This window comes from Lemur catta, chromosome 2, assembly GCF_020740605.2.
Source record: "Lemur catta isolate mLemCat1 chromosome 2, mLemCat1.pri, whole genome shotgun sequence".
NCBI classification, from domain to species: domain Eukaryota; kingdom Metazoa; phylum Chordata; class Mammalia; order Primates; family Lemuridae; genus Lemur; species Lemur catta.
In genome coordinates, this window is record NC_059129.1 from 45,081,988 (window position 1) to 45,219,522 (window position 137,535).

Here is a 137,535-nt window from a genome sequence, read left to right on the forward strand (position 1 = left end):
AGCCTCTGTTTATTCAGGTTGATACAAGGAAAGCCTTGAAGAGGATGGATATACATAAAATGACACATTCTGAGGCCAGCAATCTCTGTTGTAAAGGGAGCCATAATCATTTTACATGAGGAACTAAGGATGCTGTAGCTTGAAAAAGAAAATACATACGGGAATGGGGTCAAACATCATGAGGGCTCTTATATAGAAAACAATTTGACTTAGTTTACCTCCAAAGGGTAGAACTAAGACTATTGGGTAAGAGCACCAGGGAATATAAATTTTTGCTCAATATAAGGAAGCAAAAATTTTTTTCTCTTAAAAAACAAAGGAACCCCATTTCCATTATGGAAAAAAAAACATGTTAAGAATGAAAATATAGAAAGACAATAACTCACAGAACCATAATCCAAAGACAATTGCTCATATCATTTCAGTGTGTTTCCTTCCAGGTTTTTTCCTACACTAATTTTCAGTTTTCCATACAGTGTGATTTTACTCTGTACATACCATCATCTTCTGCCTTTTTCCACTTAATATCAGATCATCACATTTTTCCACTTTATTACCAACTCTTTTTAGGCATCATTTTCAATGGCTGTATAATATTCCCGGAGGGATACAGCATTATTTACCTAAACATTTCTCTGTTGTTGGACAACTAAGGCATCTTCAGTTTTTTGTTGTTTTGTTGTTTCACATAATATTGCAATGAACATTTTTTGTGTATAAAGCCTTTTCTGTATTTAGGGTTATTTCCTCAAGACAGGTTACCCAAAGTAGAGTTATGGGGTCTAAACAATATATAGATACTTTTTAAATACATTATATTAAATTTTATTACAGAGCTGGTAAGAACAGAACTTTCTACAATAGGGAGGATGCTCCCCATTTAAGTGGACAAGCGTATTAGATAAGCACATGGGAAGAAAGGTAAGAAGTCCAGGACCGTAAGTTTCCCTTTTTTGAAAGTTCCAGGCAGCAGGGTCTCCTCTAGCGTACTGAGCACTGGATGAGGAGTCTGGAGTCCGAGCTCTAGCCTCAGCATTGCTTCTCTGGGCCTAAGTTTCTCCTCTGGACGATGAGGAGGCTGTACTAGATGATCTAAATTGCCCTCCACCTTTAAATTCCCTTTGGTGATACTTGCTGGACTCGTTTTACTGGCCCTGCGCACCCCGGCTCCTCCCCAGCTCCGCGCCCCGCAGCTGCGCCCGCGCCGCGCACCAGAGGGCACTGCAGGCGGCCCCCGACGGCGAGCGCGGGGCGGGAGGGCAGAGCCGGGCGCGTCTCCAGGCGGAGCGCTGATTGGCCGCAGCCGGGCGGCAGGGGGCGTGGGCAGGGTGGGCCGAGCTGCGCGGTGACGTCACGCAGACGGGGGCGGGGCCGGGCCGCGGAGCGTGTGACGCCGCGGCTGCCGCGGAGCTGGGGATTAATGGGAAAAGTTTTGGCAGGAGCCGGAGGGTTTCGCGGAGCCTGCGGGACGGCGGCGGTGGCGCGGTAGGCAGCCGGGTCAGGTCAGTCCGGGTCGGGGGAAGCGGGTAGGCGAGCAGCGGAGGGGAGCGGCGGGCCGGGGCCGAGGCGGCCGGCGGGGCTGGGGCGCGAGGCCCGGCGGCGAGCGGGGCGGGAAGCGGCGGGGCTCCGCGGACCGCGCCGCTGCGGCTTCCCGACGCTCCGGCCCGGGCCGGCCCCCGCCAGTCCGCTGCCCTGCTGGCGCCCCGCCCGCTGCCCCCCGCGGCCCCCGCCCTTGGACCCGCATAGCTGCCTGAGCTCGAACCGCGGGCCTCCTTCCACCCGACTCTGTGCCCCCTTTTGGGCCTCGTGGCTCCGGCTCCTTGCACCTCTGAGAGCCCCGCCTCAGGCCCGGGGTCCTCTCCCACTCCTCTCCCTGCCTCTGACCTCTTCCTTCATCCCTTTCTGGTGTCCTCACATCCATTGCCCTGTCTACCTAGGGTCTCCTTGGGGATCCTCTCCTCTGGCCCCCTCGTTATCCTTGTCTCCTGCCGTCGTACTCCCACCCCTTGCCCACTGTCTTTACACTCTTTTCCCAACCCTGTCCCCGTCTCCTGTTGCGCGATCTTTCCTGGAATTACGGGTCCTCATCTTCTTCCTCACTATGTTCTTAGGCTTTTTCCAACCCAGTACCTGCCATCCCTTGTCTACCTAAGCCTCCCTCCAGAGGCCCTGCTTTTGCTCTTCTCTGATTTCCTTCATACCAGCCCTGTCCCCTGCATTCCGGTCACCCACATCCCATTCCCTCCCGGTTCCTTGCCTCTGCTTCAGGGAGAAGCACTAGCTCCGAGTACTACTCTGCTTTCACTTGACCTACAGTTGAAATACCCACGGGGTGGGGTGAGAGTATTCAGACCCCGATTGAATTAAGAGGCTGAATGTCTGAGGCAATAACAGGTATGTCTGTGTGGGAGAATTCACTTGGATGTTGCATCAGAGATGATGTCCAATTTGTAGGCCATTCTTCTAATCTCTGCTTTAATACTTCCGCTTTATGGGTCTGTTGACTTCCACGAACCCTTGGAGAGAGACCGCGCTGAGCTGGGTGTGTGCCAGGGGTAGCCGGAGGCCTCATCCAACTCTTTTCTCCTTCCAGGAAACAGGGTTCTGTGTCTTCCCACTCTGGATCTATGGAACACATGTAAACCATGTTACCTCAGCCTATCTCTGCCCTTACTCCCACCCTCCACCCTATGCCGTATCCCAAAGAGCTAAGAGAAGTCTCCAGAAGCTATGCCCCAGAGAATGCCTGTGGTCTTCAACCTATTTCCCTCTGTACTTGCTCCAGAACATTTTTATTCTGTTTGAGTTATGACGTAGATTGCTAGCCTGATAGCCCTGTGGCTGGCAGGCATCTGCCCCCTTTACTATTGGTAGCTTGAACCAGCTGCTGATTTTCTCTCATACATCTTTGACAGACCGAATGTGCCTCTGATGTCAGTAACTGAACACGTTCTCTTGAAGTCTCTCTTCTCCCTCCTTTTGCCTTGGAAGCTTAATTTCCTGTGGATCCTCGAGGGAGTGTGACACTAGGGTTCTGTTTCTTTTGACCACGCATGGTAGGGGTAGGGTATCAGGTTGATATCTGTCTGGGCAGGTTGTGGGGCTGCGTTAGTTAGACCTTGTCAGGGACTCGCGTTGCCTAGGTCCAGTCACGTAGCTCATCTGCTCTGAGGCTAGAGAGCCCACCACCTTCATGGTGTGTCTGGGTGTTTAACCTTCTTGCCAGGCAGAAAGTTCTTTTCATATCTTTCAATTTCAGCTCCTTTGTTTGACATTGGTTCCCTAGAGAAATCTTCAGGAAATAACATATCCTCTGTTTTTGCTCAACCTGATCTTGGAGGATTCTGAAAGCATGACCCACTCTCACATTCAGAAATGAAGGCCCGTTGTTTCACCTGACACCAGGTTTCTAGGTCTGCTGTTTTGAGGATTGTGCTGTCTTTGAGCCAGAGTGGACACAAAATTGGCAACCTTCAGGAGCTGTGGTGGAGAGCCAACTGAACCAGCTCTACCAGACTTTAAAGTGTTGTAATCCTCTTGTGCACTGACCCTTTTTTGTGAAAGCAATAGGATCGTAGATGGCCTGTTGTTGAGCTAGTTCCCGCTCCGCTGACCCTGAGTCTCCTCTACATAGCATTTGGGTGGTGGAGGGGATTGGGGCAGAATGGACCAGAAGGGGCCCTTGTTCCTGTGAAAAACATCCCTCCAGGGTTTTAATGGGTCATTCTAAAGAGGTTGAGGATGAGTGTTTGGCAGTTTTTTAATCCAGTCTCTGGCTCCCAAGAAGGACTCTACCTGACCCTTTTGAGCAGTTTGCCACGCCTCTGTCTGTGCTCACCCGTTAGTAATTAGTAGTGCTCTCCGCTGAGGCAGCGATGAGAGGGCTTGAGAACAGGTCAAGCCCAGTGCTTGTGGAGCAGTTCGGGCACTGGCAGCCCTGGCTGTATAGCTTCTTGCAGTTTATTCACTCTGTCGTTTTCTGAGGGGGTAATTGTACTAATTGGTTCAGTAATTTTTGCAGAACCTCTGCAAAGATATGGGCAGGTAGGCCCCTGGCACTATTCAGCAGATGATGTAGCTTATCAACTCCTTAGTTTAATGAACTGACTGCTCTTTGGCTGCCTTTCTCCTTGCCTCTTCACCACTGCTTTTTCACATACGTCTCAGTCCACTAAGAAAGACTTGCCCCTCCTCAGCCTTCCAACCCCACATGTGGTCCCTTGGACCCCTTGCCTGGGGGCCTGGTAAGAGGACAGCCAGTGTAGGGTGCTGGTCTGGGAAGTCAGTAGGCCTCTGCTTTGGGCAGAATGCAGCTGCCCTGGCTGTTGTGCAAGCTCTTCTCAGGGCCTGTAGATCCTGGCATGTCATGGGACAGTGCAGCTCCTTGCAGGAGTTGGATCTGTTGCTTCTAAAGGTTTCAGCTGTATCCTGTCATCAAGACCCACCTCCCTGGGTGATCCCTGCAGGCTGGGAAGCTGAACTGTAGTGCCTTTCTCCAGTGCCCCTGTAGGGCGTGGAAATGCCAGGAGCCAGCCCTTTTGCTCAGCATTGTCTACACTAGAAACATTCTCTTCTTCCTCCCTATGCAGCATCTCTGTGGATTGTCTGTCCTGTCAGGCCCTTGCTTATATCATGTCAGAAGCCCTGTGCCTGATGCCCTTGTCTGTGCCATGATGTCCCAGATTGCCCAATGGCTGTTTCTTGGGATGGTTTGATGTCCTGAGCATTTTTCTCTGCCGTTGGAGCCAGGAGGAAGGGCTGCTTGCAGCAGCTGGATTCCAGGGTGTCAAAGGAGAGCTGGGTACTTGGCTTGAGCCTAGCAGGGAGAGAATGGCCCCTTGCATCAGGTTTCAGACATGTGGGTCTTCTCCCTTGGCATATGGTTTCTAGCCTACGTAACTCACCGTGCTGGTGATTGGGGTGTGACTCTGGTCATGTCTCCACATGGCTTTGGTCAAGGAATCAAGCATGATTCAGGGCGTCTCCATTTATTAGCTGTCACCCATGGGGGAGTGTTGGGCACCAGGTCCTTCCTTCCTTTGTCAACTTCTTCTGCCCCACCTTGGTAAAGTCAGTAAAGCCAGTGTCTGCTTGCTTGGGAATGAGCAGACTACTTCCAGGATTGGGAAATGTTTTCTGACTCAGGCTCTGAATTACATCTTAGGGTGTGTGTAAGGGACAGATGAGGAGACAGATTGCTCACCTTTGGGAGCGCTCCTTGAGCCCTGGTGTTTAATTATAACTTATTAGACCAGCTTTTTGGACTCCTGGCACCTCTCAGCTAAAGATGTTTTTCTTTCTATCCTGCAGTCTTGTGTGGTGTTTTGGGCATGCACGTGGTACTCACACAGTGGCTTCTGCTCACCAACAGATGAAGACAGATGCACCAAAGAGGTAATCTCATTTCCCTTACTCATGGGCCTCTGACAACTGACTGACATGGGATCCAGATTTAGGGTCCCAGCCTTGAATATGAAATAATCTCACTAGTGCTGAGTCCCAGATCCAAGGTGTGGCTGTTACAGCGTCTGGTACCCATCACTTACACATAGTGTAGACACTTAATAAATAATTATTGAATTTCTGTGGCTTACATAGTTTTTTCAGGCGCATGCAGATTCTTACCTTTGCACCCACTAAAACATAAAGTCCACAAAGGCAGGGACTTATTTTGCTTCCTGTTGTGTCTGGGACAGTGCCTGGCACAGAGGAGACACTGAATAAATATTTGTTGAATGAATAAATGAACAGACTTTCTTCTCTGCCCATGATGAGTGTGTAGGGTGCCAGGCCCCAAAGATGTCCATCATTCACTGTCATTTAGGGAACAAATATTTTGGAGTGCCAACTATGTGCCAGGCACTTGGAAAATGATAATAGTATAAAACATTCCTCTCTTGCCTCATAGGTCCATGGTACGCTGGTATATATGAGAGCTGGTCATAACACACAGGCTTGTTTCTTCCATCTCTGCTGGGGTCACGGATCCTCACCAGAGTCTGAACAATGCTCTGGGTTTCCCACTGCTGTTTCCCTGTTCTCAGGATGCCTGGCAGGTTTTATAAACTCAGAAGAGGAGCTCCAGGGAATTTGATGTTCATTGTCCCAGCTATTTGAGAGGCTGGGTTATGGTGGGTCCCTGCTGGGGGCCAGGGGAAATGTGGGCCTCCTGTGTGACTTGTTTGAATCTCTGAAGTTCAGTGGTTCCAGTAGCTGTTTGTGGGCTTTACTTCCCTTTCTCTGCCTTTAACACTCTGCGGGTTTTCCTGTTACCAAACAGAAGCCCCTGTGTTCTGAGCCCCTGTGTCTATCAGTCTGTGGGGGTCAGGTTGTTTGTGGATCTTTCAGGAAGGTCCCAGGCAGGGGCCTCTCCTGTTCTCAAACGCATACCTAGTCCTTTCCTCTGAAGGGAATGTGAGGGAGGAGGAAGGGGAATTTGGAGGCTTCTGAGGTTCCCTGAGAGGCGGTGAGGTGGAAGTTCCCCTTGAGCAGGGACAGGGAGTTGAACTGATTTGCTTTGTCATTTGCTTTGGTGGCAGCTAGCCACGGTGGCAGCAGTTGTTCATGTCCAGGGGTCATTTGTCCAGTTCATCACTGAGCTTTGAGCTCCCAGTCCCAGCTAGGAGTTTTCTTTCTTGGTTTCCACTGGCAAAGATGAAGCTATAGCTTTATCATATTTTTCAGTGTTAATCTCAAAAAGCTGTGGTGGTTGCCATGTTAGTCTCTCCCACCTGAGGCACTTCCGTGGACCAGGTACTATGACAGATGTTTCAGACATGGTCCTTGGCTGCCCTTGCCCCCTCCAGGTGTGGGGAACCTAGCTCAGGGAAGAAGACATATGCACAAAAAAGATTTTTTATTTTTTATTCTTTATATGTGTGTGTGTGTGTGTGTGTGTGTGTGTATGTATACGTACAAGTCTTGCTCTGCTGTCTAGGCTGGAGTGCAGTGGCATGATCATAGCTCACTGCAGCCTTGAACTCCTGGCCTTGAGTGATCCTCCTGCCTCAGCCTTCCAAAGTGCTGGGATTACAGATGTGAGCCACTGGGCCCAGCTAAGATTTTTCAAATATTGGAGAACTGGTGGGTAGTGAAAACATGGGTACATGTTTAGAAGAACAAGTTATCACTGAGGGCTGGCTTTGTTCCTGAAGAAACTGGATCTTAGATTGGGCCTTGAAAGAAAGATAGTTTATGTTGAAGTCAACCTTAGAATATTGTAAAAACAGTAATTCTCAAATTTTTTGGCCTCAAGACCCCTATACATTCTTAAAAATTATTGAGGACCGCAGAGCTTCTGTTTACCATATTAGAAATTAAAACTGAGGAATTTAAAAAAAATTACTAAGTTTTAAATTCATTTAATATAGTAATGTGATTATAAACCTGTTACATATTACCATGACGTTTTTAATGAGAAATAGCTATTTTTCAAAACAAAAAGAATTGAGGGGATTGACATTGTTTTACATTTTCGCCATAAAGTGTTTAATAAAAGACAGTTGAATTCTTATATCTGTTTCTGTATTCAATCTTTTGCAATATTGTTGTTTTGTTTGAAGGATATGAAGAAAATCTGGCCTCACAGATTCGTGGTTGAGAAAGAGAGAAGTATTTTAGTAGCCTTTACAGATAATTGTGTCTCTTCTTATTTGATACTATGCCAAACTCAACAAGTGGCAATTTCTTAGAGGTTAGTTGCAATATGAAGTCTGGAACCGTATCAACAAAGTTACTATACTTTGTGACATTAAAATCCATTGGTCTATCTTGCACTTTGAATGGATCTTTTACTTTGAATTGGTCATTGGGAAATAATATTTCACTATGTTACATAGATCTTCCAAATGTTGACACATTTTATCATGTCAGAAAATCATATTCATTAATATCACCACTGATCTCATCAGAAGTCTTCCAAGTATTAGGAAGCTGTCAAGCTGACAGTAGTAGACTCAAGTTTTCCATCATTTGATTTTCTCTTAAAAGTTTGGTTTTAATAATTGGTAACATACTGTCAGTTCTTTTTTTTGAAATGACAATCTCACTTCATTTTCAAGAAAAAGTCTCTCAAATACTGAAGTCTAAATAATCATAATTTGTTAATCTTTCTTTCAAGTAAAAATGGTGTTTCATGAAGAAAGTGGCTAGTTTAGCTTGCAACTCAATTGAACAAGTATTTTTTCTTGAGACAATCATGTAATTCCTATTTTGTTACAAAGAATAAAAGATATATTCAGGGTCAAGATTTAATAAAGTTAGTTTTCATTGGTTCATCTAGGACATTCTCAGTTGAAGTTGGCATTTTATTATCTTCATGGTTCTGTGGATTAACTGGGCTCAGCTGAGTGGTTCTCGCTTGGCATCTCTCATGTTGCTGTAGTCAAATGGAGACTGGGGCAGGCATCATCTGGAGGCTCAACTAGGCTGGACATCTACTCTGGCTCACTCATGTGGCTGGCACGTGATGCTGGCTGTTGAATGGAGTGCCTGCAAGTGGCCTTTCCATGTGCCTTGGGCTTTTCACAGCAAGACAGCTGGGTTCTGAGCAGAAGCATACTGAAAGTGAGTGGTATTGAGAGATGCAGGCAGAAATGGCAAGGTTTCTCTTGATCTGCATGGGGAAGTCACACAGTATCATTCCTCTATTCTCTTGGCCACAGGACCAGTTCAGACTCAAGGAGAGGATTACACAAGGGTATGAATACTAAGAGGCATAGTTCACTGAGGAGGGAAAGAGGCTTCCGTGCAGATCAGCTACTGCTTTTTAGCATCCCTTATGCTGTATAATACTGGCCTGGCCTGTATATGAATGCTTCCAGGGGTAACCTGGCCGATATATGAATACTTCTAGGAGAAAAATGCATCTCCTCACAATTTCCCTTCCTGGAAGCTGCTTTGGGTTTGGAACTTCCTAGTAGGTTGATAGAGGACATTGAATGCCAGGTGAAGGAATTTACAGTCTGTTCTTTGGGCAGTGGGGAGCCATTAATGGTTTTGGAGCAAGAAATGATGGTGTTAATACTGCAAAAAGGTAGATTGAATAAAGAAAGATTGAAGGTAGAGGATGGGTAGGAGGCTACTACAATGGTGTAAATATAAGGAAATTCTTCTTCACTTTAAATCTGAATTCCTCTGGTTGCAGTTAAATGCATTGCTTTTGATCTATCAGCCTCACAGATTAAGTACCCAGAGCATGGATGAAGTAACCCACCCTCACTCCCACCCCCACTTAGGGCTATTGATGCACAAGCAGATTAATTAAAGGGTTCACAAAAGTTAGAAAGCAACTGAATGCAGGTTTTATTGTCAAGGCACATAAAAAGTTAAGCATAAATTATTCAAAAATAAAAAGCAGGAAAGATGAAACTTCATTTAACACCACTAACCATGTTTCCAATATGCTTCAGTTTCAGTGTCATAGACCATTAAGAAGCAAGGAAAGGAGCAAGAAGAAGAAAGAAGGGAAAGGACAAATTAGAGAATGGTAGGGAGAGGGAAAAGGGGGCGAAAGAGGAGTTAAGAGGGGAAAACAGCAAAAAATTTGAAGGAGGATGAGATTGGAGCAACTGCTGGAGGAGGCTGAAAGGAGGCTCTGTGTGGGGCCAGGATGTTAGCAAAGAGCTGGCTTCTTCTCTGCTTCCCTGGGGCCTTGGCTTCTGGATTTTGGCACCCAGTGTCTTTGCCCTTTTTCTGCACACACGGTCCTCGACTTACGATGATTCAGCTTTGTGATGATGGAAAAACGATATGCTTTCATTAGAAACTGTACTTCAAGTACCCATACAACCATTCCGTTTTTCACTTTCAATACAGCATTCAAGAAATTACATGAGTTAGTCAACAATTTATTATAAAATAGGCTTTGTATTAGATGATTTTGCCCAGTTGTAGGTTAATGTAAGTGTTCTAAGCACATTTAAGGTAGGCTAGGCTAAGCTATGATGTTCTGTAGGTTAGGTGTATTAAATGCATTTAAAAAAATTTTTTTTTTTTTTTTTTTTTTTTGAGACAGAGTCTCACTTTGTTGCCTGGGCTAGAGTGAATGCCGTGGTATCAGCCTAGCTCACAGCAACCTCAAACTCCTGGGCTTCAGTGATCCTACTGCCTCAGCCTCCCGAGTAGCTGGGACTACAGGCATGCGCCACCATGCCCGGCTAATTTTTTCTATATATACTTTTAGTTGGCCAGATAATTCATTTCTATTTTTAGTAGAGACGGGGTCTCGCTCAGGCTGGTCTCGAACTCCTGACCTCGAGCGATCCACCCACCTCGGCCTCCCAGAGTGCTAGGATTACAGGCGTGAGCCACTGCGCCTGGCCAAAAAATTTTTTTTGAGACAGAGTCTCACTCTATTGCCCAGGCTAGAGTGCCGTGGCATCAGCCTAGCTCACAGCAACCTCAAACTCCTGGGCTCAAGCAATCCCTCTGCCTCAGCCTCCCGGGTAGCTGGGACTGCAGACATGCGTCACCATGCCCGACTAATTTTTTCTATATATTTTTAGCTGCCCTACTAATTTCTTTCTATTTTTAGTAGAGATGGGGTCTCTCTCTTGCTCAGGCTGGTCTCAAACTCCTGACCTTAAGCGATCCTCCCACCTTGGCCTCCCAGAGTGCTAGGATTACAGGCGTGAACCACCACGCCCGGCCTTAAATGCATTTTTGACTTGGGATATTTTCAACTTACAGTGGGTTTATTGGGACATAACCCAATTGTAAGTCGAGGAGCATCTGTTGCCCTTTCATTGTCTGTGAAGAGGCCTGAGTGGATTTGGTGCTGGGCAGAACTGGATACAGCTCTTAGCTCTAGTGTTAATAGGTATCCAAAAATCGATTGTCATTGCTTTCATTGACCTGTTGTGATCCCGTGATCATTATCACTGCTTTTGGCACTTCCTTCATCCAGGGCTTGTGACCTCAGAGGCACAGAGTCACTTGGCTGCCACCCCAGTGGGAGTATAAGCCAGCTCGGCCCTTCCCCCAGCAGTGTCAGCGGAGCAGGCCACCTGCATACATGGTGGTCTGTGGGCCCACTCTCCCCTCACAAACATGCTGTTCTTGAGTTTGTCAGAACCCAGAGCTGTACTCATCATCCCCTTTTCCAAACAAGCAAACACGGTGTGCTTTTCTTTGGTTTCCTTTAATTGCCTAAAACATTTCCATGCTGGTAGCTGTCAACTCTTTTTGCCTCCAGTTCCATTTCTTCTAGTACAGGGTTTGTCAGCCCCAGCACTATAGATATATTGGGCCAGGCAGATAATTGTCTGTTGTGTGGGTTGTCTTGTGTATTGTAGGATGTTTAGCAGTATCCCTGGCTTCTACCCACTAGATCCCAGTAGCACTCTCCCCTAAGCTGTAAAAACCAAGAATGTCTCCAGACATGGCCAGATGTCCCCTACAGGTCACAAGCACTGCTGGTTAAGAACCACTGCTCGGGGGCGGGGCGCGGTGGCTCATGCCTGTAATCCTAGTGCTCTGGGAGGCCTAGGCGGGTGGATCATTTGAGCTCAGGAGTTCGAGACCAGCCTGAGCAAGAGCAAGACCCCGTCTCTACTAAAAATAGAAAGAAATTATATGGACAACTAAAAATATATATAGAAAAAATTAGCCAGGCATGGTGGTACATGCCTGTAGTCCCAGCTACTCGGGAGGCTGAGGCAGGAGGATGGCTTGAGCCTGGGAGTTTGAGGTTGCTGTGAGCTAGGCTGATGCCACGGCACTCTAGCCCAGGCAACAGAGCGAGACTCTGTCTCAAAAAAAAAAAAAAAAAGAACCACTGCTCTATCATTTCCCCAATAAATATTGCTGGTCACCTGGGTCCATTGGTGAACATCACATCTTTAAACCTGGTAAAATGAGCATATAGTTCTTACATTGGAAGTTTGTCCTCCTCAGTCACATCACTGGGCCATCGAGGGTCTTGAGGAGGAGTAAAAATGTTACAATTAGCACCATGTTCCAACTAAGAAACCATATGATGTCCACACAACAGAAGGGCAGCGTCCAAGGCATAAAGCTGTCTCCTGAGTGGTTGTGTTTCTCAGGGTACACTTCTCTAAGTCATTTAGTGTCTGGGTAAGAGCCACCTTCCTGTAGCTTCCAGAGGTGCCATGTGGATTAGAGTTGGCAACAGCAATGGATCACCATTAACCTGCCCATTCCTAGTGTCCAACATGGTGGTCGTGGCACTCTGGTCACAGCAGTCTTCCTCTCCAAGCCCAGATGGGTTCTCGGAACCCTGCACCCCAGGCAGCGCTCATGAGAGAAAGCTTCTTTGCCATCCTGATCTAGAGCTGTGTGTCTGGCTCACCAACTTCTTTGTAGCTCTCCTGTAAAAGCCTTCAGGACAGTCCAAAAATCGTGATCTGTTCCTCTTGACCCTCAGCACGCACATCCTGGAATGCATTCCTCAGCGGTCCATTGGGGACTTCAGGTTGGAGAAGAGAAAACTGCCCTTCCCTTCCAAGGAGGCCGTGCAAGGACCAAAATGCTCAGTTCCATACACTTAATTCTCTACCAATTGCTTAAATAGCAAGCAATTACAGCAAAAGAAAGACCTTGGCCTGGGAGTGCTGTGGAGCCTCCTGATCTGACACTTCTTTCACTTGGAGCAGGAATCTGAACTGTGTTTCCTTCTCTCTCTCTCTCTTTTTTTTTTTTTTTGAGACAGAGTCTCACTCTGTTGCCCAGGCTAGAGTGCCGTGGCCTCAGCCTAGCTCACAGCAACCTCAAACTCCCAGGCTCAAGCCATCCTCCTGCCTCAGCCTCCCGAGTAGCTGGGACTACAGGAGCATGCCACCACGTCCAGCTAATTTTTTCTATTTTTAGTCACACAGCTAATGTTTTTTCTATTTCTTAGTAGAGACGGGGTCTCACTCTTGCTCATGTTGGTCTTGAACTGCTGACCTCAAGCGATCCTCCTGCCTTGGCCTCCCAGAGTGCCAGGATTACAGGTGTGAGCCCCACACCTGTCCTGAACTGTGTTTCTTCCAAACTTTTTGGAGTTTGCTTCCTTGGTGGTAAGCTAAATAATGGCCCTCAAAGATATATAGGCCATAACCTGTAGATATGATCTTATATGACAAAATGGACTCTGCGGATGTGATTAAGTAAGGATCTTGGGATAGGGAGATTATCCTGGATTATATGGGTGGGCCCTAAATGCAGTCACAAGTATCCTTATAAGGGGAGGCAGAGATTAGACACAGAAGGAAGCAATGTGACTGACTACTGCAGCAAGATGCTACACTGCTGGCTTTGAATGTGGAGGAAGAGGCCAAAAAATTCAAGGAATGCAGCTCTAGAAGCTGGAAAAGGCAAGGAAACAATTCTCCCCCTAGAATCTCTGGAGGACATGCAGCCCTCCCAACATGTTGATTTTGGCCCAATGAAACTAATTTCAGATTTCTGACCTCCAGAACTATAAGAGTAAATGTATTTTGTTTTAAGCCACTGAATTTGTAATAATTTGTTATGTCATGAAGCTAACACAGGGCTCATCTGCCTCCAGGTACAGATGGTGACTTGGCCGATCTCATTTTAAGGAATCCCTTTCATGGCGCTAGGAGAGTACAGGCCCAACCTTTTCCCAAATTAATATTTAAGACAATATGCGCTTTGGGGGAACCTGTGGACTGCAATCTTGGGAGCAAAGATACTCAGTATCTGATCCTTGCTTTTGGAACTCTCCTCACACCTTCAATCAGATCAGTAATAAAGGGTTTCTTTCAGACTGTTGGGGTTCCAGAATTAGTTAAAATGTGATTCCAATTTCATCATCTCCTCTACCCCTCTGCCTTCCTGTCATTCAACAGATATTTTTTGGGTGCCTCCTATGTGCTAGGCACTGGGGGTAAAGGGGTAAACAAAGCAGATAAAAAACATCTCCTGCCCTCATGGTAGTTGAGATGGAGAGAAGGGGAGGGAGCTAAGATTAGGTAAATAACATGTGAGATGGTGATAAATGCTATATAGTAAAATAATGCAGGAAAGGAGGGCGCTGGCATTTTTAAATGGAGGGCCAGGAGAAGCCCTCAATGAGAAGGTAATATTTAAGTTGAAGGAGGAGAGTGAGCTACGTGTGTGAAGAATCTTCAGGCCAAGGGACAGCAGGTACAAAGGCCCTGAGGTGGAACACAGCTGGGGTGCTTGAGGAATGGCCAGGTGGCCAGTGTGGCTGGAGCAGAGCCAGGGAAGAGGACAGGAGTGAGAGATGTGATGGGGACCTTAGGTGCTATAAAATCTGGTACTGCCCTTGGCCCTTTCTCCCTCCCTCCTCACAGCATCTCTTGGTTTTTATGCACGTTTCTCCGTTGCTTTCTGTAGAATATTTGTCACGTCATACCTAGGGAATATCAGTGGGTAAACATAGTCAATTAAAAATATTAGAAGAGGGAAGAAAAGCGCAGCCTCCTCTTTCTGAATGATAGAAGCAGTTCTACTGTCAGTTGGTGTGGGGCTGTGTGCCTAGAAGCGTAGGTTGGCTGCTCTCCCCAGGCAGTGCCGGGTGGGTTCTGCGCGTCTTCCCCTCCATCGCCCTCAGCCCACGAGGTGGAGCCAGGCCTGAGCCTGTTGCTCTCCACTGCACCCCTCCTGGTGTGCCTGGTGTGGGTCCCACAGGTGCTCACCCGAAATGCTTTCTGAGCCCCTCCCCTCCTTGTCCTCCCCTCCCAGGAGCAGCACCGTGGTCGCCTTCTTCCTTCTCACTCAGCCTGGGGGTTGAGGGCTATCTCCCGTCCTCGGCACTCACAGCCCCTTCCCCCAGCCCTAAGCAGCCTCAGGACTCTGCCTCCTCAGCCTCAGTAGATGGTCTTGCTTTCATGCTTATCCTTCCTCTGTCTCCAGAGATGAAACCCTCTGCTGGTAGCTGGTGCAGCCCCTCTCCCTTCTCTGGTCCTTACAGTGTTGCTTGAGTTTCTAAGAATCAGATCCCAGAAGGTCAAGTAAGCCCAGGTTGAAGAGTCACTCTGTCCCTGGGTAGAGACTCATGACAGTTCTGGTGCTCTGGCAACTCTCCAAAATGCTAGCCTGTTGGTAACCTCTGTCATCATCTGAGGGCCAGGGTACGGATTGTCTCCACAGATTAAGTCTGTGTCTATGTCCCTGATTTTATATCCCTGGGTGACTCTGCCCAGCATCTACTTTAAATAGTGGGGCCAAATAGATTGTCGTTGAAAAATAAAAGATATTTGATAATAGATTGACCAATAATAATTCCTAGCTCCCAAGTACAAATCACTAGGTAAATAAATTTTCAAATTGCAGACCGTATCCTATCAAAATTGTGTCATTCCAGACCTGTTTATATTCTCTTGCAGTATATAATTCTTATGACTTTTCCTTTTGGCATCTTAACACTACAGTATATTTACAACATGTAGCCACAATTTGCCTTCCATATCCTTGCAGTGTACCACCTTTAAAAAGTTTAATCTGTTCTCTAGTTCATTCCCTGACTCAGTAGTCATATCTGTACCCAAGACAAGGCCTGCCTCTGTCCCCTGCAAGCCTGTGGTAGTCTGGTTTTCTCCCTCTCTATCAGGACCTTCTGTGTTGATTCACTTTTGCATCTCCACCGTCAGCACGCTGTAGACAACCGAGGAGTGCTTTTCCTGAGCTGGTTCTAGCACTCCCTAGGCTCCTGCCTGTGTGCTGCTTTCTCTCTGTGGACTGCAGCCTGCACTTTGCCCTCCTTTCTGCTTTCACCGTGCAAGAGAATGGCTCCATCCACCTGGTGTTCTTAGTGAGAGTCACATCCTCAGTTCTGTGCATGTTCATTAGTCATGATCAAAGACCATCTTTCCAGGCGTTGGCTCTTGATAGACCCCTCAAGTGCTTTGCACAGAGGTGCTCACTAAGCACTTGCCAAGTGGAAGGATGACTAGCTGGCCAGCCTAAGTGGCCTTTTTCCCACAGAGTGGCCCTGGCACTGGCCCACTCCAGAGCCCTGTCTGGAAAGCCATTTCATGGGGAAGCAGTCAGGCATCTATAGGAGGAAACTTAAGCCAACATATCACTTAAGGACCCTTTCACAGTTGTTGCTCCTCCCTTTTTAAAACTCAATGTAGAAAATTGAGATTTTTGGCTTTGGCAGAGCCTTTCCCATTGCCTCCTTCATCCTTCCTTCCCTGAGTGTCTGAGTAAGGCTCCCTTCTCACACCTCTGGCTCGGAACCTCCCATGGGATAGCATGGTGGAGTTATTGCTTGCATTCTAGGCTTTGCTATTGGACTGAGTTCAAGAGCTGGGCTGACTTGTGTCCCCACTTGTGTCTATTCCCCTTCCATTGCAGAGCCTGTAGATACCCTAACTGAGTACAGTATGGCTTCCATGTGTTGTATATGTTGATACTTTGCTAATCACTTTACATACATCACTGTCCAATCCACACTACAACCTTTAAGAGGCAGGAACCATTGTATCCCTTTTACAGATGAGGATTCTGAGGCTCAGACTGGTTAGGAAAATTGCCTAAAGTTGGACAGCTAATAAATGGCAGAACTGGGATTTGAACCCAAGTGATTAAAGCCCAGGTCTTTGCTCACCAAATAGCAGGGTCTCTTAGGAATGGCTGGCTGAATCTAATTGTTCCAGTTTGGAACATACCTGCTTAACTGGCCAGACTGGTGTTGGCCTCAGAGAGTAGCAGAGTCTCTTGTTGGTCACTGAGCAGAAGCAAAATTTTGGCAGGCCTTGGGGCCTCCTGCAGAGTCTCATTTCAGGTCAGTGGGCAGAGGAGGCCCTGCGAATGGCCGTGCACGGTGGCTTCCTGGATCTGCTTCAAGGTGATTGAGCAGCCCCCTAGCACCACAAGAAACTAACCAGCCGAAGTGTGGGCCAGACATGTAGAGTGGGAGGAACTTGTTAGGAGAAAAAAAACAATCTCTGCTCTGAGCAGCTTTTAGTCTAGTGAAGTGAAAGGGGAAAGAGAAGTTGGCCCACATGTACACGTAGGGAGAGGAGAAAGGGAGGGAAATTGCCTGTATTCAGATTCTCCCTGGGGCCAGGTGCCGCCCAAAGGGTGAGCTCCCCCATCCCCACCCCAGCCTGCAAGATATGGGTATTGTTATTCCCGTTTTATAGAGGAGGAGCAGGATCAGAGATGTTAAGCTGCTCATTCAAGTCACACAGCTACGAAGTGGCAGAACTGGAGTTTGAGCCCTTTGCAGTCCCTGTTCTCAGTTTAGTAACTCTGCTCTTTCTGCCGATGTCACCTCAACCTGGGCTTTGCAGGCATGTGTGAATGAGGTGTGGGCAAGTGTGGGCTTGTGAATAGAGGCTGAAAGGGAATCAGGGCTCTTGGTACCTGTCCTGTTCCCAAAATGGGCCCTACACAGACCAGCAGGACTTACTGTGCCCAAACCAGAGTGGCATTATGTTTTTCTCCTTTCTTGTACCTTGTCATCGTTGGTTTATTTTTAGAGAGCCTTTTCTATTTCGGTTCCCGTTTCCTGGCTTGGTGGCAGGGGCTGGGGTGCAGAGATGGCACTGGGAATCAGAAGAGGCAGGCATAGGTGGCATCTCAGTGGTGGCCTTGGCTGGTCTCTGGGGACTGGGCCCACCTGCCTGCCTTTGCTGGCTGTCCTCAGGCCAGCTATAGGCCCTGGGAATCCCAGAGCTCTGGTAACCAGAGGCCGGTAGGGCAGTCAAGACAGAGACAGCCACACTCCTCATTCCTTTGGCTTCTCAGAAGGGAATGAGCTTTCCCCTGGAGCAGAGCAAAAAATAGCATGTGGAGCTCTTTGTAACTCTGGCTCCCTGCCTGTTTCTGAGGGTAAGAACTTCGAGGGAATATGGAGTAGTGGTTAAGAGCCAGGCTATGTGGGACTAACTTCTGGCCCTGACAGTTTCTGGCTGAGTGGCCTTGGGCAAGTCACTTTGCCCCTACATGGGGGTAATAACTGTAGACCCTATAGCCCGAGGATTAAATAAACTCATACATGGAAAGGCACTGAGAAGGCACTCACTGAGTTATATTTTATTTCAGTAATAGGATTTTGTTCAGCATTCCATTTTGTGACATGCCTTTCCCGTTTTTCAAGTGGTTTAATTATGTCTCTGCCCTCTGACCTTCCTCCCCTTAGCGGGAAAGGCATTTGGCCCACAGGGAGGCAGCTGGGAAGAGCTGTCTTGGTTGTTCCTTGGTGTTATGGCCTAGAGAGTGGAGAGCAGAGCGGTGCATGAAGTCTGAGTCTGCCTCTCCCCATCTGTGTCTCTCCCTGTCTCTGTCCCCTCGCTCGGTCATCTGCTCTGCCTACTCACCACTCCTACCTTTTTTTCCCTTCCATACACATCCAGAAAAGGATACCACCTCCATTCGGAAGGTTTCTTTCCATGGCTTTTAGGGAGAAATCTCTCAGGAGCTCAGACAAAAGAAGCGCAAAGAAGAGATCGGGAGGGGGGTGCGTGGGTTGGGAATGGGGTCTTGGGAAGTGTGACCAAGAGGAGAGCCTGGGTCCCTGTCTCTATCTTGAGTCAGTGAGAAGAAGAAACTCTCAGGGTGATAGGTCGGGGTGGGACAGGCAGCAGGTGGCTGTGGGGACTTCTTGCTGAGACAGCAAGCAAACTGGCCAGGAAGATGCCTGGAGAATAAGGGCCCTAGATATGGGCCAAGAATAGGGGAGAAAAAAATACGTCTCGATGGGACCTGCTCCTCCACCCAGGCCCTGCTCTTTCCATGATTCTCCCAAAGAGAGTCTCTCTCGTTCCACCTGATCTACTTCCCCACCTGGCAGCGCCAGGCCTGGTAGTTTGACAAGTTGGGTATATCGGGCTACTGTGCCTTACTGACACCTGGGTGGCAGCAGCTGCACAGCCCTTGGCACTTCCCTAGGCAGTAGGCAGGGATCTGAGCAGAGCAGTCAGGCATGGGGAAGAGGCTCCATGCAGCAACAGCCCGGATTCCATTCCAGAAAAGCAGCTGAGAGCCAGGGAGAAAATTGAAGATGAGGTACTTTGTGGGGAACAAGCTATGCCCCTTCACTTCCTAGAGATAAAATGGTATGTCTGGCAGTAGGCAAGGGGATGACCTCTCTGAGCCCTGAGCGTGAGTGAGAGTTGACTTCTCAGGTTTTTTCTGGGCCACTTTGGCGTGCACACAGGTTGGGCCAGGAATTCACACTTAAGAGCAGGCTGATTTCCATAAGCTGTATATTCCTGTGAGCCTGCCCGAGTCGTGCTGTTCTCCTGTGATCCCAAGTCTGGTGAGACGGGCAGATGCCCTCTGAGCTGCAGGGCAGGATAGCTTCCTGTATGTCCCCTCAAAGCCTGCGCCACCCCACTCCCTTTACTACTCTGGAGCTATAATTAAGTTCCTGTGTGAAACTGTATCCCTCAGCTGACACATGCTTGTAACCGCAGCCCTGGTCATTGGGCAGCTCATCTGGGGTGACTTCTGGGCCTGAGCCTCAGTCTTCAGATGGTCTTGGGTGGATCTGAGTAGGTGGTGCAGACCCGCCAGGAAAGGGAGGGGTCCAGTGAGGCACGGCCGGGGCCTTACCCAAAGGCCAGGGTACACAAAGATGGAGGAGACAGACCACAGCCTTGCAGGGCGGGAGTACCACAAGACAGAGTGTGAGCTGTTTATTTAACTTTATATTCTATATATATTTTTATAGCATTTTAAAATTGGGATATATTTTACATGACAAAATTCACTACTTTAAAGTATACACTTTAGTGGTTTTTAGCATATTCAACAGTGTTGTACAACCATCACCACTGATTCCAGAACATTTCTGTCACCTCAAAAAACACACCGGGGCTGGGCGCGGTGGCTCACGTCTATAATCCTAACACTCTGGGAGGCCGAGGTGGGAGGATCACTTGAGGTCAGGAGTTCGAGACCAGCCTGAGCAAGAGTGAGACCCTGTCTCTACTAAAAATAGAAAAATTAGCCGGGCATGGTGGTGCATGCCTGTAGTCCCAGCTACTCGGGAGACTGAGGCAGGAGGATCACTTGAGCCCAGGAGTTTGAGGTTGCTGTGAGCTAGGCTGATGCCATGGCACTCTAGCCCAGGCAACAGAGTGAGACTGTGTCTCAAAAAAAAAGAAAAAAGAAAAAAACAAATGCTGGGCTCTTCAGAGAATGCGTCACAAAGGAACACTCTTTTCATCTTCTGGGTGTTTCTGAATGTGGTACCTGTGCTGCTGGAGCCATCCTGCAACGACCCCGAGGGTCAGCTAACACTTAGGAAGGGTGGGTGATGGGCTGCATGGAATCTGGGCCTTTGATGACAGACTTGAGCCTCTGAACAAATTAAATCAAAGTCTGCATTACTTCTGGGCTTCCTGTTATATGAGAGAATAAATTTTCTTGCTCATTAAGCCAGCGTTAAAGAAAGAAAATTATTCATGGCACTTTTAAAGATGCAGAGGATCTTTGTCACCAGTTTAAGAGATTCTGTTATGTGCAAAATACTCCACTATGTGGTTTTCTGCTGCTGTTGTTAAATAAAAATTATAGGGCACGTTGGAGCTCAAAAACTTTGACATATTGGACTGAAGAAGTCTCAAGGTCTCTGTGACCTTCCCTCAACACATCATCCCTCCCAAAGAAGCGGAAGTTCATTTCTGCCTTAGATCCAGACCCACTGAAGAACAATTGTTTTTTCTTCCTCTCCCTGTAAGACCGAGAAAGTAACCACACCTGAACAGACCCTTTCACTGCCAAAGACAACTGTTTACAAATTAATCTCTCTGTTTCCGGACGCGTTCATCCTCCCTAATAATCCTTTATTGCCCCTCGATGGAATTCCTCTTCTCCTGCCTCCCATAACCCTTTTTGCCAGGATGGTATATAAGCTGCTGAACCCCATTGAGGGGTAGGTAATCACTCTGTGATTCTCCCCGTGTATACATGTTAAACAAATTTCTATACCTTTTCTCAAAAAACAAAACAAAACAAAAATAAACGCTGTACCTATTAATGGTCCTAGTACCCTCTTCACCTCATCTGTCCCCTCAAAACCACTAATCTGCTTCCTTTCTTTATGGATTTTCCTATTCTGGACATTTTATATAAAGGAATCATATAATATGCGGGCTTTTGTGTCTGGATTTTTTCACTTAGCATAATGTTTTCAATTTTCAACCATGTTGTAGCATATATCAGTACTTTATTCCTTTTTATGGCTGAATAATATTCCATTGTACATATGTATCATACTTTGTTTATCCATTTGTCAGTTTGTAGACATTTGGGTTATTTCCCTTTTTTGGCTGCTCTGAACATTCACGTACTAGCTTTTGTGTGGACATATGCTTGACCTTTTCTTGGACATATACTTAGTGAAATTGCAGGGTCATGTGTTAACTCCGTGTTTCACATCTGGAGGAAGCACCAAACTGTTTTCCAAAGTGGCTGCGCCATGCCCTCACTCACTCTTTCATTTATTTATTTATACAGTTTATTGGCTATTTTATTTATTATTAATTATGGATGTAATTTTAAAATATACATAGCATAAAATTTACTGTTTTAACTATTTTTAAGTGTATAGTTCAGTGGCATTAAGTATATTCACATTGTTGTGCAACCATCACTACTATCCATCTCTAGAACATTTTTTGTAATTGTAAAACTGAAACTCTCTACTCATTAAATAGTTCTCACTCCCTGCTCTTCCCATCCCCTAATAACCACCATTCTACTTTCTGTCTTTGTGAATTATGCACTATTTGCATTTTTATGACACTTAATTCACTTAAGATAATGTCTTCAGGTACATCCGTGTTGCAGCGTGTGTCAGAATTTCCTTCCTTTTTAAGGCCGAATAATATTCCATTGTATGTATATACCACATTTTGTGTAGCCATTCATCCATCAGTGGACACTTGGTTTGCTTTTACCTTATAGCTATTGCTGCTGTAAATATGGGTGTACAGATGTTCATATCCCTGCTTTCAGTTATTTTAGCTATATACCCCAAAGTAGAATTGCTGGGTCATATGATAACTCTATTTTTAAATTTTTGAGGAAACACCATACTGTTTTCTATCATGGCTGCACCATTTTACGTTCCCACCAGCAGTGCACAAGTGTCCCCATCCCCACTTTTGATTGATAGCTTGATTGCATATAGGATCCAGTACCAGTCCACAGCCTGGCGGTTGGGGACCGCAGACTTACTGTGTCTTGGCCATCTTTGCATACCAGACATGTAGAGCTTCCTCATTCTTTTTTATAGCTGCCTCATCCATTGTATGGGTGTGCCATTCACTTACTTATTGATCGTGCAGGTGATTTCCAGTCTTTTGCATCAGTGAATAATCTTGTACACAAATAAACGGATTGACAGTGCCACAGTAAGATAAGTGTGGTGATGGAGATACACACTGTGGGGGAAGGGAAGGCTTCCAGAGGAGACTCCAATTGGCGGGGCCTGCAGAAAGGCTCAGGGTAAGCACTGGCATCTGAGTGGGCCTTGCAGACTGGGCAGAATTGCAGCAGGCTGAGATGTTGTGGGAAGGGCAGGTGTGAGTAAAGGAGCAGCAGCTCAGGTGTGACTGGAGAAGTCAAGAGTATTAGTTATCTATTGACACATAACAAAGTACCCCAAAACGTAGTGGCTTAACACAACATTCATTATCTTGCAGTTTCTTTGGGTTAGGAGGGGTTTATACAGGGATGTGAATACACGGAGACAGGGATTGTTGCCAGCCATTTTAGAAGGCTGACTCTAATAGCAAGTTGCAGTGAGGACGAATTGGCCAGAACAAGCCAGGGCAGCAGGATGGAGCCATTATTGTAGACAATCTTGCATGCTTGGCTGATGTGAGAACAGTGGGAGCCATGGAAGGTCTTTGAGCAGGAGAATAATGTGATAGCTGTCATCTAGGACAATTAATCTGCTAGCATAATGCTAGAGGGATCAAAATGGAGAGAGATACACAGGTAGAGACCTAGTTTAGGAAATGATTTAGTAGCCTAGGTGAGAAGTTTCTGGACTGGAATAACATTTACTATGTGTTGAGTACCTTCTCTGTACTAAGTACTTTAGCTGCATTTTCTCTCATCTTGGAAACAATCACAAAAAGAAGGTATTGATTTATATTCAGTTTGTAGCTGAGGAGACAGCCTCAGAGAATTTAAGAAATTTGGGTATGTCCCACAGCTGGTAAGTTGCAGAACAGCACTGAGGGCTACCTGGCTTTCACCAGTGTGCCTTTGGCAGCAATGGGAGTGGAAAGGTGGGGGTGACTGGGGAGATGCAGTCTTGGCAGCTGTCTGGATGCTTAAGGAAATGAAGGAGTTTGGGAGATTGACTTTTTGAACCTGAGGTGCTGGGACAAAGAAGACACTATAATAGGAAGAGGAGAGGCCGGAGGGAACGCTGCTATGATAGGGGAGATGAGCCATCTTGGAACATGGGACACTTGTTGCGTGTTCTTCCCGATTATAGGGGAGCGTAAATGGTCCCTGTACTTTGTATATGAAGATGCACCCCAGCCAAAAGGGCCCCAAATGTGGGAGCTTGTTGGTGAACGGATATGGCAGGGTTGTTTGAATGTCGGGTTTACAGGTTCCCTCAGCAGCCAGCACACCATGTGGTGGGGCCGCTGGTCCCACTGTGCAGCATAGGTCTGTGCAGATAGTGGCGGTAACTGGCACTTGACTTCTTTTGAGCCTCACAACAACCCTGTTTAGGATATTATCATTCCCTATTTGATTGATGAGGAAACCAAGGCTTGAGAAAATTGATTTGTGTAAGGAGAAACAGTGTTTCAGTTACCTACTGCTGAGTAACAAATGACCCCAGAACTCAACAGCTTAAAACAGCCCCCATGCATCCTTTCTCCTGATTCCGTGAGTTGCCTGGGTCCACATGATGTAGTTTGAGTTTGCCCATTCAGGTGCGTTCTGCTAGACTGTGATGTCCAAGGTGGCCTCTCTGCATGGCCTCTAATCCTTCTATCCTAAACTTCTTGTGACATGGCATCTGGGGACTAAGAGGATGTAAGCCAGTCCCGTTGAGGCCTGGGCTCAGGTCCCAGAGCATCACCTTAGCCACATTTTACCGGTCAAAGCCATCACTGGGCCAGCCCAGATTCCAGGACGGGAACTAGAGTCTACCTCTTGATGGGAAGAGTGGCAAAGGGTTTGTAGCTATCTTTAATCCACAAATAGCCAGTAATGGAGAGCCAGATTTGAACCCAGATCTGTGTGACTCAGACCCAGGGTTCTTTCTGCCACACCACACTGCGTCCCTCTCTGCTTCTGTCTCCTTGGGAGCTACAAAGCTTGCTGACTCTTGAGTGTTGTAGGAGGGAGCTGATTTTTCTTTTGGCCTCCCAAAGTGGAAGTTGCATTTATCACTTCCCTTTTCACAGATTAGCATCCAAGATCACTGGGCCAGAGGGAACCTTCCAAAAATAGGCTTTGCCCTAGGGATTTGCTAGCTGCCCCTCAAGTTTCAAAACTGATTGCCAGACATGCATGGAATTTCCCCGTGGAGTTTCCCTTTCTGTGCTTAATGGCCTTCTCATCCACAGTACAGGCTGGGTGGGATACTTGCTGCATTGCAGCCAGATGTGCAGGCTGGCCCTGTTTCAAGTCATCCCAGGTGGTGTCCAGTCCAGTGATTCCCAGGTTTGGCTCAGCTGTATATTCACCAAGGAGTTTGGGAAAAAATATAGATTCCTGGGCATTGCCTTAGGCCTGTTGAATTAGAATTTCCAGGGATGGAGTACAGAATGTGCTTTTTTTTTTTTTTTAAAGAGTTGGGGTCTCGCCCTGTTGCCCAGGCTGGAGTCCAGTGGTGTGGTCATAACTCACAGTGACCTTGAACTCCTGGACTCAAGCAATCCTCCCACCTCAGCCTCCCAAAGTGCTGGGATTACAGGCATGAGCCACTGCACCTGGCCAGAATCTGCATTTTAAAGCTCCCCACTGATTTGGGGATGCAGCGTAGTTGGGGAACCACTGACTTCCAGTTTGTGCCACCCTCCCTTAGCCCAGTCATCTTAGAAAGATGCCTTTGAAGTCACTAATCAGAGGAGGCCATGTGGGACAGAATGATTTGTCCAGAGGGCCTCACTCTTCACCAACCAGGAAGTGACTCCTCCAAGTGTCCAGTGTCCAGGAAGTTTTTTTCTGAAGCTGCTCAACCTTTGATATTCTTTTGCATTCTTTGATAGTATCTAAACTTCATGGTGGCTGCTGATTTTCTTTTAAAGTGTTTGCAGAGGGGAGCGAGGTCTTCCCTCCTTAACCAAGACTTACTTGGTCTGATTTATCTGGAGCATGAAATTCCTTTGCTTAGCTGTCTGGTTGGTATCTTTGGTGTGAAGAGTATGACAATCCTAGAGATATCGAAGTTAGCACAACAATTAGACCTTTCTTGTCTTGCACCTTGTACATACTTACGTTACATTGTAGAGGTAGATTTTATTATAAAAGCCTGGATAATTTTTCAGTCGAAAACTAACTTCTACATTTTAGAATATTTGGAAAATACAGAGAAATATAAAAAAGCACATAAAAATCACCAAGAAGCCTCTTCTCAGAGAATCACCAGAGTTAATACTTTGATGGCTATTTTTTGTGCCTCCCCTCACCACGTACCCCTTCATACACCCTCTTTTCAAAAACAAATTGAAGTCATATTGTGATGTTATTTTTTAACAGCTTACTAAGTAATATAATTCGTAAAGTTTACCTGTCTACAGTGTACAATTTGATGGCTTTTAGTATTTACGGAGTTGTGCAATCACCACCATAACCTAGTTTTAGCACATTTTCTTAGCCTAAAAAAGAAATCTTGTAATCCGTTAGCATTCACTTCCCATCCAGTGCCCCAGTCCTACCCAACCCCAGCCCTAGGCTACCTCTAATCACTTTCTATCCCCATAGATTTGCCTATTCTGGACATTTTATAAAAATGGGATCATATAATATGTGGTCTTTTGTGACTGGCTTCTTTCACTGAACATAGTTGTTGTGATACTGTTTTGAAACCTGTTTTGAACATATATATCACAAGCAATTTGAATGTAGTTTTCAAGAATGCATTTTTCAGCCTGGGCAACACGAGAGACCCTATCTCTACAAAAAAACACCCCCCCCCCCCCCCAAAAACCAGCTGCGTGGGATGGCACACGCCTATAGTCCCAGCTACTCAGTAGGCTGAAGCAGCAGGATCGCCTGAGCCCACAAGTTTGAGGCTGCAGTGAGCTGTGATCATCCAGCCTGGGTGACAGAGCAAGACCCTGTCTCAAAAACAAACAAACAAAAAAAGAATGTGTTTTTAACATCAGAGCAGTATTCAGTTTTATGAAAGTGTCTGATCTTATTTAACCAGTCCTGCTGAGGGGTGTGTAGGTAACTTCTCATACTCCCTGTGCTTAGAAGTCCTTTTGTCTGTTGATTTACTGGTTAATTGTCTGAATCCCTGACTAGAACAGAAGCCCTTAGAGGGCAGCCACCCTGTCCTGTTAACATTGTCTCCCCCACTACCTGGCATAGTTCCTGGCACTTGGTAGGTATTTGGTTTTTTAAAGTGTGTGTGTGAGGGGTGTAATTTTGAATGAATCAAAATGTAAGGATATTATAAATTTTGCCATATTGTCAAATTCCAGAAAGTTAGACTAATTTACCCTCTCACTACAGTATAAAAGTACTTGACTCCCTGTTCCTTTGAATCTGGGTTAATTTAAACTTAAACAGGAAGTCCTGTGACCTTTTGAATTGTAACATTCTCTGACCTGTTACCCGGTCGGGTTGGGAGCTGATGCTTGTGCCCTTGTCAGTGGGTCACGGAAGCCCTGGCTCTTGGGTAAGAAGGTGGCGTCTGGGAGCTTGGGCTCCCGGGTCCTCACTGTGGCCCCCTGCTATTGTCTCATTTCCTGCTGTCCTTAGAAAGGCGGCACCGTGTTCTCTCACCACTTCCCCTGTTGTGTGTGGGCATGTTGAGGAGTGAGCAGAGCTGGGTTGGTAAAGTGTGTGTAAGAAGATGTTGGTTCCGTCTGCTGATTTGAAATGGCTTTTGAAGTCATCAGGAGAGATTTCGCTCTGGAAGTTGTGTGTCTACAAAAATAGAAATGAAGAAACGCTTCCAGGAAGTCTGATGCAACCAGCCCAGTCTGCCCCCTCTGAAGGTGGTGGGCACCCACATGGCTGGTAAACGCTGCCTGAGTCACCCGCAGGCCACAGTCCTCTCCACACACTTCCTGTCTGGAAAAGCCTGCTACCCGCCCATGACAAAGAGCCACCCTGAGAGCTTGCCAGGGATGCCGGGCTGGTCTCCCAGGTCACAGCAGCAGCCTCTCCCTTGTGGGCTGCACAGCAGTTCTCTCCAAAGATGAGTTGTGAGCCAGGCACGGTGGCTCACGCCTGTAATCCTAGCACTCTGGGAGGCTGAGGCGGGTGGATCGCTCGAGGTCAGGAGTTCGAGACCAGCCTGAGCAAGAGCGAGACCCCGTCTCTACTAAAAATAGAAAGAAATTATCTGGCCAACTAAAATATATATAGAAAAAATTAGCTGGGCATGGTGGTGCATGCCTGTGGTCCCAGCTTCTTGGGAAGCTGAGGCAGTAGGATCGCTTAAGCCCAGGAGTTTGAGGTTGCTGTGAGCTAGGCTGATGCCATGGCACTCACTCTAGCCCGGGCAACAAAGCGAGACTCTGTCTCAAAAGAAAAAAACAAACAAACAAAAAAAACAAAGATGAGTTGTGGCATCTGTATTTTAGATAAATATGCGGAGTGTCCAGTCGGGAATGGAGGAAGAGCTGGATGGCCAGGCAGCTCTCGTGTGCAGCAGAGAGTTCACATGCGCCCTGGAATTCACCTTCTTCAGCAACAGCTGCCTGGTCACTCTTGTGTTCCCCTCTCATGGTTTTCCTATCACATCCCCTACTGCCCCCAACTCTGTCAGAAGATGCTGCCTCTTGTAACTGCCAAGATCTCAAGGGTTACACATGCTTTTAGCTTCCTTTCGTTGCATCTGAGAAATCTCTTGTATGTTTGGTCTCTCTCACATAATTGTTCATTGTTTTATCATTACTTTAGCAGTCACCAAGTGCTTACTCTATGCCTAGTACCTTGTTAAACTCTGGAAAGATGCAGAAGAAAGAGACTGGCCGCTGCTTTCTAGGAGGTTAAATGTCTCTCTTCTCCCTTGGCCTCCGTTCCCCTCTCTCTGACTGTGCCTTTGCTGCCCTGGTTTCTCTTCCTCTTTCCACTGCCTGAGGGGGAGCGTTCTTCAGGCTTCTGCCCTCTCTCCGCTTCTCTCACCCTCTCTCTGCACATGCTTGTCCCTTCCTGTGGCTGTGACCATCTCCTCTTTTAGATACCAAATACTAAACTTCTTGCCCCAAATCCTTTTCTCCTGACCGTTAGTGGTCCACATGTCCACCTGCCTGCTGCTCACCTTTGTCTGCGCTCTTGGTGCATCTCTTTTCTCTTCATAATCACTTGTTCTCTGAGTTCCCGGGAGCCTCACTGACAGCTTTAATCCCCCTCTGTCCTCTGCCACACACAGGTTGTTTCTACCGTTCTCTCGAGCATTTGTCCCCACTGTTATGATTTTACTGCTTGTAGTGCGTTGGATGGTGGCCACTCAAAAGATCTGTCCAAGTCCTAATCCCCAGCACCTGTTAACATGACCTCATTTGGGAAAAGGCTCTACAGGGATTCTTCCCTGTGCTTCAGATGTGTGCGAACCTGTGCTCATTGTCTTCCTCTCTGGGCTCTGGGCTTCCTCTCCTCGCCTGAATGAAATAGTGACAGTGTTTCCAGTCTACACAGTAATTACATGTTTATTATTATTCTGTTTGATCTTCCCAAGTCCAAAGACAGGATTCACTGCCTTCCCTCGCCCCTAACTACTAGGTCAGGAAACGTGCAAGGCTGTGTGCACAGCAGCTACAAGTGTGGTCCCTGAGGTGGGTCTGGGTTTGAATCCTGGTTCTGTCACTCATTAGCCAAGGGCCTTTGGCAGATTATAACCCCACTGAGCTTCACTTTCCTCATGTGGAAATGAGGCTAATGGATTGTTGTGAGGATCAGATTACATAGCGTCTAGCACTGGGCCTGGCACTGTTAGCTTTATAATCAGAGAGATTCAGTGGCCAGGCAGATTGCTCAGCCTACACGTGGAGGATCCCAAGCTTGAGCAAGCCTAGGACTTGACTTAAATCCAGCCTACCCCTGTGTCATCCTGCCACAGCTCTCTTCATCCGTCCACGGTTTGCCCTGGAGCTGGGCATGGAGGGGGCTAAAACAGTGTATTATAGAGCTAGTGGTCTAGGAGGGCACATAGAATATGTGTGTATGTGAGGTGGTATGGCCAAGTGCTTAAGAGTGTGGGCTTTGGAGTTAGACCTAGGTTTCTTTCTTTTTTTTTCCTGAAGTTTTGGAAGAAAGACCTACGTTTCAAATTCAAGCTTTACGACCCTACGTCAGTGATCTTTGGAATGTTTTTTTGCCATTCTGTGCCTCAGTTTCCTCATCTGTAAATTGGGAATAACAATGGTGTATACCTGTCTTAGTCCATCTGTGCTGCTATAACAAAATACCCTGAGACTGAGTAATTTATAAATAAAAGAAATTTATTTCACAGTTCTGGAGGCTGAAAAGTTCAAGATCAAGATGCCAGCAGGATTGGTGTCTGGTGAAGGCTGCTCTCTGCTTCCAAGATGGCACCTTGTCGCTGGGTCCTCTGGAGGGGTGAACGCTGTGTCTTCACAGGATGGAAGAGCAAAGGGGGCCTAGTTAGTTCCTTGGATCCCTTTTATAAGAGCACTAACCTGTTTATGATTGTGGAGTTCTGGACTGACCTGATCACCTCCCAAAGGCCACATCTTCTAATACTGGGGATTAAGTTTCAACGTGAATTTTGGAGGGGCACACATTCAAACCATAGCAATACCTTATAGGGCAATTAAGAGAATTAAATGAAAGAATGCCCATAAAACACTCAACACATGCCTCACTCTTTGTAACACTTAATAAATATTAGGTGTCATTATTATAAGTGACCAGCTTGCACTGTGAAGAGTGGTAAATACACTGATGTCCTGAGCCACCGGGCAGCTGCAGGAGTCATGGTACCCCTGGAATTGTGTAAGAAGGAGACATAGAGAAAGAATATTTCCAGTGTTGCCTCTTCCATGACTTCTTGATTCTATCCCTAAACTCCACAGAGGAGCTTTCTGTTCTTTGGACTCCATGGCTCTTGGATTTTCTCATGCGGGGCGTGTCCTAGTCTTTCTGGTGTTATCATATCCGTCAGTATCCCACTGATTACTTGAATTGAGCCTTGGGATTCAGCCAGTGGGAGTGGTCTACGTGCTGATAGCGAACCCCTGGCACTTGACCTCTGCTGCTGGTGAGTCTGCTCTCCTGTGGCTGCACAGACACAGGGCTTGCTGCTTCCAAAGAGGTTTTCCACTCTGTACACAGCCCCCGAAGTGGCATCAGGAGCCTGAGGCACTGCCACTCTTGGAGTCTGTCACCACCTCTCACGCCACCCAGCAGAAGCAGAGCTTAGGTGGGCCAGGCATAGATGGGAAACACAGGTTTACTGCAAAGGTCATGGTTAGTCCTGGGACTAGGGGTTTGGGGTCTGGTTGTTTTGGGATTTTTTTTTTTTAGAAAGAAAAAAAATATGTACATTCTTAATATTGAGTGTTGTTAAGAACCTTCTCTGGAAAACCCAGGAATAACCCACTGACCTGGTGACTATAACTATTATGCTTACAGGACATTTTCACCTAGGGGTCTCCAGAGCTCCTGAAGCTGTTGTCAACATGTCCTTGCATGACCCCTTTTATTTTCCTGCCAGATCTGCTCTTCTTCCCATGGTCCCCACCTTAATGGGAGCATCCCCGTTTCCTGGCCACCTGACAGTCACCCTCCATTTCTCTTCAATGCCTCTTTTAATCAGTCACCAAATCTTGTTCATTTTTCCTCCCTAATATCTCCACTGCTTTTGCCTTCGAGTCTAATGGCGATAGTGCTGTCTCAGCCTCATATTTGCAACCTTTCTGTGTCATCATGTTTAGGAGTTGCTTTCATAAACGGAATGTGGCTGGATTTTAAAATTTTAAATCAAATCTGACAATCTGTCTCAATTACATTTTTAGAATTTGACTTAAATATATTATTGTATTATGTTTCTAGTGTAATACTTTCCATATATCTTCCTTTTTGTCTATTTTTCTCCTCCTTCCTTTGTTGGGTTGATTGATTTTTCTTTATTCCCTTTACTCATTTGAAAATTATACATTTTATTTCTGTTCTTACTCCAACATTTTCCGTTTTCCCCCATCTTTTTACTTTGAATAATGCCAAACTTAGGGAAAATGTGAAAATAGTACAACGAATAGTAAGTATTCTCCTTAATTACATTCATTTAATATATTTCCTTATCTCTATATACTTTTGTTTAGAACCATTTGAAAATAAGTATGGATTTGTTTTCCATTGTCTTGCTCAGGATTTGGTGTGCTACTTCTAGCTGAAAACTCATTTGTAAAAAAAAAAAAATTATTTTAATATGATTTTAGATAAATTTAGTTTTAAAGAGAGTTTCTGTATCCCTTCACCCAGCTTCCCCTAGTGTTACTCTCTTACATTTAATTCCTTTTTAAATTCTGGAAAATATTCAGCTATTACCTCTTTGGCTCTCTCTGGCTTCTGGAGTTACTTTTAGACATAGGTTGACCATTCTACCACCCAATGTCTGTATTTGTTCTTTCTGTGCTTCTTTATCTCTTTACTCATCCAAATGTTTTTATTTTATAGTCTTGTTAAGATTATCTTATTATTTCTAATTCTTGGGATGATACTTCTCTTTTTGTGTCTGATGCTTGTCCCTCTTGGTGGCTTATTTCCTTGTGTGGTTTCTAACTTTGGGTTGTGAGCTCATCTTCAGGAGGGATTGAGTTTTTCTTGGTGAGTCCTGTGCCCTGGGCTGTGGAAGTGTACCTCAGAGCAGTTTGTTTGCTTCTGACGGGGATGTAAATGGTCCTGGCTCAGGTTTTATGTTCATTTTTCAGTCTGGCACCCCTTCACCACTCTGGTAGTGTGAATTCAGATTCATAGCCTTGGGTGGGACTAGCTTAGTAGTTTAAGAGAGGGTGACCTCCCACTCCACCCATCCCTGCACAGAGCCTTGGAGAAATAGCTTCTTGCTTTCCTACACTGGGCAGCCCTCTGCGGCTCTCATCTTGATACTGGGTTTCAAAACTACAGCCAGGCATTAAACCACTTCATATGTGGATGCAAAAGTCCACAGGTCATTTGTGGTGTCAGTTCCACTCACTGTTCATGTTTCAGTTCTTGTCATTTCTGGCAAATAAGGCATTTCTCTTTCAAGTTTGGCTGTATGTCTAAGGATATATCATTTTGGTGGGTTTTTTTTGGTTGGTTTTTTTTTTTTTTTGGCTGACCCCAGTCAACCTCACATTTGGTTTATTTTATCTAGCATTTCTAGGTGACTGTAGTGGGAAGGGGAAGCTCTTTCACATTAATTCACTCCAGTATCCTGCTGAAAATTCAGGTTCAAATTCTTAGCACGGTGTGATGAAACCCTTCATGATCCAGCCCGTCTACCTCTCCTTTGTAAACTTAGCTCTTAAATTTTACACTTTAGCAGACTGAACTATTTGCATACCATGTACTATGATGTATAAAAACTCAGGTTTTAGAGTCTACCTGTTTGGTTTGGAACCTGTCCTTCTGTAACATGATTTTGGACAAATTACTTATCTCCTCTGTGACTCAGTTCTCTCGTCTACAAAATGGCAGCATCTGGCATATAGTAAACCTAATCCCTGTTGACTCCCTTTGTGGTTGCAGTCTCTAGCAGGCCACCCTCCTGGTCTCTGCACGTGCTTGTCCTTCCCTGGAAGTGCCCGTCTCCCCTTCTTCTTTCCTTGATCTCTCCAAACAGAACGGACTTTACCCTTTCTGTGCTCAGGGTCTCAGTGTATAGTAATTTTATCACTGTGTCTGCCACTGCTTGTTTACATGTCTCCTTTCTTTAGCAGACTCTGAGCCCCTTGAGAGCAGGATCTTGTTTTTCTTGGTGCTTGAAGCTCCTAGCATTCTGCCTGTCATTAGGTGGCCACTCAGTGTTGTAGGTTGAGTTGAATTACATTGCATTTCTCTGGTTGAATAAAGGCAAGGACCGGGAGTGGTATGGGACACATATGCAGGGAGTGACAGCAGGAAAGTTTGGTGTTTTGGCAAGTTTTGTGCCAGGTTAATGGAGGTGTCAATCAGTGTGGCTGGGACACAAGATAACAATTCTCAGTCTAGCTGAGAGTGCCAGAAACTTGAAGCAAGCTAGTGGCCAGAAAAGGCCACTAACCCCTAGAAATTAAAGCGGTTTTTCAGCCTTAAGAATGCATGCCCCACATTCCATTCCCAAACTTGGCTTCTCTGAGCACCAGGTGGAGGAATATAAACTAATTGTAATCCCCAGTGGGCCCTGAGAATCTTTAATTTTAGAATAAGACTACACTTCTGAAAGGGACAGTTGCTTTAGGAGTAGATGATTCTGCATGTCAGAGGGCCTCCAAGGAGAACAGGGTGTGAATGCTGACTACCTGGTGTTTAGAGCTGAGTGTCACCCACCACTTCCAACCCTGTGAAGGTTTCTGCCCCACTGACATTTAAACAGCTAAAAAGGGTGGATTGGATAGGCCCCGGGCAGAGCTAAGCAGCCTGTGTCATCCTGCTCAGCTTCACCTGAACTCTCTGGACTCTTGGGACTCTATCACAGGAATAGTCTCAGAAGAGAAGGGAATGGAACCTTTCAGCATCCCCAGAGTGCCTGTGAGACAGCAGTCTCATGGGAGTGATGAACAGTGATAGCACCGATTCTCAATCCCCTTGGCTAGAATTTCAGGAATCAGCTTGAACTCAGAGGTAGGCACAGGGGTAGGGCTTGGTGGACAGCTTTGACCAACACATGAATCCTGTTAGTTCCTTCCTGATGTCTGTGCTCATGTGTTAAGCACCTGAGTTCAGGACTGTGCTGAGTGCTATTGCTGAAGGTACTGAAATAGTAATGACACAGTTCCTTTTCTTAGAGAGAAGAGCTTTCAGTCTAGTTGGGGAGAATTCCTGGCACATGGGAAGCTGCAGCCAGCGGTGCATGACAGCAATTCTGTGTGATGTTACTGTGTGCAAGTCTGTCCCTTTGATCCTAGTGCTTTTGCTCAAAAGGAGTATACTCTTTCTGAGGCTTGGACTTTTGGTTTATTTTTATTAAATACTTGGAGGACTTGCCAGCACTGTTACAGATTGGTATAAAATTATTAAGACCACCTTTTATCTGTTTCTGAGGAATGGCCCCAAATGTGCTCTCTCAGTCTTTAAGAACTTCTCCTTTCTTCCATTTCTCTAAATAATGACATTAACTTTACAGTGTCATCTGCTGATCTCCAAGGCCTCCTAGGGGCAAGTCACCAGCAGTTGGTGCTTTTGAAGTATCAGGGTTTGTCCTAGGGACTCTCAGATATTTTCCTTGCCTTTTTAATGAGTCTGACTTTCTGTTTTTCTAGGAAAATATATTTCAAGGTGACTATTGAATCAGAACCTCTGGGAGTGTGTCTTAGAATCTGTTATTGAAGATTGGAGGGAAATGTAGCAAATTAAGATCTGAAGCAATTGTGGGTGGATTTGCGGATGAGGATTCCAACTGAGTTAGGTAGTCTGTAGTCCCAGGCAGTTGTGGAAAATCTCCTAGGTCATGAACAACCCAGGCTCCTTCCAGTTTCCTGCTCTGCTATCAGGGTGTGGCTGCTATTCTCATGGTCAAAAAGGTCACCATGGTTCCAGCTATCACACGACATTCCAGGCAATAGGTTAGGGAAAGAAAGACAGAAGCATGATGTCTCACCTCTCTTTTAAGGAGACTTGAAGAAACTCTTCTGCCTCTGCCACTTTCTGTGACTGAGAGAAACTTACTTATATCTCAGAGCATGAGATATCTCATTTGTAAAATGGGCATGGTAATACTAACCTCAGGAGGGTGAGCACCAGGGAGAGTACGTGTCGCATGCCCCGCACTTGATGCCCAGCCTGCAGCCAGTGTCCTCTAAATGATGACAGTCACTGCTGCGGCAGCATGCCTCTACGCCACTCCCCTTCCCGTCTCCCCCACCCCATCCCTCCATGGTCTCTGCCCTGCCCCTCACCCCCACTCTCTTTTGCTCTAGTCCTTTGCCCTCTGTTCCTACCTGTACTCCCCCCTTATCTCCTCCCATCCCTGCCCCCGCTTTTCCTGCTCTCACTCCTGCCTCTGTCTCTCATCTTCCTTCCAGCCTGTCCTTCTCCACCTGGAACAACCTCTTCCTTCTATTGCTTATGTCCTTCCATCCTCCCGACCTCCCAGTGAATAGTAATTAAGGGCAAATTATCATTATGTTACAAGGACCAGAGGTTGGAGGTAGTGATTGGCTTTGTGAATGTAGGTCAAACAATGAGTAATATAAGAAAACAAAATTTAATTGGTTTATTTTTGAATCAATTAGGGATTACAATGGGCAGCTAGACCAGAAATAGCATTGGCTTATAAACCAGTAGACGTTTACCGTCTATCATGAAAAAGAAATCTGCGGGGGACAATCTAGGGCTGGTCTCTCTGCTCCGCCATCGTTAGCCCGAGAGCTCCAGCCATCATGTCAGCTTTCTAGGAAGAAAGCAGGAAGAAGGGAGGAAAGGCAGAAAGGACACATGCTCCCTCTTAGGGAGCCACTGCGTCCCGTAAAATGGGTATAAATGTTTTATCCACATGGATTAATCAGGAGTATTGGTGTGCTAGTGTTAATCATACGTGAAAAATACAACTTCTACTTACTATAAAATTTATTGACCATTAAACATTGATCCCTTGGGAGTTCAAGACCAGCCTGGGCAACATAGCGAGACCCCACCTCTACAAAATTTTTAAAAATTAGCCAGGTGTTGTGGTGGCACGTGCCTATAGTCCCAGCTACTTGAGAGGCTGAGGCAGGAGGATCACTTGAGCCCATGAGTTTGAGCTTTCAGTGAGCTATGATGACGCCATTTGCCACTGCACTCCAGCCTGGGCAACAGAACAAGACCCTGTCTCAAAAAAAAAGGAAAGACCAGGCACGGTGGCTCATGCCTGTAATCCTAGCACTCTGGGAGGCCGAGGCAGGAGGATCGCTTGAGGTCAGGAGTTCGAGACCAGCCTGAGCAAGAGCAAGACCCCGTCTCTACTAAAAATAGAGAGAAATTATATGGACAGCTAAAAATATATATATAGAAAAATTAGCCAGGCATGGTGGCGCATGCCTGTAGTCCCAGCTACTCGGGAGGCTGAGGCAGGAGGATTGCTTGAGCCCAGGAGCTTGAGGTTGCTGTGAGCTAGGCTGACGCCACGGCACTCTAGCCCGGGCAATGGAGCGAGACTCTGTCTCAAAAAAAAAAAAGAAAAAAGAAAAAAAAGGATACTCTGTGAACAATGAGGAAGTGAAGGGGATTGGTACTGATTTAATGAAGACTTAAAACAGGGTCTCACCTTTGAGAATGGGGAGCAGGCTCTAGATGTGCACACACATCTACCCAGAGAGAACATGGGAGGCAGCATCTGCAGAGGGTGGCAGACGCCGTGGGTGCTGGAAGGGGAGAATTTCCCAGAAGGGAAACTTGAGCCAAACTTTTTTTAAAGAGAGGGGAAGGTAGGAATGAGATGAATGAAAACGGGAGGGCATTTCAGGCAGGGAGCAACATGGGCACAGAGATGCGAACACATGGTGAAAGGTTGGTGACCCCAGGAGCTCTTCCATTCCCTCTGCCACCACCCTGGTCTGGTCATTCAATTAGCAGGCTTTTAAATGCCCATTCTGTGCCCAGCACTGTGGGGGGCCAGAGGGTAGCAGGTACCACTCAGGGCCTGTTCCCCGTGGGCTCTCAGACTCCAGCCAGGCAAAACTATTAAATAATTGATAGTGATGCAGGTCAGAAGAGTGATTACCTCTCACTCGGGGGATTGACTGGGCAGGGGCACAAGGAACCTTCTAGGATGCTGAAAATGTTGACTATCTTCACTTGGGTGATGGTTTTGTAGTAATATAAATGTAAGAATTCATGGAGCTATATATACTTAAGATTAGTGCAGACTGCACACTCTCACCATGAGTATGTTTTATCCCAATTATAAAGCAAGCAAACAAATAAATAAATAGCGCATCCCAAAAATAAATAAGTAAAATACAATAGCAAGAAAGTATGGAAAAAGCTATGACTGGGGAAATACAGGAACTTTAGGAGCGCATTACAGGAGGCTTGTCTAAGGAAGTGATATTTAGGCTGAGATTAGAAGGATGAGATAGGTGTAAATCAGGTTAAGAAGGGAGTGAGGTGCCCCAGGTGGAAAGAACAGCCTCTGCTGAGGTTCAGAGGTAGAGAGAGCCTGGTGTGCTGGAAAGTTCAGGGTGAACAGAGTATAGGGTTTTGAAGTGATGAGAGGTGAGATTTCAGACCCTTATTCTCTCTCACTGTGTCATTTCTGAAGCCCCCTAGTGAGCCTCTCTGCCTCTCTCCACTCTTACAGTCATTGGAACCAAGCACCCCTTTGGTTGTGCCCTCCGCCTGGCCTCAGAATTAAGTCTATGCTTCTTAGTAACTAGAAATTCAAGATCAGCCATGTCCTGGCCCCTTATCTGTTCTTCAGAGAACTGGATGCTCCAACCAAAGCAGACAGCTCGCCATTCCCAGGTGCATTCTCCGCTGTCTTGCCTGTCTCACCCTGGCCTTCCCTGGGAGCGCCTTTCCTAGTCTTCTGGCCCAGCCGAAAAAAGGGCCTTAACACCTACTCCAGAATTGTCCCTGCTGCTCCTGAGTTAGAAATATTTCTTCCTCTGCAGCGTCTACCTCTTGTGTGTTCTCTCTTATGTAATTTGTTTGTACACTTGTCCTCTTCAAGGGCAGGTGTGTCTTACTCCTTTTGGCACCTCTCCCCCATAGGGGTCTAGGCCAGTGCTTTTGCACATAGTCCGTACCCAGATCAATCCCATAAATGACTTTTATTTGAATAGGGTTCTCTGGCTGGAGGAGGGTGGAAGGTTGCCATGGGGAGTCCTCACAAAGCTTGGCGGTCAGGACTCTCTGGTGCTTCCAAATTCTCGACAGCTATTAACTTTAAGGATTCAGGAACAAGGAATAGAAATTCTAGGAATTCCCAAAATCATAGGTTATTCTGTGTCTTCAATAACACTTCATGAATTTTTAAATAAGGAGTAACCATAATGATAAACTGAATTATTTTTCTGTGATAAAATTTCAGGGGCATTTCTGTGAAAAAAAAAAAGATATTAAACACATGGTTTATTATTATTATTAGGGACCAATATATTGTGACAAGATTATATGTTTCATTAGCATGTAAAAGTGATCTCTACCTGATATAGACATTTGATAGTAGAAAATGTTGAAATTCCTTAACACAAAATGTATGCCAAATAAAAATTATTTAATGATTTATGTATAATACCACAAATATTTAATATTTAAAAGTTATTCTTAAAGGTTAAAGCTAGAGAAGAGTTAAAAGAATAATACGGTGACCTTCTGTGTTTCCTTCACTAAGATCCCCGCTTGCAGACAGTTGGCTGCATCTGCTTGACAGTGTGTCAGGGATCATCCACATTCCCTGTTTGCTGGATCATTTCCGTGTGGTTAGGTTTGGGTTTCCGTTCTTGTTGGGACCCACACAAATGATGTGCGCTTCCTGTTGCTTACATCCGTCAGGTGGTTCTTGCCCCTGTAAAGGTGATGCTACCTCTAGTCACCTGGTTAAGGTGACAACTGTGAAGGCTACTTTTGTATTAAGGAAGTGAGCTTCTCAGAAGGAATTTTTCACTGACTTTTTGACACCCATTTTATAAAAACGACCACTGTTTTTCTGTCAGTTGCAGCTGCTATTGAGAAACATCCTAGTGAAGTCAGACAAGCTCTGGGAGCCAGTATCCCAGGATTTAGGACCAAACTCTGCAGCCATCTCTCCTCCTGACCGTAGGCAAGTTGCTTCATCTCGATGAGCTGCATGCGATTGCACATATGAGGAAGTAGCACTCAGAGAAGTGAAGCAGTCTGCCCAAGGCTACTCAGCTAGCGAGTGGCAGCACTAGGATTCAAACCCATTTCTGTTTGGGAACAAAGCCCTGCCCTTGTCCTTAAGCCAAGCTGCCTCCGGAGAGGTGGCTGGTCATCAACATGGTGGTACCAGCACTAGGTACTTACTAGTGCTCAGAACCAAGCAGAACACCAATGCTTGTAGGCTCTGATAGGTGAGAGGAAAGAGAGAGGCACCTCTCTCCCCTAGGTTCCTTCTCTGCGCATGGCAGGCTGCCCCGTAGGAGGGCCCGGCACCTCGGGCAGTTGGGAGGTGGGCTACTGGACGCTTCTCGGCCACCTTTGGAACAAATGCTTTTGTGCCTGTGTCACAGAGGTGAGCTACTGGCACCGTTCCAGCCTCTACCTGCCCAGACAGGGAAGTGCAGGCTGCACATACCTGGCCCTGACTCATGTTAACTCAGGGTTGGTGCCTGGGATCCCCCGTTGGCCTGTGAACCCCAGGGACAGTTCAGACGCATTGAGGAAGGCACTGCCTCAGCCTGCCCAGGTTCCTGGAGGGAGAGGGGGAGACAGGAAGCGTTAATGGGGAAAAGGTGTGCTTAGCCTTGCCAGGCAGGTTGCTGTGGGTGGGGAGACACCACCTACATGCTCAGGACGCCCCAGGATTTGGGTGGAGGTTCTTGCGGAGGCAGCCGGAAAGGAGGGCTGTGACACTGATTCCAGAGCTGGCCCGCCAGCAGCCGACCAACCTGCCATCTTCCCAGTTAGCAGCAATCCCCAAGGCAAGTAGCGCCTGCACGCTTGGTGAGTAGAAAGACCTGGTGTCTGTTCCTCGTGCTACCCTGGTGTGCTTCCCTAGAGCAGCTGTTTTGAGGAAAACAGTGGCTTCGGCTGAATCAGAAGATGGTGCTCTTTGTCTAGGTCATGTTGTCTTGTTGCCGTAGAACTGAGGGAGCCTGAGAGTCAGTTCTCTCAAGTTCCAGCTGCCTCTTCCTGCGCTGTTCATCTTTGCGGGCCTCCAGGGAAGGGGCCAAATTCTGGACCGGGGCCAAAGTGGCCTGGCAAGGAGCAGGTTGTGCTGTGTGGGCCCTGGGGGAACTCTGGGAAGTTCTTTTTCCACTGGCTCATGGCGACCTCAGACCCTGCATCTTGGAAAGATCCTCAGGGCTCTGGCAGTCAGGTAGGCAGGAGCAGAGGGGGCCCCGCGGGAGGGAGAACCCCAGAGGGAAACAGTGTTTACAGACAGACTCCTGATCATCACAGCCATCACTGGTTGTAAGGCTTGGTGAACAGAGGCAGTGCTTTACTTGATTCTTTGAAGGGAACCCCTGTTCCCTCTGGCCAGATGGGGCTGAGATCTGAGCTGGTTAGGAGTCTAACATGACCTGACGTGACAGGCCTTCCACTCTCTGAATGAATTCCGCCAGTGTCATCACTAAGTCACTCCAGTTCTGGCATTTCCCATCTCGTCCCACATGCATCTCCTCCTGCCTGGGAGTCCTGAGGAGTTAGATTGCAATTTCTGACCAGCTTTCTTACTGAGAGCTCTTGCAGGTTGTCGTGCAGGCATAAAATCCTGAAGCTGTTGTCAGAATGATAGGAGAATTGGGAGGTGACAGCATGGGCCAGTTTTCTGAATCTCTAGGGTGCTTTGATGTTTAAAAAGTCTTCCTGGGCTCCCTGAGATTTGAATCCTTGTTGTATTTGTTCTTTCACTTTGGTTCTCCCTTTCCTCTCTTGGGATCTTGATGCTTTTCAAATATTTGTTATGTAGGCCCTCATCTGGGACCTTAGAAAGCACTCAACTAGGGGTACACTTGGAAATGAAAGAGAGGATAGAGAACAAGACCGAAAGTGTCTTTGAGATTCAGTACCAGGAGAGCTTTGCTTGTCACCCAGTGGTAGTATTTGCCTTAGTTCCTGGGCTGCTTTCACTCAAGCGAGAGCCAGGAATTTTTATTAGGGAAAAGGCAAGAAGTTTTACAAAACTCCTGGCTCTTCTCCAACTCAGCTTTATTACAGAAGACACTGATGCTTGTTTTAAAAACAATTTAAGCTACAGACATGTGTAAAGGTAAAAAAAATATTTATCTCCTGCCAATCTCTCCCCTTCCCTCTTGTTCTCAGGCTATTTTTCATTCACAGTAGTTTCTATCGTTGGACAAGTGTGTGTGGTTCTTTGTTGATGTTTTTAACAAAATAGGCATGTGGCAGATATGCAGCTCAGTCACTCGCTGTTTTCTCTGGTTGTGTGTCATGGCTACCCTGCCATGGTGCCGCATCTGTGCCACCTGTTGCTCTGGGCGTCTGCAGAGAATTTTATGACATGGATGGGCCGGAATATTGCATCTTGAGATAGACTTCTTCAACTTTTTCTGCTTTATCTTGTTCTCTAAAGTCATTTTTACCATGCTTTTAAAATCTTTTTTTAAAAATTTGCTTTCTAGCCGGGCGCAGTGGCTCACGTGTGTAATCCTAGCACTCTGGGAGGCCAAGGTGGGCAGATTGTTTGAGCTCAGGAGTTCGAGACCAGCCTGAGCAAGAGCGAGACCCCGTCTCTACTAAAAATAGAAAAGAAATTATACGGACAGCTAAAAACATATATATAGAGAGAAGAGAAAAAATCAGCCGGGCATGGTGGTACATGCCTGTAGTCCCAGCTACTCGGGAGGCTGAGGCAGGAGGATTGCTCGAGCCCAGGAGTTTGAGGTTGTTGTGAGCTAGGCTGACGCCACGGCACTCAATCTAGCCCGGGCAACAGAGTGAGACTCTGTCTCAAAAAAAAAAAAAAAAAAAAAAATTTGCTTTCTAAACATAGCACATGTTCATTTCAAAAAACTTAGAGGCCAGGCATGGTGGCTCATGCCTGTAATTCTAGCACTTTGGGAGGCTGAAGTAGGAAGATCACTTGAGGCCAACAGTTCAAGACCAGCCTGAGCAACATAGCAAGACCCCATCTTTACAAAAAATTAAAACATTAGCCAGGCATGGTGGTGCATACCTGTAGTCCCACCTTCTTGGGAGGCTGAGGCAGGAGGATCACTTGAGCCCAGGAGTTTGAGGTTGCACTGAGCTATGATGACACCACTGCACTCCAGCCTGTGTACCAGAATAAGACTCTGTCTCAAAAAGAAATTTAGAAACATCAGATAAGCAATAAAAGAAGATACAAATGTTACCTCTAAGAGATAACATTTTGGTGTGTAAATTGTATAATACAAATATCTTTCACATTTAATATCTCATCTAAGCCATGCCACCTCCATTAAGGAAGGCAGGCGAGAGTGTTGCTCCCATTTTACAGATGGGAAAGAGGTTAGTTAGCAGGTTGTGCAGAGGCACACAGCATAGCAGAGACAGAGCTGGGGGTGTACCTGTCCTAACATCCAGCACTGTGCTCTCCACACTGTATCCCACTGTCCTCTCACCTCCAGATAGAGAGAGAGATGCTGGGTATCAGATTTCAGATTTGTTAAATGGCCTTATCTTCAAAGGTTAATAAACAGATAACTGCTAGAGGAAAGCCCCTCACTAACTTGGGAGAAAGGTAGAAGACTCATTCCTCAGATTCACAGATGGTATGAGGTAAGAGATTGTTTGCCCTTTGGAAAACAGAATCAGGCTTAGAAAACCTCCAAGGGCTCTAACAACAGGTCAGAGGCAACAGGATAACATTTGAAAGAGGTGAATTTAAAGAGCCACCTTCCATTTGCATAAGCAGCACAGGGAGGCCTGACTTGCTGTCTAGGCAGTGAGGGCTGGCCCCCCTGGGAGTCCTAGTGGACCACAAGTGAGACAGGTCATTTCACACTTTAACTTCATCTTGATTATTGGGAGTTTTAGGAGCTACACGGTGAGAGGGTGTGATAAACTAAGAAAGAAAGGGGGTCGACAAAACTGTAAAATGGCAAAATGGGGTGGCAGAGGTTTCACGTAGAGAAGATGGTTTTGGGGAGGAGAAGGTGCAGGCTGAGACTTGGTGACCGGGGCCAGGCAGCACAGGCCCAGGAATGGTACTTAGTTGGAGGAAGAATCCAATTGGTCAGGATATGGAAGAACTTTCTAGCATTAGAGGAATTGGGGAATGGAAGCGAGAAGCAGTACAGTGGGTGGTTAAGAGCCTCTGCCCTGATGGCCAGCTGGCACCTGGCTCCTGTGAGGTCTTGGAAGTTCCCTCACTCTCCATGCTCCGAGGTTCTCATCTGTAAAAGATGATGGTAGTACCTGCCTTACAGTTCACTTGTGAAACCTTAGTGAGTTAATATGCTGGAGGAGCTTAGAATAGTGCCTGGCATGTAGAAATGCTGTATGCTGCGTGACTGAAGCAGGAGTTGGGTGAGCTCCACGGGCAGAGTTGCAGGTGTTCTCCGCACATTTGGCTAAGACCTGCTTCCCCAGCCTTTCCCATTCCCTGCCACCCTGGCCTGTTTCTCCCTCCGCCTCCCTCTCTGGGCCCTAGGATCCTACATTTCCCCTACCCAAAACACCCTACCCCTCAATCTTTATGTTTAAAAATCTTCTCTTCCCTTGATTTTATTTTCCCTCTGAACTCTTAAGTATTTTCTGTAATGAACATATTTTACTTTTAAGATTATCTTGGCGACCCAGCTCTCCTCAACCTTGAACCTTCCCTGAGGCTTCCAGCAAAGGCAATTTCCTCCTCCTGATAACTCAGCTGCCCTCCCCTCCTCCCTCACCTTTCACGTGAGTAATTGCTGGTCCTGGGCTTATCTTCGTCCTTGAGAATACATAAATGCTTTAAAGCCACCTGAGGATTTGTCACCACCTCCCCACCCCCACACTGAGACTGAGCTAAGGACTCTGAGTCACCTACCTCCATTGAGTGGTAGTACTCTTGGGGTCTGCTCAGTGAGAGAGTTTTAGAGTCAAAAGGGGGAAAGAAGCACCCAACACTCCCTCCCCATGGGGAAAATGAAGGCCCTCCCCAAAAAGAGAACCACCTCCCCCAAGGCTACATGGCAGATAAGCAGAAGAACTGGCTGGACTACAAGTGTGCCCCTTCAGCCAACCATGTCTGGACTCTGTTTTGCCCTCCACTGCATTTCTACTCATTTATTGTAACCTTGATGAGCTCTTCCTTTGAACAATCTGGAATGGTCTGCAGAACAGGGTCAGATGCCCCTGGAAAACTGAAGCCTTTGGAGGACAGGATTGCTCCAGGCTAGATGGCAAACGAACATCTTTTTTCCAATTATAAAAAGTTATTTGGCCGGGCACGGTGGCTCACGCCTGTAATCCTAGCATTCTGGGAGGCCGAGGCGGGTGGATCGCTCGAGATCAGGAGTTCGAGACCAGCCAGAGCAAGAGCGAGACCCTGTCTCTACTAAAAATAGAAAGAAATTAGCTAGACAACTGAAAATATATATATATAAAAAATTAGCCGGGCATGGTGGCGCATGCCTGTAGTCCCAGCTACTTGGGAGGCTGAGGCAGTAGGATTGCTTGAGTCCAGGAATTTGAGGTTGCTGTGAGCTAGGCTGATGCCACGGCACTCAGTCTAGCCTGGGCAACAAAGCGAGACTCTGTCTCAAAAAAAAAAAAAAAAAAAAATCTCTGGCTCATGGGGCTGACATCCTTTTGAGAAGAGACAAGCACTAAGCAAATGAGAAAATACATGTCCACTATGCCAGCAGTGGTGAAGCTATGGAGAAATTTGAAGCAGGAGCAGGGATGGAAGTACCCGAGGATAGGCTGGGCTGGTTTTAAATAGGGGTTCTGGGAGGCCTCACAGAGATGGTCACGTTTGAGGAGAGACCTGAAGGGGGTGAGGCAGTGAACTGGGGGAGATAGGTATAACTGGGGGAAGAACTTCAGCTAGGGAGAACAGCAGCTAAAAGGCCTTGAGGCAGGGTGGCCTGCTGGGTTCGGGAGGAGGCCAAGTGCCGTGCATAGTACCCTAGACAGAATGTAATGTAGTAGGCAGGGGCACCGGTTCCAGAAGAACTACTTGGCCAGAAAAAGCCAGAAAATGGGCTTTTTCTCTTGCATGGGAAGCTCTTGGAGGGATTTGATCACAGGAGGGACAGAATCTGACTTATATTTTAAAAGGATCACTCTGACTGCTGTATGGAGAGAAGGCAGTGGGTTGGGAGCGGGAAGCAGAGAAGCCAGTAAAGATACCGCTACAATAATCCAGGCAAGAGATGATGTTGGCTTGGACCAGGGTCATAGCAATGGAGGTGGTGAGAAGTGATTAGATTCTGATTGTTTACTAAAGACAGAACCAACAGGATTTGCTGACTCTAACATTTCGGCCTGACCAACTGGAAGGTTAGAGTTTTCATCTACTGAGCTGGGAAAGACCATGGAGGAAGGTGAAGGGCTCAGTTTGTGTCAGGCTTGTAATACCATTGAACATCCACGTGGAGATGTCAGAGAAGCTGGGCTGGAGAAATGAATTTGGGAGTTTTCAGTATATAGAAGGTATTGAAAGCTACAGCCAGCATAAGATCGTAAAGGGAGGCTGGGCGCATTGGCTCTCCCCTCAGTGCTAGCACTTTGGGAAGCGGAGGCGGGAGGATCGCTTGAGCCCAGCGGTTCGAGGCTGCAGTGAGCTATGATTGTGCCACTGCACTCCAGCCTGGGTGATAGAGACCCTGTCTCAAAAAAGAAAAATTTTAAAAAGATCATAAAGGGAGGGAATGCAGATGGAAAATGAAAGAGATCTTTAGAGATTAGGAAGAGAATTGCTGACTGGGAGGAGACTGATAAGGTGGCCCTGCTCTAGGGGCTCTGTGGTTACAGGACATGGACTAGACACCACCACCACTCACACCCTTTTCCTTTCAAACAACAAATAAGAGGCCGGGCATGGTAGCTCATGCCTGTAATCCTAGCACTCTGGGAGGCCGAGGCAAGTGGATCGCTCGAGGTCAGGAGTTCGAGACCAGTCTGAGCAAGAGTGAGACCCCGTCTCTACTAAAAATAGAAAGAAATTATCTGGCCAACTAAATAGAAAAAAAAAAAAATTAGCCAGGCCTGGTGGTGCATGCCTGTAGTCCCAGCTACTTGGGAGGCTGAGGCAGGAGGATTGCTTGAGCCCAGGAGTTTGAGGTTGCTGTGAGCTGGGCTGACGCCATGGCACTCTAGCCTGGGCAACAGAGCGAGACTCTGTCTCAAAAAACAAACAAACAAACAAAAAACAAGTGAGAGTAGGACAGCCTTTAAAGTTCTGGAAGTGCCTTCACATGCATCACCTCATGTAATCAACCCAGTAAGATGAGGGAGGGCAGGACTCCCCTGCTGGGTTTGCTATTACCCTCACTTCTCAGAGACTGGCAGAAATCATGTCCAAGCCATCCTCCACAGCAGCCTAAAGAATCTTTTTAAAGTGCACCTCTGGCAGGTGGATTGCTGGAGGCCAGGAGTTCAAGACCAGCTTGGGCAACACAGTGAGACCCCATCACTACAAAAAACTTAAAAATTAGCTAGGCATGGCGGCACATGCCTGTAGTCCCACTACTCAGGAGGATGAGACAGGAAGATCACTGGAGCCGAGGAGTTGGAGGTTGCAGTGAGCTGTGATCCACCACTGCAGTCCAGTCTGGGCAATGGACAAGACCCTGTCTCTAAGAAAAGAAAAAAAAGAAAAAGTGCTACCCATTCTCTTCGTAACCCTCCTGGGTCCTGGGCTTTCTGTTGCTCCTAGGATAAACACCCACATCCTCACCCTTTGATACCCTGACACCCTGTGTGATCTCCAGCCACAGACCTGGGCTTGCCTCCCTGTGCTCTGGGCACTCCAGCTGCACGGCTGTTCTCTCCACCCCTCAGGCAGTCCGTGTCCTCCTCCCTCCGTGCGCCTTTTCACATCTCTGTCCCCATCGCCCTGGAACCCCACTCAACCTGCCTCTTGGTCAAAGGCCACGTAACGTCCTCAGGAAAACCACTACCCACACTAGACTCATGCGTTCTGAGTGTGCCCCCACCACGCCCATCATTTGTCCTTTCTAGAGCCCTGGTCATCGTTCATAGTATTTATGTCAGTTACTTGACTAATGTGGCCTGGCACATGACAGCAGGTGCTTAACAAACATTTGTCGAACAAGTGAATGAAAGCAGCTGGCAGGGACCAGAAGGGCAGAGAGTCAGTGATGGTGCCCTCACCCACAGCCCCAGGGGTCCTAGTGAGAAGGGCTCTGGGAACGTCCCCAACTTGTCCCTCTGCCCGCTGGCAGAACCACCTGTTCCTCAGAGGCCCTCTCCAAGCAGTGCAGGATCCTCAGCTCTCTTAAAGCTTTAGTGGGAGAGATCTGGGTCTCTCCTGGGACCCGGCCAGGCCTCTCCTTTACTTCATTGGCTTCTCTCAGCATATTACTGGGTTTTCTTTGTTCAGAGCACTCTTAAAAATGTCTCTCCTTTCCCCTCAATCACGTGTGGGTGGCCGCGTGCCTGAGGCCCCTCACTGCAGCCTCTTTCCACACCCTCCCCTCCCTGCCCCCTCTCCAGACGTTCTCTGGCTCTCGGAGACTGGTTGTTCCTAGGGAATGATGCTTGGGGCAGTTGGAAGAACTGTGGCCATTCCTACGGGTTGGCCTCAGGTGACCCACTAGGGTGATCCTAGCAACCTAGAAGGCCACACAGGCCTCTCCTGTGCTCTGAGGGGGATGGGGTGACCTGGATTGGCAAACGCGAAGCAGAGAGCACCCGGGCGTGCTGGCCTGGAAAACCAGGGCAGTGGGTCAGCACCCGCATTAATGATTGATAGGAAAGGTTGGGAGAGAGTCAGCCAGCCCCATTCTCCCATGGCCTCCCGCACTGCTGATCCTGAAAGCACTTGCCAGGGACACCAGAGGCTGCTGACCCTCATCCGCCCTGCAGGGGGGGTGGGGAGGAGGAAACGGCAGCACCTGGGTCAGCGGCATGGGCGGGTAAGAGGTGGACAAAGGGAGCTCCCTGCCAGTTCTGTCTCCTCACAGTGAGGGCAAGGCAGGGAATTAAGAGAGTCTCTGGGTCGGGCGCGGTGGTTCACGCCTGTAATCCTAGCACTCTGGGAGGCCGAGGTGGGAGGATCGCTCGAGGTCAGGAGTTCGAGACCAGCCTGAGCAACAGCGAGACCCCGTCTCTACTAAAAATAGAAAGAAATTATCTGGCCAACTAAAATATATATAGAAAAAAAAAAATTAGCCGGGCATGGTGGCGCATGCCTATAGTCCCAGCTACTCGGGAGGCTGAGGCAGTAGGATCGCTTAAGCCCAGGAGTTTGAGGTTGCTGTGAGCTAGGCTGACGCCACGGCACTCACTCTAGCCAGGGCAACAAAGCGACATTCTGTCTCAAAAAAAAAAAAAAAAGAGAGTCTCTGTTAAGGTCCGGGGTTTCTGTAGGCTGGCACATTTCCAGAGCTGGAATGTCACTTGCTCCACGTAGTCCCGTAAGACAAGCCAACAGTGATAACAGCAGCCGCAGTCCCTATCTGTTGGACACTTACTGTACACCCAGCACTGTTAAGCAATCACTCATGGTCATTTAATCCACGCAACAGCCTTTCAAGTTAGGTGGTACTATCGCAGTTTTAGGGCTGAGAACCTGTGTGAGATTAGTGTCTTCCCCAAGTCACAGAGAGGGACGGACAGAGCCAGGGTTTGAACCCAGGCCTGACACAGAAGCTGGGGAATTAACTTCTATGGGGTGTTGCATCTCAGTGACAATGATACATGAAAACTGATACAGTGGCAAATGTTACAACTAAACACATTGTGACTAAGGTTAGTGTTTTTAGTGTATTCATTCTGTAAGTGTATGTTGAGCATCTACTAACTGCCAGGCACTGTGGCAGGTGGTAGGGACCTACCTCAGCGAGACAGAGGGCATTCTCTGGGAAACTGATAACGGCGAGGCCAGAGTTGTCAGCCTCACCTGGTAACTGACGTTGCAACAGACATTGCAGTTTGGTGTAGTAACTGCAGATCTGGAGGGCTTGGGTCAGGGTTACAGTGAGAAGGAACAGAACAGGGCTAGTCCAGGAGAGCTTCCTGAAAGAGGAGGTGCAGGTAGATCCTGAAGGAGGATAGGCTTATAGCCAGTGGAAGGGGCAGCGTTCTGGGCTCAGCCAGCCTGAGCCTTGCTGTTTAGGGAATGATGCTGGAACATGGCGTGAGTGGGGACTGAGCAAGAAGAGGGGGCTGGAGAGGGAGACGGGGACAGAGCCCATGGCTGTCTTCAGCACACAGGGGTCATTTTCTGGCAGGAATATTCAGAAGGGCTTTGACCAGGATGTTCTTGACAGAAACAGCTGGAGATTGGCAGCCAGACAGAGGATTCAGGAATGATGGCTCCAAACTGACACTAAGAGCAGCTTCCAGGATGTGAGGGCAATCTGGCTGTGACATCTGTCACCCCATCAATTGCCAGGGTTGATTCAGCTGATCTGGTTGGGTAGGCTGGTGTCCCCTTCCTCCCTCAGTGCTCCAGGTGCGTCCCTCCCAAAGCTGCATGCTCAATTAAGAGGATGACCTTCCCCGATAGAGGACCATTCTTTAGTCAGGGATATACAAGTAGCTGCACTCCCCTGCTAGAACCTCCAAACAAGCTCTCAGGAGCAGCTTCTGGACCTCTGGGGTCCCAGTCCCAGCTGGGCACAGGCTTGCCAGCTGCTGGTTCCGTCCCACCCAGCACCATGGAGAGGCACTCAGCACAGTGGCTAAGGCTTCGGTAAGTCTGCTTGGATTCGGGTCCTGCTTATCCAGTTGCTGTGTGACCTTGAGCCGGTTAACTTTCCCTTTCTGGGCTGCAACTTCCTCATCAGATAAATGGGGATAATAACAGAACTTGACTCTTAGGGTTGTAATGATTAGGTGTGTCAATATACACAGACCTGGTGTGTAGTAAGCCCTCCGTGAGGGAAACTGGTACCATTGTGATGGAGGCGGTGACCCCACTTCGGCTCTGGTACGGGATGAAGACCCATCAGGCTGTGCCATATGGGAGATGCAGCCCATGGAGGCCCCAGCAGCCCCTGGCACACCGACTGCCCCCACTCATACCTTGGGCAGGGCAGGAGTGTTCCCACAGAGCATATGGCCTGCCAGCAGGCATCAGGGAAACTCCTGAGTCACCTCAAGGAGCACGAGGCACTTAGGGGTTGCCCCATTGGCCTGGCGGGCAGAGGGCTGCTTTGAAAAGGAGCCCCTCCCTGCTCCTACCAGAGAGGTGGGTAGGGGGACAACTAAACTTGGGAGGAAGGACTAAGGCCCCAGGAGGCTTGGTTGCTCTGGCCCCAGACCAGGCCCCTCTAGAGCGTTGGGTCCTTTGGGTTAAGGCCCTAACTACCTCTGCCCATGAAATCCACCCGCCAATGGGAAATGATGGAGTCGTGCCCTGCCCTGCACCTGAGCTCCCCAAAGAGGGACTGAGTTTCTTCTTGGGGTAAGATGGGGGTATTAGAGTGGGAGCGCTGTGGGATTGTGTGTGTGTGTACACACACGTGTGTGCACACCAGAATCTGAGCAGTCCAGGGGTTGGTTTTGCAAGAAATTCTTTTGATAAGACTTTGTCCAAGGGTATAAAGCTCCAGCCTCTTAAGTGGGGCAAAGCTGTGGTGTGGTCAGAGAGCTCTTGTCTCTGGCACAGTGCTGGGGGCAGAGAGGGGAGACAGCCAACACTGGGAGCAATAGCAAAAACCAGGGTTTTCACCCATATACAAGTTAAACCTGGTGCCAGGCTGTGCTATTTTTAGTGCCAGGGCTGAAAAAAGGAAGCAGAGACTAGGGTTCATTGCAGGCTTGGTGGTGGGTGGGGTGGCAGGAACCTGTGAAAATCCAGCTGTGGGCCTGGGTCCGTGGTGTCAGGGGAGGGCCTAGGTTGCTCCCGGCTGTGCAAGCTGAGAACAGTGGTGGAGTGGGGCAGCCTTGGCTGCTGGGTGGATGGCAGACCTTGGCTGTAGATGGGACAGTCAGGGCTGGGTGGTCTTGGATGGCTGCTGGCAAAACACAGGAATGATCCGCAGCACTTACATTAAATCTAAATAGGAAGCATCCCACAGGACGTGGTTGGGCTTTAGAACAACCAAACCACAGCTGCCTCCCCTTCAGCTGGTGTCCTTAAGAGGTTGCAACCAGAAGAGACAACTCCCGACTGGGAAGAAACATCAGCATGGGAACCAGGGACTGGTCCCAAATCCTCCACTCTAGCCAGAGCCCAGAACGGCATCTGATCCTGAGAGACAGCCACTTGCACTCCCTAAAAACTAAGAGCAGTTCTCCTGGTCCCTAGAAAAAACCTACTACCAGCTGGCAGGTAGGAGTGGGAGCTGAGGCTCAGGGGTGAGTAACGTGGCCCAGGGCACACAGCTGTCGGAGGCCTGGCCAGGCTCGAACCCTGCTGTGCTGTGTCCGAAGCTCTATCTTCTGCTGCACCCTGTGGTGTGTTCTCTGAGAGACGCCCTGTCAGGATGCTCAGGCTTGTTCCTGCCCTCCTCTGCTGGGCAAGCCAGTGAGGGCTGCCGTACGGGGGCTTATGAGGGCCGAGTGGGAGCTTGTCCTGCCCCAGCAGGCGCCTGATGCGTGGTGGGCTCTCAGCTCCCACTGCCCTCCAGGATTCGGTCATGACAGCGAGCTCTATTCCTGCTCCTCAGGGTCGCTCGGAGGATCAGAGGGTGAGGAGATGTGCGAGAAAATACGGTGTGGACATATATACAAGGCAGCGTCGTAGTGTGTCCTCCTCTGTTACTACCTGCTGGGGGACCCCAAACCTTCACGTCTCCCTCTTCCTGGCTCCCATCACCACAGCCTTTGGGTTCAGCCTAGTGTGCGTTTCCCCTGTGTCCACTGACACCCAGGCTGCCTGGATCTGAAACCAGTTTGTTCTCATCAGCCTGACCCCACCCACCCGGCCAGCGCCCCATGGTGCCATGGTTCCTGGGAGTCTCGTCCCCCAACCCTTGTCACTAGTGCTGCTTGTGATGCTGCTCCTCAGAAGCCTCTTGTGGCCCCTCAGCCATAGCCTGGGTGAGGAGGGTCTCTCACCACCTCTGCCCCTGCCCCTTCCACCTGCCATCTTTTCAATTCAGGGGACCGTGAAGAATCAGTGTCTCAGGTACTTGTTAGCGCTTACTAATGCTGCAACAGTCACAAACTGCTCTTGGTGATTGCAGGGCCCTTTTTCCAGTATTGTTGCCAGCCTCCACCCTATCACCCCACTCTCCTCTTTAGCTAAGCGTCCTTATGTCTCCTATTTCAGTTAGGATTCTGTTGAGTTGCATGCAACAGAAATCTGGCAAACAGGTTAACTTTTTCACCTAACAAGTAGTCTAGAGGTAGGCTTTCCAGGGCTAGTCCAGCAGCTCCTTCTAACTTCTGTCTTCCCATGCTCCAAAGGAAGCTGCTACACCTCTAGGCATAGTATTCCTGTTCCAGGTAGGAAGACAGGAAGGGCAGAAGTTTGTCTCTCTCAATAGGAAAGAATAGCTTTTTCAGAAGCCCCTCTCAGTAGATTTCTATTTACATATTGTCGGTCAGAATTATGCCACATGAACACTGTAGCTACGAGAGAGCTTGGGAAATTGAGCGTTAAGTTAGCTAGGCATGTTGCTAATCTGAGGCAGACTAGGACTCAGTAAGAAAGAGGGGAATGGAATTGGAGAGACTGGGAGTGACTGCCCCTGCTGCCACTTGGAGAGACAGCCATGTAGCAGGACAGCGCCTCTGACCTGTGCTCTGGGTCTGGTGATTGCCAAGTTTAACACTCGGGGGTGAGCGATCAGGGATTGATCCTTGAGGAACTGATTTACACTAAAACTCTCAACCCCCTGCAGTGCAGTGTAAATGAGTGAAGTGGCCTGGGGGAGGGACAACCAGTAGTGGAGTCTGTAAACAACTTTATTCTTATCTGTTGCTACATACAATTCCATGTTGCCATATATTTATTTTAAAAGTCCCCTGTTAATGGACATTTAGCTTGTTCCCACCTCTTGTAGTCAAATAACACTCTAATTAATAACCTTGTAGTAACACTTTATCATTTTGCTTGTGTAGAAGTATAGATGTAGGATACAACCTAGAAGTAGTATTTCTGGGTCAAAGGATACGTGCACTTGTAGATCAGCACATTGCCCTGTGTAGGGGCTGTACCAATTTACCTTCCTACCAGGGATGTGTGAGAATATGTTTCTCGGCATGCTCAGCAACAGTGTGTTAGCTAGCATCTGTTTTTAGTCTGATTATACAAAGGTATTTCAATGTTGTTTTACTTTGCATTTCTCTTTTTTATGAGTAACGTTAAACATCTTTTTATCTGTTTAAGAGGCAAATTTATACCTTTTCTATGAACTGTTCATATCAGGGGCCTATTTTTCTATTGGATTGATTGCTCGTCTTATTAATTTGTAGAAACAATTTTAGGGAAATTAGCCCTAAGTTGTCTGAGGAGAGTTGCAAATATTTTTCTCAGCTTGTCTTTTTTTTTTTTTGAGACAGAGTCTCACTCTGTTGCCCAGGCTAGAGTGCCATGGTGTCAGCCTAGCTCACAGCAACCTCAAACTCCTGGGCTCAAGGAACCCTCCTGCCTCTCAGCCTCCCGAGTAGCTACTACAGGCATGCTCCACCATGCCCGGCTAACTTTTTTCTATATATTTTTAGTTGTCTGGTTAATTTCTATTTTTTTAGTAGAGATGGGAGTCTCGCTCTTGCTCAGGCTGGTCTCGAACTCCTGACCTCAGCAATCCTCCTGCCTCGGTCTCCCAGAGTGCTAGGATTACAGGCATGAGCCACTGAGCCCGGCAAGCTTGTCTTTTTTTTCTTATGGTTCTTACCATGTAGAAAGATTGTATTTTTATGTAATCAACTTATTAAATTTTTTTTTAAGAGACAGGGTCTCGCTCTGTCACCCAGGCTAGAGTACAGTGGCAGCACAATCATAGCTCATTGCAGCCTTGAATTCCTGGCCTCAAGTGATCCTCCTGCCTCAGCCTCCCAAGTAGCTGGGATTATAGGCATGTGCCATAGCACCTGGCTCCCAAATTATTTATTTTTTCCTCCTTTGACATGTTGCTTTCTCCTTCAGTGAACTGCATCGCTTCCTGCGGCTATCACATCCACAAGAATTCCTCCCAAATCTACAGATTCCCAGCTCCCCAGGTTCTATCTCATAGACTCTAGGGCAGAATTTCCAAACTGCCTTTAGGAGACCAGTTAGGATGGAGGGGAAGGGATAGAGTTAAGACATGTTGAGAGGGAATGATTTACTACCAGCTGAAAGTTGCTTTGCTGTGGAGCAGTGGTTCTTAAGCTTGGCTGCACCTTGCCATCACCAGGGGAATTAAAAAATAAAAACCCCAGTGCCCAAGCTGCTCCCCAAACCAATCAAATGAGACTCTCTGGGGATGGGCCCAGATGTCTGTATTTTTTTTTAAAAACCCAGTGAGTCTGGCGTCCGGCCAAGTTGGCAGCCCTAGAGAAGGGGGAGAGAGGAAGGAGTCTCATCACTCCCAAGCTTTGGTGAGTGCTTGCATGGGGTGGGGAGGGTGGCCACTGAAGTAGGGGTTGCCAGAGGAAGAGCACGTTTGGGAGAAGATGGTGGGTTCTGTTGGACAGCTTGAGTTGGAGCTGCCTGTGCTATATCCACGAGAAGGGGTCCCACAGACGCTCAGATCTCCCTAAAGTAGACCTTTTCTTCCCCAGTCCTTCCACAAGGCCAGTACTGCTGCGGGCATCTCCCTGCTGTTTCCCACGTTTACCTCATGATCTTATCATCTCTGACTGTGGCATCTGTGGACAATGTCTTACTTGCTGGAGGTTGGAACTGCCTCCCCTGTACGATGTGGACATGGGGTCACCACCCAGTAACCCACCTTGGAAGATTCCAGGACACATCTCCCCTTGCCTGATGGCTCTGCCGTTGATTGCAGGTCTGCTGTCAGTGTGAGCCAAGCACAGCAGGGGTTCATGTCTTTTTTCCACACCCAACACAGGAAGGATGGGACCCACCCTCTTCAAGAACAGTGGCTCAGGAGAGCTGTGATTCTTGGGCCCAAGTGCTGGTCGGGACAGGGTGGAGGTTGGGAGGTTTGGTGCATATCCGGATCTCCAGGGGGGCTGCAGAGTTGGGAAGAGCCACTCCAGTCATTCTGACCTGGCTCTTGGAGACTCAGGGAGGCTCAGAGAACAGGTTGCAGGGGAGGAGGCAGGGAAAGGTGGCGCAGCAGTGTGTCACCCTGTCTGGCTAAAGGAGCCTGCTCTGAGCCCCATAAACCCGTCACAAGAGCCAGGTGGACATAGGCAGAAGGGCAGGTGATTTGCAATACAAGGAGAAGGGACAATGGACTAGCACAGCAGGGACTGAGGGAGGAGCAAGAGCAGGAGAACCCCCTCCATGGCGATAGCCCCCAGGCGTGCCCCAGTCCTGCCTACCCCAACCTCTTCCTGTCTTCCCTCTGTCCAGGCTAATTGGAACCGCCCTGTAGAGGTCCCTCTGCGTTCAGACCCAGATGATGCCAGAGCTATGACCGGGCCTGCAGGCGTGGCGCCGAGGGGAGATCAGCCATGGAGCAGCCACAGGAGGAGGCCCCTGAGTTCCGGGAAGAGGAGGAGAAAGAGGAAGTGGCAGAGGCAGAAGGAGCCCCAGAGCTCAACGGGGGACCAGAGCATACACTTCCTTCCAGCAGCTACACAGGTGAGGTGGGGCTGGCAGTTACATGGGGCAGAGGAGGCAGAGCTGGGTGGGACTGGGATCTTGCTCCTCTGCGAGCAGCAGCATGTGGGGTGCAAAGTGGTTAAGGACTGGAGCCAGGCAGCCACTCGCCAGCTGCAGGGCCTTGGGCACGTTGCACCTCTTCTTTCTGTAGAGCAAACTGGGATAGTAGGTGACGTGGGTATGGGCTTTGTGAGAAGTAAATGAGTGGGCATTTGGAACGCATGTTGTCTTCATTACTGTGAGTGCCACCGCTGCTATCACAGGGCATCCGGAACCAATCTGCACTGACAGCCCACTGGAAAGATCAGCAGTACCTGTGATTGTTAGGTCAGCTGAAACACACAACTCAGCTGATCTGGTGCGAATTATACATATCATCATTGAGCTGCATTGTAATTAGGTAAAAATGCTAAATAGTTAGTGTGAATATAATTAATATTACTTTTGTGCAGCCAAACAGTTTTAGCTTCTCCTGTCTACTTTCCGGCTCTACTTTGTCTGCTGTCAGCAGCAGTATAGACAGTTCTCTCTGGTACCCCCCACTGCTGTGTCCACCTTCGGGGCACCTAGAACGCCCCCTCTGCCCCAGCTTTTCATGCTGCTAATGCTGCCCTTCCCTGCCCTCCGTCCATCCACTCAGCTTCTCCGCTTCTCCCTCCACTTCTCTCCAAACCTGGGGGCCGCAGGGCCAGCTCATCTGCTGATCCTCGCTCCCTTCCCTCGGAGGAAACTTGGGGTCCTGAGAGGACGTACTGCCAGGAGCACACAGCCTGATCTTGCTGCTGGTTTCAGCTGAAGGAGACACAGGCTACAGGTGGTAATTCAGAGCAGAGATGGGCTCTGGAACGCTGTGTCTGCACGGGGCAGAAGGAGGCAGGGGCGTCCGAGTTAAGGCAGGTGGAGGCTGTGGAGGTGGCACGGCTCCTGCCTGGGTCTGCAGCTAAGAGGGGCCTGAACCCTTGAGCCACCAAAGCAGGTTCACCTTGAACCTGCAAAGCAAGGCCTGGGATTTTGCAGAGGTTCTTCCTCTTCAGGAGAAGGGGTAGTATAGGGGGAGGAAAAGCCATCCATCCAGTCCTTCTGATGCCACTGAGACACCCAGGAGTGAGCAAAGTAGGCTTAGTGTGATCCAGGGCCAAAGCGAAGGTGTCCCCCACCCCCAGAATAAGATAAGCTACTCCCTGTGGGCTGGTGGCTCAGCAGAGAGGAATGGCTAACCAGCAGTGATAATTCACTCAGTGCTAGTATCACATACTGTTCTGAACCTGAGGAAGGCAAGGAGGGTTGGAAAGCAGAGGAGAAGACACCTGGGTTCTAAGAATGAGCATGAGATGTCACAGGATGCCAAGACAGCATGAGTGGGGGAAAGAAGGCCACACTGCCTGCCCACCTTGTCCCCACATCTGGGCCTAGGCAGATAGAAGTTGCCTGCAGAGCACTGTCCTGCCCTGGGGCTCCCTACACACCCCTTGTCGGGACCCCTGCTGTATGCCCAGGTGGCTCTGCTGTTCACGCACAGGCCACGGTGAGGTGCCCGGCAGCACAGGCAGCGTGAGGCAGGCGTGGCGATGACACCTCAGGCAGCTTTACTGGTGGAATTTAGAGCATGGGTTGGGGCGTGGGGGCTGTGTCCAGGGCAGAATTTGTCTAGCCACATACACAATGCCGTGTATGAGGTGGTGGTTAATAGATTCCGTTTATCAATAAATGGATGAAATGGAGGTAGAAAGACTTCCTTGTTCAGTGATTGAAATAGGGCTGTTGAACATAATCACCGTGTGTTAAAGCCATAGTGTATAAGAAGTTCCCACAAATTCTACAAGACGAGCCTCCTGACCGAAAAATCGACAGAGTTCACAGTAGGACAGATACCAATGGCCAGGTAACACAGCAGGTTTCTCAGTCTAACCTGGAGATCAGAGAGGGCATCTCAAGATGCGTTGTCCTTTCCCCTGTCAGATTGGCAGAGAGGACCATGTGGTCATTGTTGGCCAGAGACAAGGACATGGTCCTCCCACCAGCAAGGGTGGAAGGGCAGCGCCGACCGACACTTTTTAGTGTGCGTGGTTTATACCCTGCAGCTCCACTTCTGGGCATGTATCCTGTGTAAACAACACTTGCTCGGCAAGCGCAGAGATTTCCACACCAGCTTCTTACTGCAGCACTGCTCATGAGAGTAAAGAATAGGAAAGCGCCCGTCCGTGGGGCATTGGCTGTGTAAACTGTGGTAAAGCCTCTCAGTGGAACACTCTGAGTCACTGAGGATGAGGCCAGTCTGTGTGTGTTAAATATGTTCCTGACAAACTGGGGGTCCCGTTGTTTACAAATCCTGTATCATAGAAGGTGCCAGAAGGTCTTACAGCAAAGGACTTGTGGGGCTAACTCTGAGGAGCAGCATCGTGGATAACGAAGATCTGTCATAAGATGCTGCACACTCCCCGGGTTTTGAGCCTGGGGCCCCATGAAGCATGACTCACACGTCTCTTCACCTTGGGAGCCACAAGAACTATTTTCAAGTTGCATATAACTCAGGCACAGAAAATAAAAAAATAACAAATTTTTCACTAAATTGGAAAGGATTGTTTTATTTATTTATTTTTATTTATTTATTTATTTTTTTTGAGACAGAGTCTCACTTCGTTGCCCGGGCTAGAGTGAGTGCCGTGGCATCAGCCTAGCTCACAGCAACCTCAAACTCCTGGGCTGAAGCGATCCTCCTGCCTCAGCCTCCCGAGTGGCTGGGACTACAGGCATGCACCACCATGCCTGGCTAATTTTTTGCATATATATATTTTTAGTTGTCCAGATAATTTATTTCTATTTTTAGTAGAGACGAGGTCTCGCTCTTGCTCAGGCTGGTCTCGAACACCCGACCTCGAGCAATCCACCTGCCTCGGCCTCCCAGAGTGCTAGGATTACAGGCGTGAGCCACCATGCCCGGCCAGGATTGTTTTATTTTTGAAGTTTTTATTCTATTTTCATAATAAAACACCATGGCCCCAAGGAAAAAAATTTTTTTTCTAGTGTGGCAGTCAATGTATTAAAAAGCAACTACATTGCTTTTTCTTAGAGGTTAAAATTAATCTTTTTTAAAAGAGTTGGGGGAGCTGGCAGGTGAGGGGCTCTGGTGACAGCCCATCCTGTGTTGGAGGCAGAGGCTTTGAGATCACACACAGCAGGGCAGGAACCCCAGGCCCTCTGTTGCGAGCCGGGGCCCCGCCAGTGCCTTCGCTTCTCCAGGTCTCAGTCTCCTCACCTTTCGGGGCTGTGTCCTGCCTACCTTGGGGCCCAGACAGGTGAGAGTCAGTGATGGCATCTAACACACCACAGATCCCAGCACCTGCTGGTTCCCTGCCTCACCCCCAGGAGCTGTGACTTTGGCCTCCAGAGTCTCCTCAGGGACCCATAAGGACAGGGTACAGCCTCGAGCCCCGAAACAGCAAGAAGGCTCCACGGTTGCTGTACCTCTGACCTCCGGCAGTTCCGCACTGTCCATGCCAACACCTCCTCCTCACCCGCACGTGCCCAGGCAGGCCTTACCATTAGCACTCCGCACCTGGGAAACTGAGGTGACAGAAACTCATTTGCCTGGGGCTCGCCAGCTGGGTAAAGGGGCAGCTGGAGCCACGGCTCACACCCCATCCCGTCCTCATTCCCTCCTGCTTTAGTGACATCCATGCCAATCACACCTGAGAAAGAAGAAGATACAGTGTCCTTCTTCCTGGCCTCAGCGCCGCCTCTCACTCAGTGAGCGCTTGGCGAGCATCCGGGCTGGGCCTGGCACTGGGCCAGGGGTCGCTGTTCAGTGGTGGACAAGGCTGAGTGCCTGACCTTGGAGCCCACAGGCCAGGGGAACAGGACAGCAGCAGAAGGGAGGCTGCTTGGTAACCCAGCCCCAGATCCCTGCAGAATTTGCTCTGACTTCAGAAGCTTCAGGGTGCTGGTTTGCCGGTGGGCTCTGCCAGTAAAGTAAGTAGACGGGTCTGGTGCCTCCTGGCTGCCCTCACAGCCATGACAACCGCAGACCTCCAGCATGGAGACTAGATATGCAGGAGCGCTCTCGACCACACGTAAATTATGCAAGAAAGGTCAATAGTGTCTATTTGCTGAGCTTGTAATCAAAGATGGTGAAACTGATACTTAACTCTCTGGGTGACAGTGCTGGTGTTTACACAAAGTCCAAACATTCGGATCATGACGCAGTGTTCTCCTTAGCAGTGACCGTGTCATGTCATTGTTTATCATAATAACGTTATTGATCAGTAGTAATGAGCATGTATTTTATATATATACATATATATGTATATATATATATGGGTAGTAGTAGAGCATGGTGGTTAAGAGCTCAGCTTCAGGAGCTGGATGGTTCTAGGTCATAATTCTTACTCTTTTACTATTAGGGTTCTCCAGAGAAACAGAACAAACAAGCGGTGTGTGTTTAAGTGTATATATAGAGAGATGTTTTTAAGGAATTGGCTCACACAATTATAGGGGTGTCAAGTCCAAATTCTGCAAAGCATGCAGGCTGGCAGGCAGGCTGGAGACCCAGGGAAGTTGATGTTGCAGCCAAAATCCAAAGACTGTCTAGGGGGTAGCATCCCATCTTCCTTGGGGTCGGGGGTGGAGTGGGGCTCACTCTTTTTTCTTAAGGCCTCCAACTATTGGATGAGGCTTACACACATTATGGAGGGTGATCTGCTTTACAGCAAGTCTAACTGATTTAAATGTCATCACATCTAAAAAAATACCTTCTTAGCAACATCTAGACTGGTGTTTGACCGAAAACTGGGTACCATGGCCTAGTCAAGTTGACACATAAAACCACCACAGCCACTGTCATCAAGTTACTTAAACTTCTGAGCCTCAGCTTCCTCACCTATAAAGTAAGGGAATGAAGACCTCCTTGAAGGTTTGTTCTGAGGTTTACATGAGATTAATGGAAGTAGAGTGCCTGGCGCACAGTAAGCGTGCAGTGAAAAGAAGGTGTTATTGGACAAACACGAAGCCTGGTTTAGCTTCAAGTCCCAGTTCTACCAGGTGTTAAGCAGGTGGCCTTGGGTGGATCCATTAACTTCACCGAGCCTCAATTTCCTTCAGATGGTGGTAATCACTGTCTTCCAAGGTGAAAATGAAATGATGCACATATAAAGACACTGACATACTTGGCATTCAGTAGGGGCCTGATAAATGCTGGCCCTTTCCCCTTCCCTTCCTGGTGAAGGGAGGCCCTTGGAAGATGTTTGGGAGGCCGGGTGGGCAGGCCAGCAGGGTGGGGCTCAAGAGGACATTCAGAAGCAGGGCTCAGGGCCCGGAGGATGGCCCATCAGGTGAGCAGGTGCATTTCCTGAGGGCATGGCAGGGAGGTAGAAGGGAGGAAGGGCTAGGCTCGGTGAGAGACCCTGCATCGGGCTGCAGGGAGAGCAGCCATGCAGGCGGACGGCCCTGGGCCCTTCTCCCACTAGCACACTTGAGGGCACCGCGGCAGGGACTCCCACTGGTGGGAAGGGCCTCCTGGGACCCCAGCCTCCCACTTGATCAGGACTCCTGCTTGCTCCTCCTCTGACCAGCAGGTCATGGGGTGGGGGGGTTGGCACCTTCAGAACCTGGTACCTACAATGGGGAGAATTCTGCCATCATTACTTTTGGGTAGGTTGTGATGGGGATTTGGGGATAAACCCTTAAGCCAAGTGGTCAACCAGGAAGAAACAGAACCTTTATCTCTGGAAAATCCACCCACAAACTACTACCATGTCAGTATCCCCAATATACTTATTTGTGGTCTCTTATTCCCCTCAAATAGGGGAGGGGATGCACGTTCCCCATTACCCTGCCACTGTGAGTCCTTGCAGGGGCCTCCCTGAATGCTCCCAAGTTAGGCAGCTTACACCTGTTTACCACTTGAGGGTGGGACTTCCCCCAAGGGCCCCCCATTGCCCTGGGCCTGTTTCTTCCCAGCCCACTTAGCAACTAACTCCCAACTGGGACCCCTCTGGGACACTTGCCCTGAGTCTCTCTTCACAGTCCAGAGCTCTGTGTACCTCTAGTGGCCAGTGGGGTTCAGGCATCTTGGCTTTTTCCAGGGCTTCCAGAGGTGCCAACACACCTGGGGCACTGGCCAGCAGCAGGACAGGAGAGGCAAGAGGAGAGTAGGTCTTGTTCCAGGGGCTCTCCTGGCCTCACATGCACAGATCCCCACCACCACCACCACACTGGGTGTCTGTGAGGCCGTTGGGGAAGAGGGATACACAGCCAGGAGAAGGGAGAAGCATGGTACCTACCTGGGGGACGCACAGCTCGGAAACTGCAGAATTGCAGCTTCCTAATAAGCATCATCCTAACAGCTGATATTTATACAGCACTTCCAAGTTTGAAGAGCTCTCTCTGTATCAACTCCTCTACTTTTCACCATGAGTCTCTGAGATTCTGTTACCTTCTCCATTTTCCAGAGGAGGAAGCTGAGGCCCAGAGGCCAGAGCTAGGATTTGAGCACAGGACACATGGCTCTTACCTCAGGACCACTAGCTAGGAAATGGTGGAGCCAAGATTTGAACTCAGGCCATGTAGCTCCTGAGTCATGTTCTCACCCACTGTGCCTGCTGTTTGTGAGCACCTGGAAGCCAACTTGGAAGCTGTCCAGAGTGTTCACCTTTCTTTGAGCCCAGAGAGAGGGTTGGTCACCTTCCCGGACAGCCACTTGCACAGATGATGGCTCCTTCTAAAACCCTGCACCACTTACTTGCCCCTTCCCTGGCGTGGCCACACTCTATCTTGCATTCTAGTTTTCTTATTTCTTTCTTATCTCAGCTGTTTGAGGGCAGAGTCTGGGTCCTGCCCTGCACATGGCAGGCGCTCATCAGATGTCTGTTGAATAAACAGAGAGGCTGGCATTGCCACATGCAGCGCCAACACCAGCCAAATGACCAGACACCTGCCGACCTTCCAGGGCCGTGAGGGAGAGCCAGGAAGACACCACCAGGACATATGGCTACTCTGAGGAGATTGGCCGCTGACTCAGCGGTGGTGGTGGGCTCCGAGATCCACAGGGAGCGTGAGCAGAGATATGCTGAGTCTAGCAGAGGAAGCAGACATGCAAGCCACAAAAACAACACTGATTACCAGAAGTGCCACGAAGCCAACACGCGCACAGACTGCTGGGGTTAAAGGAGGAAGTTCAGGAACCCCTCCCCCCACCCACCGCCCGCTGCCCCAGCATCTGTGCAGGTCTCCACAAAGGGTTTCTGTTACATGGCATCTCATTTTCTCCCAACAACTGGTGCTGTGGGTTTTACTGACCCTGTTATAATGCCTCCAGGAGTGGCAGGGCCTGCCCAGCCCCACCAGCCAGTTGGTGCTGAGGCCAGGACACCCGGGCAGCTTGTGGACCGCTGACTGTGCAGGGCCACTGCGTGCCCGCAACATGCCCTGCACCCGCACGGTTCTCGGTGCTGGACCACGGCAGTGCCCCGCTGGACACAGTTCCTGTCCTTGTGGCTCTTACGTCTAGTAGATGGTGCCCAACAATGTGCAGACACACACATAGCATGTGCCAGATGGTGACAAAGGCTACTGAGAAGGCCAGAGTGGTTTCGCCTTCCCAGAGCACAGCCTTCCCCTCTCAGGCCCAGGAGATCTAGGGGAGCCTAGGTCTCCCCGTCTGTGAGCCGAGGGGGCCAGTTTTGCTCCCTGGAACGACTGAAGTTGGGAGCTAAGGTGCCGGGACAGGACAGGATGTTTTAGAACCAGAAACTTGTATCACCCCTAAACTCACCAGCCAGGAGGGGAACAGACCACTGGGTCCTCTGCCGCAGTCGGGTGCTACTTGTGCCCTGCTCCTCCTGTGGCCAGGAGGGCGAAGGGAGGTTTCCTGCTGCTACTCCTGTGACCCAAAGGGGACCTGGAGGAACAGGGAGAGAAGAGTGGGGGAGGGATGGAGCGCACTCTGGTCAGTAGGGGTGGTGGTTACTACCGTGGTGGGGAAGTCAGGTCATTTGGCCCGTGCTGTAGAGAGGTAGTGCAGCAGGCCTGGAAAACGCTAGTCTGGGTCCATTGCCGTGCCCTGGTCTCCTAAGGTGCCCTCCTGTTGGAAGCGGCTGATTCTCCGGTGTGGGGATCTGGCACCTGCCCAGTCATCAGAGAGGAGTGCGGAGATGGAAGGCCGTCCCAGCAGAGGCAGGACAGACAGCACGTGGGGTCGTGAGACTGGCACTCTGGCACTGGACTGGAAGCGAGGAGACCAAGGTTCAGTCAGGCCCCCTTTCCAAGGGGAAGAGCTCATTTCTGAGTGTCCAAAGGAGAGATTCAGAAGGGAATCCTAGCAGTGCTTTCTAAGTCATATGATAGCACGTATGTCCTGCGGTCATAGCCATAACCAACTGCTTTCCTTGCCGATATTCTAACACCATGGTTCAAACATTTAGTATTTAATAGAAAAAACTTGGAGAAATTCAGTGTGATGCTCAGTCAATGACTGATACCTGTACTCTTTCTACTCAAGCGAGAAGTTTCATGAGAATTTGTGCTGCTTGAGAGGTCTTTTGCTGTATTCCCGGAGTCCATGCAAGAATAGGACTTCCTGCAGGGGGTGGGGGGTGCAGAGGTCTGCACTTCTGCAATTTCCACAAAACACATTTCACACAACTCCTATTGGGCTCACACGGTGGCAACCTCGAAACCAGGGTAGCTGCTTCCCAGGACTGTCCAAAGATTCTGTCTGCTTCGGCCCTCCTGCTCCCCTCCTCCCAAACCACAGCCAGCCCCCACGCCCTCCTCCCATCGCCGAGTTCAGCCCAGGAAGGCTCTGGCAGCCCAGCTAGTAATGGCTGCCGTGTATTGGACGTCTGCTGTGTGTCAAAGCATTTTTGGAGACTCTTTGCCTATCCTCCCAGAGAAGCTGTCATTAACCGCATGTCCTAGGTGAAGAAACTGGTCCTCAGAAAGGCTGACTCCCCAAGGCCACACAGCTCTTACGTGGCGGAGCCTAGAGCTGTGGGGCCCTTCCCAGGCCTAGCAGAGTGTGACGCCGCCCTCCGTCGTGTGTCCGCAGACCTCTCCCAGAGCTCCTCACCACCCTCGCTGCTGGACCAGCTGCAGATGGGCTGTGACGGGGCCTCGAGTGGCAGCCTCAACGTGGAGTGCCGGGTGTGCGGGGACAAGGCCTCAGGTTTCCACTATGGTGTTCATGCATGTGAGGGGTGCAAGGTACGGACTGTGGGCGGGGGCTGGTCACTGGGGGTCATGGTCCCATGGGGAGTTGACCTGCCACAAGGGCCTTGCCCAGCCAGGGCTGGGCCCTGACAGCACCCACTGTGGAATTCCTGCCCAGGAGGCAGCCAGGCCCTTGAGCCTGTCCCAGGCCTCAGCTGTGGGCGCTGCAGGACAGGAGGGGTTCCCTTGTCAGGCCTGCCCTGCTGTGCACTCACTTGGGCTCTGTGGGCAGCTGGCGCCCCCTGGGGACCAGGCTCCAGAAGGCAGGCAGGATAGAACCAGGGTCTTGGGCTGAGCCGTCTTCCTACCTGAGGTCAGTCTCCTGTGTCTCAAGGCTTGAAGGGGGCTCTTTGAGAAAAAAGGAAACGTGGCATTTCCTTTTCCAGTGATCCTTCTGGGTCCTTCCTCCTAACTTCACACCATCAAAATTTCACAAATTGTTTTATTAAACCACCACCTAGAAAATACACAGAACCAAATACATTTATGAATAAATCAAGTTTTATGTTACCAAACTAACAAGAAACTTTAAGACTTCTTTAGGCATTTGAAATAAATAATTTAAAGATTATTTAAATTATTTTAGAAGTTTTAGAGTTATTTACTTCTCCATCTCTGCTCCAAAAAATTCCCCACTATTTCCAAATTTCAGGAATTATTACATCTTTGTGATAATGAGGCCCTTGGGCATGACCCAGCAGGCAGAGCAGGATTCCCAACCTCTCTCCTCGCCTGTCCTCGGTCCCTCAGGGCTTCTTCCGTCGGACGATCCGCATGAAGCTGGAGTATGAGAAGTGTGAGCGGAGCTGCAAGATCCAGAAGAAGAACCGCAACAAGTGCCAGTACTGCCGCTTCCAGAAATGCCTGGCACTGGGCATGTCACACAACGGTGAGAGTGACCAGGGCAAGTCGCACGGGTGCTGGCTTCACGCAGCCTGAAAGCAGGTTCAGGGAGGACCCAGTGCAGCCCGGAGTGGGCAGCCTTAGAGCGGTGCCTGGCACCCAGTAAGCACTGGGTGTCTTCTGTTGACTTTGCTGATCTGGACCCTGGGTCTTGGAGCCTAAGACCTGCCGCTTCCCCAGACTGCCCAGCATCCACCGGGGGCCCCAGGCTCAGGCAGTCACTAGTAAGTGACCACATGTCAGTTGCCAGGAGCTAGGCAGGAGTTTCTTAGAGGCCAGCCACTCCCAGGGGACAGAGCCTTCTCTGCCCTGTGCTCCAGGCCTCCCAGAGTCTTGTCTTCAGACCCCTAGGGTAGGATATTGCAAAGCCCACTCACCCCCTCTGTACTCCTCTGGGTTGGACCCAGAGAATAGGGAAGAGCCTCTTGTTTAATTATTTCTATGGATGGGTCAGCTGCCTGGCCAAACTTTGAACCAGAGATGCCTTAACTGTCCTGTATCTTAGAGGGTGGCAGGACCCAAGCCCCCTTCATCTGTGGCTCTTCCTGGCTGATGGGGACTGGCGGATCTGGGGTTAGATCCTTCCCCTTCAGTCTGTGTCTGCCCTGACCCCATTGCTTGGGTGGCTTCAAGGGATTTCCTAGGAAATCGCAGGGCTGACTGAATCCTTCCCCTCGCTCCTACGCTGAGAGAAGCCACATTCATATCCTGCTCTCTTACTATTCTTGACAATTTTGAGTACTTACTATGTGAGTACTCTTGTGTAATTATTCCAACCACCCTGTAAGTTTTAAGGAATATTAGCCTCATTTTTCTGATTAAAAAAAGAAAGGTGAAATAGCCTGTCCAAAGCCACGCAGCTAGTAAGCTGCTGAGCTAGAACTCGGCACAGGCCTTTGTCACCCAATACTGTCATCCCAACCTCCACACTGCACTGCCTCTCAGCCAGAGTAGCTCAGTCACTTAATTAGGCCCTGTGTGCTGGGCACTGTGAACCAGACAGACAAAATCCATGCCCTGGTGGAGCTTGCATTCTGGAGGGGCCAGCCCAGCAGTCCCACCTTGCTGACTCTAGAGCTTCTGAGGACCCTGGGCTCAAGAAGGATATGTCCGCCTTTGCCCCTGCACCTGTAGGGGGATGGGAAGTTTAGAGGTGCTGGCCCCTGCCTGGGCTCCTTGACTGTCCTGCTCCCTGTGCAGCCATCCGCTTTGGCCGGATGCCGGAGGCTGAGAAGAGGAAGCTGGTGGCGGGGCTGACGGCAAGCGAGGGGAGCCAGCACAACCCCCAGGTGGCTGACCTGAAGGCCTTCTCTAAGCACATCTACAACGCCTACCTGAAAAACTTCAACATGACCAAAAAGAAGGCCCGCAGCATCCTCACTGGCAAAGCCAGCCACACGGCGGTGAGTGTCACTGCTTGGCCTGGCAGCATCCTGGGCTCTGGGCCCTGCTGCTACCTGCCTGACTCGGGGGACAGCCAGGCCTCCTCCCTCCCCTGACTTCATGGTACAGGCAGGAGCTGTGGGGAGCACAGGGCGGGGGTCCCCTGAGGCCTCACCTCTAACAGGGCCTGATTTTCAGCCCTTTGTGATCCACGACATCGAGACATTGTGGCAGGCAGAGAAGGGCCTTGTGTGGAAGCAGCTGGTGAATGGCCTGCCCCCCTACAAGGAGATCAGCGTGCACGTCTTCTACCGCTGCCAGTGCACCACGGTGGAGACCGTGCGGGAGCTCACCGAGTTCGCCAAGAGCATCCCCAGCTTCAGCAGCCTCTTCCTCAACGATCAGGTGACCCTTCTCAAGTACGGCGTGCACGAGGCCATCTTTGCCATGCTGGCCTCCATTGTCAACAAGGATGGGCTGCTGGTGGCCAACGGCAGTGGCTTTGTTACTCGTGAGTTCCTGCGAAGCCTCCGCAAGCCCTTTGGTGACATTATTGAGCCCAAGTTCGAGTTTGCTGTCAAGTTCAATGCCCTGGAACTTGACGACAGTGACCTGGCCCTGTTCATTGCAGCCATCATTCTGTGCGGAGGTGAGTGAGGGGGGCAGGTGGGCCCCCCTGGGGCTTGGCCTCGCTGCAGGGCATCAGGCCTGAGTCCAGGCAGCATGAGGACGTGTCCACGTGGTGACAGCAGTGGCACATTCAGGGAACTGCCTGAACACACAGGATCAGCTCCATCTCATTACGTCAACAGATGGAGGCAGCGATAGAAAAACACCGCAGAGAAATAGGCCCGCTAAATGGGGCTATCTCTGAGTAGTAGAGAAATTTTCGATATTTTCCCATGCATTTTTCAGTTCTAACATAATACAATAATAACCATGCTAACTAACAGTGGCACAGGGACTGTTCTAGTTCCTTTTCATCACTTATAACTCGTTCGATCCTCACAACCACCTTGTAGAAGAGGTGCTTTTACTGTCCCCGTTTTACAGATGAGGAGACTGGAGCCCAGAGAAGCCAAGCGGCCTGCCCGTGGCCTCACCACAGTCTGTGGTAGCCACAGGATTTGAGTCCAGGTGTCAAGTCTCTTAACTACGATAACATGCTGCCTACTCTGGGGGAGGGGACTACTGGCAAAATACAAAAGAAGTGGGCCAAGACCAGGGGCAAAGGGACCAGAACACTCTGGAGCCATCACTGACAGGACAGGGCTCTGTCACAGCCAAGGAGGCCTGCTGTCCCGTGGGCCAAGTCACCATGCAGGGTGGGGGGAGGGGAGCTCCTCCACCTCTCTGAGCCCCTCACCTGCCCTGTGTCCCCGCAGACCGGCCAGGCCTCATGAACGTGCCCCAGGTAGAGGCCATCCAGGACACCATCCTGCGAGCCCTCGAGTTCCACCTGCAGGCCAACCACCCCGACGCCCAGTACCTCTTCCCCAAGCTGCTGCAGAAGATGGCTGACCTGCGGCAGCTGGTCACCGAGCACGCCCAGCTGATGCAGCGCATCAAGAAGACCGAGACCGAGACCTCGCTGCACCCCCTGCTCCAGGAGATCTACAAGGACATGTACTGAGGGGCGGTGCCCAGGCCTCCCTGCAGGCTCCAATGGGGCCAGCGTGGAAGGGCCCCATGTGACTTTTCCGTTGACCAGCCCACGAGCACACGGCCCGGCCTGGAGCAGCGGAACCACGGACTCATGCCCAGACACACGCTGCCTCTGGCTCCCTGTGCTCCTCCCTCTCCCTTCGTCACCCAACTCTTCCTGTCTTTGTGGTTTCTCTTTCTCACTTCCTCTTTCTCGTCTAATTTCCCTTGTTCTTTTTCTTCCCTTCTCTATAGGTTTCCATCTTCCTTCTTCCCATGCCCTCCCTTTCTCTGTCCCCACCCCCATGTCTGTCCCTGTTCCTCATTCTGTGGAACAGTTTGTATTATTTCACCAGCAGCATAGAACGGGACCTCTGCTTTCGCACACCTTTTCCCCAGGAGAAGGGAGTGGGGCCGCCATCTGCCCTGTCACTGCACCTGCAGCTTAGGGCCTCATTTCTGTCTCCTGTCTGCAGAGCAAAAGACTTGAGCCATCCAAAGAAACACTAAGCTCCCTGGGCCTGGCTTCCCTGGGAAGCTGAACATGGCCTGGACTAATGGCAGCAGCCTAGTCATGGGCCCCTGCCGTGGAGGACAGTGGGCAGGGGGCCTAGGCTGAGAGCCAACACCTCCCCCAGATTGTCACTGGCCCTCTGAGGCTGCCCCCGCCCCCCGCCCGACCCAACCAGCCCTACTGTAGCAGCACCCCCAGCCCTGCTGACACCTAGCATCCTTCCCTTCTTCACACTGGTTTTCCAGGCCAGTGTCCCTGATGGCCCCTGCGCTGGCCGCTGCGGGGCAGCCCCCTGGCCTGGAAGGAGGCAGGATTCCCTCCAGGTGGGGAGACCCCATGCCCCTGTTGAAGAAGAGCAAGTCTCAAGGGAGGAAGGTGGAGGTTGGTGGTTGGAGGGAAGCAGCAGACTTAAATCTGCCCCCAGGACTGGGATCGTGAGTCCTGGGGTGACAGCCAGGGAGAGCTTGGGGCAGGCCCTCCATGCGACCCTCTTCTCTAGCCAGCTCAGCTGAAGATCAGACACCCCCCCCCACTCCCTAGAGCTGCGCCTTCAGACTCCAGCCCACACCACAAGCACTGAAATCACTTTACCTGCAGGTTCTGTGCCCCCCCCTTCCCCGAGGCAAGTGAGTGTCCAGAGAGGCCTGCAGGTGGGCAGGCAGAGCTGTGCCCCTCTGCCCAGGGCTGGGCCGTATCTCTGGGTGGGCATAGGTGTCCTGTTGAGTCACCTGGCACCCACTCACTGCTGCCAGGGATAAACTGATCCTGTTCATTCCGACATCCTTTGTCCCCACAGCTCTGCTGCCCGCCCCTTCCCCTATATTCAGCCCGGCTGGTCACCTGAAATTCTTCCTACACAGTCTCTGGTGACCAGGGACCTTGCCAAGTGCAGTCCCACAGCTAGGCCCCTGTCCTCGCCTGCTCCCAGGTGGAGGTGCGCTCGCCTCCACAACCTGGAGTGCCATGTCTGAGCCTACCCATGCTGCAGGGTGAGGGACTGGCTAGGGACTCAGAGCAAGGTGGTGGAGACCTGGGCCCTGTCTGTTGTTCCTTCTTCCCCAGGAGCCGTTCCATCTGACTGCAGTTCTGGGGGGAAATGCCCTGCGTCTGCCCCTCCAGCGCTGTGGCCTTCCATGGCCCAGGATCACACTCTCCTGGCACAGTCCTTCCCTCTGCCCCCACCTGGCCGACCAGGGCTTTGGGTTAGGGGTGCCTCCTTCCGGGGGGGCTGTGAAGGGAGAGCTGCTGTGCCTGCCCTCCCCTCCCCACCCAGGTCTGGTGCTGAGGATACAGCTCTTCTCAGTGTCTGAACAATCTCCAAAATTGAAATGTATATTTTTGCTAGGAGCCCCAGCTTCCTGTGTTTTTAATATAAATAGTGTATACAGACTGACGAGACTTTAAATAAATGGGAATTAAATATTTAAGAGTTGACTTTAGGCTGACTCAGTCCTTTGCATGTTCTTCCTGGGGCTGATTGGATCCCTCCCCACCACATCAGTGCACGGAGGGAACCGGGCTGGGCAGGGGAGCCTCTGGGGTCCTGCGTGTCCCTCCCCTCACCTGCTCTGCTCCCGGCGTGGCAGCCGGCAGGGGCTGTGGAGGACTGAGAAGGTGCCATCCCTACCTACCCTGCAGAGAGAATTCGAGGGATGAGGGGAGAAGGGACGCGCATGCTCAGAAAAGGCTGTGTGGTGCCCTGGCGCTCATCGGGCGGAGTGCGCCGGGGTCTGGGAGGGACACGGCGGCCCCTGGAGGCGGCAGCGTGCACTGGGCAGGCCTTGCACGGTACGCAGGACTCAAACACCAGAGCCAGCTTGTCACCCCCACAAGAGGTCAGGGCTTTCCTCTCCTTAGCTGACACCCCGGTGTCCTTTACTTTCAGGGCTGCCACCTTCACAGGCTCCTCTGAGCCCAGCCCCGGCCGCAAGGGTTTGTCTGCAGTGTGAGGCCAGGTCAGGGTACGTAATGGGGTGCGTGTTTGTCTAGCCAGGAAAACAAAACCTGCTAAATATTTCCAAGTGGGGAATTTACTCCAGGGAATTGTTACAAAAGCATTGAAAGTACTGAAAGATCAATGGGGGGGAACTGAGGTCATCAGGAGCTGAGCAAGTGCAGGAAGCCCATCTCGCTTCCAGGGCTGGATGGGCAAATAGTGTCATTCAGGGGCCACCGTGCCGGAACATGCACTGACATGCAGAAACCCAGGAGCCTGAAATCACCTCTGCCTTGACTGCAGAGCCAGAGTTGACAAAGCGACCGTGCGTAAGGGGCTGCTGGGGTGCCCGCGGCCACCACCGCTGCTGCCCCGACCCTGCCGTTTGAGCAAGAAGCCGCAGCCCAAATTCAGCGGCTCCTGCTGTGGGTGGGGGTGGAGTCTTTTCTTCTCTTTCGCCTAAAGCTCGTCTGTCGCCTAAACCTCTTGTTGCAAGGTGTGGGGACTAACTACAGCAGTCCAGGAGGTGCAGTTTGCAGACTCCTGGCCCCTGCAGTACAGAGGAGCATACGGAAGGGTTGGAAATGAGCCAAGAGCCAGCGGGCAAACCACTAGCACAAGTACAAATACCAGCCCCAAGGCGAGGGACCCCAGGCGGGCTCACAGCTTAAGGTGATGGCCACACATGACACTTGCCTCCCTGTTTTCTCTCTTTGCTGGTCAGCTGGGCAGAGCAATCTGAACTCCCAGGTCCTATGTGGTTCATCCCAGCCAGATGACTGCCCCAGGGGAACAGGAGGAAAAGAGGAGGAAGCAGAGAAGCAATGCTTGGAACAGGGGGCATCTCTGATACTGGGAGCCATGCTTGTGATGAAATCTTCTGGTTTACTTGGTTTATTTTTCTCATCTCCCTGTCCTTTCCCACACCATCAAATGGGAGAAAAACAGTCAAAGGCTATGTCTCAGTTAAAGGCCCGTCCTCTCCCCAGCACTGAAGAGGTAAGAATATAGGATATCAAATAACTATTTAATAGATCTCACTCAGTGCAGACAGCTGAAGCTAAGGACCAGTTTTCAGTTGTTACCTGGCTTCTGCAAAGGACATCATGTCACCCTCGCGCCTGTTATTACTATCACTAATTGCTATTCTTTATTAAGCAGCCATTGTGTGCCATGCATCACCTCGAGTCCTTACCACAACACTCTAAGGTAAAAATTATCACGTGCCGTTTTACAGGCAAGAAAGCACAATGAGAGACCAGGGAGTATGCCATGGTCACTCAGCTAGGAAAAGGCATGGCCAGCATTCCATCCACAGCCTTACGATCCCTGCTTTGCCCCCGTGAGCAAAGCCTTGGGGACAATAGTCGATCACCTGGCCTCTTTTTAATGATACTCAGGATAAATGAATCAAGTACAAAAAAGAAGGCAATCTTAAAAGAATGAGAAGATACTACCTTTGCAATAATTCTGTAAGCCTAAAACTATTCCGAAACAGAGTTTATTAAAAAAAAAAAAGGGGGAAAAGGGGGTCCTGGGCTGGTAATATCCCTGGGAAACCTTTCTGGATGCCAGTTACAGCCAGTACAGAATTCCTGCAAAATTGCAGATAGAAAGAAACAAGCCTGCGTGAAATAGACATAACCAGTGAAATTGGAGCCCCAGAACTTTGAAAAATATGTAACTATTGACTACTGTATAGGAAATGAATGTTTTATATTATTAGGAAATATAAACAAGAAATCAAAACGTAAGAAAGGAATAATTTGCTTTTTAAGAGGGAAAAAACACTTTAAAAGGAATGTGTGGAACATCTATAAAAAGAAAAAAATAAACCTCAATGAGTTAAAAAACAGAGTAGACACAGGCAGAGATCATTTTTGCACCTCGAGAAAGTTCTGTAGAACTCCAGAAAATAGCACAGGGAGGCCATGACATAGAAACCGCGGAAAGGAAGAAGGCGGTGAAAATCTCACACACAGCAGAAGGGAGACATTGGTTCTGTCCAATCAATTTGAAAAGCAACTGGGCAAAATCTAGCGAAGTTAAAGATGCCCACACTCTGTTACCCTGCATTTTCCTATTAAGAGGCACCTGTGGGTGCTGTGGGGCACCATCCAGCTCCCACCTCGCAGGACCCAGGCACTAATTGCCACGTCTGGGGAGTATCGGCTGCTGAGCTCACAGCTGAGTTCCTCTCAGGGCATTGCCCTTACCAAAGGAGGCTGCATCACCATGTGGCACGCACCCCCCCTCCTCAGGGCAGCCTGTGTCCACCATGGGAGTGTGAAGGCCAAGCCTTCTTGCCCCAGTTTGGGACAACTGGAAGGATCATCCTAGCTTCAGAGCTGAGGCTTCTCTTGTAACTATGTTGCAGTTTAACTTCTCCCGCTACTCAATCCTGCTTCCTTCAATTCCTTACAGGTGTTTTCCAAAGAGCATTCTCCAGAAGTATTCTGCAAGTAAACCTCCAAATCTATTTCCTAGAGAAGCCAATCTGAGACAATACCCTACAGTGAAACCCGCCAAGTTACACCAAGACTGATGTACATGTTCATCACATCAATAGCAAAAACTTGGAAACAACAAAAACATCATGAATGGGAAAATGGATAAATAAACTTGGACATATGTATACAAGGTAAAGAAAAGATCCTAGAAGAAACACATTAAAAAAAATTTATAGGCCGGGCAAAGTGGCTCATTCCTATAATCCTAGCACTCTGGGAGGCCGAGGCGGGCGGATCGTTTGAGCTTAGGAGTTCGAGACCAGCCTGAGCAAGAGTGAGACCCTGTCTCTACTAAAAATAGAAAGAAATTAGCCTAACAACTAAAAATAGAAAAAATTAGCTGGGTATGATGGTACACACCTGTAGTCCCAGCTACCCGGGAGGCTGAGGCAGGAGGATCGCTTGAGCCCAGGAGTCTGAGGTTGCTGTGAGCTAGGCTGATGCCACAGCACTCTAGCCCGGGCAACAGAGTGAGACTCTGTCTCAAAAAAACAAACAAACAAACAAAAAAAAACATGAAGAAGAAAAATGAACAAAGGATGTGAACAGAAAAGGAAATGCCTATTAAACATGTGAAAAGATTAACCCCACTCATAATAAAAATGTAAATTAAAACTATGATGAGGCCGGGTGCGGTGGCTCATGCCTGTAATCCTAGCACACTCTGGGAGGCCGATGCCGGTGGATCGTTTGAGCTCAGGAGTTCGAGACCAGCCTGAGCAAGAACGAGACCCCGTCTCTACTAAAAATAGAAAGAAATTAGCTGGACAACTAAAAATATATACAGAAAAAATTAGCTGGGCATGGCGGCACATGCCTGTAGTCCCAGCTACTGGGGAGGCTGAGGCAGGAGGATCGCTTGAGCCCAGGAGTCTGAGGTTGCTGTGAGCTAGCCTGACGCCATGGCAATCTAGCCCGGGCAGAGTGAGACTCTGTCTCAAAAAAAAAAAAAAACCAAAAACAAAACTATAATGAGATACTGTTTTTTTACTTACAAATTAAATACTAAAAAGTTTGATAACATTGTGTTGGCAAGAGTGTGTAGAAACTGTGGTAGGACTGTATGTAAACTGACACAGCCTTCATGGAGGGCATATTGGCAATACCTATAAAATACTTTATAAATAATTTTGATTCAGCAAAAGTAAAAACAAAAATGTCCGGGACTATCGTTTTCCCAGTCTAGTGTTTCAACTTACTGATAAATATAGAAAGTTGTTAATATTCAACTTAAAAATGTCTCCTTTAACTTTTAAGTGAATTCCTGTTATTTGGTGTTTAACTTTCCCAACTTCCCTCCCACATGGGGCAGTGGAAAGAGCCTGGGCTTTGGAGGAGTAAGATGGTAATTGAGGGGGCTGGGGGTCTTAGAAGCCATCGTCCGCTTCCCTAACCTCCCGTCTCCTCAGGCACAGAGTGTGTAGAAGAGACGGAGGCCAAGGCCCAGGAGTGCCCCGTCTGAGGTCACGTCAGGTCTCCCGGCTCGAGGCCCATCATCCTTCCCCTGCCGTGAGCTCTCACTGCGCTGTGTGACAGGCCCTGCGCCAAGCGGCCGTCATCCATGACCTCATTTCATCCTCACAACTCTATCAGGTTTCTTGGCTGCATACAGCGTAAGACAGCAGATTATTTATCTGGAAAAGGAGCTTTAGAACTATACTAGCAGCTCACAAAACCAAGGCAGCCAGTCACCACACCTGGAGGCTTATGAGCCAGGAGCAAGGTTCCTTTGCCCAGGGGGCTGCCCAGCGCCTGCACCCCAGCAGGGAGGGAAACCCAAGACCAACATTCTGTCAGGGCCTGACCCCCGCTGTGCTGCCCTCAGGACCAGATGTGGGGACGACTCACCATGGGGGCAGGGTGTTCTGGCAAGGGCAAACCTACTCCCTCATGCCCTGTCAAGCCTGTTTCTTGGGGCTGCTGGGTTCCCAGGAACACATGAGCCAGGCCCAGGGGTTGTATGGAAGAGGCAGGCAGCATCTGTTTGAGGACCCTATTCCCAAATGCCAAACAGCATTGCCATGGGCCTCCTGAGGGGTAGGCCTCAGTCCTAGGGTCACTTAAGCTTAGCCCCAGGCCAAGTGACCTGCCTACTCTGAAGACACAAGGAATTTCTACCACCCAAGAGAGAGGCTCTGACTGGCTGATTTGCTACCATCCAATTTGGACAGAGCCTCAGGCAAGCCCTCTCCTGGCCACCTCTCATCCTCTCATAGTGGCCTTTGCTGAGGTGTCAACACTAGTCTAGTTTCTTTCTTTTTTTTTTTTTTGAGACAGAGTCTCACTCTGTTGCCCGGGCTAGAGTGAGTGCCGTGGCATCAGCCTAGCTCACAGCAACCTCAAACTCCTGGGCTCAAGCTATCCTCCTGCCTCAGCCTCCCGAGTAGCTGGGACTACAGGCATGCGCCACCATGCCCGGCTAATTTTTTTTCTATATATATTTTAGCTGTCCATATAATTTCTTTCTATTTTTAGTAGAGACGAGGGTCTCACTCTTGCTCAGGCTGGTCTCGAACTCCTGAGCTCAAACAGTCCACCCGCCTTGGCCTCCCAGAGTGCTAGGATAACAGGCGTGAGCCACCATGCCCCGCCTAGTCTAGTTTCTTGTAACCAGCATAGCGAGCTGTCTTCATTGACACAGACCAGGCAACAGTGACTTTTTGTAGAAAGAATGTCTCTGGCCTGGGACGTGTCCTGAGCCTCCTTGACCTGTCCAGCATGGCCAGTTTGGATTAGCCCCCCGTGCCCAGCTCGCAGCATCCCCAGCCTGCCCTCTGGTGTCCCCACGCAACCTCGGTGCCACATGCGGGGTTCATGCAGCTCTGGGGTTGCAGGAGGCTTCTGTGTGGCTTCCCCAGTTAAAGATACCCTCAAGCTGGGCACGGTGGCCACTGCCTGTCGTCCCAGCTACTCAGGAAGCTGAGGCAGGTGGATCGCTTGAGCCCAGGAGTTTGAAACCAGGCTGGGCAACACAAGACCGCATCTCTTAAAAATAAATAAATAAAATTCTAAGATCACTATTGTAGAATAAAAAATAAAATAAAATAAAATAAATCCCTTCAGACAACATAAGTTACTTCTCCAACCCCAGGACTCCAGCATCCCAGGTCCTTAGTCCTGGGTCCCAGGCGCTCGTGGCCCCCTCCCAAGTCACCCTGCCTTCCCAGACCCTTAAAGTCTTATCCATCCCCCACTTCCCTCCAATAATCACCCAAGCATCCTTGAAGGCCTTCACACCCCACACTCATCCCTGGAGCCTGGACCGGACACCTCGAGCCCTCAGCCCCCAGCGGTCTGGTCCCCACCCTCCTCCCTCACGCCCCAGGGAGGGGCAACGGGAAGGGACGGGCCTGGGGCCTGCCTCCATTGGCCCCGCCCCTTTATCCCCGCCCCTGGCCCCGCCTCCCTTGGCCCCGCCCCGGAGCGTGGCATAAAGGAGCACCGGGGCAGCAGGGTTTGGTTCCCACTAGGGGTCGCAGCCGGGATGGACTCTGCCGGGCTGGATGGCAGCGGCCACAGCTGGGAGAGCAGCCCCCACTCCCAGCGGCCATGCAGGTAGGGGCCTGGGTCTCAGGGGAACACAGGGAAGGTTGGGGTTTGGCCTGGCCACTGTAAGACCAGACTCTATGAATTTGGGGTGCATCTGGGGAGGAGGGGCTTCTTTGCCCCCTGCCCCAAAGTTGGAAAGGCCTAGAGATCATCTCCCACCCCCTCATAGTCTAGAGCGAGAGACGTAGACCAGAGAGAGGAAAAGACAGACCACGGCTGCCCAGCTGGCTCAGGGCCGGCTCAGGGGCTGGCCACCTCGGGCAGGGATTCTCCACTTGCCTTCTTTTTCTTCCACCCAATAAAGGTTTCTCTTGCCCAGAAACACCAAGCAGCTCTGTGCAGGTGGGATCTGGTCTCCCGGTCACCTTTGTAGCCCTAGCACTTAGCACAGTGTTGGGTGGAAACACTTCAGGTTGAGAGTTCCACCGTTGGAGTCATCCCTCTGGGCACGCCGGCCTGTGCCAGGGCATGCGAGCTCACGGGGCGCTCCGTCAGACGGTCACGCTTAGCAAAGATCCATTTTGCCAACAGCTGAAAGAGATTAGTTCTCCAGAGTGAACTGAAGCCTGGGTGAAGGCGGGATAATTGTGGAGCTTGGGGTCCCAGTGTGAAGTGGCTTTCCCGAGCTGGGAAGAAAGGCAGCCAGGTAGAAAGGGGGAGGCAAGAAAAGAAGAGGATGTTTACTAAAGATTTTCAACTGTTGCTTCCTGAGCTGGGGCAGGAAGGTAGCAGCCCAGACCAAGCTTGGGCTGTCGAGTACAACTCGTAAAAACTCTGCTTGAGGGCTCCTTCGGCAGGAACCACCTTGCCTGTCCCCAGCCACACCCTTCTCGGCCCCCCTACCCCCCACGGTCCAGTCCTGACTCCCAGGCTCACTGCTCTGGGTCCACTGCCGCAGCCCCCAAACCCCTTTGGCTGCCCCCCAGCCCTGCATTGCCTGTCACCTCTGGCTGCTTTGTCCCCACCAAAGTTCTTTGGCCTCAGAACTTGGCCTGAGAAATTCCCCAAATCTAGCAGCCCTTACCCCTGACAAGTCAATCTTGGTTAACTAGAGAGTTACTGGGCTGAGTGAGGACACCTGGGTAATAGTCTTAGCTCCAGTTTCATTAGCTGTCTGAGCCTCAGGTTTTGAAAACAGGAAAAATGACTCCCAGATTTTAAGACTTGTTTTAAGCATCAAATTAGACCATTAATTAGACCTTTCCCCAAAAGCAAAATGTGTTCTTACTGGTATGTTAAGAGCTGTGTGGGTAGAGGGCCAAAACAACAACAACAAAAAGGACTAGTTTAAGCAATGCTAGATTAAGTCAAATTAACCTTTGCAGGACTTATCAGAGCCTTTACTATGTTCACATATAAGGAACACTATACAACAATATGTCTCTAAGAAAATATAGAAGGAAGAGTTTCTCAGATTGATTTGATCACAAAGCCACTGTCCCCTTTTCTGTGGCTTATCCAATGGGCTGACAGTCCCTCTAGACACGCTGGGAGACCTCTGTCACCACACTTCTTGGGCTTGTGAAAGAGCTAGTATGGTGGCCTCTCTAGGCAGTCCTGGAGATCAGCCTCATTGGTGGCCTTTAGGGAAAGGCGAAGCTTTCCCAGGACATCCCCCCCTTGAGGGACTGGGGACACGAAGTCTTCATGCCCCTTGCTCTGAGAGTTACTGACTCTTCCTCTCAGGGCTCACCCACCCCTTCCAAGGTGACTGCCTTACCTCCACCCTGCCCCCCGCACCCCCACTAGCCCTAAGCCCTCCCTAACTTTGGCTGTCACCGATCTAGTCCCTACACCCTGCCTCCTCCCCACCCACTCACCAGGCCAGGTATCTTCCCCCATTTTCACTTGTAAACCTCCTAAAAGAAATTTGGAAAGCCTTGTGTAGCCTCCAGACTCCAAGTTATCTAATGCTCTTCACCATAAACACAAATTGTTGCAAAGGTTATAATTTCTAATATATTATAAATATTCCAATTTTAGTATGCAATCAAATGATTACCTTTTTTTAATTCCAAGAGAAATTTTTAAAAGATGTTTTTAAAGAGAAGTTATATTACTAAATCAAATGCTTTTCACATCTCTGAATCTTTTTCAAGGCTGGCATTTCAGCCAAGACTTTGAAGGATGTGTACAAAACCCCCAGCCCACAAGAAATTGCCCTCAATCTTCCTGTGGGGGCTTCTCTCTCTTTTTTTTTTTTCCTTTTATTTTCATTTATTTATTTATTTTTTAATATGAACGGGGGAGTGAGGAGGGAGGGTTCAGTTTCCTTTTTTTTTTTTTTTTGGAGATAAAGTCTCATTTTGTCTTCCTGGGTAGAGTGCAGTGGCTTCATCATAGCTCACGGCAACCTCAAACTCCTGGGCTCAAGCGATCCTCCTGCCTCAGCCTCCCGAGTAGTGGGGACTACAGGTATGCGCCACCATGCCCAGCTAATTTTTCTATTTTTAATAGAAAGAGGTGTCTCACTCTTGCTCAGGCTGCTCTTGAACTCCTTCCTGGCTCAAGCAATCCTCCTGCCTCGGCCTCCCAGAGGGCTAGGATTACAAGCAGGAGCCACTGTGCCCGACCGGAGGAACTTCTCAATTCTCCCAAGCCATGCAGTGAGACAGTTACAAGGCTGGTGGTAGCTGTGTGGTACCACCTAGGTGGCGCAGGCCGTAGCTCCGTGTAGAATATCTATCCCAGGTATCCCAGGCTGCCTGCTTTGTGTCCCATTAGCGAGCTTGCTGTGCGGGCAGCTTGACCAGAAATGGCGGGAAAACAGTGGATTGAATAAGGACATCACCTTTTAAAGGTATCCAATGACATCTAAAAACCATAGAGATTTAACATATAATGTCATCCATTTAAAAAAATGAACAGATAGTTATAGTTGTACATAATTCCCTTTTCTCCTTGAATGACTATTCTACTTCCCCACAGAGTTTTAACCTAATATAAATATTCTTATAAGTCTTTTACTGGTCACGATATATGTTCCTGCAACAAAAATATTTGTGAACCAGGAATATAACTTTTGTTTAGATTTAGTTAGTAGTAGTACTCAGTTGATCGAAACAATTTAAATATATTACATGCTTTAGCAGTTAATTATTTTTATTTTATTTTTATTTTTTGAGACAGTCTCGCTCTGTTGCCCAGGCTAGAGTGCTGTGGTGTCAGCCTAGCTCACAGCAACCTCAAACTCTTGGGCTCAAGCGATCCTCCTGCCTCAGCCTCCTGAGTAGCTGGGACTACAGGCATGCACCACCATGGCCAGCTAATTTTTTCTATATATTTTTAGCTGTCCAGATCATTTCTTTCTATTTTTAGTAGAGACGGGGTCTCACTCTTGCTCAGGCTGGTCTCGAACTCCTGACCACGAGCGATCCTCCCGCCTCAGCCTCCCAGAGTGCTAGGATTACAGGCGTGAGCCACCGCCCCCAGCCAGTAGTTAATTATTAAATAATACATTTTTCTTTAGAAAGATTTCTCATGAGATAGATGGGATGGTTGCTTTCTTTCCCTTTTTTCCCAAAAAGCTCATGTATTTACGGGTAGATATTATTTATTGCTTGAATGAGATAGGGATCAACATCAATTCAATTTCCTTTTTTTTTTTTTTTTCTTCGAGAGAGACAGGGTCTCGCTCTGTTGCCCAGGCTGGAGTGCAGTGGTGTGATCAGAGCTCACTGCAACCTTTAATTCCCAGTCTCAAACAATCCTCCTGCCTCAGCTTCCTAAGTAGCTGGGACCATAGGCATGCACCACTATGCCTCACTAATTTTTTTATTATTTTTTGCAGAGACAGGGTCTTGTTATGTTGCCCAGACTGGTCAGTTTTTATTTTTAATCTTTATACATGGAAGCACTTGGAAATCTTGTTCACATAAAGAAATGATGGGAATGAATGATGTCTTGTTGTAGTAAGGGCACTCAATTCTTTGAATTTCCTCTGATCAATGCCAAAAACATATAATTATCCTGACTTACTGTTTAATGACCTTACACTGACACCTCTGGTTCTCAACAGCTCTTGTAAAAATAGCAATTATGATGATAATGATGATTATATTATTCTGTAACATAATTGTAATAATGATTATTATTGCTAGTACCTCCTCAAAGCCTTCCCTGACCACCTGTCTAAAGTAGGCCCCCACCCAGCCTGAGCAAGAGTGAGACCCTGTCTCTACTAAAAATAGAAAAAGTAGCCAGGCATGGTGGCGCATCCCTGTAGTCCCAGCTACTCACGGGGCTGAGCAGGAGGATGGCTTGAGCCCAGGAGTGTGAAGTTGCTGTGAGCGAGGCTGACGCCACTGTACTCTACTCAGGGCAACGGAGTGAGACTCTGTCTCAAAAATAAATATATAAATAAATAAATAATAAAGTGGGCCCCCACCCTGCCAGCCACTCTCTCACTGTTGCCTATTTCTGCCAGCGCCCCTGTCACGATCTGCACGTGGCTCGGTTACTCGTGCCCTTGCTGCAGGGCCTGGACTAGGGCAAGGCAAGTGAGGTGAGTCATGTACGGTTGGATCCTGCCTTTCTTTAAAAGTTTGATATTTTGTGCATCACAGATTTTTTTGCATTAATTTTGATCTTTTAAAACATTGCCCTAAAATATTACTTCTGTTTACTTAGGGATTTTTTGCATCCCCTGAAATTTTGTGTCCAAAGTGAGAACCTCCCTCACCTGCCCCTAGTCCTGGTTTCGTGGTTCTTGCTTCTAACCTGGGAAAAAACTCCACAGGCCGGGTCCGAGTCAGCAAGCAGGGGCTCCACACACTGTTACAAACAAAGGACATGTGACTGACCAGCTGGCACCTTCACCAGCAAGACTAGGTACCTGTCGCCCATCTCCTTTCCTCTGCCTACTTCTTGACCAGCGCCTTGCCCTTGGGCACACTCTGGGGAAGAGGTCTGAGCAGCCCCTCGGCTCGGGCTGGACCAACCAGTCTGTTCTCATGGGACTAGAGTCCGGCTCCTGTCCCTGCCCTGTCCTTGTGGGCTCATTACCCCTCCAAGGCAGGGCATGACAAGAGCAGAGTTCCTCTCTACCTTGTACCTGTCCCAGACCCGGCGCCCAGGCCTGGACACTTAGACTCTCCCTGAACGTTTGCCAAACTCCTCCTCCTCCCACCTCCCCCACTTCCCACCCTGACCCGACAAGGCCCCTGCACGATCATGGTGATGGTGACAGAAGCGATGATAACAGCTGACGTGTATTATGCATTTGCTAGGTGCCAGCTACTTACACACGTTGTCTCCTTTCAGTTTTATACCACTCCATGAAGTAGGTACTATTATTATCCCCATTTTACAAATGAGAAAACTAAGGTGTGGAAAGGTTAAACAACTTGTCTAAGCTCTCATAACCAAGAAGTAGTGGCAGATCTGGCCATATAATTTGTGGGACCTGGCGCAAAATGAAAATGAGGGACCCCTTGTTTAAAACTTATTTTTTTTAATTTTATTAGAGACAGGGCCTCGCTCTGTCACCCAAACTGGGGTACAGTGGTGCAATCACAGCTCACTGAAACCTCAAATTCTGGGGCTCAAGCAGTCCTCCTGCCTCAACCTCCCAAAGTGCTGGGAAAACCAGTGTGAGCTATTATGCCCAGCCAAAAATTATTGATAATTTCAAGACAGCAATAGCAGAGCATTAATGCAAGCATGGGGCCCTGCGTCACTGTACAGCTTCATGCCCACGAAGCCAGCCCTGATAGTAGAATTTGAACCCAGAATTCTGACTCCAGAAACCACAGACTCTGTGCTTGGAGGGAGTAATAGTAACCGCTGTGGTTTACTGAGTGCCTGCTGTATGCATTGTGCAAAATCGTAAAGACCCTTGTAACAACCGTTTGAGGGGTAGGCATTGATTGCTACCCTATTTTTTAAGAGTGAGGAAGCCAAGCTTTCGAGAAGGTGAGTTACTCACCTAAGGCTCCCCAGCAGGGGCGGGATGTGCACACAGGACCAATTCCAGAGGCTGTGTTCTCCCTGTATCACACAGCCCCTCTCTGTAAGGATCACAAAGGCAAGAACCAAAACGGGGCTGGGCATGACTCAGACACTCTCTTAGGAATGTTGCTGTCTTCAGGGCCTGTCATTGGGAGCCGAGCTGCCACTTTGCTCACAACAGAAAGATGTCCCAGGTCTGCAGATACTTCCAGCAAGGCTTTTGCTTCCGTGGAGATCGGTGCGGGTAAGCGCTTCCCAGCTGGGGGGCGGGGAACGCTGGAGAAACCATCCCTTCGTGGACCCTGTATCTTCCCAGAGCCCCTTCTCCCCACTCAGCTCCAAGTGCTCGGCTCTGAGCCCTGGAGAGCCACCCTGTCTCCTCACTCTCTCCTTTCCCCCACAGCTATCAGCACCCGAAGCCCCCCAGCCCCCTGGAGTGGGGCCGCCGGCATTCTGAGTCACTCGTCACCCTGTCCGGGCCCCGCCCAGGACTGACCCGCAGGGGATCCGAGCCCACCTGCCTGCCCTCTGCAGCTGTGAGCTGGGCCTGGGCCAGGGCCGGCTGGGGCCCGGAGCCTGCCCTGGAGGGGCCAGCCAGCAAGGCTGAGCAGGCTGGTGGCAGTTCCTGGAAGTCCCTGTCTTTATCATGTGAGTCATCAGGGGCACTGCAGGTGGGCACAAGCAGGATCTGAGACCAGGGTGCCTGCTCTGTCCAAACAGCTTTATGATTACTCCAATTCCTCTGCCGCCTCAGGATTCCCAGCTGAAGGGACCTTTTCCTCTGACTCTGTTGCTTTGTGTGTTCTAAAAGCAGAACACCATGTTGCCTGTGGAGTCGAAGCACCTAGTTTCAAATGCTGGCTCCACCACTTCATAGCTGTGTGATCTTGGACAAGTCACTTAACCTCTCTGAGCCTCAGTTTCCTCATCTACGAAAGGGCACTGATAATAGTACTTACTTCACAAGGTCCCTTCGGGGTGGGATATGCTTAGCACAGTACTGGGCATGGAGTAAATACTAAATAAAGGTTAGTGGTTATTTTTTTAAGTTATTGCTCTAAATCAGTGTTATTCAAATCATATATGTAACTTTTTATAACAGCTTTATTGAGATATAATTCACAAACCAAAACATTTTCCAATTTAAAGTGTACATGTCAATGTGTTATAATATATTCACAGAGTTGTGCAAACGTTTTCCCCACAGCTGCTAAGGGGGATCACAGCCACTCCCAGGAGTGTCAGCCAGAGTCAGACCTTGTCCAGGAGCTCGTGGCCCCGCTTCAGAGCCTGGACCTGCAGGTGCAGTAGGTTGTGGGGAGGTGGCAGAGAATGGCTTGCTGGGCCTCTGAGACACCCAGACCTGCTGGAGGAGGAGCGGGTGGGGAGGACTCCATAGCTCCCAGGGCTGTATTTGGGGGCATGGGGTTGTCTGACCTGCCTGTGGCTGCAGGGGAAGCAGGACAGTCAGGATGTGGTATGCGGCATCTGCATGGACAAAGTGTGGGACAAGCCAGAGGCCGAGCGGGTGTTCGGCATCCTGCCCAACTGCACCCACGCCCACTGCCTGGGCTGTCTGCGCACCTGGCGGAAGAACCGGCAGGACTTCCCGCTGGATGTCGTCAAGTCAGTGTTGCAGAGGGCCAGTGGGGAGGAGGGAAGTGCCCCAGGGAGGTGTGAGTGAGGGGCTGGCCTGTAGGCCTGCGACTGGTCTCCTACTTTCCCCCCACCCCACTGCACAGGGCCTGTCCCCAGTGCCGTGTCCATTCCAGCTACATCATCCCCCACAAGTTCTGGGTGAGCAAGGGGGCTGAGAAGGAGAAGCTCATCAGGAACTTCAAGGCTCGGACCAGGTGAGGCTGGGAGGAGGACCGTGACTCAGGGATGGGGAGAAAGGGAAGGTAGCCCCTGATCCATCTTGGCTCAGCCACGGTTCCCAGCCCCCCGGGATCCCCAAAACCTGGAAGTTCAGAGTGATAAAGATGGCAGGCAAGGGTACAAGCCGTTGTCACTATTTCAGAGAGCCGGGTTAATGGTGAGTGGGCCGGGCGTGGTGGCTCACGCCTGTAATCCCAGCACTCTGGGAGGCCGAAGCGGGAGGATCGCTTGAGGCCAGGAGTTTGGGACCAGCCTGAGCAAGAGGGAGACCCTGTCTCTTCAAAAAAATAGAAAAAAACTTAGCCAGGTGGGGTGACACGTGTCTGTAGTGCCAGCTACTCGGGAGGCTGAGGCAGGAGGATCTGTTGAGCCCAGGAGTTTGAGGTTGCAGTGAGCAGTGACAGAGAGAGATCTTGTCTCAAAAAAAAAAACAAAACTAAAATGGTGAGTGGTGGTTGAGACAGCAGAAGGAACAGCAGGGCCAGTGTTCTCTTCTAACCTGGCTCAGGATCAACACAGGGTGACTCTGGTTCTCTCAGCACCACGAGAAGCCCTGATTGGTTTCTACTTCCTATTCATTTTAAGGCAAGAAAGTACATTGATATGAATATGTGCTGTGTGCTTAGGGGACTGAAAGGCCACCCGTGGAGATTAGGAAAAGCTGGGTAGATTTTAATCTCTTGGGGAGGGGAAGCATTTATCCAAAATCTGGAATTCACTACAATTCCAGGTTCCTCTCACACTGGATGTGTGCAAAGTGTATGTGGGTACAGGGAGGGACAAAGAGGACAGTCCTGTCTCTGCCCGGGAGACAGGCAGCCTTGTTCTGCAGAGAGACATTTCCAGGGCCACTGGTGGCCCAAATGGAGACTTCCTGAGAATTAGAGTCACCCCTTAAGATACTCTACTGCCATCTGCTGGAAGATAGTTAGAATAAATGTAAAATCTACAAGACGATGTGGTGCCTGCTTAGATGTGGGGCTTTTGTGCTGTGGAGCAGCGGTCGCCAGCCTTTTTGGCACCAGGGACTGGTTTCATGGAATACAATTTTTCCATGGACTGGGGTCAGGGGACTGGGGTGGGGAGGCGGAGCTCAGGCGGGGATGGCAGCGATGGGGAGCGGCTATAAATACAGATGAAGCTTCAAAGCTTCCCTCACTGGCCTGCTGCTCACCCCCTGCTGTGCAGCCCAGTTCCTAAGTTTCATGGAAGACAATGTTTCCACAGACCGGGCTGGGGGGAAGGGCCCAGCCTGGGTGTTGGGGACCGAAGCTGGGTAACCTGCCCAAATTTATATGTCAGCAGTGAGCGCCCCTTGTTCCTGGGGCAACAGGGCTTGAAAGTAATGTTCTTCTCTCTTTCTGCCCTCTCACAGCCAGATCCGATGCCGGTTCTTTATTCGGGGGAATGGCCGCTGCCCCTTCAAATCCGACTGCATCTACCTGCACCAGCTCCCAGCTAAGGCCCTGACCTCTGGTCCTCCCTTGCCCAAGAGTGTGCAACTGGCCTCTGGGAGTGAGGTGGTAACAGCAGAGATATGGGGCAAGGGAGGCTGCTGGTCATGGCTTATAATAAATGTCTATGATGGATGTGAAACCTGTGTGTGATGTCTGTGATGTTAATGGTGCCTACTTAGAGGTGGCACCTTTGTGCTGTGTACAACCTGCCCAATCTTACGTGTGAGCCTTGAGTTCCCCTGTTCCTGGGGCAAGTGAGGTTGAAGCTGATGGGTTTTCATTGATTTTTCTCTCTCTACTCCCAGGCGCTGGGCCCAGCATCATTCCTAGGAGGCACCGAGCCTGAGGATGATGTGTTCTTCACAGACTGTGCCCCGGCCATGGCCTTCTGGGGTTCAGAACTGCTGCTGGATCCCAACAGTTCTTACTGTGGCCTTCTGTAACCAGGATCAACTTGAGGGAGATGGGGGTGAGGGGAGCGGGTTGCTAGGTGGTAAGTCTTTCCCTTCTTGGGCTTGGTGGGGGCATAAGTAGCAAGCCCTCTACCCCCATGAACTGCATCAGAGACACAGCTGGGGACATGGGGAGTGGCGGAGGGCTCCTGGAATGAGGAAGCGTTTGCACTGTCTTGCCAGGGCCTTGGTTTTTGACTTTGCTGTTTTGTAGGATTCTGAAAGAAAACCAATAAAATGCACCTAAGCTATCACTGCTGGTGTCTGAAGAGGGTTTGCTCATAGTCCAGCCCCCATTGCCAAGGGCAATAAGGCTGCTTCTGCATTCAATCTGTTGTGGTATCACCTACCATTTAGCTTCTGGAAAACTTGGCAGGAGGCTTACAAGAGAATAAGAGTGGAAAGGGCAAATAACGGTTTAGCACTATGAAAATAGTAATGACCTCACAAATCCTACGAAAGTGTCTCGGGGGTCCACCAGGGTCCTTGAACCAAGTGCAGAACTCTTTCTCCCCGCTCCCTTCCAGAGGGCTGGCAGGGCAGAACTTGGCCCGCAGGAGCAATAGCCCTGAGGAGAAAGCTGTAGTTGGGGATGGGCAGAGAGTTGCAGGCTGTTTAGCATTCTTGGCCCCACCCATTACTTGGCAGGGCCTTCCAACAGCTGGTCATTTGAAGACTAAAAACATCCCCTGTGAAGGTAAAGCTACTTACCTGAAATAGAAGGGGCCTGGAACAAACTTCTTTCCTGCTATTTTGGCTTTTGCAAAGCAGGCATTATTTAAGAAATATTCCTAGTCTTTCCCAACAGCTCCCTTGAAATCATTTTGGAAAAACAAAAATTTTGGCTCAAATGGAAATCAGATCAAGCTCAAAATATTCTCGTGGCTTTCCATACTTTTCAGAGTGGAAACCAAAATCCTCTCTGTGATCTCAGGCCTCCCAAGGCCTGACCCAGTTACCTCTCTCATCTCATGTCGTATTACCCTCCAGCAAAGTGCCCTTTGCTCCAGCCTCACTTCTGCCCCAGGGTCTTTGCACTTGCTGGTCCCTCTGCCTGAAATGGGCTCCCCACAGACTTCTGCATGGCTTGCCCACCTCACTTCTTCAGGTTCATCTTGCCTGACCACCTTATTTAAAATGACCTCACCCTATCTCCCTTCAGTGCTATATTCTTCTTGAAAGCACTTATTACAAACATTCTAGTGTTTACTTATTTAGCTTTCTGCCTCTCCCCACTTGCGACAATGTCCAGGATCTTTATTTTGTACCCGGTATCCCCAGTCCCTAGATGCTCAGTACTCATTTATTGGATGAACAGATGTGTGTGGGGGCAGAAGCTGGTAGGATGGGAAATACAAGCTGGCCCCAAAGCAAGGTTTAAGGGGCGCTGTGGAGCCCTTCTTTCTCCCCTCTGCAGTGATCCCTCCGTTGACTGGAAGCCGGCCTCCTCCGGCTGACTTCCTTAAACCGAAGCCTCAAACCCTGGGAGGCACAGCCATTCCCAGCCCCTTATACACAACCAGAGCACGGCTGCTTCTTGGTCTTTGGGAGCAAGTTCACAGTCTTTGGCCATATTGATGGCATTAGGTTTTACTGTGACCCCATTATCGGGGATATTTGTACATCACAATGTTTAGAGAGGACTGAAACCCTGATGATGGCAGTTTCTGGTCCGTGGAAGAGGCGAAGTGGAGTGGTAAATTATGGTCCAATCCCACTGCAAAGCTCATGATCTACAAGCAACATGGGCGTCAGCTAAAATCGAACATAGTTCGTGTCCTTAAGTACAACAGGACCGGATGTCCGTTCTGACCCACTGCTTCAGGGAGTGACGGAGGAGGGGAGAAGCTGAGGGTCAGCAGCGGAGGATCCGCCCCTTCATCAAACCCCGCCCCGCTCCGGTCGCTCTGCGCTAACCCCGCCCACAACGAATCCTTTCGTTTTGGCCCCGCCCCGTCGGCGGACACGCCCTCGGCCTTGGCCCCGCTCCCTACTCTCGGGCCGGAGTCGTTCCTGGCCCCGCCCCGCCCCTGCTGCCTGCCCTCGCGCCCCGCCTCTCGTTCGGGCCCCGCCCCCAGCCGCTGCTCGGGCCTCCTTTTGCGACCGCGCGCGACCTGCTGCGGCCCCAGGCTCCGGGGCTCCCGAGCCTCTCCAAGCTCTGGGGAGGGGTTGTGGCGGGCGCCGGAGCACCCCGAGGGCCCCGCCGCGTCGAGGACTGTGCTGAGGTCCTCCGCTCCCCCCAGCCTTCGAGTTGAGGCCCCCAAACCAGAGTGAGGGGCGGCGCGGCACCGTGCGCGGGCATGTCGACCCCGGACGCGGCCCCGCTGGGGGCTGAGGGCGCGGGGCCGGCGCCTGGGGCGCAGCTGGAGGCCCCCGCCCGCCTCCTGCTGCGGGCGCTGCAGGCAGGGCCCGACGGGGCGCGGCGCGGCCTCGGGGTGCTGCGGGCGCTGGGCAGCCGCGGCGGGGAGCCCTTCTGCTGGGGCCGCTTCCTCGAGGCTCTGTGCCGGGAGGAGCCGGTCGTGCAGGGGCCCGACGGCCGCCTAGAGCTGTAAGTCCTCCGCCCGCGGGCCCTCAGCGTCACGGAAGGCAGGGGCTGTCGCTGCCTACTCTCTGTCTTAGACGGGTCTTGTAATTCCCCACAGCGAGGGGGGCCCTGCAGCGCACCCTATGAGGAGGGGGGCACTCTTTTTTTTTTTTTTTTTGAGACAGACTCTCGCTTTGTTGCCTGGGCTAGAGTGAGTGCTGTGGCGTCAGCCTGGCTCACAGCAACCTCAAACTCCTGGGCTTAAGTGATCCTACTGCCTCAGCCTCCCCAGTAGCTGGGACTACAGGCATGCGCCACCATGCCCGGCTAATTTTTTCTATATATATTTTAGTTGTCCAGCTAATTTCTTTCTATTTTTAGTAGAGACGGGGTCTCGCTCTTGCTCAGGCTGGTCTCGAACTCCTGAGCTCAAACAATCCGCCCGCCTCGGCCTCCCAGAGTGCTAGGATTACAGACGTGAGCCACCGCACCCGGCCTCTGATCAATTTTTATCTCTAAAAAAACGGACGTGTATATAAAATGTACACGTATGATAAAATACTAAGGTAAATGAAAATAGATATTTAAAACATGTGATAAATGATGGCATAAACAGCTAATTGTGGTGGCTTTATACTATCAGCTCTCCAAAGCATTATGAGCACTTTAAGGCAAGATCACTTTCCATAAGGATGGTGACTGTGAATCCATATCTTAATGTGCTTGATAATTTCTAGCTTTTTGGATGACATTGACCTTTTTTTGGTACCTCTCTATGTGGCTGACAATTCCTCCTAGGTGCGGAAGTGCGGGCTCTATCATTTTCTTGTTTGGTTGCCCTTCTATTGTTGGTATTATCTTCAGTCTTTGGTTTCTTTGTGGGCATCCTTTTGAGCCATGTGTCCATTTTGTGATGATTTCTTTTGTTAAAAGATATACAATATCAAAGGAATGTAACTAGCAAAGTTAATTAAAATACACAGAAGATGGAAAAAAAAAACACAAGTGAATGAGACGCCGCGTTCAGCCCCTCCTGGTGTGGGCCTTCCACTCTTCGTGGATGCCCCTCCCCAACCTTTGGCTGACACTGGTGTGTGGAAGGCCAATCCATATGTTGAATATTCATAATGCTTAATTTCTTATGTTTTACATAAATAAGTAGAAATAGCAGTTCTAATATTTTCTTCCCACACTCCACTTTGAAGTTCTTTGAAGAGATGGGTCAGGAGGACTTCTGAACCCTCACATTGGAGGCTATAGAAATGTTTGTCCGGCTGCCTGGCTTATTCTGGATAGAGTAAGGGGAGGGCAGGGGGCTTACCTAGGGCCCCTGTGTAGAACTGTGTTTCAGTACAATTGATTGCCTTTATAATCCTAGGTATTTCACTTTATGTATTTAACACTCTTACTCTGACAAGGGGTCTGTGGCACTAAAAAAAGTTAAAACCCCTTGGGGTAGGGTCTTCCCTACCTCTACCCCCAAAATCCTCCCACCACAAATTAACCATCTTTTTAACTTTGGCTCTAGTTTTTCTCTCTCACATAGTATCTATATTCCAAAAAGAAATGGGTGTTTTTTTTGTCCCTTAGATCCCACGCGCCTCTGTGTGTTGACAAACAGCCCTGCAAACTCATGGATAAAGAGGGACAGAGGTGTGGGTGGTGGGCTAGCTGCAGCTATGACTTGCTTGCCAAACCATGCCTCAGGTCACACAGGACCTGGATTTGTGCCTCAGTGGAATTACAGGCAACTATATTGTATCATGGGCCTTTGGAGCACTGGAGAATAGTGTTAAATCAGAGGATGTTGGGCGCTTGCAGGAGGAAGTGCTCTTGTGCTCTTACCCCTGGGGCTCCAAAAGAAAAGACCCTCAGCCCACTCTGTCTGTTCCTTTGCCTTTGTAAATACTGTTTGGAATCTGTAAAGTGGTGTCATGAATGCTTATTACCTGATTCCTCTGTTTCAAGTCTCACCTCCTCTGTGAAGCCTTCTCTCTCCACAGCCACCCTTGCCGATCTCTGCATACTGACAGTTAATTCATTCTATGAATGCACCAAGTGCCTGCTCTGGGCTGGCACTGTGCCCAGTACTAGGACACAGAGGGAGGAAACACTACTACTGCCTTTCAGGAACTCGCAATTTGGTGAAAGGAACATGAGAGCTGGACAGATGAATACCAGGGATTGCTAAGGGTGGCCACAGACTAAGCATTGCACAGCATCCTGGAATATTATTTTTACCTAAAATTTTGGAAAGAACTTTTTAAAATGTAAAACAAGCATGGATCTATTATAGGGTAGGTTCCAACATGAATTTTTGAGCTAAAATAGGAGATTCCAAAGAGGTCAAAGAACAGGCCAGCCTGGCATATAATAAATGCTCACTGAATACTTGTTGAGTGACTCTCATGCTGTCTCCTCCATCCACAGTGACTTGAAGGTATCACCTGCCTGACCCAATATGTCCATGGCCATCTAGCCCTCAGCTCTGCCCAGTCTGCCCTGTACTCTCCTCCTTTCAGCCAGATGCTCTAACTGCTTTCTCTCCCTCTGCTACCCAGGAAGCCACTGTTGCTGAGATTGCCCCAGTTATGCCAGAGGAACCTGATGTCCCTGCTTATGGCTGTTTGGCCATCACTGCCTGAAAGTGGGCTTCTCTCTGTGCTGCAGATTGCCCAGCAGGACCTAGTCTCGGACCCTGATGCTTGGCTCCGTGCCCTGGGGGAATTGCTGCAAAGGGATCTGGGCGGTGGGGCTTCCCTTGAGGGAGCTTCCTTACTGTCCAAAAGGTGCCAGAGACAGCTCCAAGGCTTGTGTAGGCAGCTGGGCCGAGGGGGCAGGAGGTTGAAATTGCCCCAGGTTCCAGACCCTGAAGAAGAGGAAGAGGACAGGGACTTTCAGCAGTCTGGGAAACGCAGAAAGGAGCCCGAGGAAGAGCCTGCCAGTCCTGACGGGGAGAGAGCCCCCAAAAGATTCAGGTGTTCAGAAAGGGAAGAAGAAGCAGATGAGGAGAAGAGACCTGCACATGAGTCATTGGAATCCCTGGCAGGTGGAGAAGGTGCATCTCCCATTAAGAACCAGCCTGTCCTGGGAGCTGAGACCAGCAAGGCTAGTCCGAGTCTGGAGGATGCTAAGCGTCCAGCTGAGAGTTTGCGGTTGCCCAAAGCTTTCCAGGTACTGTGCTGGGGAGGCTGGGTTTAGAGTGATCCTTCAGGGGTGGTGGGTTTATCCATGGTGAAGGCTGGTTGGGACACTTTCCCAATAGGGATGACTCTGTAGTTCACGGAGGAAGGGGAGGAGGGCAGGGTTGAGGGAATGTAGCTTCCACTCCACAGACTCTTAAGGAGTGGTAGGGAAGGGAGTTAGTGGAGATAGGAAATACTTGTCCTAATTATCTATAACGTGGGGCTAAAGGGTGCCAGGCAAGAGTAGAGCTCTGGAGCCACCCCTGCCACCCCATCCTTTGGGCTGGGGGGAATCATGCCAGCGTCCAGCCTGCCCTCCCAGTCCAAGGACTGGGTCTACACCCATTTGGGTTGAATCCAGAGAAGACAATAGACAACTGGATTTCACATGGGTCTTGTCTAGTTTGGATTCTAGTCAGGCAGTTTTCAAGATAGACGCTTCATGTTCTTGGCTGTCTTCAGTCATCTTTGTCCACTAGCTCCCACTGACCTGGGGCCTTCTCAGGAGAGGGAGCTGAGACTGGGCTTGAGGCCGTGCTGCAGGGGTAGGGACTTGGTGGTGACGGTGCTCTCCTCCACAGGACCAGGTTCCCAGGCTGCAGCAGCTGCTGAAGACCTTTGGGGAGGTGACTGGCCCCACCCTGCTCACCCTAGCCCTGCTGCCACCTTCTGCCCAGACCTTGACCATGCCCAGGGAGGCCCCAGTGCAGTGAGGCACAGGCGGGTTGGGGGAGGCAGGGTTGGAGTAAAGGTCAGAGAACAGTCTCTGCAGGGGCTTTTCTCCACCCAAGTACAGACACGTCATCTAACCCCAGGCCACTTCCTCTCCCGTAGTAGCACCTTTCATGATCTCAGCCATTCCCTTTGCCAACTGAAGGGATAGCCTCAGTGACTTGTCACCAAGAGCTCTGCCAGCCCTGACATGGGATTTCTCTCCCCAGAGGCTGGAGGGGTTGGAGGATTCTCCCCCAGTTGAGCTACAGCTTCTGCACGAATGCAGTCCCAGCCAGGTGAGTCCAGATAGACTGCCTGGCCCTGAGGTTATATCTTCTCTCCCCTGCCTTTCCCTATGTATGTTTCCCTGCCTCATGTGGAAAATTTGGGAGGGTATTTTGTTGTTTTCTCTCTCTCAGAGCTATGGGTCACCCTGAGTGGTTTCTTTCAGACCTTAGTTCCTCCCCCAAGGGCAGCTCTCCCAGCCTTACCTGGCGCTGGAGTGTCTGTCCTGCTCCTGCTGCTGCTCAGTTGGCTTGAGATAGTCTAGCAGAGGCAGACTGAGTGTCCCCATGTCCTTCCTCTCCTCTTTGGCCCTCCCCTGTCAGCAGATGGACCTGCTGTGTGCCCAGTTGCAGCTCCCCCAGCTTTCGGACACAGGTCTCCTGCAGCTCTGCACCTGGCTGCTGGCCCTGTCACCAGATCTTAGCTTCAGCAATGCCACTGTGCTGACAAGGAGCCTCTTTCTTGGACGGGTAGGTGCATTGGCAGGCACTCAGAGTGCCAGTGACAACGAGGAAGAGTGTCTGAGCCTTCAGAAGGGTGGTGCTTGGGAGAGGGCATTCCCAGCTATGCAGGCATTGGTCTGTCTGGCAGCCTGGGGCAAGGAAAGGATCCTGCTTGACTGGCAGGGAATGGACCCCCAGGCTGTTAACCTACATGGCATCTGAGTCCTCCCTCTTGGGCCCTAGAACACGTCAAGGAGCTGATCAAGGGGCTTTCAGGAATGTGGGAGCTGGGGAAGGGAGCTATGTATCTTTTCCAGTGGGTGGGCCCATGTGAGTCCTAAATAAAATAACCTGGTTTTTTTCTTTTGTAATGTGTATCACCATCTGAAATAGATGTCTGATGTTGAAAGGAAGAACAAAATGAATTTTTCCTTCCCATTGGCTGTAGATCCTCTCCCTGACTTCCTCAGCCTCTCGTCTGCTTACGACTGCCCTGACCTCCTTCTGTGCCAAGTATACCCACCCTGTCTGCAGAGCCCTCCTTGGTCCTGTGCTCCAGGCCCCAGGCACAGGTAATTTCAGAACCAGCCCCGGGCCTGGTAGCTCTGCCCTGTCTGTTCCCAGCACCCTTCATCCCAGGGTGGCCCTGGCTGGAGTTGGGTATTTAGTGGGTAAAGATGCTTGTTGCTTCCTTGGTGGTCCAGGCTGGGCATTCAGTTCCCCCCTCGTCCCATCTTCTCCTGCCATTTCCCCCCAGACTTCTCCCCTCTGCTTTCGCCTACCTAGGTCCAGCTCAGACAGAGTTACTGTGTTGCCTTATGAAGGACGAGTCCCTGGAGCCAGGTGCACTGGTTCTAATGCTGGGGTGAGTGTGCAGGCCTCCGTGCTGTCCTCACTCCCACCTTCTTCCCCAGGCGAGGCCTGCTCCTGGCACTGTGGGATTGGAGCCAACTGGGCACCAGGCCCTGTGCCTTTCCACCTATGGGCCCTTGCAAGTTGCCATGCTGTGTACCTTCCTGAGCCCAGGGTTGCAGTCTTTCACAATTCTGCCTCTGCAGGGTGTGGGGCTGGCTCTGTACCAGGTGCCTTGGGAATACAAAGAAGAGGCTAGTGGTCCCTGCTCTTGAGTAGTTCACAGCATAGTTGGAACATGGCACAGTGGTTAAGAGCATTGACTCTGGAGTCAGACAGACATGGTTTCCTTTTTTTTTTTTTTTTTCTGAGACAGAGTCTCTCTCTGTTGCCCGGGTAGAGTGCTGTGGCTTCAGCCTAGCTCACAACAACCTCAAACTCCTGGGCTCAAGCCATCTTCCTGTCTCAGCCTCCCAAGAAGCTGGGACTACAGGTGTGCACCACAATGCCTGGCTAATTTTTTCTATTTTTAGTAGAGACGGGGGTCTCACTTTTGCTCAGGCTGGTCTCAAACTCCTGACCTCAAGCAATCCTCCCACCTCAGCCTCTCAGAGTGCTAAGATTACAGGCGTGAGCCACCGCGCCCAGCCTAGACATGGTTTCAAATCTCAGTGCTGCCTTTTATTTAAACGTGTGAACTCAAAAATGTTACTCTCTCTGAGACTTAGTTTCCTCATATAAAAAATGAGGACAATATTTACTTTATAGGATTTTTCTAGATATTATATGTGATAATGCATATAATGAGTTTAACACAATATTTGGCATCTAGTAAGTGCTCAAAAATTAGCAATAAGTTGGTGTTAAACTTGAGCATTAAAATTGGGGAGTCAGGATACAAACACGTGAAATAATGAGTAACACCCTATTGGACACAGACCTGAAATATAAAATGCTAAGTATAATATAAGAATAGAACAGCCCAAAACTAATATCAACCACCATTTATTGAGCACTTTCGCTATGCTTTAGATTCTCACTTAAACTTCATGCAATCCTGGGTGGTAGGTGCTGCTCCTGCCTTACAGATGGAAAAAGTGAGGTTAAGGGACTTGGCAAAGGTCACACAGCCAGCAAGTGATAAAGCCTGGGATCAAACGCAAGTCTATTCACCCAAGAAGCCACACTGTTTCCACTGTACATGCTGCCTTTCCAAACAAGGTGAGGACTGTGCAGTGGGACAGGAGGCGCAGCTGGAGTGCACATCGCGTGGGTTGGACTCTGCAGGAAGGCTCACCTTCTCTAGGAAGCCTCGTGTGTCATCTCACTCCACTGTCCTCTTCTCTGAGTCTCCTCCTTTTGTTCTCAGGATGCACTCTCTCTCTACTCCTAGTTATTTTTGGGGGAACCTTTTTACATCTCACTACCAAATCCTTTGTTGTCAGCTTCTGAGGATTTCAGGGTTGTGACCTTCCTGGCACTTGTATGGATTCTGTAGCATTGGCTACTGAGGCTGCTGCCAGCATCAGAGGGGCTCTGGCTATTCTCTGGTGGCCTTGGCGTGCTGCGAGGAGCTGGAGCAGAAGATGCCCAGGCTTGGGTGGGAGGCCAGGCTTTTCTTACTGGGGCCTCTGTTTTGCAGACAGATCTTGGAGCTGCCTTGGAAGGAGGAAACTTTCTTGGTGTTGCAGTCACTCCTGGAGCGTCAGGTGAGCAAGGTGCCTCGGGTGGGAGTGGACGAAGTGCTGCATTGCTGTGGAGGAGCATGGGGCTCCTGGGTTTCTGAGTCCTTCAGAGATGGAGGGTGCCTTGTGACAGTGGCATGTCAGGAACAGAGAGCCGACTGCATGGTCAGTCTAGCTCCACCTCTTAATAGCTGTAGGGCCTTGGGGTGGGAATCTTTTGATGCATGTGTAAATTTAATTTTCTTTTTGAATAGGTAATAGATACATGTATTCACAATTTTAAAAGCTGGAAAGGATACAGTAAAAAATATTCTGCTTACTTCTCTCCCCTAGCTATCCATATGCCCCTCCCCAGGGCTATAACCAATGTTACTAGTTTCGGGGGAGCCCTCCCAGAGGTGCCGTGTATATATATGTGGAAACATGTTTAAATGTACTCCCCACCTCCTTTTTATGTAGGTTACAACACACCAAGCTCAGTGTTCTCTTTACCTAGCTTTTTTTACTTAACAATATATTTTGGCAATTTTTTCATATCAGTATCTAAATTTCTGCCTCATTTGTTTACATTTTAGGTAATTGACTGAACTTTTTTATGCCTCAGTTTCCTCATCTACAAAAGGGGAGTTATAGCACTTATCACATGAGACTAGGGTGAGGTCCACATGAGATAAGTGGTATATAAAGTGCTCGGAATGGTGTTTATTAAATTCCTATTATGAAGAGCTAGGTTAGTGTGCTGGCAGTGTCCCTCAGCACCTTTCACTGCTTTTATCTTCAACCACTGAGCCCAGCTAGGGATGGTTGGCTTCCTCTTAGTGCTAATCTGAGCCTTTGCAACAGTAGCCACCATTTTCTGAGACCTGTGTATCAGGTTTTATGTACATTATCTCATTTAATGCTTTTCACAGTCTTCAGAGTTAGATATTATGAGCCCTATTTTACAGATATGGAAACTGAGGCTTAGCTTGGTTAAGCAACCTGCCTAGAGTTACCCAGCTAGAAAGCGGTGGAGTTGGGAATTGGATCCAGGGCTGGCAGAAGGAAGAGCCCAGGCCTTTCTTGTGATACTACTCCATTTCCCAATGTGTGCAGGTAGAGATGACCCCTGAGAAGTTCAATGTCTTAATGGAGAAGCTCTGTAAAGAGGGGCTGGCAGCTGCCACCTCCATGGCCTATGCCAAGCTGATGCTGACAGTGATGATCAAGTACCAGGCCAATGTGAGTGTTGATAGGGCCACGAGGGCTGGTCCTGTCACAGGGGTATAATGTACAGATATGTTTGCCAGAGGTAAGATCCTGAATATTAGCTAGAGAAAGCATGAGTTCAGGGCCAGGACTGGGACTGCTTAGGAGTTCGTTCACCTAGCTAACACCTCTTTGAGCCAGATGCTGTATGGGACATTGGGAAATTGGCAGTGACCATAATGCAGTCCCTGCCTTTGAGTTGACCCTGTCCCCTAACCCTGTGACATGTAGCAACAGGTCAGAAGAGAAAGCATGGCCCAAAAGGAAGGTGGCAGCCACATGGAGTATCTGAACATCAAGTTTCCTCATCTGTAAAAATGGGAGGGTTGTGAGGATTATGTGAAGTAATGTGTATGTGTATATATGAAGTAATGCCTATAAATGCCACATCCTAAACACCCAGTAGTTGCCAACTATTATTAATGTGGCCAGCTTAGTAAGTTGTGCAGCTAGTATTTGACTCCAGGTCCACCAGAATCCATGGTTCGTTAACCATAGTGAACTAATGAGATTAGATTGCTTAGGAGTCTCCTCCTCCTCCCCCATCCTCCTGTGTCCTGGCTTCCTGTCTCCTTCCTAAACAGAGCCCATGGGGTAGTGGGGAGATGGGAGGAATCTGCTGCTAGAGTACTGACAAGATTCTTTCTTCACCCCAGATCACTGAGGCGCAGAGGCTGGGCCTGGCTGTGGCCCTAGAGCCCAACACCACCTTCCTGAGGAAGTCCCTTCAGGCCACCTTGAGACATTTGGGCCCCTGACCACACAGCAAGGGACCACCCTCCTGGAGCTCCATCACCAGCTTCCTGAAGGACATTTCTGCCTTGGCCACCTTTCCCTGACCCCCTGCCTGGGGGTAAAGGCTGAGCCTGGCCATTCTAGGGACCAACTGCCTTCCTGTTCCAGGCTGCAGAGAGGCCATTTTGGCTTCCCAGCCAGCAGGGAAGCTTCTGGGCTAAATGAGCTAAATGAGCTATATTTTCAAGGGCCGCTGGCCCTGGGCTCACTCCTCGTCAATTCTAAGGCTGCAGGGACAGAAATTTTCTGATAGGCCTCGAGCATATCCAGAGTAGACATGATGCTCTAGGAGATCTGGTACCTATGTGCTCGGCACAGGTCCCTTGTGCTTAGGTGTATGTTATGGTCCTCTGTTTTTGTTTCTGACTTGAATAATAATTTATCAATTGTATTTAATAAAAAGCAGGAACTTCGGTAATGTCTTATTAGAGGCAGTGCCTGCCTTCCTTTCCTGACCCCCTCCACCCCCTGCTCAGTGACAAGGGGCATCTTTTTCTTGGTGAAGGGAAGGTTGTAGAGTGTTAGTTCTGAAGTTCGTTCATTCACCCTGTGGGCCAGATGATGTGTGATGCCAGCCACCCAGCCCTATCAGAGCTGCCTGTTCAGTGAGTGAGGCAGGCAGCGACCACTGGGCAGGCAGGCAGGTGGGAATGGGGGGCTTAAATGTGAGAGTGACTCAGTTCTGGAGTTGGGGAAGGGTTTTGGGCAGATGACATTTGAGGAGGGATCTGAAGGGCTCCTAGGGTTATGGTGGGCTGAGGATGGCACCCACTGGGCAAAGGAAAGGGCAGAAAAGACACCTTATAGATGTGCAATGCTGTGGGCCTGTTTTATATCTTTGTATTTCGGGAGTGCCTACGTGGGTGCCTTGTTCATAGTAAACACTTAATACACAGATGTTTTGAATTAACAGGTGAAAGTTCCCCATAGTACCTTCCCAGCTCTTCCCCACTGCAGGCGTTGAGAGGCCAGGAATCGAACTTTCTTGACACTTCCCTTACCATATGAGTCCACAGAGCAAGATGCTGAGGGAGGGAGGTCAGGCCTAGCACTAAAGCCTGCTTTTGAGAACAGAAGCTGGTGTGGAGGGCAGGAGGGATTTGAGGGACAAGCATGCTGGAGTCGCATGCTGTCAGCTGCCCTCACGATACTGTACGCAGTGTGTGACTACTGAAGCTCCAGCCCTGGGCCCAGTCACTCCCCCAGGGGCCCAGCAGCGGCGGGCGCGAAGGGGATATTCCCAGGGTGCCGTGGGAGCTCAGGATCGCCGCGAGTCCGGCTGTCCTCGCTCGGGTTAGCAGAGCAGCGCGCGGCGGCGCCCTCCGGCGGCTGCAGACGGCAGCGCTCCTCGGGGCTGAGCGACCGCACCACGCTGTGGAGTAGGCCGTGAGAACAAGGCATTTCTCGCGAGAGCAGGACCACTATTTGGGCGCATGCGCGAGCTCCGTTAGCCTCTTTTCCGGTTATCGCGGCGCGAGCGGCCATGAGGTGAGTGGTGCTGGAGGTGCTATCCGCGTACATCCGCACCCCGAGACACCCCGCCAAGAATGGGGACCTTGCATGCCGAATCGGGGGGCCCTGCGCCGGCTTTGCCGCGGGGCATTTCTTGCGGTTGGTCTGCCTGCGGGTCTCCATTCCCGCCAGGTCCGGTCCCCAGGAGAGTCCCTCTTCCTCCGGGGCTTGGGTCTGGTTCTGGGGCCCTGTCGCCTGGCTTAGTGTCAGGAATGCCCGGTGGAGTCCGTCGTGGTCCGTCCGTCTCGAAGCCTGGAGACTCGGAGGCTTCCGAGCAGGCCGAGGTGATGACCCCGCGGCGCCCCGGCCCTGAGCGCGCCCTTGCTTCTCTCCCGCAGCAGCAAAGTCTCTCGCGACACCCTGTACGAGGCGGTGCGGGAAGTCCTGCACGGGAACCAGCGCAAGCGCCGCAAGTGAGCGCGGCCTCCCCGCGGGGGCCGGGGGCCGGGAAGGTGGGAAAAGCTGGCGGCGGCTGGTTAACTTTCTTCCTTTCCCTAAGGTTTTTGGAGACGGTGGAGCTGCAGATCAGCTTGAAGAACTATGATCCTCAGAAGGACAAACGCTTCTCTGGCACCGTCAGGTTGGCACTGTTCTGACCCCACCCAGCCCTCGGTGCCCTGGTGCCTGTCTCCTCCCCTTCAGGCTCTTGCTGAGGCCGAGGCAGGCACGTGCGGTACTGATGTGCCAGGGTAGTTCAGACCCCTGCTCCGGGCAGGCGCGGCTGGACGGACCCCCACCCTGGGTCTTAAAACATGAGGGGAGGCGTGGGGAGGCCTTGGCCGAGCCCGCCGGCTAGTCTGAGAAGCCAGGCTGGCTGTTGGTGAATGTGGACACTCTGGGTAAGGCTCAGTGGCTGCTGCAGTCCTAGACCTTTCACCTGCCCTTGGCACCCAGGGCTGGGCATGACCTTTTCTCTCCCCCTTAAACGCAGGCTCAAGTCCACCCCCCGCCCCAAGTTCTCTGTGTGTGTCTTGGGGGACCAGCAGCACTGCGATGAGGCCAAGGCTGTGGACATCCCCCACATGGACATCGAGGCGCTGAAGAAACTCAACAAAAATAAGAAGCTGGTCAAGAAGCTGGGTTAGTGCGGTTTCGTATTTGGCATGGGAGCGGCAGAGAACTGGCTTTCTGCCAGTTTGATTTTTAAATGATTGGGGGGAGAATCACAAAGGAAAGGATCTGCTGTGGTTGGTTAGCAGCCTGAGTGGTAATTTTTAGCTTTATGGAGGCTTGTTTTTTAGATTTGCTTTGAGGATTATGTTATGTGAGAGGGGGGAGCCCAGGCATTGCTTCTGTCTAAACAGATGAGGTTCATTGAAGTTGACTGGCTAGGTGCTTTGAGCTGTGAGTTGGAATTTCTACTTCCTGAGTTTTATTTCAGTTGTTTCTTTCTGATTCTGTCCTGCGTCGTCTAGGCAGTAATATTAGACCTGTTTTCCAGATAGGAAACGGGTGTCTCCAGTTGTCACATGCCTAAGGTCTGCAGCTAGGAAGTGAGAAGGCAGGATTTGAGCCCAGGCCATCTTGACCAGAACGTCCATTGTACGATGGAGATAGCACGGATTGTGGGTCAGCCTGGTCTGTGAGACCAGGTTTCAGGACCAGTAAAAGTCTAGAGAGGATGGGAGCTACTCACTGGAAACAGCATGGGTGTGGGGAAGGGTTAAAAAGACTTGGAGGTCACTTAACGTGGTTGGTTTATGTGCTTTTATGGCCTGAATAGCACATTGGAGGTGTACCTCAGTGGCTAGGTCCTAAGCATCCAGTGGCTTTCTCTTTGCCAGCCAAGAAGTATGACGCCTTTTTGGCCTCAGAGTCTCTTATCAAGCAGATCCCGCGAATCCTCGGCCCAGGCCTAAATAAGGCTGGCAAGTTTCCTTCCCTGCTGACACACAATGAAAACATGGTGGCCAAAGTTGATGAGGTGAAGTCCACAATCAAGTTCCAGATGAAGAAGGTAAGGCAGTGTGGTGGGGTTGCCCTGGGTGGGTGTGCTGACAGGGGTCCAAATTGTACCCCGTGGGGCCATTCAGAACCCTGCGTTCGTGTTTCTCTGGATACTTAATGGCATTGGACAAGGGCACTGAGCAGGATTGAAGCTTTTTGAATAATCCTGGTTTTCCTTGGCCTGGATCCAAGCACCGGCTCATTAGGTCATGGAGAGGAGGGGTGGGCCATCTGCCATCCTTCCACCAACCTGACGTGACCCTCTTCCCCTCCTGCCAGGTTCTGTGTCTGGCTGTGGCTGTTGGGCATGTGAAGATGACAGACGATGAGCTGGTGTACAATATCCACCTGGCTGTTAACTTTTTGGTGTCATTGCTCAAGAAGAATTGGCAGAACGTCCGGGCTTTATACATCAAGAGCACCATGGGCAAGCCCCAGCGCCTGTATTAAGGCACATTCTAATAAATCCCAGTGCTGGCATCCCTTGTCTGCCTATAACTGGGGTGGGGATGAGTTGTGAGCTGGCAATAGGCCTTGGCACTGCTGATGACTATGTATGTGCAGTTTCTGTCCCCTTGGTGATGGGTAGTTAGGTACTACAGACAGGAGAGCATTCTTTTTCTGCCATCAAAATCCTGCAGTTGGGTGGGGCATGGTGGCTAACACCTGTAGTCCCAGCACTTTAGGAGGTCAAGGCAGGAGGATCATTTGAGACCAGCCTTACAACATAGTGAAACCCCAGTCTCTACAAAAAATATAAGGTGCACCTCACATACAGTCCCAGCTTTTCAGGAGGCTGAGGCTGTTGAGTTTGAGGTTCCAGTGAAGTAACAGTTACTGCACTCTAATCCAGGCAACAGAGCAAGATCCTGTTCCCTATCCCTGGCCCCCAGACCGCAAAAAAGCTTGCAGGATTGCTAACAGGATTGGAGTTTTTCAAATTGTCCTGAGAGGGGCACAGCAGGGCTGGGACTCTACGAGCTGTGTTGCTTCTATCTTATAGTGGGATGAGAGGCTGGACCTTCACAGTGAAGACACTGATCATTGCCTTCGGCAGCTTTCTTAACCCATGCTTTGAAGCTGCTTCCATGTGTATCAATAGTGCTTAATGTGGACTTCTGAGCCCTAAGTTTTGATAGCTCTAAATTGAACATTAGGGAATCCTAGTATGTAGGAATCACAAGGAAAGTTCTTGCAAAGTGAAGATTGTACTCCTAAATGATTTTGATAGGCGTGGTCTACAAACACTTAGAAATCAGTGTAGGATCTTAGCATTTCTGAGCTGTCTGACCCCAAATTGAATAGCCTACGTTTAGGTTCAGAAATGAGTGAGTAAATGTTGGGGGAGCTATGGCCAACAACAAACGAGCACAAAGTTAATGGACCCTGTTGCTTTTCTCTAGGGGAACCAGCAATGGGTGGAGTCAGGCCATGGAAACTTCCAGGCTCTGTCCTACCTGAACCCTTGGCAGGCTTGGCCCCGTCAGGGCCTTCTGAGGCATTTCCCTGTTGGAATTCTCTTACCTCTAGCACCTGCTACTGGAAAGGTGGCTTTTGGTATAGGAAATAACCTGTGGCTTAACCTTTGACTTGAATCTGGTTCATTTAACTTTGGTAAATAATGAAGCCAGTTCTTTTTTTTTTTTTTTTGAAACAGGGTCTTGCTCTGTCACGCAGGCTAGAGTATAGAGTACAGTGGCATGATTACCGCTCACTGCAACCTCAAACTCCTGGGCTAAAGTGATCCTCCTGCCTCAGCCTTCCATGGAGCTAAGACTACAGGTGTGCACCACCATGCCTGGCTGGCTAATTTTTTTATTTTTTTGTAGAGATGTGGTCTTTTTATGTTGCTTAGGCTGGCCTCAAACGATCCTCCTGGGATTACAGGTGTTAGCCGAAGTCCCTGGCCTTTTCAAGTTTTTTTGTTGCATATGGTCTTGTCTGAATCTGCTTTTTAATGGAGCTGAAGGGTTGTTCCAAAGCATAACATTGGTACTGCAAAATGCAGGCTTTATCTGTTCTTGAACTGAAGAATACAAGGTTTTTACCCAAGATCTAGAGCAGTTTTTGCTATTGTAGCTTTTAAGTAACAACTTTCAGGTAAGAAAGTACAAAATCTAATGGGGCCAGGCGCGGTGGCTCACGCCTGTAATCCTAGCACTCTGGGAGGCTGAGGCGGGTGGATTGCTCGAGGTCAGGAGTTCGAGACCAGCCTCGGCAAGAGCGAGACCCCCATCTCTACTAAAAATAGAACTTATCTGGCCAACTAAAATATATATATATATATATATAGAAAAAATTAAGCCGGGCATGGCGGCGCATGCCTGTAGTCCCAGCTACTCGGGAGGCTGAGGCAGGAGGATCACTTAAGCCCAGGAGTTTGAGGTTGCTGTGAGCTAGGCTGACGCCACGGCACACAGCGAGACTGTCTCAAAAAAAAAAAAAAAAAAAAACCCTAATGGGGATGAGCATTGAATTTCAGTTTTTAGGATAACAGGCCAAGCCTGTGTCTTCCTCTTGTCCATCAACCACTGTATTAGAAGGTAGCCAATACCTAGGTTTGTTGAACAATGTTCGTTGAGAAGAAAGGCTGGCTACAGAAATTAGGACCCAATTTTATTGGAAAGGGAGGAAAAAGCACTTGCATAGTTGCATAGTAAAAACAATTAGAAGCTTGTATACCAAAATGTTAAGAATGGTTAACTCTGGGAGTTAGAATATTTTAATTTTCTTTGGGCTTTTATTTTCTAAACATCCGGCAATCAGAAGAAAAAGTAATACTAGGGCCGGTTGCAGTGGCTCACACCTGTAATCCCAGCACAGGAGGAGCTCTTTAGGCCAAGAGTTTGAGGCTAGCCTGGGCAACATGGTGACACCCTGTCTCTGTAAAAAAAAAAAAAAAAAATTAACCATCCTAGCAACTTGAGAGGCTGAGCCAGGAGGGTCCGCTTTAGCCAAGTTTGAGGTTATGGTGAGCTGCGATCACTCCGGCCTGGATGACAGTGAGATCCTGTCTCTTAAGGAACAGCAATGCTTAAAGAGAGGCAAAAGCAATCACCTGAATGCTGTTAAGCCCAGTCACCCAATAGACGTATTCATCTGAGAGCACAGACTATATTGAGCATCCAGCCTCAGTTTGGATTTCTGCCTTCAAGACCCACTCCTACCGGACTGGGGCTCCAAACAGACTCCCAACTTGCAAGTGACAGTCTTGGGTCCCTCTAATTCAGTGGACAAAGCCACTGGGTAAATGGTATGCCAGGCACACAGCTTGGAGTCAGGTAGACCAGATTTGAATCATGATGTTGCCAGTGACTTGCTGAGTGAGTTCACTTGACCTTGGTCTCAAGTTTCCCCATTTGTGAACTTGGAGGCTGGACCAGAACGAACTAGACCAGATTCTAGAGGATTACTAGATTTAGCAAATAAAAATACAGAATGCCCAAATTTGAATTTCAGATCAAGAATGAATTTTTTTTAGTATTGCGTGGGCTATATTTAAACTAAAAAATTATTTGTTGTTGATCTAAAATTCAAATTTAACTGATGAGCCCCATTTTATTTTACCCTAGTGATCTCCAGCATGCCACCCTCAGCGCAATGTTTCTCATCCTGTGACTAGTGAGCCTACACAGTTCACCCATATTTAACTGCAGGTGGAAAGGCTGGAGCAGCCTCCTTAGGACCCGAGATGCCCATTGAAGGGCATCAGGAACTGTCCCCTCCCCAAAAACCCCTGAGTCTGGTCCCTACTGTGTGAGCAGGAGGTGGCTCAGGGCAGGACATGCCTTGGGATCTCGTTCCCCCTGCTCAGCAGCCATCACCTTGGGAGAGTACTTGAGCCTCCTTGAGGCTCTTATGTATGTGCTGGCTTAGCAGGGCCCTGGAGCTCCCATTGTGTGACCTTGGGCAAATCACTTAGGTGAGCTCAGGCCAGCACTGGGCGAAAAGTGCTCAGTTCAAGGCAGGAGGGACTGTGAGAACTGTCGGGAGCTGGCAAAGCTTTCGTGGGGCCCTTGCATCATATGTTTGAAGTATGGGCAGGGCTGGGGGCCCCTCAGCAGAGATGGGAAGGTGCCAGGATGGACGGTGACACACCAGAGCCCAGGAGGAGCACTCACCTGAAGCTGCTCCAATCCAAAGGTCTGGCACACAACTAACTGGTCACATGACTGACCCACAAATAACTTTAATTTTTTTTTTTTTTTGAGCAGGAGCAGGGCCTTGAGGGCCTCTGCCCCAGCCCCAAGCCACATTTATGATATAACCCATCATAGCTGGATTTAAAAAATACACAAAAATATATATAATATACATTATAAAACCTAGGTGGGGTCTGGAGGTGGCCTGAGCGATATGCAAACTGTGAGGACCGTCAGGAAGTTCTGGCAGGGGCAGGGGCAGGGCCGAGGAAGGGAAGGGCACAGTACTTCATATGAAACTCATGAACACCGAGGGCTGCTGCCGCACAGGCCTGGCTGCCCCCAGGGGCCTGGGAGCAGAGAAGGGGCCGCAGGGGAAGGGTTAACCTTCGGTCCCAGAACTGGGTCTGCGAGTGGCTGCTCCAGGGTGGGGGTGGGGCTGGGTGGGGGACTGAGGTGGGAAAGAACAGAAGGGGGCAGTGCCCACCAAGGGTTTGTCACACCCAAGTCTTGGGCAAGAGAAAATATCAAAGCCGCCTGCTAGCCCTCCTCCCCTGGTGTCTGGTCTGCCAGGAGGCCGGGACTGCATCTTCCTCTCCCTGGCCCTCAGTCCCGTTTCTCAGCCGGGGCCTGCCTCTGGTGGGTGCTTGGGCTCCTGATCTACCAAGGGCAGCTTGGAGGGGTGCCTGGAGGCTCCTGGGGCCAATGGCTGGCTTGCGGGCTGACAGGGGTGCTAACAGGTGCCTCGTAGCTGCTGCACTTCCCTCTCTGCCTGGTCAGAAACAGGTGCTCCCTGCGCTGGGGGACTCGGAGAAGGTCCTGTGTCCAGGCCCCCAAGGAGGCGCCACTCCTCACCCCCAGTGCAGAGCCCCTCCCCCACCCCGTGGCCACCCCCTGCTGCAGGGAGGTAGTGTAAACCTGGGCTCTGGGGACAGGCAGCCCTGGACGAGAACTCCAGCTCTGCCCACCCTCTTGTGGGTGCCTCCACTTCTTGGAGTCTCAGCACTTCATCTGAAACATGGAGGCCCACGCCTGCTTTGTAGGGTCTGAGGACGGCACAAGCCATGCAAGGAGCCTTGGCACCAGGCCTGGCACGCAGAAGGTGCAAAGAAGTGGGGGCCCCTCTCTTTCCTCAGCCTAACCCTGACATGATACTCCTTCCCCGGGGCCTCTGCGTGTCGACTCCTCCATCTCCATTCTACCCTCACCTGCCCATCCCACTGCCCTGGGGGGGTCAGTGGCCACACATGCCAGAGCCTGAAGGTGTCCTCCGTCCCTGCCTCTCTGAGGTCACTTGAGGCTGGGCAGAGCTGGGCAATGGTGGGTCAGTGCCCCGGGCAGGCTGCCCCACTGCCGAGCTCGCTCTCTTCTCCCACGATTAAAGCGCAGAACAGTGGCAGGGAGCGTGTGTGCCGGGGTAGTGGGGAGGCCTCCTGGGTCCTGGGCCTGAGGCCTGGCAGGTGGATGAGTCCTCAGTCCTGGTCCCCTGTGGGTGCCAGGCAGGTATGCGGAGGAGATGCTTGTCCTGCATCCTTTTGGGGGGTCAGAGGCACCCTAGTCTTTGACGAGCTTGTAGACGTGGTGCTGGGCTCCGTGCTCGCTGGTGGAGACTTCGAAGACAAAAGCAATGACAAGCAATGTCTCCTGGGAATCCCGGCTTGTGACCACCTAGGGGATTTGTAGGAAGATTCAGGAGGTCAGGCAGAACAGGGCCACCGGGCAGGGGCCAAGCAGACCCTTCTCCTTCCTGGTCTCAGTTTCTCATCTGAGTAATGGGTCTGGCTACCCCACTTTGAGGCCCCTGGCCTGTGGCCCTCCCAGGACCCCCCCACATCCCCTGCTGCCCCCCACACCTGCAGGATGGTGAAGTTCTCCAGGACACTGTTCATCATGTACTTCTCGGGCAGGTGTTTCAGCTTGTGGATGAAGTTGATCATGTACTCGCACATGGGCGAGCGGTGGATCCGGTACACGAAGCGCCCATTCTCCAGCCTGGCGTACTCGGTCTGCGGACAGCCCAGAGATAGTGTGTCACCTGGTCTGCGTGCTCCCGGCCCCACCACGCCACCTGGGCCACCACTCACCTCCACCTTCTCCACCACCTGCTTGCCAAAGGAGCACACCTTGGTGGAGACGCTGATGGTCATGCTATCGGTGGAGCTGTACTGGGAGCTGACCCCATAGAAGGCTCCGGGGCCCTCCTGGATGGTGCTGTTGAGGTCGGCCTGGGGGTGGAAGTGGGAGCTTCAGGTGCTGGCAGAGGCCAGAGGGAGGCTTCCTGCCACACCACGTTGGCCTTCCGCCCAGGGACCCACCTCCGGCACTCTGCCCACGGGCCGCAGGGAGACAGCAGTGTCGGGGGGCAGTGCAGTGGCCCATGGGGTGCTGCACATCTGGGCTGGGGAAAGGGCTGGCAGCAGAGAGGGCCCAGGGCGGCTCACCCAGAACTTGACGAGGAAGAAGGCATTCGGGGGCCCCTTCTCATAGAGCTCTTTCAGTCCCCCCTTTTTCTCAGGGAACTTGTCGTAGATCTGGCGCACGTCAACTGCCTCCAGGGGCGGGTCTGAGAAGGCGGGGTTTGTCTGGCCGATGTGCACAAACAGGTGTTTGCTGTACTGTGGGGACGGCCCAGACAAGGTCAGGAGGGCACCCGAGCCTGCGGCCTGGGGTGGGGAAGGGGGTGCCGCATGGTGACAGAGCTGCCCTGTGGCTTCTCAGGCGGGCCAGACCCCGAACCCCAGGACCCTGAGCTGTGGTCCTGGAATGCCCAGCCAGCCTCTCCGTGACTGTGCAAAGCCTCACTCCCACCCCCAAACACATTACCGTGTCGGGGTCTCGCTGCACCTCCATGAAGGCTGAGTACTCGAGGAGCCGCAGCCGGGAGGAGGCGATGGTGCGGTCCTGCCACACGGGCACAGAGGCAGCGGCTGGGGGGAGCGGGGCCAGGGGCTCGTAACCTGGGAGGGCGAGATGGAGCCTCATCTGCATGGGCGCGGGCACATGGCTACTGCCCCAGCCCGCAGAGCCTCCGCGCAAACTAGAAAACAGTGCCCCTCTGGGGTGGGAACACGGATTGGATTTTGATCCCCCTACTGGGTGTCCCTGTGCAGTAACAACCTGCACAACTCTCTGTGGCAGCCCTAGTAGCATACACAAAGGATGTTCTTGTGTCGGTACTAATGTGTTTTTAAATAGAAAACACAAAAGCAAAAAGGGGAAATAATAATTCCCCAGAATCCTACCTCCTAGAGAGAGTAAAAATCCCTATTAGGATTTTGGTGTTATCTTCTTACAGGGAGTGTTCTATCCATAGAGAGGTATATAAATGTAATAGTTTGGGTGGTGTTTCCCGTAGCTGTGTATTGGCTATGGTTTTGTGCCAGAGTTCCGAAAACAACATTGTACAAGGTAAAGGAGATATTTCTGGCCTGTCCCGATCCCCTACAGACGCTGTCTCCCCGTCCCTCCCAACACGTGCGCGCGCGCGCGCGCACACACACACACACACACACACACACACACACACACACAGCTGGGCCCGGCTCTCCCGAGCAGAGGTGCAGGTGCCAGGGAGAGCGGTGGTGGCAGCGGCCTCACGCGGGGAACTTACTGCCAAGCGTCGGCGGCAGGGGCGGCTGGATGGGGTAGGCTGGCTGTGCAAAGGGCTTGATGCTGCAGACAGGAGCACAGCCCGGTTAGAGGGTCACCCTCTTCCCCCCCTTCCACCTGGCCCAGCCCCCACAGAAAGCCACCTAGCCTTTCTCTTGAGGCTCCGAAACACACGCTGGCAAGCGGACTCGTACGCTTGTTTTCTTCCCATCTTAACTTTTATGAACACCTGCTGCATCTCACAACTAACGTGCACACTGAATGCAGCATTTCAGCCCCACCCGCCCACCCCTACCCCGAAAATCTGTTTGTTAAGCTACGGGCCTGCCTTACAGTGGAAGCCTTGGTTTCCTCTTAGGATTGAAGAAACCAGGCATACTCGCCTTCCCAACTCAGGAACCGAGTGGCTGGCTCGGAGATTACCTGGGTGAAAACTAACTGCGGGCGCCGGGGGCGAGTGGGCTGGCGACCGCACGCATGGAAGCGCCCACGATGCCCCAGGCTCCACTGCGCTCTGCGGCCGACATTTCTGAACTACAACTTTGCCCGGCTGTTGCTGGAACCCAGAGGAGGGGGCCCGGCGGGGCTGCCGGGAGGAAGGGGGCGAGGGAGGTCGGGCCGCAGTACTCACTCCTGAGAGGGTCCAGGCTGCTGTCCCAGGAGAGCGGGGCTGCTCCAGAACTGCGAGGATGGGACAAAGACAGGCCCCTCAGTCCCCACGACCCCACTAAAGCTCGTCCCTCACAGCATGCCCACCCAGCCTGCCCCTGGGACCCCATACCCGCGAGGAAGTGGAGAAGACGGCTTGGGGCAGGGGCGAGGGTGGGCTGAACTTGTTCTGCAGGACGCTGGCAGAGACGATCTGGGCGGAGGACATGGACGCCATGCTCTGGAGGGCTTTGTCCTTGGAGACCTGGTCCTGGGGAGTGGGGCCGAGTGAGGCCTGGGCCAGGGACAAGGCGTGGGCTTGCCTCGGGGCCCCCTCCCAGGCCTCGGGGCCCAGGGAGTCCAGGTCTGATGTGTGGTCTCAGGAGAGTCTCTGGCCCTCTCTGGTCTCTGCCTCCTAGGTGCACATCACCTCTGACCATGCCCACAGTAAGAAATAATTTTATTCCATAGCCTAGTACATATTGGTGTTTCCTCTTATTGTATGTCATACACACTCACACTTTCTATTCTATAATATTTCATCAGTGGTTCTCAAAGTACAGCCCATGGACCAACCGCACAAGCATCACCTGAAAGCATTTGGAAAAGTAGGCCTGGTGTGTGGCTCACGCCTGTAATCCTAGCCGTTGGGGAGGCCAAGGCGGGAGGATGGCTTGAGGCCAGGAGTTCAAGACCAGCCTGAGAAACATAGCAGGACCTCATCGCTACTAAAAACAAAATTTAAAAAATTAGCCCAGCATGGTAGCACGTGCCTGTGGTCCCAGCTACTCAGGAGGCTGAGGCAGGAGGATCACTTGAGCCCAGGAGTTGGAGGTTGCAGTGAGCTATGATGACACCACCAGGGTGACAGAGTGAAACCCTGTCTCAAAAAAATAAAAACAAAAGAGAAACGTACATTTTTCAGGCCCCGGACCTACTGAATCAGAAACTCTGAGGGTGAGGCCCAGAAATTTGTTTTGACAATCCCTCCAGATGACTCTGATGCACACTAAAGTTTGAGAACCACTGTATTTCATTTTTAAACAATGCTGCTTGCAAACCTATTAAAGTGATTTCACAATCTCTAATTTGAAAATCCTGTATCAAATGTTCTGGGCTATGAAAAGGGTTTGTCCTCTGGGAGGCCAAGGCAGGTGGATCGTTTGAGCCCAGGAGTTCGAGACCAATCTAAGCAAGACCGAGATCCTCGTCTCCACTAAAAATAGAAAGAAATTATCTGTACAACTAAAAATATATAGAAAAAATTAGCCGGGCATGGTGGTGCATGCCTGTAGTCCCAGGTACCCGGGAGGCTGAGGCAGGAGGATCGCTTGAGCCCAGGAGTTTGAGGTTGCTGTGAGCTAGGCTGACGCCACGGCACTCTAGCCAGGGCAAAACGAAGGAGACTCTGTCTCAAAAAAAAAAAAAAAAAGGATTTGTTCTGTAAACTTTGGATTCAGTCAAAAGGCCGCCCTCAAGGATCCAGAAGGCCACATGTGGCCCCAAGGCCGCAGGTTCCCCACCCCACCCCACCCCGGGGCGGGCAGTGCTACTCACCAGGTTCATGGCCTGCAAAGGAAAGCGGGAGGGTGGGTTAGAAGAGACTCGCACGAGGGAGGGCCATGTGGGCTTGGGGACGCGTCTCCGCCTACCTCCCCCCAGCGCCCACCTGGCTTTAGCTTCCGAGAGGCCCAAAGAAGCTGCTTAGAGGCAGCTGTGGACCCTCCCCATCCCCCCAGAGGGGGTGCTTGCCAGGTGGGGGCAGGCCCTGGAAAGGGGAAGATGGGGGAGGAACAAGCTGGCACCCCGGGTCTGTCGGTGTCAGCTGGAGGTCTGGGGCCAGGGCCGGGAGGCTCAGCCCGCTGCGCAGCTGTGGGCAGGGAGAAGAGCACACAGCCCACACGGGGCCTGACAAGGTCACGACCCCCAGACTGAGATCGTCAGCTGCAGAGCAGCCAGGCCTGCGAGGAACTGCCATGCCCACCTCTTTAGCCCCTCCAGCTGGTACCCCCCGCTGCTCCTCCCTGCCCACCTGAAGTCTCCATGCAGTTAGTAAGCAGCAGTCAGGAGGAAGGAGAAAAAGAAAAACGGAGAAAAGGAGAGGTGGGCCTTAGTGGCTCCCAGATGGTCTCCCTCTTCCTCACTGTCGGGCTGGCTATCCTTGGGCTCCTGTTCAGTCTCCAGGGGCCGTGGCCCTGTGTGGCCTGACACGGTCCTTAGGCTTCCTGCTGCTACGTGTGTTTCTGAGACCCCTCACAGCCTCTCTGCCCCTCCCTGCCCAGGCTGGGACCAAAGAGTGGCAACAGGTCTGGGCCCAAGAGGGTGCTGGCAGGGCCAGGCCAGGTGGCAGGGGCCCATACCTTCAGCTTGGACTGAATCTCCCGAGATTTCCGCCTGGCTAGAACCTGCAAGTGGCTAGAGACCTGTGGGGAGAGAAAGGAAGAGAACAAGAACGGAGAGAGCGGAGGAGATGCCAGAACAGAGCTGCAGCCAGAAAGGAGGCAGAGTGGGCCAGAGGGACAGCTGAGGCAGGGGCCTGAGCCGCGCACGGACAGTGCTGGAGGCGCCGTGGGTAAGGGGCCCGGGAGGGGCTGGAGGCCCCAGTCCGGCACCCGACGTACCTTGATGCCAACCTGGTACTCGCGCACCTTCTTCCGAGCTAGAACCTGTATGTGGCTGGACACCTAGGGGCCGCCCCAAGTCCCGCCAGAGAGGAAAACACAGACAGTGAGGAGGCACAGCCACAGGGTGGCCACGGAGAAAAGAGCATCCCAGCCCTCATCTCTGGGGGACCAAATGTAAATGGGGGAACCCTGGGGCCCCTGTGGGCAGACACCTCTTGGCACTGCCAATGCTGCTCTCTTCTTGGCCTTGTCTTACTCAAGAGCTACAGTGGCTTCCGGGGCTACCATGTACAGTCGTATAGGTTGTTCACTGTATAAGAGTACCTGGCCTAGGCTGGGCATGGTGGCTTGCACCTGTAATCCTAGCACTCTGGGAGGCCAAGGTGGGAGGATTGCTCGAGGTCAGGAGTTCAAGACCAGCCTGAGCAAGAGCGAGACCCCATCTCTACTAAAAATAGAAAGAAATGGCCTGGATGGCTAAAAAATATATATATATATATATATAAAATTAGCCAGGCATGGTGACACATGCTTGTAGTCCCAGGAACTCGGGAGGCTGAGGCAGGAGGATCGCTTGAGCCCAGGAGTTTGAGGTTGCTGTGAGCTAGGCTGACGCCACGGCACTCACTCTAGCCCGGGCAACAGAGCGAGACTCTGTCTTAAAAAAAAAAAAGAGTACCTGGCCTAGAGGGTACCAGTGAGGACTGAAATCCAGCCCAGGTTCTGTTGGCCAAGCTATGTGCCCTGGTACAAGGCTGCTCCTAACCCAGAAGAGGGGTGTCTGTCCGCTCCCCAAAAGGGGTGACTTCTTCCTCACTTCTTCCTTCACCCCTCACCTCTGAGGGGTGACCTCAGAGACACCGTTTACTAACCGGCACCACAGGGGGCTAGCAATGGCTACGATGCTCTGCTGGTCTTTAAATTCCAGAACAAGGCCACATCCTTGACCAAAGATCTCCCCCTGTACCACTGCCTATGTCCTCCTGCCAACCCCACCAACCTCACCAACCCCACCCTATAAAACTAGGCCTGGTGCGTTTTCTGCTCTGCTCGTGCAGCTTCCTGCCCCAACGCACCTTCCTTCTCCCTGGACTAACGTATGCCAATGCATATACGTACACAGTAGGTGCTCTTAATTGCATCTCTTCTCCCTGAAGCCTCTGCTGGCAAACCTGAGCTAATGGCGGTCTGCATGTGGACACCCTGGGCTGTGTGCCCGGCTTGCACAACAGACTCTTGACACTGTCAAGGATCCGACCCTGATCCTCAGAGAACCCAAACACCACCGTTTTCTCCGGGCAACAGCAGCAAACAGAGCCTGGAGGCGGCTTCGCACCTGCGGTACCAGCACCCGCTGCAGGCTTTCTTCGCAAGCTGTTTTTACCCCCACAAACAGACAGTTTATTTTTCTTTTTAATCACAGCTTGAAAGCTACTATGTATGTGACGCTGGGCAGCCCCTGACGCCACTTGGTTAGAACCTGGGTGGGTGCGCCTCTCGCTGCCTCTCCCTGCCCCGGAATCAGACACGTCCGGCAAAATTACCGATCGCTTCATGCTAGGACACAGTAACGGATGTTTACTGAGCACAGTCCATATTGTTCTCAGCGCTCCACACGTACCCACTCACCTGATCTTCACTGCAAAGCTAGGAAGTAGGTACTATTTTAATATCCCTGACTTACAGATGATCAAACCAAAAACAGAGAGGTTAAGGAACTTATCCAAGGTCACACAGCTGCATGCTAGAGCCAGGATTTGAACTAGGTCTGACTTCAGAGCCCACTTGCTTCACCACCAAGCCACACTACCACAACTTGTTTGGACCCTTGGCACAGAGGACCACCCCAAAATGGTCGACTCTGTGACAGGCGAAAATCACATGGAACTTTATCCCAATTTACTATTTAGCTGTTTTTGCCAACATATGGAGGCATTGTACTTGCTATCAATTGCTGCATGTAGCCATAAAAAACTAAAACTGCATTTCTTTGCCAGAAGTATTAATAAAATAAAGAATGACCAGGGGAAAAAAAGCAAACTTGTTGGCTGGTTGCTCTTGCAACACATAAAGACATGCCACCCACGTAGTCCTCACAACTGTAGGAGGGGTCCTCTTCTAAGGGGATATTAGATACAAAAACCTAGAGTTCTAGGAAAGGATAAAGTTAGAAGGAGCCCCACCCTTACAAAATGATTACGGCCAGTGGTTTTTAAAATTCTGAGCTGGGCCAGGCACGGTGGCTCACGTCTGTAATGTTAGTACTCTGGGAGGCTGAGGCAGGAGGATCGCTTGAGCTCGGGAGTTCGAGACCAGCCTGAGCAAGAGTGAGACCCCATCTCTACTGAAAAAATAGAAACAAATTGGCCGAGCAACTAAAATTATATAAAAAAAATTAGCTGGGCGTGGTAACACACGCCTGTAGTCCCAGCTACTCGGGAGGCTGAGGCAGGAGGATCCCTTGAGCCCAGGAGTTTGAGGTTGCAGTGAGCTAAGCAGACGCCACGGCACTCTAGCCCAGGCGACAGAGCAAGACTGTCTCAAAAAAAATAAATAAATGGATTCTGAGCCTGTCAACAGCTGGTTTGTAAAAGCTCATTGTCCAGGTGGCCTTCTCAGGGGACCGTACAGCAGCAGGTGTAACGGTGGCCGCAGAACTAAGGCTGGGATGTGCCCACCACTGCCGCCTGGGCCTCAGTTCCACGTGACCAAGCTCAGTAATCCCTGGCCCCTTCCCACTGTGACCAACAGGTTCCCAGGAACACAGCCTTTGGGTGAAGCATGACTTCACCAGAGTTCCCTTCCAAGCCCAGGACAGCTTTCCGTTTACAACCACGACAGTAATAACAACGGCAGCAAATTCTTTGCCACACTACTCTGTCCGAAGCGTCTCCTCATGTTACCACTCAGTGGCTCGGGAACCACGGCTGGCGGGTGACCTGCCTGCAGCTACCCGACCGCACAGCTCGCTCCTGGACACACAGCCAGAAGCTGAGGGACCTAGAGGCAGTTACTGAACTTGCCTGTGCCTCAGTTTCCTCATCAGTAAAAGGGAGATAATGACCGTGCCTACCTCGTAAAGTCGCTGAGAGGATTAAGTGAATTAATACAGAGTCAGCTCAGCGTGGGTGTACGATGGTCACTATTCACACACCCGCCTTCCTCAGGCTGGAAGGAGGGACCTCTCCCGTCTCTGCCTGGCTCCCATTCCCTCTTTAAATGCCGCCCAAGTGCCACCTCCCCGGGATGCCTTCCCGGCCTGGGTCGGACGCCTGTCCCACAGTGCCCTGCACACGCTCCTCTCTCTGACCATGTGGCTCCGTGCTGGGCAGGGACCACGCAGGAGCCCCAGCAGCCCCGTGGACTTATCTGTGGTCCCTGAAGCAAAGGCCCCGGGCAAGGTGTTGGGTGGTCAGAGAGGACAGCAGGGCCATCTCCCCACGAAAAGCGGGAAGAGTGAACGGGCCTACTGGGGAGTGTGGGAAGTGGCCAGGAGAGGGAGGGTGGGGCCGTGATGGGACAAGGAGGGTGGCAGCTGGGCGGGGCCAGCTCCGAGGAGGGGGCAGGGCAGAACAGGCCCTGGAGGGTGGGGGAGTGTGTGGGGCCCAGCATAAATCGTCTCTCTACCTGTTTTCTCGTCCGAGTCTTCCCCGTCCTCAGTTTAATGTAGCGTGCGATCAACTCGTTGCGACCTAGATTGCGGCGAGAGAACAAATGAGGCCTGGGCAAAGGGCGGACCCTGCAGGGAAGCCACCCGGGACCCTTCCCAAAACACCGATCCCTTCCCACTCTCTTCCTCCACGTCCCCCAAGCTGCGCGGCGGGGCAGGCAAAGGTGGCTGGGGAGGGGCCGAGGGCAGCGCCAGGCGCCCTGACAGCCCTCCCTGCAGACAGAGGCCTGTGGCACAGGTCAGCAGGGCAGTGCCGGGGGCCTGTCCCGGCATGGCACCCTGCCACGCCAGCCCCAGCGACGCTGCCCCGTGTCACCAGCCCCAAAGCTCTGAAAGCATGTATTTGGGGTGTGTGCGAGTGAGATGGTGGCTGTCTCTCACACGTCCCCACGCAAGTCTGAAGGGGATCTGGACCGGGCTTCTGTCCCAGCTCTGTCCTTGCCGTGGGGGAGACCCTGGACAAGTCACTTTCCTTTTCTGGTGAAGGAAGACCAGGAAGGACTGACGACCTCCAATGTGCCTCCTATACTGTGTCAAGATGTGTCACTGAGCGTGTCACCATGTATTGTGCCCGTCATTCCTATGTCACTGGTTAGCAGCGTTGCTCCCGCCCCGTGAGAGAGAACCGTGTCAGCCTTGGGATGGGGGCTCTGCTCAGCACCACGGCCCCTCTGAGGGCCCAGAGCTGGCCAGTGTCCATGGGAGGGTACTTGCGCATATCAGCATCCTCAGGGTGTATACCTCTACCCCCCAAATCCAGGCCCTCTGCCCCCCAACCCCATGGCCTCCCCAGACTGGCCAAATTCTCCAAATTCCTCTCCGATGACAGCACCAGCCCCACTGCTCCTCCCTTCCCGCCGGCCCCTCCACCCCACTCCCTCCGCCCTGGATAAAAATACCCCGTGGGGCTGCCCCAGCCATCGGGAGGTAGCAGTGGGGGCAGATGGCCCCCACCCTGTGGAGGTGCCCTGGAACATCTGCCTGTCCCCACAGTGGGGCTCTGGGGCCGGGGGGGAGGGGGTTGGCAGAGCGGTGGGGCCAAGGGACACAGGCAGCCCCTGCTGCTTTCCACACCCACCATGGTCCTGGGCACTGGGGGGAGAAGCTGGGGCCTGCCTTGCTTGACCAGGGGCCACCAGGGAGGCTGGGGGGAGCCGAGTTATCCCTAAAATGCAGCTCTGGGAAAGCTGTCTCGGGCCTGGACAAGAGGGGACATCCCCTCTGGAGGTGGGCAAGAGGGCAGGGAGAGAAGCCAGAGAAAGAGTAGAGTCTAGGGAGGGGGTCTGACGAGTGTCCCCACCTCCCCCAGCCCACTTCCCAACACAGGCCGTTGTCACAGAGCGAGCTCCCCCTAACTGGAGGGAACCGTGTGGGGACCCTCACCCAGGCCGCGGCCCTCGGGCCTCCTTTCCACATCCTGCAGGGAGGGGCCCTCTCCAGGCCTTGCCTGGAGCACCCAGGACTGACCCAGTTTCCTGGGCCCACTGAGTCAGCCCGAAACCTCCATGCCCGCGGAGGGGAGAGGGCGGCAGGTGCAGAGGTGTGGGCCGGCTGGTGGGGGCAGGCCAGGCTTGTTTGTGAGGAGGCCGGAGGAGGATCCAGACACACAGGCTTGCACGCCCAGACTCGCCGGCGGGGCGGCCTCGGGATTTCGCCAAACCGGTTGGGTGAGGGGGCAGAGAGTGGGGAGTGGCCGGGGAGGCGGGCCAGTGTCTCTGGGCCCCCCACACGCACCGTACATCTTGCCCTCGTCCGACAGGATGATCTTGCGCCGGCCGCAGGGCGGGTAGATGGCCAGGGCCTCCTGGAAGCTCTGCTCGATGTCCGGGCTCCACACGCCCTCCGCATCGTTGTCCAGTCCCTTGTCCAGGCCCTCGGGCCCATCCTCCCGGGCCTCCCCGGGGCTGCTGCTGGCGTTCCAGCTGTTGGACGCTATGGTGCTGGTTGCTCTGGGCTCTGGGCCTGAGTCCACTGGGCACCAGGAGCCTGGGGGCAGATGCAGAGGGGTCAAGGCCAAGGTCCTCCCAGACCACAGCCCCACCCTGGGGGCAGGTGCTCCAGGTGGGATGGAGCAACCAGGGGTTAAGCTGATTCACAGCTGTGTGACCTTGGATGAGTTCCCTCACCTCTCTGAGCCTCAGTCCTGTAAAATGAGGAAAGGGTCTCCCCGAGGTTGTGGGTTAAAATTTAAATTAGATCATAACAAGGTACCAACCACATGCCTGGCTCATGATAGAAGGGATCAATAACAACATTAATAATGCCTTATACCGACACAGCACTTTTGTGGGGAAAGAGCATTTTCATATTCATTCAGTCCTTACGAAACTAACACAGGAAGGCAAGGCGTGACGCCCACTACTCACAGAGGGACACTGAGGCTCACAGGGCCATGCAGCTACGGAGGCATCATGGGAGAGAGAGGGGCAGGGGCGGGGCTTCGGGCTCTCAAGCTCTCAGTGCCCCTCCTGTTGTCACCCCAGCATAGCACACTCGGCTGAGCACCCCTCCTGGGATGAGGGGGGCCCCTGGCCCAGGAAGGGCACAGCTTCCCTGTCCCCAAATAGACAACTAACCAGAACGCTGCCAAGGAGCCTAAACGTGGGGCGGGACCTGCCCCGGGAATTACAAAAAGGGAGCGGGTGGGAAAGCCACTGAGAAGGTGCCTGGCCCACAGCCTGGCTCGACCCCACCCGCTCCGCCATCCCACTTCCTGTTCCCGCACCTCCCCGGCCCACACAGCCCATAAACCACCCACACGCTGGCCCCTGGCCTGGCCCACATCGCGCTGGGCCAGGGCTCTGCAACCCCAGTTCCCTGCACTGCACTCACCAGGCTGCATTATTCACCCAGACCACACCCAGCCGGCCCCCACGGCCCCCATCTCCCAGCCCAAGGCACCCCCCAAGCCCTTCAGCCCCAGAACCGCGTGCCCAGCGTATTAACACACCACGTCCCGGGAGCCTCACAGCCTCAGACGGCTAGACCCTGGGCTAGACCCTGGGCCTCCGCTCTGGGCAGCGGGAGGTGGGGGGCCGGGGTAGAGACACGGGGACCCTGTCAGAAGCCACGGAGAGGAACAAGATTCCAGGTCCTGCCAATGGGTGAGGTGGGCTTCTCCCTGTGGAGCAGCCTGTCGCTAGTGGAATGGGGTGGGAGGGCCTGAATGTCAGATAGATCTGGAAGTTACTACTAAGAACAGTACTTGTGGCCGGGCGCGGTGGCTCACGCCTGTAATCCTAGCACTCTGGGAGGCCGAGGCGGGTGGATCGCTCGAGGTCAGGAGTTCGAGACCAGCCTGAGCAAGAGTGAGACCCCTTCTCTACTAAAAATAGAAAGAAATGATCTGGCCAACTAAAATATATATAGAAAAAATTAGCCAGGCATGGTGGTGCATGCCTATAGTCCCAGCTACTCGGGAGGCTGAGGCAGTAGGATCGCTTGAGCCCAGGAGTTTGAGGTTGCTGTGAGCTAGGCTGACGCCACGGCACTCACTCTAGCCCAGGCAACAAAGTGAGACTGTGTCTCAAAAAAAAAAAAAAAAAAAGAACAGTACTTGTCATATGCCAGGTACTACTCTGGGATTTTACCACATTGACTCATTTAATCCTCACAATAACCCTATGGGGTAGATACTATTTTATTCCTATTTCACAGGAATCAAAGAAACAGAGAGGTGAAGCAACTTCCCCAGGGGCACACAGCAATTAAGTGCTAGATCTGGGTTCTGAACCCAAGTAATCTAGTTTAAGTCTCAAACTGGTGGAGAAACCCCACCCCTGGGAGAGAGAAAGGAGACCCAGCTGCCATAGCAACTGCCCTGAGCCCGCCGGTGGGGCCTAGACCAGGGGGTGCCCCTCAGCCCAAGCAGCTCAAGCAATTTTAAGAACTCCCACACTGCCGTATAGCCTTGACTGTGAAGCCTCCAAGACCACCAGGAATCTCTCCCATGGCCAGTGGGCAGCCAGGGAGAGAGGGGAAGCTGTGTCTTGACCAGTCAGGGGGCCAGACCCACCATCGCCAGCCTGTCCCTCACCCTGTAGTTGGGATGCAGGGCCTCCCCCGGGTATCCGCTGACACTGCCATGGGGCTGTCAGGGGGGAAGGAGCAGAGGGGCTACAATGAGCTAAGACCCCTCCCAACGAAGTCCTCAACCCATTCCCACCAGATCCTTCCCGAGGCCTCCCTCAGAGCAGCAGGGGCCCAGCGCACGGGGGCCCTGGCAGCCCAGACTTCCAAAGCAACTTTCCTGCCTCCCCTCATCCAGGCTGTGCCCCCCCCTTCTTGGGGTGATGTCAGCCCCGCCCCGCCCCCCGCGGGAGCACTGTGGCCAAATATGGCGAACACAGCAGCAGGCTTGGGAGCTGGGACAGACTGGGGGGGCGGGGCGGGCAGCCCCTGGCTGGGACCGCTGGCAGCTGGTGAGGGGGAGGGGAGCCCAGGGGGCGGCCCAAAGGACGTGTCAAGGATAGAATGGGACCACCGTCCCTCCTTTCGGCTGGCTCCTAGGTACACGCGAGACTCACTTTCTAGGAACACTCCTGGGGCAGAGGCGCCAACACAGGGGCCCGCAGGTGGCACCCCCATATGCAGCCATGCACAGGAGCACACTGTGCAGGTATGCTGTGTGGGCACCCGGGTCGACCGCCAAATCAGAGTATTTGCACCCTGAGCCGAGGCACACACACTGGCAGGCAGCCGCCCCAGGCTGGGGGCTGAGCCGGGGTCTCGGTCAGAGGGAGGCAGCAGAGGCCTGAACACTGTCCCCCAGAATTACTGCTGTAGACGAGGGCAGAGACTGGCATGTGGCGCCCTCCTCTCCCTAGACCCCAAAACCACTGCGACCCTGCCCAGGGTGACAGAGGGGGCTGTGGCTCCCTGGTCAGATGCCGACACGACTGAGGCAAATGTGGGCCTCAGGCTTGGCGAAGGGGTTGGCTGGGGCCAAGAGGGCAGGCAGGCCCCCGGGGGTGGCAGCCCCCAGGTGTCTAGAGCCTCGGCCTTGCTGGGCTATGCCACTAGGAGGGGGAGAGGGGGGAAGGGGTGGGGCCTGAGACAGGTGGGAGGGGAAGGGGGAGCCTGGGCCCGGGGTAAAGAGAGGTGGGAGAAGGACCCAGAGAGACAGGCAAGAGACACAGAGGAGCCCCAGAGGGTGAGAGAGAAAAAGCCCAAGGCAGCAGGAGTTGGACAAGAGACCTGGGGAGTGAAGTCTGGGAGACCCAGAGGAGGAGAAATGCAGAGAGAGACAGCAGGCGGGCGCTGGAGACAGCCAGACCCAAGGACAGACAGACAGCTGGCGGGGACGGGGGGGGGGGGGGGGGGGGGGGTGTCATCACCACCCACGAAGACCCAGAGAGAGGGAGGCACACTGCAGGGGGTGGGGGGACCAAGAAACTCAGATGTGGACTGGCAGCATGGGAGGCGCAAGCCCGGAGGGACCAGGAGAAAGAGAAAGACAGGGACAAGGACAGAGACCCAGAGGCCAGGGCAGACCAGAGAGAGGGAGTGTTGAGGGAGGCCACACAGGGCCATGTCAAGGACACTCCGGTGCCATCCCAGGGGCTGCCACCCTCCACCTCCTCACAGAACACCTCCCCTGTGCCCCTGCAGAGGAGGAGCGGGCTGCAGCCCTGCTGGGGGACGCACGCTGCCTCTGCCTCACCCCTTTCCCTCCCTGGGCCCTCAGCCTTCCGGGCTCAGAGGGCCTGTGGGAGCGGGCAGGAATGGGAGCTGGGAGGCTGGGTGAGCAGGCTGTGGGGCCCTGGGGGAGATAAGGGGCACCCTGCTGCCCACTCCCCACCCTGGGGCCAGACCTGCCAGAAGAACTGGCTGGACAGCTCCAGGATCCAGAGCCAGAGCTGGAGCCCCTGCAGAGGCCCTGGACCCCCCTCAGGCCCTGTAGCCTGCAGACCACCGGCCCTCTAGCTCCTCTCAGTGGGAAGGGAGGGTCAGTGGGGAGGGAGGGACGGCCTGAAGCGTGGGCTGGGGGGCCCAGACAAGGCCATCGGTGCAGGTGGGCACCCTTCACTCTCACCCCTCCCCCCGCACTCGCCCCACTGGGACGACAAACTGAGCTGTGACCTTACTGGCTCTAGCAGCCAGCAGCTGTCCACGCTTGCAAGGACCCCAGCCCCTAAAATGCTCTCATTCTGAGTGAGAACATCACTGGTGAAATCAGCAGTTTCCTCCTAAATCTCTGCCCTCAAACCTGGGCCGGGCTGACCGTCAGGGGGTTGAGGGTGGGGAGGGCAGCTGAGGAGGCTGAGGGAGCCTCCCACCCCCTCTGCCTTTTCCTCCCTCCTCCCCCGCCCGCCCCCACAGCGGGCCAGCTGTTCTCCAGCTGCCAGAGGCTCCCACCCTAGAAGTGGCCACGCTCTGGCTCTGGTTGGGACCAAGTGGGGAGCGGGTAGGGATGGCATCTGCCTCTCCCATCTCTAGTCCAGGGACCCTTGAGGGACTCCGCCAAGTGGCCACACCCTGCCAGGCTGGGGAGGGAGCACCCTCCTCCCTGGAGCAGGGTCTCCATTTTTACAGGAGGAAGCAATTTGCAGAGCCCACAGGAGGGAGGAGGGGCCCTTCCCCTCCCCCCCATTAATGTGCTTCCAATTTGGGAATCAAGACTCTGCCCCTCCTCCCCCATTACTTGAGGCGGGTGGGACAGCCCCCAGGCCTCCTCTGCAAAGCTCTGCTACCATGCCCCCTCCCCAGAGTAGTGCAGGGGGTAGGAGGGTAGGGACTCAGAGCCCTCCAGCCCCCAGCCCTCCCTTTACCCCCTCTGAGACTGTCCTTCTCCTCACCTTGTCCCACTTCCAGGGAGGGATTCCCAGGTACCCTGGGTCACCCACTGAACTGCCACCAGCCACTTGGTCAATCCCCCCACGAGTCAGTGTCCTCTGTGAACACACAGGTGTCCCCTGTGTCCTCCCTCCTGCTCTCACACAGTCTCCTCACAGCCACTGTCCTGCACACGCACTACTCGCACCTCTCTCCTTTCTGTGTTTTTGTTTTTGTTTTACAGTACTTCGAGTTGTTGTTTTATCCTTTCTGGTTTTTAAAAAATTTTATTGTGGTAAAATACACATACCATAAAATTTACCATTTTAGCCATTTTTAAGAGTACAATTGAGCAGCATTAAGTACATTCCTTCTTCTTGTTTTTATCAGTGTCTTTGTTTTGAAACAGAGTCTTGGCACTCTGGGAGGCCGAGGCCGGAGGATGGCTTGAGCTCAGGATTTCGAGACCAGCCTGAGCAAGAGCAAGACCACCCCACCCCACCCACACCCATCTCTACTAAAAATAGAAAAAAAATTGGCTGGGCAACTAAAAATAGAAACAAAAAATTAGCTGGGTGTGGTGGCACATGCCTGTAGTCCCAGCTACTCGGGAGGCTGAGGCAGGAGGATCACTTGAGCCCAGGAGCTGGATGTTGCTGTGAGCTAGGCTGACGCCAGGGCTCACTGAAACCTCCAACTCCTGGGCTCAAGTGATCCTCCTGCCTCAGCCTCTGGAGTAGCTGGGACTATAGACACGTGCCACAACAACTGGCGAATTTTTCTATTTTTAGTTGAGAGTAATTTTCCTATTTTTAGTAGAGACGGGGTCTCACTCTTGCTCAGGCTGGTCTCGAACTCCTGAGCTCAAGTGATCCTCCTGCCTTGGCCTCCCAGAGTGCTAGGATTACAGGCGTGAGCCATCGGCCAGCCTTATCATTTTCATGGTCTTCCACATAGATGCCATATGCATCAGGTCACAGGCCCCCAAACATGTCCCACATGGCATCCTACACACCATCTGGCACAGCCGAGGATGTCACCACACTGCCAGTCCCAAACAAGCGCAGATAGTGACCATCCAGGAAGGCAGGCACAGTCACCCCACACAGTTTCTCTCACACACAGCCCCGCTTGCTGGGGTCAGCGTCGCTCACACACCGCGTTCACACTCTGCTCAGAACTGCTTCTCCGTGCGTGCTTTGACGTAACTCGTGGTGCCGCACACATCACACTGTCAGAGTTGACCACATCTTTTTACTCAGACATAGTGTCATGTGGAGTCACACAAAGGCAGACCTGTGGCCATCTCACATACTGGGTCACAACACACAGCATCATGAGTGGTCACACCACAGCATCGCACGTCACACAAAATGTCACTGATTCTGCCTCTCACACACACACTCATACAGTATCATGAATCGGTGTCCCTCACACACACGTGGAGTGAGCATCTGAACCACGCCCGGCGTCACCCACAGGCACACACACAGCCGGGCAAATGGTTTCCTTCTCAGACACGTCCAGGGCGACGGCCACGCGAGTTCTCACATACACGCGCAGCTGCACACTACGATTCACGGTTTCTCTCACGGACACGTGCTATCAGTCACACGTAGAGCATGTCACACACATGAGTGTCACAAAGTCAGTTTCTCTCATACATGTGCCCTGCCTCACACAAGCGGTCTGACACGGGTTCTCTCCCATGCGCATCCAGCCCCGCACACGTCTCAGCCACACAGAATGTCCCACTCACCGCTTCTCTCTCACATACATCCAGAGTCACACACGGTTGCACTCTCATTTCCTTCTATCACTTCCTGTCCTTTCGGGCCTGGCAGGGAGCACAGGAAACAATCAGCACTCTAGGAAACCCAAGGGCTGTGCTTTGCGGATCTGCAGGGGTATGGAATTCTCTGGCCCTGCCTCCAGCCCCCTGCTCCTCCAGTGTCCTCCCCGGGGGGCAGCAGCCCTTCCTGCAGGCAGCCCTCGGCTGGCACAACACCAGGAGGGCAAGGGAGGGACAGGGCCAAGTGGGATCACTGACCTCCCCAGCTCTGACCAGAGAAGCTCCTGCCATGGCCCAGGCTGTCCAGAGGTCCATGAAGACCCGGATGCTCAAGGTCACCCCTGGGACCCCACAGCTTCTGCAGCCCCCATGTTGGAAGAGAAGGCTGTGACCTCCCAGCCACCTCCACAGAAACTGCACCTTTTTGACCCCTCATGGCTCCCTTCTCCGCTCTCACTGCTGTGCACTGGCCCCTTGCTTCCCTTCGAGTGGGGCGGTGGGTGGGACTTACAGCTTCCTTCCCAACCAGCTTTCATACAGAGCCCTGGGGGCCCCCAGAGGGGTCTGGGAGGAGGGCAGAAGGTCAGGCCATCCAAGTGATCTCTGAAAACCCACCCCATCCAGCCCCGCCAGACCCCACGGCCGCTTCAAAGGGCAAGATCCCCCAACTCTACTGGGCTCCCTGTCCTTTGACACCTGCTGCCTGCAACCTTTTCAGCCCTGCTCACCTGGTTTAGCTACTCCTCAGTCCTTGGTTTGTCCTTGACTTCTTCCTTGGACCACTGGTCACCCACCCGCCTCCAGACCCAGGTTTAGGTTCCACAATGCGGGGAGAAGGAAAGCACACTGGAAGACAGAGACTAGGAGGAGCTCAGAGAAAGGGATTCCAAGCAGGGAAACCAAGGCCCAAAGGGGCCTGCTGAGATGGTGTAACTGGTTAAAGGTCCAGCTAGACCAGATCCCTAATTTCCTGACCTCCTCTGTTGAGATCCGTCCTCCTGGTTTAACATTTCTTCAACTGGCAGAACGTACCAGGGTCTGCAACCTGAGGGTGAGGGTGGGAGCAGGGCTCAGGACACTTAAGAGCCACTCTCTCCTGGCAACCTCTGACCAGTCTACTGAGCCATTCCCGTGGCCCAAATGCGCTAATTAGCATTCATTAGGGTTCCCTCCCTGGAGGGGTGGGGGAAGGCCCAAGAGCTTGAGGCTCCTACTGGCTCCTGCCTCTCCCTGAAGAGGGGGCATCCAGGGCCCCTAAAGTCACCCTAACCAGAGAGCTCAGTCCTGGATGATACATCTGTCCATTCCTTGCCCACAGGGTGAGCAGGACCCAGAAGACCACGGAACCACATCCTTTGGGGGGTGCCCCTAGGGGAGAGGGTCTTGGGAAGGGAACTACAGGAGTCTGGAAGGGAGGGGACATGACTCCTCCAAATCCCAACTTTTGGGAGTACTTTCTTCTCTCCTTGCCCCCAGCACTGGGGTGGAACATGTGTACACAGAACCAGGCCTTGGGAGACCAGACAGACAGAGCTACCATGGGCATCAGCCCCTCTGAGCTGTGTCCAGTCCCCACCTCCATCCCCTGTTCTCCTGGGCTGCAAGTCCAGGCCTGACCTGGTCCTGCCCCTCTCTGGAGAGAGGGAAGATACAGAGCGAGACACCCCCTGAGAAGCCCTCCCCCAAGGCCTCATTCCCCCTTGCCCTGAAAGAATCTCTCAGCCCCAATCAGGGCCCCTCTCCAGGGAAGGTGACACAGGGGGGGTCTCAGTGACACTGCCCCAGGACCTGGCTGGGCTGGAAAACAGACCCAGAATGGCACCCTTGGTTTTCCTTTCCCAGGCAGGAATAAAGGGCATGACAGACAATGGAGGGAACGGGGGTGCGAAGGGGTGGACCAGGCAGCCAGCCTTAAACCCTTTAAAGTCCACACAAGGGCCCTGATGAAGTGTGGTGAAGAAAAGGCCCCAAATCCAGCCCCCTCCGGACCAGGCTCCTAGAGCTCAGAAACGAAACTCCGAACCCCGACCCCGACCCCGACGCAGGCAGCAGAACAGGAGGGAACTCGAGCCCCTGCCTCTCAGGGGACACACGCCCGGGGAGCGCGGCTTTGCTCCCAGGCACCCTCCACAATCCAGCGCAGCCGCGGGCACCGCGCGCAGAACCGGCCTGGGCGCCGGGAGGCCGGGCCGCGGCCTGCGTGGAGCCGGGGCCGGGCGGGCTCCGGAGAGCGCGAGCCGCGAGTCCAAAGGGCGGCGGGGCCCGGGACTGGGCGCCCCGGATACCAGCTCCCCGGTGGCAGGCCCTCCAAACTCTGCGGCCCCCAGGTCCGCGCCCCAACACCCCGAGCGCGGACGGCGGGACAGGCGATGGCACGGGGGACACGGTATCCCGGCTTCCTTACCTCCCCCGACCAACGCGTCCCCGTCGCGGGGGGGTGGGGGGCGGAGCTTCCCGGAGAGCTTTCCCCCCTTCTCTCTAAACTTCCCGGCACCCAGATCCGGGGCTCCTGCTCAGGCTGGACAATAGCTCGGGGACCCAGCCCCCCTCGAGTGTTGCCTCCCCATCCAGAACCAACCAACCAAACCACCTCTCCCCAGCAGGGCCTCCTCCCGGCGTCCGCCCGGCTTACCTGGTCCGAGCTCGGGGGGGCGCTCCGGCCGGGCCGCTGCGCCGGGCCCGACGGAGCCGACGGGGGGCCGGGAAGGGGGGTCGTGGGGAGGGGGCCGGCCGGAATGTGCGGAATGAGCCGGGCTGGAGCGGGAGGCGCCGGGCGCGGAGGAGGGAGCGAGCGGGACGGAAAGTTTGTGTTGAGGAGCCGGGGCGGGGGGTGGGCGCTGCGGGAAGGAGGGGGCGGGGCGCGCAGGGGGCGGGCACTGGCCCGGAGGGGTGGGGCCGCCCACCGGGCCTCGGGATCGGGGGCCACCGCGGCCCTCCCGGCCCTGGGCGCCCCTCTCCTCGCCCGCCGGGCGACGGTCCCTACCTCTCCCTGCGCACCAGGCCTTACCCCCTCCCCGGGACCCCGCCGAAATTTGGGGCTCCGGCCTGGGGTGGGGCCGAGGGCGGGGCTGCAGCCTCGGGGGCAGGGCTCCCGTCGGTGCCGGGGGCCCTGGGTGCCGCGTCACGAGGAGCCCGGCGGAGCCGGAGCGCACGGGCCTCGGCGCTCGCTACCCCCTCACCCCCGTCCCGAGCCGCCGAGGCGGAGCGCCCCCTCCCGCCCGCGAGCCCACCCCCTACTCCCGGGGCCCCAGACCCGGCTCCGCCCTGGCGGCTGCGCCCGCCCTGCCCGGACCCGGTTTGGCTGGTTCTCCCCGAGTGGTTTGTTTCTCGAATTTCTCCCTTTCTCCCTCTTCCTGGACCTCCGAGTCCCTCCCTCTCTGCGCGGCTCCCCGGGGCCCCGCGGGGGACGTCTCGACACGGCGCGCCCGCCGAGTTGCGGTAGGACCCGGGACGGGCGCGGGGGAGGGGGCGCGGGGAGGCTTCCCGCCCGCCCCGCGGACTCCGCGGCGCTCTGACCTCCCGCCCGCCGGCCTCGTTCTCCGCACGCGCCGAGGAACCACCGCGCCGCTTGGCCCAGGACCGGCTTTATTGGGGATGTGGGTGCCGGGCCCCAGTCGCCCATCACCTGCCCCTCCCCGCGGCCGGCCCCGGCTCCGCAGAGCCCTCGCGCGGCCCCCGAGGGGGTTAAAACAACACTGACTACTGCTCCCGGACAGGAAGTGACTCGGCGCAGGCGAGCTCTGCGACCAGATGTGCGGCTCCAGCTCCAGATGTTCTTCATCTCCGTCCCGCCTGCCGTCTGAGCGCCTCCTGCCTCGGCCTGTGCCAGGCTGGGGAGCGGACGGAGGTCACCGAGAGGCAGTGAGGGGTCAGCCCCTGACAGCCCTGCGAGCCTGCACGGAGTCCTGCCCCCACGCTGGCCCCTCGGGGCGCGGGGCTGCTGGGGTCACTCGCAGGCCAGCTTCCCGTCGAAACTGGAGAGGGCGATGGCAAAAGCCTGCAGGGCGCACAGCGGGTACCGGTAGTCGAGGGTGAAGACGTCCTCGGCCACGCGGCCGAACTGCAGCACGATGTAGTCGGCTGTGAACGTGAGACAGGGGTGGGAGCGAGATCTCCTTGGACCCCCATACTGGCAGACAGTGCTGTCAACATTGCGGGAAGTCCCCTTCCCTCAGCCACCATCCCAGTTAGTTGCCCAGCACCCATCCCTGCTTCCTAGCTCACCCAACACCGGCTGCCCTGTGATGCCCAGAGAGCAGGAACCCTGCCTTATCTGTGGCCGCTGCCCGGGGTCATGCCCACAGCAGGCACTTCATCAGCTAAGGGCCCTGTCAGGTTTACCCAAGCTCAGAACCCGTCCTTCCTTGCTTCTCTGTTGTCTTCTGGCCCCATTTTTTTCTTCCTACTCCCAGCCCCCAAGTCCCACCTTAGACCCCAGGCACACTCCTTTGACTAGCCCCCCAGTTCCCTTCCTCAGCCAGTGGCCCCACTCAGCCCCTATCCCATGTCTGATCCAAGTTCCCAGCCTCAGTCTCCACACCTCCCTCAGCATCCATAGGGACAGGAAGTTGCTACAAATACCCCCAAACTCAGGCAGACCAAGCTTCACAGAAACGTGATCTGGAGAGCAGTCCCAAGGCCACAGGACAGGTGACACTGGGGCACATCCCATCCCTAACATGGAGTGGGGGATGGGAGCTTACTCAGTGTTGGCCCAACCCTGTGAACCTGGAGCCCCTGGGAGATACCCTTCCACCCCCAAACTTCCTCACCCTAGTGGGGACCTCTCTTCTCCCAGGATTGTAACAGGAGCATTTGTACTTAATTGTGTTCCGGGTACATCTTGTTTCACTAACTCTTTAAGGATAATCCTTTGACCTCACTTGAGAGAAGACAGAGTATACACTCAAAAATGCTTGATTAATATTCCCTGCTACTAAAAGGCAACCATGTCAAAGAGGTTAAGAGCATGGGCCCTATAGCCAGACTACCAGGGTTCTAATCCCAGCTCTACCTCTTATTAGCTGTGTGACCTTGGGCAAGTTACTTAATCTCTCTGTGCCTCAGTTTTCTCAGCTGCTTAATAGGAATAATAATAATACCTTCCTCACAGCGTTGTTGAAGGAATTTAATGATTTGATATCTGTAAAATCCTGAGAACAGTGTGTGGCACATAGAAGGCACTGTGTAAGTTTTATGAATTAAATTTTGAGGGCTAGTTTAACTGCCCAGAGGAGCCGAGAGACTTTGGATAAAGGGCTGCCCTCTCTGAGCCTCAGCACCCTCTTTGACCACAAAGGGGTTGGGCTGTCAGTGGTTTTCAAACAATAGCAGCTCAACTCTCCCTTCAACACAATCTTACCCAGCATGTCCCAGTATCTACCCCACTGCTTTGGTCAGTGCTGGCATGGAAACCTGGAACAACGAGGCCCAAGACACCTGCTTGGGGTATCTGAGGCTCCTGGGAGCACAGTATCAGTGCCTACAGGGGAGAGAGTGGGCTTGGCGGATGGCCCACCTCCAGGGGAAAGGTTTAGACAAGGGGTGTGTGTGTGTGTGTGTTGGGTGTTGGGGGCAGGCCCGTGTGAAAGTAGGAGTCCCACAGGTGGCGGGGAAGACCCTGACCTGGGCCCTCAGATACTCACGGTCATCAGCATGGACAATCTGGAAGTTCTTCACTGAGGCCTGAGTGACCCGGCCTTGGAAGTTGAGGGTGTAGGAGCCACTGTCTTCATTCCAGACAGGCGGCTTGTTGTGCAGTTCGATGAGGCTCTCCAGCGTCTTGTTCTGCCAGCGCACCAGCAGCCCGTCGCTGGCCTGGGGTGCCCCGAGGGGGAGTAAACAGGGAGAGGACAGTTAGAGGTGGCCAAGATTGCTCAGGACTGACGGGAGAAGGGGTCTGGGCACCTGTGCACGCCCTTGCACGTGTGTGCAGGTATGCAGCCTGGACATCGATATCCGCTCAGGGCATCTTTGAGAGCACGCTTGGCATCTGTGGTGTCCTTGTGGGCGGGGAATGTATCTGTGAGAATGGCTCTGTCTGCAGGATGCCAAAGCGGAGGGCTGGAACATGAAAAGGGGCATCTGGTACACAGTTGGTGCTCCATGCCCTTGGTACCCAAGTGGTCTTAGGAGACGGCCACGTGCCAGCACCTGATTATAAGGATGAACCAGACAATTCAAGACCTAGGAGGAAGGCCAGGCGCGGTGGCTCACGCCTGTAATCCTAGCACTCTGGGAGGCTGAGGCAGGGGGGATTGCTTGAGCTCAGGAGTTCAAGGCCAGCCTGAGCAAGAGCAAGACCCCATCTCTACTAAAAATAGAAAAATTAGCCAGGTGTAGTGGTGTGCACACATAGTCCCAGCTACTTGGGAGGCTGAGGGAGGAGGATCCTTGAGCCCAGGAGCTGGAGGCTGCAGTGAGCTATGATGATGGCACAGCACTCTAGCCTGGGTGACAGAGTAAGACTCTGTTTCAAAAAAAAAAAAAAGGACCTAGGAGGAGCACACAGCTCAGCTTAGGAGATGGGCAGGTAAACAGTGGTTACAAGAAAGTGTCCTTGGAGGAGAGTTTCTGAAAGGAAGGACCAGTGTCTATATGATGGTGCTCTTGAGATATTTCTTTCCTGAGTTTCCTTGTCACCTGTTCACATTCATGTCTTAGAGTGAGTCCACTCAAGATCACCTCCTCCAAGAAGCCTCAGCTCTGAGCTTCCATGAGCCTTGCTCTTGCCATTCTTCCCACTGCACTGTGGTTGACAGATACTCTCGGGGCATCTCTGTGCCTCAATTTCCCTCACAGTGGCTTGTTGTGAGGAGCTAGTAAGTTAAGAACACATACAGTGGTATTTAGAGCAGTTCCTGGCACAGAGTAGGTGCTCAGTAAGCATCAGATACTACCTGGATGACTGTCGTGTTGACTTTGGATCTCCCGTCTGGCACAGAGTGAGTGTTTAACGAATGACCTGTGGGATGATGGAGAGACCCAAAGCAGCACCGGGAGTTCTCACCAAGCCCAGAAAGGGCAGGAGGCACTGCCTCTGGATGATGTGTGTTTATTCCAGGCATGCAAGGGGCAACGGTGGGACCCACAGGCCGAGTGAACCCTCAAGACCAAGCCTCCCACGGCTGCTGTCCCCTGGGTCAGCCTGGCCTCTGATTACAGCGTGCCTTTCCAGCAGGGGAGGATGTGTGATCAGCTGACAGGGGTATTAATTTTCATTGTAAATGCGTACAGTGACATCAGCCTCCTGTGAGTATGGGGCATGCGAGTCATCCTGGGGCTGAAATCCTGGGCTCACCCAGCTCGCGGTGCTGAGGCCCGAGCACAGGACTGACGCTCTGAGGGCGGCCACATCTCCCAGGACAGCTCTCTGTCTTAACCTCCACCTCACACACATACACAAAATGACCTTTGATTTTTAAAACATAAGTCATGTGGCTCCTTTGCTCAAAACCCTGCTACGGCTTCCCATTTCTCTCAGAGTGAAAACCGGTTATACAGACCCTTTCTGACCTCATCTGCCTCCAACCATCCTGGTCACCTTGCTGCTCCTCAGACCCACCAGGCACCCTCCTGCCACAGGGCCTTTGCACTGGCTCTTCCCTCTGCCCGGATGCCCTTCCTCCACGGATCTGCAGGCTCACTGCCTCACCGTCCCAGGGAGGCCCACTCTGGCCACAGTATTTAACATTGAAGCCACACACACATGCTCGTCATCTCCTGTCTCCTGTTTGACTGTTTTCCCGTAGTACTTATCACCTACATGCTCCATAATGTACTTATTTGTCACAATTATTGTCTACGGTCTGTCTCCTTCCACTAGAATGCCAGCTGCAAGAGGGCAGATCTTTGTTTTGTCCACTGATGTCTTCCAGGTGCCCAGAATAATACTTGGCACTCAGTGAGTGTGTTCAGTGGATATATGAGCCAATGTAATAGATGAGTTTGATGTAGACTCTTAAAAAACTGAAAAGCCCATTGTGGTTATTTCAGTGAATTCAATAATAAAAACCCAAATCCATTCCACAGGTTGCCAGAATGAAATTGTGCTGGAGGCTGACGAGTGTGCTCAGGGGTTGGAGAAACTGAGTCCCCTCACCCCCTTGTCCCCCAGATCGGGTCACACAGGGAGCAGGATGCTCAGGGACAGGGGCCAGGAGATGCAGAGCTCACATTTCGGGGCCGGATGGGGACCCTCTCGTTGTCCGCACTCATGCCAGGAATGATGACCGTCATGCGCCGGGGACCGCGGAAGCCCAGCACGTTGGTTTCCTGGGAGAGAGATGCGGGTCAGGCAGGCCCCTGCCAGGGAGTGGCCCAGCACGTGGGATGGTGGCGTTCTTACATAGATCACAGCTGCCAGCTCCTGCCGAAGGCTCCCCACATCAGAGCCGCCTCCACGCTGGGGGTTCTGCCCATTGTCAAACACGGTAAAGCGGTTCCCCAGGAGGTTGGACCTGCAAGCAGGGTGAGGCTGGGGCGGGGCTGAGGGGGCTCCGCATCCCTGCCCCAATACCCTTGCTCCCAGCCACGCAGCTCTGCGAGCTTCCTGCATCAAGGCTGGTGGGTGTCCTAGGAGCAGCCCGTGTCCCCAGCCCCAGGCTCCCCCCTACGGGGAGCTCTTTTTAAAAGTTGGATCTACAAGGAGACTGGGCAGTGCTCAAATCCTAGCTCCATCTCTTACTACCCGTGGGACCTTAGGCAAGTTCTTAAACTCGCTGAGCCTCAACTTCCCCATCTATAAAATGGGGAAACTCTGGGGGGGGGAACCTCACTTGGTTGAGAAGAGGATTAAATGGTTTAGCCCTAAAATAGGTTACTTAGAACCAGGCCTGACACATAGGTAGGCCTTTAAAAGTTTTGTTAAATACATAAATAAAAGAAATAAGTCCTGACTCGGGTTCACCTCACCCCCTGACCTCTCTGATTTGTGGCTGGGATTAGATGAGATGTACGGCAGACATGGCACAGAGCAGTGCTCACGCAGTAAGCAGTTGTTGAGTAGGTTCTATATGCCAGGTGCCAGGAGTTCAACCCTAAACAAGACGGGCGTGGGCCCTGCTCCCCGGGGAGCTTACGCCCCATGCACGAGCGGGCCCTGGACAGCAAGGTGGGCGTCACATGGGTGCTGGTCAGAAATGTAGAATCTCATGCCCACTGCGGACTCACTGAATAGTTTTAACAAGATCCCCAGGTGATCCGGGCACAGCAAAGTGTGAGGGGCCTGGGGCAAGGGGGCATTTCCAGAGTGCCCAACATGGTGGGCAGCACTCTGCCAGACACAGGGGGACAGAGGTGACTGGCTGTGGCCCTCGTGCTGACCCGAGGCCCCAGCTCCAGGGAGCCCAGCCCCACCTCAGCTTCCCAATGAAGTTGTCCCCTCCTCGGGACAGGTTGGTAGGGTCGCTGGAGATGAGGTAATTGGCTGTCTTGCTCCGTTTCCGTTTCCTGCCAGCCAAGAGGAACACCTGGGAGGAGGGTGACGAGTGAGAGGGTGGGGAGGGAAGATGGGGAGGATGCAGGTGGGCCTCAGGGAAAGAGAAGGCCTGTTTGTCCTATGGCCTCATCCCGGCCCCAGACCCTCCCTCAGCCTGGGTCGGGGCACCCCCTTCCTACCCACCTTCTTCTCCGTGTCCAGGTGCAGGAAGTAGGAGGGGTACATGCCCCGGTCCATGCCCTTCTTGTCCCGGGTCAGCCGGCAGCGCACCGTCCGGCCCTGGGGAGCAGGCCGCAGCACGAACTCCCGGGGTTCGTCCACCTCCACGGGGGGAGACGGGGCCCTCTCCTCCTTCTGGAGGGCAGAGGGTGCGTCAGCCCCAGAGCACCAGCTCCCCTAGCCTCAGCACGTCCCAGTGCGGGGACGTAGGGAGCACCGCCAGGACAACTCACCGCCTTCTGTGTGCAGAGAGAACAGAGGCCGGCTAGAGCACGGCGTGTCCCTGGGGGCTGGGACGCCTCTGCCCCCCATGCTTCCCAGCGGCCCTGCCTGGCCATGGAGGGAGGCTCCGTGGAGCTCTGTGGTTTATTATTTTTCTGTTTAACTTGTGGTTAAGAGCCCAGGCTCTGGAGCCAGACTGTCTAGGTTCAAATCCTGGTTCCACGACAGACCATCTGTCATGTTTGTTAAGCTTAACCACACTGTGACTCAGGTTTTTCATCTGCAAAGTGGGTACGGTGGGGGTGGACACCTGGGACAGACCTAATTTACATACTTAACACACACTGTGCAAACTCCACCACTGCCATGGCTCTAAGCACGCCGAGTGTTCACGCCGTTAACCCTCATACCGACTCACTGAGGCAGCGTCCCCATTGTGCAGAGGAGGAAGCTGAGGCTTACAGAAGTTAAGCACTTTGCCCGAGTTCACAGAACCAGGAAGAGGTGGAGCTGGGGCTCGAGTCCTGCCCAGTGTCCTGTTAGGTCCAGAGCCTTTAGAAAGACCTTCCCTCGTGTGGACCTGCCAGGCGGTGAGCTGAGGCTGACAGAAGGGACTGCTGTGTTCTGGGCACGTGGTAAACATGCCAGAGGGGCTCGCTACCACTGACATAGTCAGCACATGCACGTACCCAGTGGACGTGGTAGACGCCTCCGGGAGGGCTCCTGGTGGTCCCTGCCTCCTGGTACTTATGCCCTGTATAGTTCCCTCCCACAGGGTCCTAGGGTTGGTCTTTTTTTTTTTTTTTTTTCTTTTGAGACAGAGTCTCGCTCTGTTGCCCTGGGTAGGATGCAGTGGAATCATCGTAGCTCACTGTAACCTCAAACTCCTGGGCTCAAGCCATCCTCCTGCCTCCTGTCTCCCGAATAGCTGGGACTACAGGTGCATGCCACCATGCCTGGCTAATTTTTCTATTTTTAGTAGAGATGGGGGTCTCACTCTTGCTCAGGCCGGTCTCGAACTCCTGAGCTCAAGCAATCATCCTGCCTCGGCCTCCCAGAGTGCTGGGATTACAGGCATGAGCCACCATGCCCAGCCCTAGGGTTTGTCTTTGTGACCAATAGAATATGGCAGAAGTGATTGGGGGATTACTTCCAAGGCTAGATCATAAAAAATATTGTAGGCTAGGCACAGTGGCTCACGCCTGTAATCCTAGGACTCTGGGAGGCCGAGGCAGGAGGATTGCTTGAGGTCAGGAGATCCAGACCAGCCTGAGCAAGCATGAGACCCCGTCTCTCTAGAAAAAATTCGCCGGGAATAGTGGTACACACCTGTAGTCCCAGCTACTGGGGTGGCTGAGGCAGGAGGATTGCTTGAGCCCAGGAGTTTGAGGCTGCAGTGAGCTATGATGATGCCGCTGCACTCTAGCCCGGGCAACAGAGCAAGAGAGCAAGATTCTGTCTCACAAAAAAAGAGAAAAGATATTGTGGCTTCTACCTGGCTCTCTCCCTCGGGCTCTGGGCTCTGGGAGAAGTTGTCTGCCGTGTCATAAGAACACTCAAGCAGCCCTAAGGGGAGTTGCACATGGAAAGGAACTGAGGTCTCCAGCCCACCACGACAGTAAACCATTTTAGAAGTGGAGCCTTCATTTCAGGTCTAGCTGTCAGAATGACTGTAGCCCCAGCTGACGTCTTCACTGCAACCTCCTGAGGGACCCGGAGCCAGCTCTACCTGCTAAGCCACTCTTAGAATTCTGACTCTCAGCAATTGAGTAAGAAAGCAAATGCTGTTTTAAGACACTGAGTTTTGGGGGTGATTTGTTACACAGCAGTACACAGCTAATACATGAATGAATGGTCTCACTTTGCTCATTGAGAAGCTCCTAATAACAGTTTGGTGACATATGGCCCTAGAGGGCCTGTTGACTCCACAAAGGCCCCTTCTGATCTCACAACCTTGTGCCCTTTGCCCTCATGTTCTGTCTCCCACAGGAGGGCAGCCAAGGTTCTCAGCCCAGTTTCCAGCAAGGGAGAGCATGCACGCCGGCCTGGTGGTGCACGTGAGGATGAAACGCTACCCGTGAGCCACTGGCAAGCCCTGGTGTGCTGCCATTTGTGCATAGGGCAG

The 137,535-nt window shown here is 51.6% G+C and overlaps 6 protein-coding genes and 1 long non-coding RNA gene across 19 annotated transcripts in view; 4 read left to right on the forward strand and 3 right to left on the reverse strand.

Annotated features, from left to right (window-relative positions):
• Positions 1-1,375: 1,375 nt before the first annotated feature.
• Positions 1,376-70,784, forward strand: PPARD (peroxisome proliferator activated receptor delta). 4 transcript variants are annotated; one of them, XM_045543565.1, is made up of 8 exons: positions 1,376-1,502; positions 5,311-5,394; positions 55,451-55,681; positions 64,746-64,900; positions 65,657-65,795; positions 67,010-67,212; positions 67,391-67,841; positions 68,578-70,784. In XM_045543565.1, the coding sequence occupies exons 3-8, from the start codon at positions 55,552-55,554 to the stop codon at positions 68,823-68,825; spliced, it is 1,326 nt and encodes a 441-aa protein (XP_045399521.1). In that variant the 5' UTR covers positions 1,376-1,502; positions 5,311-5,394; positions 55,451-55,551; the 3' UTR covers positions 68,826-70,784. The 4 variants fall into 4 exon arrangements, with proteins under 4 accessions (XP_045399521.1, XP_045399522.1, XP_045399524.1 ...); XM_045543566.1 differs by having other exon boundaries at positions 1,376-1,485; XM_045543568.1 differs by lacking the exons at positions 1,376-1,502; positions 5,311-5,394 and adding an exon at positions 43,391-43,758.
• On the reverse strand, positions 61,733-66,211 carry LOC123632850. Its single transcript, XR_006733490.1, has 4 exons — positions 65,627-66,211; positions 65,215-65,363; positions 63,471-63,596; positions 61,733-61,813 (listed from the first exon to the last, which is right to left on the reverse strand). It is a non-coding gene; the product is annotated as an uncharacterized LOC123632850 (long non-coding RNA).
• A 6,496-nt stretch (positions 70,785-77,280) lies between the features above and the next one.
• On the forward strand, positions 77,281-87,332 carry LOC123632851 (E3 ubiquitin-protein ligase makorin-1-like). Its single transcript, XM_045543569.1, has 8 exons — positions 77,281-77,351; positions 83,434-83,538; positions 83,698-83,942; positions 84,502-84,596; positions 84,748-84,920; positions 85,037-85,147; positions 86,548-86,692; positions 86,935-87,332. The coding sequence occupies exons 1-8, from the start codon at positions 77,281-77,283 to the stop codon at positions 87,070-87,072; spliced, it is 1,083 nt and encodes a 360-aa protein (XP_045399525.1). The 3' UTR covers positions 87,073-87,332.
• A 1,870-nt stretch (positions 87,333-89,202) lies between these two features.
• On the forward strand, positions 89,203-99,237 carry FANCE (FA complementation group E). Of its 5 annotated transcripts, none has more exons than XM_045543575.1 (10): positions 89,203-89,629; positions 92,167-92,779; positions 93,372-93,416; positions 93,732-93,800; positions 94,116-94,259; positions 94,681-94,804; positions 95,019-95,097; positions 96,727-96,793; positions 97,865-97,990; positions 98,674-99,237. In XM_045543575.1, exons 1-10 carry the CDS (start codon positions 89,382-89,384, stop codon positions 98,773-98,775), a joined length of 1,617 nt encoding a protein of 538 aa, XP_045399531.1. In that variant the 5' UTR covers positions 89,203-89,381; the 3' UTR covers positions 98,776-99,237. The 5 variants fall into 5 exon arrangements, with proteins under 5 accessions (XP_045399531.1, XP_045399526.1, XP_045399527.1 ...); XM_045543570.1 differs by lacking the exon at positions 89,203-89,629 and adding an exon at positions 90,090-90,171 and having other exon boundaries at positions 94,113-94,259; XM_045543571.1 differs by lacking the exon at positions 89,203-89,629 and adding an exon at positions 90,090-90,171.
• A 983-nt stretch (positions 99,238-100,220) lies between these two features.
• On the forward strand, positions 100,221-102,751 carry RPL10A (ribosomal protein L10a). The gene is made up of 6 exons (XM_045543576.1): positions 100,221-100,300; positions 100,663-100,737; positions 100,824-100,904; positions 101,256-101,404; positions 102,109-102,281; positions 102,551-102,751. Exons 1-6 carry the CDS (start codon positions 100,296-100,298, stop codon positions 102,719-102,721), a joined length of 654 nt encoding a protein of 217 aa, XP_045399532.1. The 5' UTR covers positions 100,221-100,295; the 3' UTR covers positions 102,722-102,751.
• A 3,693-nt stretch (positions 102,752-106,444) lies between these two features.
• Positions 106,445-128,365, reverse strand: TEAD3 (TEA domain transcription factor 3). Of its 6 annotated transcripts, XM_045543578.1 has the most exons (14): positions 128,163-128,365; positions 118,699-118,950; positions 116,922-116,986; positions 113,292-113,354; positions 113,031-113,093; positions 112,228-112,239; positions 110,804-110,941; positions 110,654-110,703; positions 110,024-110,085; positions 109,237-109,370; positions 108,855-109,028; positions 108,498-108,638; positions 108,267-108,419; positions 106,445-108,081 (listed from the first exon to the last, which is right to left on the reverse strand). In XM_045543578.1, exons 2-14 carry the CDS (start codon positions 118,703-118,705, stop codon positions 107,968-107,970), a joined length of 1,176 nt encoding a protein of 391 aa, XP_045399534.1. In that variant the 5' UTR covers positions 118,706-118,950; positions 128,163-128,365; the 3' UTR covers positions 106,445-107,967. The 6 variants fall into 6 exon arrangements, with proteins under 6 accessions (XP_045399534.1, XP_045399536.1, XP_045399533.1 ...); XM_045543580.1 differs by lacking the exon at positions 113,031-113,093; XM_045543577.1 differs by having other exon boundaries at positions 113,031-113,354.
• A 733-nt stretch (positions 128,366-129,098) lies between these two features.
• Positions 129,099-137,535, reverse strand: part of TULP1 (TUB like protein 1) — a 12,787-nt gene continuing 4,350 nt past the window's right edge. Inside the window, exons 9-15 of the mRNA XM_045543583.1 lie at positions 135,422-135,427; positions 135,153-135,320; positions 134,888-135,000; positions 133,878-133,989; positions 133,706-133,804; positions 131,176-131,347; positions 129,099-129,610 (exon numbers count right to left, since the gene is read on the reverse strand). Of these exons, the coding sequence (XP_045399539.1) occupies positions 129,477-129,610; positions 131,176-131,347; positions 133,706-133,804; positions 133,878-133,989; positions 134,888-135,000; positions 135,153-135,320; positions 135,422-135,427 (804 nt within the window). The 3' untranslated portion in view covers positions 129,099-129,476. The remainder of the gene's footprint in view (positions 129,611-131,175; positions 131,348-133,705; positions 133,805-133,877; positions 133,990-134,887; positions 135,001-135,152; positions 135,321-135,421; positions 135,428-137,535) is intronic.

Excerpts from the sequence above, each read along its gene's own strand:
- PPARD (XM_045543565.1), top strand. The coding sequence starts at position 55,552 with ATGGAGCAGCCACAGGAGGAGGCCCCTGAGTTCCGGGAAGAGGAGGAG. Across the intron at positions 55,682-64,745 it reads TCCTTCCAGCAGCTACACAG|ACCTCTCCCAGAGCTCCTCA; the intron begins GTGAGGTGGGGC and ends GTGTGTCCGCAG. Across the intron at positions 67,213-67,390 it reads GCAAAGCCAGCCACACGGCG|CCCTTTGTGATCCACGACAT; the intron begins GTGAGTGTCACT and ends CCTGATTTTCAG.
- LOC123632851 (XM_045543569.1), top strand. The coding sequence starts at position 77,281 with ATGGACTCTGCCGGGCTGGATGGCAGCGGCCACAGCTGGGAGAGCAGC. Across the intron at positions 83,539-83,697 it reads TTCCGTGGAGATCGGTGCGG|CTATCAGCACCCGAAGCCCC; the intron begins GTAAGCGCTTCC and ends TTTCCCCCACAG. Across the intron at positions 84,921-85,036 it reads TTCCCGCTGGATGTCGTCAA|GGCCTGTCCCCAGTGCCGTG; the intron begins GTCAGTGTTGCA and ends CCCACTGCACAG.
- FANCE (XM_045543575.1), top strand. The coding sequence starts at position 89,382 with ATGTCGACCCCGGACGCGGCCCCGCTGGGGGCTGAGGGCGCGGGGCCG. Across the intron at positions 93,417-93,731 it reads TGCTGAAGACCTTTGGGGAG|AGGCTGGAGGGGTTGGAGGA; the intron begins GTGACTGGCCCC and ends TTCTCTCCCCAG. Across the intron at positions 94,805-95,018 it reads GCTCCAGGCCCCAGGCACAG|GTCCAGCTCAGACAGAGTTA; the intron begins GTAATTTCAGAA and ends TCGCCTACCTAG.
- RPL10A (XM_045543576.1), top strand. Across the intron at positions 100,905-101,255 it reads CGCTTCTCTGGCACCGTCAG|GCTCAAGTCCACCCCCCGCC; the intron begins GTTGGCACTGTT and ends CCTTAAACGCAG. Across the intron at positions 102,282-102,550 it reads TCAAGTTCCAGATGAAGAAG|GTTCTGTGTCTGGCTGTGGC; the intron begins GTAAGGCAGTGT and ends CCCTCCTGCCAG.
- TEAD3 (XM_045543582.1), bottom strand. The coding sequence starts at position 118,812 with ATGCGGAGGGCGTGTGGAGCCCGGACATCGAGCAGAGCTTCCAGGAGG. Across the intron at positions 116,987-118,703 it reads CTGTCGGACGAGGGCAAGAT|GTCGCAACGAGTTGATCGCA; the intron begins GTACGGTGCGTG and ends GCCGCAATCTAG. Across the intron at positions 110,086-110,653 it reads CAGCCTGGACCCTCTCAGGA|CATCAAGCCCTTTGCACAGC; the intron begins GTGAGTACTGCG and ends TCCTGTCTGCAG.